Source organism: Podarcis liolepis (assembly GCF_965112155.1).
Source record: "Podarcis liolepis genome assembly, chromosome: 6".
NCBI classification, from domain to species: Eukaryota; Metazoa; Chordata; class Lepidosauria; order Squamata; family Lacertidae; genus Podarcis; species Podarcis liolepis.
The window spans coordinates 52,162,499-52,283,047 of NC_139559.1; the positions used below are offsets into that span (position 1 = coordinate 52,162,499).

Sequence of the window (120,549 nt, forward strand, 5' to 3'; positions counted from 1 at the left end):
TCACATAAACTATGCTGCAGCCAACATTCAGAAAAAGTCTCAGTGCTGATTAAGAATGTCAACTTTCTTCACCCTGATAAACATTTGACAAATCAACACACAGCAAACAAAGGCTACAATCCCATGCACACTTAATGGTGAATACATGTACATATGACCAAGCATTAAATTTAACAAGCCAATCACCACATGTAGGAAGAAGTGTTGGGCTAGGACCTGGGAGACTAGGGTTCAAATTCCCACTCAGTTATGAAGCTCACTGGCTGACTTTGGGCCAGTCACCACCTCTCAGCTTAACTTACCTCACAGGGGTTTTGTGAGGGTAAAATGTGGAGGGGAGGGCCATAAATACTGCTTTGAGCTTCTTGGAGGAAAGGTGGGGTAGAAATCAATAAATAAATCCAATAGGGCTCATCTTATGGAGTCTGCCATTGTTCAGTTGTGCATGGTAATTCAGTTAAATACATGCACATTTTGGCTGTTGCCAGTCTGAGAATGACCTAGGAGAACCCCCTCAGTCCAGTTCAAAAACAGCCAGCTCGCAACCTTACACAGAGCACTCCTGCCCTAAAATAACTGCTTTCCATTTTTTACAACAGCTGCCCCATTTCTGCAGACACCGGATATGCTTCAGTAAGCCTCTGATGGCAACAGCACCAAGAGAAGGGATGTCAGGGCACCAAACAAAGCAGGTGGCTTTGTCTAACGCATACTGTTGCACATGACCTCAACCCAGAGGAAATTCCTTTGCGCACTCATCAAAAATAATAGTAAAATAAGAGGCTAGAGGTAACAAGGTGACAACAAAAGCAGTCAGTGAAAGGTGGGAAACATACACCAAGTACCTCCAATAATTCCTAAAGGGGGTTCATTTTGGACAGGTCACTAGAGAAATCCTGCACCTACTATACTGTGATTAGGTGCTGCAAATGGTACCCGTTGAGTATCAAAGAACAGCAAAAATAACAAGCAACAATAAGGACACTTTATGTTTGTAGACGGATTTTTTAAAAGAACAACCAACTAACACAACATCTCAGCTCAGCATTTCATTAGCTTAGTCTATGCAATGTCTAAATCAGTTCTCACAAGTAGGAACATCCCAGCCACTTTCAAACAGCTGCAAGAGATTTCCGTACTGGACATAACTTCATGCTTGAACCAGCCTCCAGCCATGTTGCCTGTGTACCGGGAAGTCCCCAGTGTTCATGCTCTGCCTAGACCAAAATAGCCTTTGCTTCTGTTACTCATGTGCTTTGGTAACCACCCATTTGGATAACCGCCATGCATTGTACGCAGGATGCCTTTGAAAATGTTCCAGAAACTTCAATTGGTCCCGAATAGGCCTGCAAAATTAGATGTTTTGATCACGTTACACCAGTGCTCTCCATCAGCACTGACTTCCAGTCCATTTCCACTCCATATTTCCCATCCCGATCTGGCCACAGTGATCCATGCGACGGTCACCTCCAGGCTTGACTACTGTAATTCACTCTACGTGGGGCTGCCTTGAAACTGTCCTACAAACTCCAGTGGGTGCTGAAAGCTGCAGTGAGGCTCCTCACGGGGTCCCTGCCATGAGATCATATTCACCCAGTGCTTTACCAGTTGCACTGGCTCCCAGTGGAGTATAGGGTCAGGTTCAAGGTGCTGGTTTTGACCTTTAAAGCCCTTTGTGGCTTAGGGCCCTCATATTTACAGGACCGCCTCTCCTGGTATGCCCCGCAGAGGACCTTAAGGTCCATGAATAACCATAGTTTAGAGGTCCCGGGCCCTAAGGAAGTCAGACTATCCTCCACCAGGGCCAGGGCCTTTTCAGTGATGGCTCCGACCTGGTGAAATGCTCTGTCCCATGAGACTAGGGCCCATGGATGCTTGGTCATATGTACATGTATTCAGGATTTAACTTCCTTCCGTCGGGCCTGTAAGACAGCTATTCCACCTGGCCTTTAATTTGAATTCAGCCTGATCTTTTATTTCCCTTCTCTTCCCTCCCCCCTCCCCTTTTATGAAGATTATGTGCTCCGAGACCCCACAGCTAATTCTCCCCTGGCCTCCTCGCTGGCCCAAGTAGGACTAATTCGGCCAGCTAGCCCTGGTGACTATCTAATGCTTATTAGATGGATTTCCCCCAAATTGATTTCTGAACTTTGAATTTTATTGTTATTCATGTTTTTATACTGTATTTTATGCTGCTTCTACAATTAAGTGTTTTAAATTTGTTGTTACCTGCCCTGAGCCCAGTTTTCTGAACCGGGAAGGGTGGGGTATAAATAAAAATGTTTTTATTATTATTATTATAATTCCCAATTCTGTTTTTGATCTCTAAATCCCAGTCAATGGCTTCCTCCCAGACTCTGAGATCAAGTTCAGAGATCCCTTTCCAGGTGACCCCAACAAGTGCAGTAGACAGAAGAGGGGTTTTTTGGCAGTGGGATTCTGACTGTGCAATGCCCAGCAAAGCACCTTTCTTTGATTTCTTTAGCACCAGGTGAATTTTGTTCCCCAAACTATGTATATAAAAGAATCTCTTTTTTTGCTGCTGCTTGAGCGGAAGTTGTTTTTTATTATCTGCAGCTAATGTTGTATTGCTAGCTAGCACATGAAGTATGTCTACTGTCTATGTAGGTGCACACCTGCCAAGTTTCCTCTGGGGACATGCTAATATATGAAGCAGCTTTCCATAGCAGGAATATGTTATAGTAGTCTAGACCAAGGAAACACTGATACAGCTTTCTATTTGCCTCCCCGGCAGCCCCAATGGAACTCCTAACCACCAATAAGACACTTACAAAGTAACCATTGTTCTTTTGCTTTTAATAAAAATGAGTTTTATTGTAATCAAGACAGCTGGGTTTTTGGAGACATGGTGTGCAATGATTGACAAGACACAGGTGCAAAATAAATAGCTCATAAATACATAAATAAATCTTAGGATGTTCACACCATTTAGGCTCCATAGCTGGACAAATAAGTCTTGTCAAGTTCAAAACATTAAACTGGCAGCTTCCAACGAAGCCGTTCAAGTCTGTACCATGGCAATTTACAGAATCCCTCTGCTGCATCTTGGAATGAAAACAGCTGAGAAAATGAGGCAAACAGGGTGTTTCACAGTCTCAGCACAAAAAGAAAAAAAAAATCCCATTTGCCTAATTAGTGTAACAGTTCCATTACCCAACATGTACCTTTGCAGCCTCAAGTGCTTAGCAGCAGCAGCAGCAGCACTAGGTGTTTGAATTAACCCTGATTTCAGGCTGAAGATTCAGCTATCCTACCTCTGTTCCTCCCAAATTAAAGAGTTGTAGCAGTTCTTCCCTACCAATTCCAGAAGGCAGCCAGCTGGCTCTTCAGCTAACTACAGTCCCCCAAGGATTGTGGTAGTCCTATCACAGCTAAAGCAGGGAAGCAGTTTGTCTGATCTTCTGCCTCTGCAGCATCCATTTCTGCTGCCCTTCTTAGCAGAGCAGCCACACCCAATTCACAGATTTGTTTGGTCCATGAGTCAGAACCAGCCAAGGATTAGGCAAGTAATGCAACTCTGAGCAAAAAACAAACAAACCAAAAAACTGCATTGCACGGGAAGGCAGCGGTAGTGTTGCAAGAGCCTGAAATGGCTCACAACAGAAATCACTTGATTTAGCCTGAATACATGAACTGGACTCACAGCCCTTTAACCCTTCAGACTCTGAGATGCCAAGATCCAACAGCAGATTTGGCATTAGGCACTGGACAAAACTCAAAAAAACCTTTTTTATTTTTTTAAAAAAAGATTTGCTATTACCCTCACTACTTGTTTCCCATGGAGTGTATGGATCACAGATTCTCCCCTCCCCATGAACAAGCCAATGTGCATAACCATCTGTGCAAAGGCCACACAGGAGTAAAGGCAATTATCTCTACTCCTCCTCTCCAACGTGGACTGGAGCAGTCATGTCAAAGCAAGTGAAAAAAAATCCCATTTCTTTAACAATAACAAAAAGTCATTAGGTGGCTAGCATCCCAGAAGTTGATGGGTTCTGAAGAAGGGTTTGGCCCAATCTGAGTGCAGTTTGGGTTTTGAAGTTTTCCCTTGTAGAAAGGCATGTGACTAAGGAAGAATTCTGATGTCTCAAGCGTTGCCTTCTCCTGCACCGTTAACATCAAAGCTCTTGGAAGAACAGAAAGGGCCAAGGATACCAGGTGTCCACCCTGTAGCCTTATGCTTCCACTCGCTGTTGAAGCAGCTTGAGGATGTATTTGAGCCTACGCTGGAGCTCCGGTGAACAGCCAAGTTCTGCAATGCTGCTGAGCTTGTAGGTGTAGGAATTCCTGTCACGGTTTATGTAGGTGAGGAGGCAGGTGTGGTCAGGTTTGCTGAAGATCACCTTGGTATGATCATTGTAGAAGTTCACCTAGAATAAAGGAGATGGAACACAACAGACATTTAATACTTGTGCCTCTTTCTGTGTAGCACTCCTTACCCTTTGGGACTCCCAACTCAATTGGGTTTAGCCATCAACCACAGCCTGCACCTAGGTATCTGCTAGCATAGCCTTAATATGGAGGGTAGTTTTATGCCCCCACCACAGACATCTCCATCTAAGTGTAAACAAAGGGCAAACTGCTGAAGGGATAGGAATCTAGATTTAGAAAAGGGCCTATGGGAATCAGATAGGTTTCAGTATTTGTAGAAGTGCTTTAAAATGTGTTAGAATTCATAATTTCAAGACACCAGCTGCTACTCAAAAATAGCAGAGTAACCATAACAAACTGAATGTGCTCTACAAAGCAGATAGCCCAGCATCTACTTTCAGCTTAGCATCCACATTCTCAGAAGCACTCCACAGAAAGCTTCTTTCCAAAGCAAAAGGCAACACTTCAGATTATATCCCACACAATAGTTAAAGCAACTGAGCTGAGGTATGGATATGAAACACCAGCATGTGCCACCTCCATCAACAGGTACGTAATCTGCTAAAAAGACTTGGTGCCATTATTACCTGAAAGGTTCCATTGCTAAAAAGCATCAATAAGGCTTGATTAGTCTTCACCCATTGTAGAAGCAACAGTGGAACCTGTCCAGTCTCATCTATGCTGGGTAAGTCTCCTCCCTGGGATTTTTTGGAGGGGGGGGGGATGGAGAGAAGGGAAGAAAAAAAGAGAAATTAGAGAATCATTGGCACCACATGACCGGCTTAGTCCTAGCAGTTGTTTTTCCGTATAACTTTATCCCTAACACTACTGCCAAGCCAAAGGAGAAGATAAGTACCAGCCAAATTCAAGGAACATGAATTAGCACATCCATTTAATGGATCATCTCTGCTTTGGGAAAGGAAGTCCTACTCCATCCACCAATCGAGACTTTGAGTACATGAAGTAGTCAAAGATGTGAGCAGGCATGGCAAGGCAACTAGGAGTGCAGAATCCGGCAGTAAAGAGCCCACCAAATACATGCTTTGGTGTTTGGAGCCACGAACCAAAGTTTGGCCAATATGATGAAAGCTTCAGTGCTTTCAGGTGTATCCCACAAGACCTCAAGGGAGGCTCTTCCTATGAACCTTGAATATGGTCAAACATACTTGAGAGCAAGGGGGGATTGTTCTCTGCAAAAACGCAAGTCGTGTTTTCTGCATCGAGCTGAGTCGTCAGCAAGCCAATGCAACTAACTCTGTACACACATACCAACTATGTCAAGCCAGGCAGCTGCTCACCTTCATTAGATGCTGTTCCATATATGAGGCAAAGTACTGCAGGACACCCATCTGCCCCTGCAGCTGCTCAGGGACAGCTGAAGCCGGGAAGGAGAAATGCTTGCTGTTTGTCAGGTTGTAATGCACTTTCCTGAAGGGAAAGAGAATGCAGTTAGCTGCAGTAGCCAGATTGTAGTCATAAAACTTTAGTTTCAGTTTATGAAAGTGATCTATCTGCTATGCTCCAAAAAAACCATACCCTTAAAGGTTGTCTGTTCCTTATTGAATAAGACCTTTTGGATCATCCCAAGACAAACCCCCAAGTGGGCAAACACAGACTGTCCCCACCACCATAAGATCATAAAGATAGGGCCTGATTCAACTAAGTGCATTCAGCTAGCTGGAACCAGTGCAAGGGTGCCTGCTATTGCAAACTGGACTTGCCCTCCTCTCCTCCTCAATCTACTCGGGGGCAGGGGTTGGTAGAACCCCCAGAACACACAGGGAGAAGGGAGGTCATTCTGCCTGGCACACTAAAAGAATACTTGCTTTAGCACAATGTTCAACTCCTCCCACAATCTAGTCCTCTAGCCTTGCTCCAAGCAAGGGAAGCCCCTTCTCCCATGCTCCATGCTTGTGGGTTACTCAAGAATTTGATCCATACAATATCTTGCAGTCCCCCTCACCACACCAGAAGGTGGCTAAGTAGGACCTAGTCAAGGTAGGCCATGACTACACATCCACACTTCCCAACCTCAAAACCCTCCAGGAAGTCCGTTTCTTCCACTCACTTCCAGTTGGCAGAGAGGGCCATATGAGTTCCATCGTTGAAGAGGACACCAATGCTGTGGTTGGAGAGCTGATAGCCGAAACCATACTTATTGGAATAGTCCACCCACTTGCTCACCCAGACAAAGTGCTCATGGCAAGCCAGGGAAGCAGGATTCCTCTCAGCTGGACAGGGAAGAAAGGTACTCATTAAATAAAGCTAATAGGTTCAAACCTATTTCAAAAGTGGTACTGAAATGAGGTTGAAAGAGGAGAGGTCATGCTTGGGATAGGAACAGAATCAGTCTCATCTTTCCTACCCCCAGATGTTGCAAATTAATCATTGGATTACCATTTAGATAAATAGGTAGATGGACACACACACCACCCCTTAGTTTCTGCACTCCATCAGGATTCTACCTAAAAGGAGGTGGCCCTTATTCTGGATGACAACAAATATCAGGTGACCGAGACCCAGGGAGCCTGATTTTAAAAGCCTCTTTAGCAGGTTAGAGGAACTAGGGTTGCACCTCTCCTGCTTCTCCTCCCTAATATCAGCATCCAAGACAACAGTTCTTCCATTTGTCTCCAACCATCCCAGGAGTTGTGATACTCCCTGAAGCTTAAGTTACCTGGTGGCATGACAGATAGACAGTTCTTCAGAAGACCAATGGCTGACTCAATGACAGATGATGCTGTGACACAGTCTTCAAATACTAGTGGGTGGGGGAAAGAGGGGAAGAAGACAGTTAAGTTTTTACAAAATCAGCTTACATGGGCCAAGCTCAAGAGATTTTCTGCTCCCGAAGCTCAAAATTTAAACGGGAGTGGGAAGAGAAAGGCTGAATAACTTGTTGACCCCTTGCCCCCCTGTTGCTGGATTACAACTCTCATCATCTCCAACCACTGGCTATGCAGTCTGGGGCTGAAGGAAGTTGGGGCCCAACAACCTCTGCAGGGCCACAGCTTTCGCACCCTCAAATTAAGCCCCTTCTAACATTAAGACCTACAGGACCCAGCCAAAAGGCCATCGAACCCAGAATAGAATTCATTATCTAACCATGAGCAGAAATGATTTTTTTCAGAAACAATGGAGGATGTGACAGCAATGGCCCTCCCCAATTGTCTCCAGTATCCAGAGTTACCCCGCCTCTAAGAATAGATTGGTTGTTCAGTTTCGATGACTGATAGGCATTGTGAGACTGAACCTGCCAGTTCAGAGTCAGTCTGCTCAAGACTTAAACTGCTTGTTGGCCCTACTGTCCACGATGAAGAGCTTCTCTGCTTTGCTCTTGAAGGCCCTCTACCACCCTGGGACTAGTCCTGACAGACAGCAGATTCCATCTGACCAAAATACACTGTTAAGGAGGAACTGCTAATTGAGACATTGCCACTTCTCACCTTCACAGCTGCTGCTAGCCATCGTCCCACGAATAGACCTGGAGATAGATTTCTGTGAGCCTTCCTCTGCTACCGTATCTACTGGGCTAGAGCCGGGACTCTGACCATTCAAAGGAGTGACCTAAGGAGGCAGAAAGTCTGATCAGCACATAGCAGGGTAACTTCCTTGTTTCTCTTTCCTTCCTCTGAAAGCCACAACTGAACAGCCAAGTTCCTGCAGTTAGTTTACCTCATTCCCTTCGACAGTTTTGTGGCTCAGTTGCCTACAGATGGAGGTCTTCACAAGGCCTGTTACCAGCTTGGAGATATCATCTCTTTCTTCTGAAGGAGCCTTCTTAACTAAAGTAAGAAGAATATGAGTTAATAAGATCCTAACACAAAGTCAACAGGACAGGGCTGCAGATATTGCTTAAGGTAGACTCTGTCAAGTACATACATTAGGGGTTAGGGACTGACATGGGAGTTCTAGGGGCTGCTCTAGCTTGGCCACTTAGTGTTTATTTAAGGTTCCAAGTGGCAAGCCTCCTTTCCCCATATTTTTCTATTCTATGCATCAGGTGGTGAAGGGCTGCAGTGTCAAGAGTTTATTGCCAATCCTAGTATTTCCCAGTTTCCCAATCCTGCGGATGAAGCATCAAGGGAAAACTAGTGGCTACCTCCAGGCAGGACCAACATGTTGCTATTGGCCTCACGCCTTGCTTGTGTGCTTCCCAAAGGCATATTGTAGCCTTGGCAGGAACCAAACACTGAGCTAGGTGACTGAGCAGGGCTCTTATTAGGCAGAAGTGTGAGCATAAGTTTTCACAGGGGCTACAGTCAGTTCCCAGAACAAGAGGTCAACGTGCAACTTACCTTTTGACTTCCTTTTCCCGAAGAGAGACTTTGTGACCTTTACAAACAGGCTCCTGGCAGGGTTGGGGGGGTTCAGTTCTGGCACCATCACACAGCTGCTGGGTGGGAGCTTATCAGGCGTGTATCCCTTGAAAGTTGAGGAAACTAATTAGCGAAGCTGAGCTATGCATCAGAACAGACTGTACACAATATACTGGACCAATGACAGCTTCTTCTTCAAGGCCCTATTGCCAATCGACAGAATTTGGCCACATTCACAAGTTTTGCAAGTCCTCTAAATGACATGCACCCTTGGAAAGGGTATAATAATAACCAGGCAGCATAGAGCAAAGATATCTGAGGACTGTTAAGCGATAATTAGAAGCAGGATGTAATTATCTAAATTGCAATCCAGGCAGGATCCCAGGAGCTAACACCCATATTAATAGAACACTGCCATTCCAATAATGGTGGTGGCCCAGTCATAGACTCCATATGAATAGGAAGAAGTTATCACCCCAAGAAAGAGACATTGCCACTTCTCACCTTACAGCATGTTGTGTAGCCTAGCTTACTACCTTGGCAGTGACATCGCTAGAACACACAGGCAAACAAACAGACACACAAGATTGCTGCTCACTTTGGTGAAGAACTCATGGTCCAAGATCTCCTCCAGCGTGAAGCGGTCCTGGGGGTTGCGTTTCAAGATGCCAACAAGCAGGTTCTTGGCTGGTAGGGAAAGGAAGGCTGGGAGCGTGTAGGTGACATGCTTGATGCACTTGTAGGTCTCCTTGAGGTCAGAAGTCTCAAAAGGGGGGGTCCCACACAGCAACGTGTACCTGAGGGGTGGGGAGAAGAAAGGTGGCAAGTGGTGAATTCACTCAGTGCTGAGGAGACTCAAGAATAGTTCTGGCCTAGCAGCCTGCCCTTGGCAGCCTCCATGAGCACATGACTCAGCAACAACTCTGGAGGAAGTCTGACAGGCGGCAACACCCAGTTAAGTGCTCCCTGTAATGAAGCTCATAAGACACTGCTGTCGCTTCAGGTGCTCGCAGACCGGAGGCACATCCGGAGAGCCAGTGACAGCCCTTCCATGTGATCAGAGCTAGCAAGCCAAGCCTCTCTAGAAGAGGTTCTGTGCATAGCTGAAAACTGGGAAAAGGAGAGAAGGAGGGATCTCCCCTTTGCAGTCACCCCCCAGCACTCAAGATAAAAATTTCCATTTACTGCGCTGTGAAAACTTAACAGGAAGCTGTGGCTAACCAGGGCAAAGACAACTGAAGGCACAAACTATTTTTTAAGACGACACTCCGGAAAGCAGCCGAATAGCACCTGAGCCAAACAGCCAGCTGTGAACCACAGGCCAGCCACTTCTTCCATTTGTTCTAATGAAATTGTCAATAAGATTGTGGAAGATTAGCAGCAGCTTTGTGGTGTTTTGAGTTTCATCAAATAAACAGATTTGTCCTTAAAATAGACCATCTTATATATGGCCCAGAAATACATTTAAGCAGTCATTTTGGGCAAAGCTTTATGGGTCTAGTTGCAGTCAAGCTATGCTAGCAACATATGCTCACCATACAAGCATTTATGTAATACTCAGACTGATACTTCCATTGCTCAGGGGATCCAATAGGCAGCCTGAATTCCACACTACTATCATAGCCAAGAGCACTTAAAATAAATTGGCAAAGCCCTCAGCTTTATCAATCACTGAAAAGCTTCAACCGCTACTTTCCCTCTTAAGATGCCCTCGGTAAGTGTTTGTGAGCTTCATCTAATGCAGAGCATGGTGCACTACGCTGTCAAGCTGACACAAGCGCTTCAGCATTTGTAAGAAGCAATAGGGAGGCAATAAGCACTTAGCAAGGAACCCTACAAAGCTGTTTGCGATTTGATCCCAATATACTTGAGCAAACTGATTCCTCATTCCACCAATCTCCAATAACCCCGACTTCAATTACCACCTCTCTGTTTAGAGCCCCAGACAGAGGAATATGCAGTGGTGCTCTGTGGCTAACTAACAATTTCCCCCACAAAGCCATCAAGATGCTAAACATTTTTTGAGAAGAGGAATCCTTTGTTTGAAGCAAGGTGTCAACAGCTGGAATTTAGGCTGCTTGGCTGCATGCAGACTCCATGCTTCATGCATTTAATTTCATTGCAGCTTCTCTTTGGGGTTCTTGCATTTGCCGCCCACTCCAAGCTTTTGCTTGTAGCCTATTATTTTTTGTACTTAATCTTCAACAAGCTTTAAGTTGTGCTAGGCAGCCTTTCTCAACCTGCGGGTCCCCAGATGTTGTTGGACTACAACTCCCATCACCCCTAGCTAGCAAGGCCAGAGCTTAGGGGTGATGGGAGTTGTAGTCCAACAACATCTGGGGACCCACAGGTTGAGAACCACTGTGCTAGAACATGCTGGCCAAAGAATCCTGCTTCCTCCCATTTAGCTATACAAAAAGAACTAAAAAGCCAAGAAGTTGCAGCACTGAAAAAGGCCTGCAAGAAGCCTTCAGCAGGGGGGAAACGTGCTTTGGACTTACATGACACAGCCCAAAGACCACACATCTGACTCCGGCCCATGCCCCTGTCGCAGGAGTACTTCGGGGGCAAGGTAATTGGGGGTACCACAGATAGTCCTGGAAGCAAACACACATAGGATCATTAGTTGGGCTACAGCAGGGATTCCTTGCCATGCCAGCAGTACAAAAAGGGAAGTTCTGGCATAGGAAATGCTGCTGCCGGAAGAGTAAAGGGGAAAGGGTATGCCTCAGTGGTAGAGTGCAGGCCTTGCATGCAGAACTAGGTCTCAGGCCCAATCCCTTGGCTATCATGGACAAGTGGTCTGGCTCAGGGCAGCTTCGTCTGTGACATCTTAAGATCTTCTACCATAGACCATGCCAAGCCACGCCAACCTCACCGAAGTTTCTACAGAAATACCACTTTCACAACATCCTCTCAGATTCACTTCCTACTGCAAAGATTTAAGCTGAGTAAACATGTACCTGGGGAAAGTTACAACATGCGTTTCAATTAACCACAGAACCCTATTTAAAAAGGTCTTTTTCCCTTTTTTAAAGAGTTCTACTGTCAGACGTTGGGCGTCCTCTTTTGCAATAGTACAGGCTGGATTATAGTTTCTTAACTCGAAGCAAACAGTGAACAAGGTTTATTTTACTACAATAGGATCACAGCTGATCAAGTAGATAACAAAAACCCTGATCTGACAAGATCATTCTGCCAGTTTTCAAGGCTGCAGCCGAGGCTCTGACTGGCGCATCTCACTGTAGCCCCTTTTCCAGCCCCCTGGTGCCCCTGCAACATGTGAATGAACCAACCAACACCATACTACTTTGCTGCGTGAGCCTCCCTGTAGCCTCAGACACATATTTCTGACTAGAATCACAATAGTACTGACTCGGCTGTCCCTTGCACCTATACCCACTCACTGCTACCCTGTTGTGTGTAAGAACCCTTCCCCATCCATAACTCCTTTCTACGCTGTATGCTTGCCCATCGCAGTTACAGCAGCAACCAACACTTTGCATGAGGCAGGAATCCAATATAAGGTTGGGCATTGTTTCTCTCTGCTGTGCAAACATGAGGCTTCTGCCTTAGACAGAACTGCACACACAGTAACTGCTTTGTTCCTTTCACCACCAAGTTCCAGGCTGAAGCAAAGGAGTATTTCAAGTCCAGTGTCCCTGTTGTGCTCCAATTCCCCCTTCCCCAAACGCACACAGCTGCAAAGGGGTGTGTGTGGTGGGATAAACAGGCCAAGGAGACACATAAGAGAACCTCTTTACTCTGGAGTAAGCTAGGGCAGCATTCGACAAAGAAAGAGCATACGAAAGTGATCCAGGCAACATACAGAACATCAAGCCACCTACTTTTTTCGCTGGTCTGCGGGCTCCAGTCTGGCAGCCAAACCAAAGTCTCCAACTTTCAGTTCCATGTTTTCATTGACGAAAAAGTTACCTGCAACAGAAAAGAACAGGGCTCTAAATGTCAAACATTGCGCAACTGTCTCAGCAGTTCCTCCTCTAGATACCTAGAAGACAAAGCTGTGCTTATTCCCCGCAGAGCAGCATTTCCTGAATAGGTATCTAGAAACCCAGTTTTTGTATTTTTAAAATGCAAGTTTCTAAGATACAAGAAGATTAGAAAGTTACTTCAACCTCAACAATACAAATTCGCTCCCAAATGAACAAGCTATGTTGCACATACCCAGTTTCAGATCCCGGTGCAGGATGCCCTTAAGGTGGAGGTATTTCAAGGCAGAGATAATCTGTTTGAGGTAATATCGGACCTCTGCCTCCAGAAGGGTGTGTCGGGATTTCCAGATATGTGCCAAAGACTGCAAGAGAAAAGGTTTGGTTATAGAGATGCTCTTGCAGCCTATTATTAGTCTAAGAATGACTAGTTGTCCTGGTGTATTGCAAGAAAGAACCAGGGTGGTGTAGTTGTTCCAGTATTAGTATTGGAAGCACCATATTCAAAGGACTCCTCGGCCATGAAGCTCACTGGACAATGCTAAGCCAACCTCCTCTCAGGTTCAAAATAGTGGTTTGGACAAGTATTCCAAAACTCTCACACACTTGTCTTCCACTATCAGATTCTCCTCCTTCTCGCATCCTAAACCTCTGAATCCAGCTAGGGATGTGTATTCATGTTTTATGGTTTCTCTCAAAATAAATCTCTTTTCAGGGTCTAATCACAAAGATTTCAAGATTTGCTACAATGTGCCCTTTATACACGAGGCTGGTCATGAGTCCAAGGGGAATTACTAGACCTCTCCCAACAGTTATTCCAAAATGGATGTGAAGACTGCAGATTTAATCATGCAAGGCTTACAAGCAAGCCAAATGAAGATAAACGAACTCTATTAAACATTAAGAAATGCAACTGAAGTGCACCGAGAAAAGCCTCTAGACAGCAATAACCAGTTCTGTTTTAGCAAAATGAAGTTCCTGTGTGAAATCCTGGATCCGATCCCAATTCCTTCTATACAAGCACTATTCCAACAAGTAATCCTCGCAGGGCAGTTTTATATCAAGTTTGATCTATCCCAGAGCAGCCAAAGCCATTAAGATGCCAGTGGCTGACTTACTGTGTTTACAGGGGTTTGAACTGCAAACAGAGAACAAGCAGCTAAAATAGCATGACTGTTATGCATGGCAGCTGCAGCTTCCATGCCAAGGGCACCTGTATGACAGATTCTGATGCAAGCATTTGTGGCGCTGTATCATGCAAAGCAGGAGTATCAAATGGCAAACAGCAAATGTGCCAATTCAGTATCGGTAAGGAAACCTGCCTGTGAACATTCCTACCTTCCCAAGGATGCTGAAAGAGGTCTGCCTGACCTACATGGTCCCCAGCACTCCTAGGAAATGTCTGACAGCAGAACTAATTGCCACTATTACTGGTCCTACTGCTTTGACACAATAAGAGGCATTCTAACCCAGCAACTCCCTGTGCTGCAGTAATATATCCCACCTTTTCCTACCATGTCTAATCATTACAGAAAACCACACTTTCATCCATTGTACCCATGGGAAGCATCCAGTGGGTGATATATCTAGTATAGGCAGAGGCCTGTTGTTCAATGCAAACCATTCTACAGGTTCTATTTCTGCTGCCCTTTGTTCACAGTGCAATAAAACATTGAGTCCAATAGAAATAAAGTATGCCTGATGGGGAGGTACAGGTTCCCTGTAGAGAAAGAAAAGTTGGGACTCACTTTCCTGCTGCAGTGCTCAAGGAAGATATAGATGTTCTCCGTATCCTCAAAATGATGCGAGAACTTCACGATGTGTTTGTGGTGCAGGTCTCTGTGCAGCTCGATTTCATTGATGATCTGGAAGAAGCATAATCAGAAAGTTTAAGAGCTGGTAGCTGGGGATATGGCCAACACCCCAGCTACCCTCATTCTGCTCTGGACTCGGAGCTACATACCTTCTCCCGTTGGTGTGGCTTGGCCACTCTGCTGTGAGGAATGACCTTCACTGCATAGGTCTTGTTGCTCGAGAGGTCTGTCACTTCATAGCACCTTGCAAATCCACCCTGCAAACCAATAAGGCAGCAATTAGGAGGGTGGGCTAAAGGAAACTCCTTTCTTGTCATTGATAGATTAGCAACTCATGGAAGCATCTTGGGTCTCATTTCCCCCTGGCACCTGTACCATCAATTTGACTTGTTAAATATAGGGGAACCGCGGTCTTCAGCCCAAGTGCTAGGACTCTATTTGTCACCAAAACTAAGTCAACATAAAACACTAGTTGAGGATAAATTTTAAGGCTCTTCTTTTAAGATATCACTAGTTACTGGAAGAACTGCCTGCTTTCATTCATGCATAATGGGTATCAGAAGAGGAGTCCTTAGTTCAGAAGGTTGGTTGTACAGCATATGCTGTATATACAGAAAATCTCCAGTTAAAAGGCTCATAAGTGGTAGTGGAAAGACCATTTTTTGCTAGAGACCCTGGAGGTCTGATGCTTGTCAATGGTTGGACTTTGGACTGAGGTTCATGTGCCTGCTGCTTTCAACATACTTAGCATTCTCTCAGATCTTCGCCTAAAACTAGAACTAGACACATCAAGACCACAAAAAGCAAGGATACAGGATTAGGACAGGATCCAATTCAGATCTAAGTAGGATGAGATCACAGAAAATGCAATTGCCGCATGACTAACAGCATTCTAACCTGAAGTGTGAGAAACATCTAACATATGCCTGAGATCACTGCCTTAGCACCTCAGGCAAAGTATACCAAAACAGGAACCCAGCCAGATGGCAAGAACTAATGTGAACTCACCCTTCAAGTCCTTTAAGGATGGACTACTTCAAAACATGGTCATAGCCACTTAAGCACAGTAATATCTCAACCATGGTGCTAAAGAACAGACTCAATAATCAACTCAAATATTTCACGGGCTTCCAAGTTTTGTTTAAATGAGAGGGATCCAGCATCATAATTTCAAGTTTGGGAAACATGCCCAAGACATTTCTTTCATTCCATTCCATTCCCTCAGTGACATTGCAATATATTGAAATTATAACCTAGGCCAAGTGTATGGCTCGATAAAATAAAAGTTCCATTCCAAGTCAGGAGGGACAAGTTTGAGGAACTTGAACAGAGGAAGTCCAGCATTTGTGTCCTGCCCCTTTGGATATTCAAAATTTATGGGCAAGTTTGTGTAACTTGAAAACCAACTTATTTTCTTAATGGTAAACAAAATATTCTCCCAATTCAAACATTTGAGCATGTTATGTAGTGAAAACATTCCATTTTAAAGAAACAGTTTTCACTTCTGACTATGGTTTAGAACATTCTCCAGGCATACATTTTGTTTCATGTTACAGCTCTCACTATCCTAGGGTTTGTGTCTATTCCTTTGGGTTTCCCCACACCCACTGTCATCATGCTTTAACAGAACATGGTTTAGTTCTTCTCACAAGACAACCAGCACTGAAGGAGAACTAGAGACAGGTTTTTCCAGCTGTAAAGAAAGTATATCTTTGCTGCAGCCTACACCTTACCTAAAATAAGCCTCACACCTATCCAACATCCTGAACAAAGAGAAACCAGTTTCTCATAAAATCCTAGCTTGGGCATCAGCACAGAAACAGCTCTGGCTGGTATAGCCAGAAAGGATCTTTCAAAGAAGCTGTAAGAACAGGGGTGGGGGGCGGAGAGAATTATACACACTGCCAAATTCGGCATTAGCTCTACCGCGTTTGGAAGTGCCAAGACACCCCCATACACAATGAGCAGATTTTCCATATGACACATCACATTGTTTGATGTAGGGCAAAAGGAACCAACCGACGCACCCCTCCTTCAAAGCACGATCTTCGAAACAATGCCAGCTTTGCTCACCAAGAGGAGAGATTTCCAGTGGAAATGCTGGTTTCCCCCACCCCCTACTCTGAAACCTGATTACACAGATTGCTCAATGAGCAAGGTGGTTTTGAGCCAGGGGGAAAAAACTGAATCAGAAGAGTTCTAAGGCAAAAAAGAAAAAGATATGCGCAGTCTGGGAAACCAGTGTTTGCAATGCATATAACCAGTGCAGTCATGCAACATCTCAACAACTATTACCACAGTGTTGCATTTGTTTTACTGTTCTAAAATGTTCTGTCATCTTTTTTCCTTTCTAACTGTCAACAAAAAATTGCATCCTTTTGCAGACTTTGTTACTAAATCGGCTGTTGAGCAAAATTTGCATTTGCCAGGGAATGATGCTATAGAATGGAACAAAGGATGAATGGAACCCTGAAGGCCCTGCTCCTTTAAGGGAACAGCAGACAGAAGGCCCCTTCTCCAATCACTGAAGTCCTTGCCTAGAATCCATTTGAGCATCTTTAGCAGGGGTAGGCAACCTAAGGCCCGGGGGCCGGATGCGGCCCAATCACCTTCTCAATCCGGCCCACGGATGGTCCGGGAATCAGTGTGTTTTTACATGAGTAGAATGTGTGATTTTATTTTAAATGCATCTTTGGGTTATTTGTGGGGCATAGGAATTTGTTCATTTTTTCCCCAAAATATAGTCCAGCCCACCACATGGTCTGAGGGATGGTGGACAGGCCCACGGCTGAAAAAGGTTGCTGATCCCTGATTTTTAGCAAGCTTACTTGGCTTCGCAACAGTAAGCATCAGATATGTGCTCATTATTATTATTTGGATTTTATAAACAATAATGTTATACAAGTATGTATACCAAGTTTCTCATGTCATTTGTATATCACAAAAATAGCATAATAAATGTGGAAAATACCTACAACGTATGTTTCAAGCAGAAACAGACACTCACCACCCTTCTGAAACCTCCATATTGCAGATTAGCAAGCTTCCAACAGCAATCTACTGCATGAGGTTTTTGCTAAGCAACCTACAGTACTTGACACTCCTGGATAAACATGAGAAACTGTCCAATCCCCAAGTTAACTGCTAAATTTCTTTTACATTTAGGCTCTACCGTTCTTCCAAGGAGGTCACAGTTGCATAATCTTAACCCTGTACAGAACAGTTGGCAGAGAGTATGACCAGCCTAAGGTCACTCAACAAACTTCATGCAAACAGAATTTTAAATATGGCCATCTTCATCCCATCCCAGCACTCCAATCACGATATCACACTAGCTCTCTAGGTGTAAGGAATGGTGGTCAGCTCTTGTAGACAAACTTTCCCCAGCACCTACTTTGTTGAAGTAGGACTATAAATAATGCAGATGAAGTAATCTAAGCCACCAACCATATCCCCCCCCCCCCCAAATCCCTCTGGTCCATGTTGTACAAATAGTATAAGAATGCACTCAGGATATGTTACGGCATCCCAGAACATATTCACTGAATTAGACCAGTAGTTGCAGTTCAGCATCTGCAAGAGAACCCAAAACCTAAAGAAACCCACCAGAAAACGGCTTACTAGTCGCCAAAGGGCTAAGAACAGCGATGTGAACATCCGGTCCCAGACGTGCTTGACTCAGTCAAATGGAATCATAGCTGCCCTGGAGAAGTCCTAAGGGATGGCCTATTATAATTTTTTGGGGAAAACAGCAGCCATTTCGCGCTTCCTATTCGTTCTCTCTCCCTCTCTCGCACCCCCCCCCCCACTAAGACCCACTTGGGTAGCGTAACCATTTCTATCTAGTCTTCTTTAAAAGCTCCGGTCGCTTGTTGGGACGATTCCTCATTTGGGGGTGGGTGGACGGGGAAGAGCGCACTAAAATACGAAGTGGGGGAATGAATGACGAGTAGTTAAATATTAAAGCCCCATCTGCACCCGAAGCCCCACACAAAACGAGGTGGGGGGAGGGGGGGAGAGAGAGAGAGAGTCGTGCCTCGACATGCCTGCCTCGGATCAACCGGGAAGTCTTGGCGGGGGAAGGAAACCCTCCACGCGAGCAAATAGAGAACGAGAAGAGGGAGAAAGGGAAGCGGATGAGGCGCTTTTGGGTCCCCTATCGCGACAAGCCGCGGGTGCTGCTGTTCGTCACCCTATGCGAAAGTCTCCTCCGCCATAACTCGCGGGTAGCTTTCGGGGTGTGTGTGTGTCGGAATTGGCCCTTAAATCCACGATCCCTCACTAGGGCGCGCCAGAACCCAGCCCTGGCCGCGCACACTAGAAGCCGGCCGGCTCAGACTAGAAGGCAGCGGGGCTGGGAAGGGAGAAATTCCTTCGCCCACCGCTCTCCCAAGACGCCGCAGGTACCTTTCCAAGCAGGCGGCCTTTGCTGTAGGATCTGCCGGAGACCGGGTCGGTGATGATCCGCGTCGGTTCGGCTGGCTTCGGCTGCTCTACCCGGTCGGATTTGGGCGAAGCGACGGCGGGAGGCGAAGGCTTGTACAAATCCGAGCCCACCCCAGGGTCGCCGAACGGGTGGGGCTGGAGGAAGCAAGCGGGCTCCATGGCTAACGGGGCCCACTTACTGCGAGCGGGCCGGCCCTCTCCCCGGTACTCTCTCCCCAAGGTCCGCGCAAAAATCACGTGGCGTCCCGGCAGTTTCGCGCGCGCACGCTGCCTCTACCCGCGGCCAGGGAATCCCGCGGCTTTTATCAATGAGCGCGGCAGACGTCACCGGCTAGGGAACCCTCCCTCCAGCCAGGGGGCGGGGTTAGTTTTTTAAAGCAGCCGCTGCCCGCTGGGAGTTGTGTGATGACTTTCTTTTTCTGCAAGGCCAAGGGGAAATTCGGAAGAATGCGTGAAAGGGAACGAGAGAGATAAAAATAGCTTTTCTTCGCTCACTCCCTTCCCCCCGACCGAGGCCTTGGAGTATTAACAGTGCGAGAGGGAAGCAGACCGATGAATCAAATCCAAAATCGGCTTGAGCTCGGTTTTCCTAGGACAGTGAACTCTGCCTTGTTTCTTTCCAACCCATGAGCTAGTTTATGCTGGGGGAAGATCCTCTGGGGAAGATCCTCAGCAATTCCTCATGTGGCTTAGTAGGGTTGTTTAGTAGGGCTCGGGAAGGGAAAGGGAGTGAGAGAGACCACTTGGGACATCATCCTATAGTTTATGTTGAGAGCACCATCTGGTTTTAAAACTAATTTTCAGCCTACTCCAACTTAACCGTGCTGAACTGGCTAGAGGACTCTTCGTCAACCTGGTGCCCTCCACCCGCTGTTGAGCATCAGACATGCTTGCTGGGTCTGGTGGGAGTTGTAGTACACCTGGATGACATTTTGGACTCCAACTTTCATCAGACCCACCCAGCATGCTCAAAGGTGATGGTTGGCAGTCCCACAGGTTCCTCATTATGTTAGAATTTGCAGTCCTCCTTTATTTTAGAAGTTTGACCTGGTATAAGGCAATTCCCTCTGTTCCAGGGCCGCCCTGCCCATGAAGAGGTCTGAGACAGCCACCTCGGATGGCAGAATCCCAAGGGGTACTGTGCCTTCACATGTACTGTGCCCACCTCTGCCACCAATGCCAGAGAAGTGAGGAGAAGCAGCTTTGGTTTCCCGGTTCTGGTGAGATCTCACAGACCTCTCACAAGCTCTCACCAGAACCCAGAAGCTGCAGTCATGTCACCCCAGTAATCAAAGGGGGGTGGGAGGGCAGCACTTTCCCATTTCACCTCAGGCGGTGATGTGGCCCAGCTATATTCACATCATGGAGAGAAGCATTATAATCTGCTAAAGTCTACACATCAAGCAAGCATTAAAGGAAAAGCTGCACAGCTGAAAGTAACTCTTATTATGAACCTAAATTTGTGGGATTGTGACCTGACAGGATGCTTGATTCCCCATACCACAAGTGGAGTACCTGTGTACTCCCCAAAATTACCGTATCCATCCTGTGAACTAGGATTGCATATGGTGACTGTGGTGATTGTAGTAATTGAGAGACTTTTCCGTATAAGAAACACTGGGATGGGAGTTGGAAGATGATCCCTGGAGAATCTATGAGTGGGTGGAGCCTGACCAGCTGAAGGCGGAAAACTAGTTGTTTTAACTTCTATTTAATAAAAACTCTCTTGCTTCAAGATATTGAATGCAAACTTATTGCAATTGCCAATGCAGCTTTAAAACAAAACTAAATTATCTGCTCTTTTCAGCAGGGCTTCCAACTTTTCCAAACACCTTTGTAACAGTGCCTTTAAAAGCAGTTTGGTGTGGAAATATTAGCTGGTGATGATGTTCATCTCCACACCTTAAAGCTTCACATGCTTATTTATTCACAGATCAAGTTACTCCTGCCACACAATAATAGATCAGGTACTTGGGAGGGGTGTCAGTTGGAAACTCTGTTTTAAATAGTTAAACAGGTAGACAAATTTAAAAGAAGCTCTTTAAAGTCTTCCCCACGCAACTTACCATCTCCCCTGAATTTATTTTCCAGATGTTTGCATTTGATTTCATATTAGAATGGAAAATGTAGCTAACACACCTCTTCCTCTGTTTTAATTGTCCTATGGTTATTTTTGCCCCCCCCCCCCGAGGAATTCAGGTGGGTTTGGAATAGTGGGTGAGTTACTAGGTATCACACCATTTTCCTACCCAGTTTTTTCTGTCCTTTTGTTTGTTCTGGCGACTGGAAATAGTTATTTTGTCCCTTAAAAAGTACACTGAAGCAACAACACAAACTGCCATGGCAACAGTACTGTGAGGCCATCTGGAGGAGGTTCCTCTTTGTAAGGAAACAATTTTAAACACGAAAGCACCCAAAAATACGGTAAGTTAACACTTTGAAACTTGTGGGTAGAATCCTGCATGGCATATATATGTGAATTAGCTCCTCCATACTCCAGACATGATATATATGTAGCCAAAGTGTACGAATTACATTGTGTATGTGGCTTCTTTTTCTCTGCTATGTAGAATCTCAGAATTGCCTATTGGGCATGCCCAGTAGATACAAAAATGTATGTACAGTGGTACTTCGGGTTAAGTACTTAATTCGTTCCGGAGGTCTGTTCTTAACCTGAAACTGTTCTTAACCTGAAGCACCACTTTAGCTAATGGGGGCCTCCTGCTGCTGCCGCGCCGCCGGAGCACGATTTCTGTTCTCATTCTGAAGCAAAGTTCTTAACCTGAAGCACTATTTCTGGGTTAGCGGAGTCTGTAACCTGAAACGTATGTAACCTGAAGCGTATGTAACCCGAGGTACCACTGTATACATTGAAGGCAAATATCATGTGTGAGAGTGCGGAGGAGAATAGCTATACTTTTCTATGTAAGTGGAACTCATTTCAAAATACACTTGATGTCTGCAGATAAGAGTCCATTTCCTTTATTTGTTTGCTGGTTAAAACAACCCCCAAAACTAAAAAAATATATGTGCAAAATAAAATTGTGTAGAAAAGAGCATTGTTATTTACTGTTCAAAGAATAAAACAAATCAGAGATAAGAAATTACTGGAGCTACTCTGCTTCCGTTTATATGCTGATATTTAGATTCTGCCCAGCATCTTGCTTAGCATCCTTCAGGATATGTTTCTTCCATGTGCAGTTTTGCCTCTCAAACCAGATCCTGGGCATATAAAGTCACACCAAAAATTGGGCACACCTGTTTTCCTTTGTGACTTTCCCCCATGATGCTCATGTCTGAAGATATGGGGAATCAATGCACCTTGTCATCTAATATACTATAGCAGAGATTGACAATCTTTTGGGGGCCAATGGACACATTTGGAGCTTTGAGAAAGTGTTGTAGACACCAGTCACAGAATGGCTGCCATGAGGCTGTGGCATAAAAAAATATACGACTGCCACATCTAAAAATGCAGAAAAAGACGCTGCCACAAGATTGCATGTTCCCATCGGTTGTAGTGGCAGTGGGCAGGAAGGCACCTACACCAGCCACTATTCTGTGAATACAGAAGGAAACTCTTTGCACCTGAGACTAGGAGGGAGGGGTATCCAGCTTTGGCATCCAATGACATATTCAATGTGTAATATTCAATGTAAGAGAGGCTGAGCCAAGGCAAACAGAATCTAAGCAGGAATAGCAACTTCTTCTGCACTGTAGATTTTTGAGGGGTTATTTACTAAGACCTTTTGTGGGTATCATGGCCTTTGCTGGTGGGCACACAGGTACCCGTGGGCACCCCACTGATAACTTATCTCCTACAGAATCTGGACTTGCATCAGAGATAGGAGTTACTGGGCACCTGACAAGGCCCACATCCCTGCTGCAAGCCCACTGCCACACTCCAGGCCTTATGGCCCTCCTCTGCAGTGTTGCTGTCGGTTCACCTACCCTCTCTGAGCAATGCAAGAAAGAGGACACAGAGCAGCCTCCTCCACTTCTCTTGCGCTCTCCCCTCTGAGCAATTTGTGCAGACTGGGTCAGAAGGGAGAGAGTACAGAAGTGGATCTGACTGGGGGAAAGCCAGGTGTGGGTGGGGGAAGCACCAGTTGGCTAGTTTTTATAACATCATCAATACACCACCCTCCCCAGTCGCCAGAGCATTTTTTAGCTGTTTAATATAACATGAAGAAAGAAAGAAAGAAAGAAAGAAAGAAAGAAAGAAAGAAAGAAAGAAAGAAAGTTTTGTAGAACAAAGCAGACAATCTACCTGAATCCTAAGAAAGGCAAGTCTAGTGGCTGAACCAGCTTGCTGGTATGGATGTTTATCATGTCTACTGTGAAGCTATTCATACCACAGGTGAAGGACCAGTTATGGCTTCTCTTTCATCACTGTCTGCTTTCACATGGTGGCGGGGGAGGAGGAGGATGACAGCATTGTTTGTCCCTGCAGACATGTTGTAATACCAAACGAACTTCTTCATGGTGCTAATGGGAGTGGTGGTTTTATGTGTCTGTCGATGCAGTACATCCAATTTCTACAATCCATTTGTGCTGTGATCTTTAGCGTGTGTTGGGTCCCTACCCATCTGCATGACTTTCAAGTGACTGCACAAGGCAAGTGTGGGTTGTGGCGTTCGCAGAGACAGCTTTCCAGTATCAGTACTTCAGAACACCCCAGAAGCAAAAGTATGCACATTTTCTAGGGAATGTTCCTGGTTTTCCAGTTATACATGGAAACACTGGCCCAAAAATGCCAGATGCAACTGTGCAATACTTTATGCCACCTAGAGGCAAAGGAAAAGGACATTTCAGCAAGTGCCTTACCAGTTGCATCGCCCAACATCCCTTCTTTTGCACCACAGAGGCCCTGTCCTCCTTTGCCCCTGACCTTGCAAATATCCTTCAAGAGAACAGTCTAAACCTGTGCTGGGTTTTGTTGTAACGACACAGTCATTGGAAATGATAAAACTATTTAAAAGTCCCTGTGTCTATCACCCTTGCCACAACACCCTCAGAGAACTGTCACTGTGTTTAGTGTAAGCAGCAGGAAAATTATCTGTAGAGAGCCACCTGCCCTTAACTTTTGTTGTCTGAAGTTTGTTCAGTTCTCAGAGAAACCTCCACCTGCATGGAGTCTGGGTGCTTCTAGATGGCTATTTTCCAGTGGGATTCAACCACTTACTGCTAAATTCAGGCTAGCCAATTGCAGTTGATTTGGAACTCTTGTGCAACAATCACACTTCCTCAGGAAATCAGACTTTTTGCTATAGGGAAAGTGATGGGGGAAATGTACTGGCTAACACTTGATTGAACCATCTAACCTGTACACAAACAAACCAGAATGAATGTTTTATAATCAGGCCATCTGGAAGTGATTCCAATTTCCAAATTATTGCTCTATCTCAATTCTCCACAGCTGGGTCAGAAAGCAGTGTGAATACAGCTATTTCCCCTTTTCTGGACACCTCACTCTTCTATTCAGCTAACTTGGTGGGAAAACTCATACAATTAAAGCAGCCTTTGCCAACAAGGCACCCTCCAAATACTATAGACCACACCCTCCATCAACTGCAGCCAGCAGGTGCTGACTGGGGCTGATGGGAGTCATAGTCCAAAATATCTGGAGGATGCTAGGTTGGTGAGGTGTGTTTATTACAGCATGCAATCTACAGACCTGTATGGAGGGAAATGGAAGGTAGCTCAGCCATTTAAATATGTAATAATAACACAAAATAATGGCCACTCAGTGAAACAGTTGAGGCGATACCTTTTCTGAAAGCAATTCTTCTCACACTCTCTGAAGAAGCAGGTTCATAATGTTATGAGATTGCGGGTATGAGGCCCCTTCCAACCCCTGGAACCAACAAGTGTTAAAATAGAAGCCAGGGTAGCTTCAGGCAATTGCCTGGGTGATGGGCCACTAAGAGAACAAAAGAAAAGAAAAGAAAAGAAAATGGTGATTAAGAGAGCAAAGGAGAGGGGGCTCTGTGCCAGATTGGAAAATGAGTGGGGCCTTTTCTCCAGCTCTAATATAGTTAGAAGGAACAAAATAAAAAATTTCCTTCCAATAGCATCTTAGAGACCAACGTCTTCAGAAGTGTACATGCACACGAAAGCTCATACCAGTGACAAACTTAGTTGGTCTCTAAGGTGCTATTGGAAGGATATTTTTAATTATGTTTCGACTACGGCAGACCAACATAGCTACCTACCTGTAAATAGTTAGAAGGATAAAGCCAAAGTTTTGAGGGCAGAGTTAGCTGTGATGTGCCCTGTGATTTGAGCCTTGAAGTAGCTGTTGATCTACTGAGAACTCTGTGAAATCCCAAGACAAAGAGCCATGCAGGTGGAGGTTTCTGATTTTGGGTACTATGTATTGATTTGCTAGAGGAATCCTTCCTGCAAGTATTGGCAATGGTTTTTGAAATGCTGCTAATTTGTGCTTTTTGCATGTTTGTGGCGATGTGTAGGAATTATTTTGAAAGGTCTATGTGTCTTTGAAAGCTGCTTGTGCTGCAGTGGCACAAAGGAAAGAATGAACAAGGCCTTTGGGTAATGTAGCTCTGGTACTGTGGTTTGTAATCCTGGCTTAAATATGTCCGAAACCCATCATATTAGGCATGCAAATGTGGGGACCAGGTAAGCTATTTGGATACAGAACTGACTAGAATTATGCACCAAAGATAAAGAAGGCCTTTAGAGATCCTGACAGATTGAGGCTTGCTTGAAAGGAATAAGCTGTTACTGTACTGGGTTGGGTTAAAGGTGTAATTATGTTTTATTATCTGTTTCTGATGATGGAGAAAAAATATTTCTAAAATATTTCCACCTGAAAACTTTTTGGAATATATTTCCACCAGGGGTTGCTGCTGACCCAGTCCCAAAGCACAGGAAGCAAATACTGTACCAAGTTTCCACCCAGCAATGAATGAGCAATATTAATCACAGGAAGGCACTGCCCTCTACTGACCAATCAAAGGATTGTACAGAACTTTGCTTGCTCCTTTCTTCCCAGATGAGATTCATTTTGAGCAAGTCTAGCAAAAGTCACACTTCCGTGTGGCGTAGCTAATTAATTGCAAACACCCAGATAAATTACAGCATGGGACGGGTTTAGGATGTGGAAGGCAAATGGAGCTTAGCGGTTTCCTGTCTTTTGATATCTGTTGTGGGAATGGATGTGTTCCTGCAATCTTTGTTTCCAAGGCAAACAAATCCTGGGGTTGGGGTGACAACGTCTTTGACAAACATGAGATTTTTGTTAGGGTTGCCAGCTTCTCATCAGGTCCCTGTAGCTTTCCTTTTAAGACCGGCTTCATGTGCAGACAATAGAATCATAGAATCATAGAGTTGGAATAGACCACAAGGGCCATCGAGTCCAACCCCCTGCCAAGCAGGAAACACCATCAGAGCACCATCACATATGGTTGTCAAGCCTCTGCTTAAAGACCTCCAAAGAAGGAGACTCCACCACAAGAAGATAACACATTGTGAAAGCAATGAGGAGTCTTGTGGTGCCTTAAAAATCTAACAAATTTATTATGGCATAAGCATTCATGGACTAGATTCCACAATATTAAATGCATAAAGTCAAATTCTGACAGGTATATATGTATACACATGGGTATAGAGAAAAAAACATGTAGGTAATGACTTCAACCTGTAAAGTCTGAAATAGCCAGAATGGAAAAGCCTGCATTTAAAAGGGCTTTTTCAAGGGGAGTGTGCAGGAGGGCAGGAGGGCTCCAAGTCAGAGGGGGGAGGCACAATCCCCCCCCCGGGCCTGCATGCTTGGCAGTAGCCAACCTGGGCAAACCCGAAGTATGCCCTTGGGAGTGTTATAACCCTGGGATTGTGCTCTGGTGTGGACAAGCCCTTTCTTCAACCCCCAAGGTTAATTCGGATCTCCAAATATTTTTACAGGGATTTTTAAAACTACCAGAGTGGGCATGGGCATAGCCAGGATTTTTGTTTGGGGGGCAGGCTTTTGTTAGGGGGAGAAAGAACCTCAGATTTGTATTGATTTGTATAAATTTAGGGGAGCAGGTCCCCTCCTGCCCCCCCCTTGGCTACACCTTTGGGAGTGGACTCAAATTTTATTTATAGCACAGGAGGAATCAATAGCATCACTATTCCTGATATAGTGCAGTTCAGTACAACCGTGCCTCTGACCATACACACCTGCAAGGCAAATTACACGTGTCAGTTATATGAACTAGCTGTATCTACACATACCTAATGTGTAGGCACAAAATCAGATTGTACTGTATCATTCTCACCAGTAGGGGGAAAACGAGGCCATGTTATGCAGATCAGCTGATAGATATGGTGAAACCGTTATTTCCTCCTCAAAATTCAGATTTTAAATTATTATGATTATAAATTATTATTTACAACTTGGAAACAATCGCATTTTAAAAGTGTCTTTGGCTGAAGGATTTGCTATGACATGTTTCGGGGGTGGGAATCATTTCTTAGGGACCTATTGCTCAGAAGGGCAGACAAAACGGAGGCTGATGAATGAGAAACAATATTTCACTTACAAATAGGAACGATCATAGTCTAACATAATATACCTATATATATTACAAACGAAGAAAGGCGGAATGTTCTTAAGTAAAGCAACTCACAAGACAATTCTATCTCAAGTAATGCTCACTAAATGAGGAGAGGATTACTACTGGTGTGCATGTGTGCTAGGAAAGTCAGAAATTGTACCAGTGAATACACACAGTGGCATCCTTATATCTGTGGTATCCTATTGCCAGCGGAACCCTACTGCTCGCAAGACACTGCCAATATAAGGTAGTGCCTAGGGATAAGTTTTAGTGCCTAGGGATAATAAGCTTTCGAGCTATGTTATGAGACCGGTGTGGTGTAATGTTAAAGCTCTACACGGCTTCGGCCCAGTATACCTGAAGGAGCATCTCCACCCCCATCATTCAGCCTGGACACTGAGGTCCAGCTCCGAGGGCCTTCTTGCGGTTCCCTCACTGTGAGATGTTAAGCGACAGGGAACCAGGCACAGGACTGTCTCTGTGGAACACCCTCCCATCAGAGGTCAAATAAACAACTATTTGACTTTTAGAAGACATCTGAAAGTATCCCTGTTTCAGGAAGCTTTTAATGTTTTAATGTTGTTTTCCCCTCCCCCCCCCCAGTCAGATGGGTGGGGTATAAGAAATTTAAAATTAAAATTATTGTTATTATTTTGAACTGTGACCTGGAAGACCAGCGCTCGAATCCTTACTCAGCCACGAAGCTCACTGGGTAACCTTAGGCCAGTCGCTGTCTCTCAGGCTAACCTACCTCAGAAGGTTGTTGCGAGAATAAAACAGGGAACAGAAATTCATGTACACTACTTGAGCTCCTTGGAGGAAATGGTGGTATATAAATTAAATAATAAATGTTGGCAATAGCCCTGGCATAACAGAACTGCAGGACCAACCATAGGCCTCACCTGTTCATAAAGAAAGCACTTCATTGAAGTTTTCACCATGCAACCTAGATATTATTTTAAAGTTATCTTATATCCAAATCGGCATAACATTACCATGTTCAGCTCAGGAGACCTGAAGCTATAACTGCTTGAAACAACAAAGCAGCAGGAGGTTATGTGATCACCTAACAATTGTGAGTGACACAACAATAATGTGCAGGCAGCTTCTTCATGGGGGAGAGGTCATGGCCAGACATTGGACCTTACCCCTGCACGTCTGGAAGGACCTGTTTAGCAAAAACTGCCCATGCTCTTGCTTCACCTGTGTTTGGAAATGTCATCTCCTTATCTTAGGCTTGTTTCAAAATGTCACCTCCCTACCCTAGCCAAGCAAACACAAGAGTCCTCACCAAAGCTGCAGTCTTGGGCCGTGACTTTGGGGCAGAAGCTCAGGGGACTCCTCTGCGGAGTGAGAGGAGCATAACACCAATGCACACTGAGAGGATGACCTCCAAGCCATCCTAAATATCTTCACAGAAGCCTATGAAAAGCTTGACCTACTGCTCAACATCCCCAAAAAACCAAAGTGCTGCACCAACAAGCACAAAACAACCCCTCTGCAGTGCCACAAATCCAGCTCAATGGTGAAATATTGGAAAATGTTGGTCACTTCTCCTACCTGGGCAGTAACCTTTCCACAAGGTTTCTTTCTCCTGAATGAAGTACAGAGTGTTGGAGGAGTGGGACATTCGCAGGGGAACCAAAATGCTTGTTTACAAAGCTATTGTACTACCAACCTTACTGTATGCTTGTGTAACATGGACCACTTATAAATGCCATCTCCAGCTCCTTGAAAGATTCCATCAACAGTGTCTCCGAAAAAAATTACATATCACTTGGGAAGACAAGCGTACTGGAAGAAGCAAATATCACCAGTGTCAAAGCAATGATTCTTCAACATCAACTTTGTTGGACTGGTCATGTTATTCGGATGCCTGATTATCGTCTTTCAAAGCAACTACTCTATTCCAAAGTTAAAAATGGAAAGCATAATGCTGGTGGTCAACAAAAGAGGTTTAAAGACTCTCAGGACAAATCTTTAAAAATGTAGTATAAACACAGACAACTGGGAAACACTGGCCTGCGAGCACTCCAATTGGAGAACAGCCTTTACCAAAGGTGTCATGGACTTTGAAGACACTCAAACTCAGGACAAAAGGGAGAAACATGCTAAGAAGAAGGCACATATGGAAAACTCACCGTGATCAACTCCCACCCAGAAACCTATGTCCCCACTCTGGAAGGACGTGTGGATCCAGAATTGGCCTCTACGGTCACTTATGGACTCACTGTTAAGACCATGTTCATGGAAGACAATCTTACTCAAAGAAGAAGACTTAGTGCTACATTGGATACAGGCCACTAGGTACAGAGTTTAAAGTTACCTAGCTGTAACCACTAGTCTCAGATACAAATGACAGCACATCAGTTGTGTTGTGAGTAACAGGCAGAGTTGAGACCCTCTCAACATCAGACCCTGCATATAAATAATTATGCCACCACCTCTACCCATATGCTGGGCCTAAAACACTGAGACAAGAAGCCGGTGGTGTTGAGATGAAGAATAGAGAAATGGAAGGTGCAGTGCTCCAGGAGTGGATTATCTCAACTAGGACAGAAGAAATTATAATCTACAGAGCTACCAACTTCCAAGATAAAAATTCAGACCCTCTTGCTCCTCTTGATTCATGCTAGAAGGATAAAGAACACATAATTTGGGTGAGCAGATTGGCCCCTTTGGAAATGCAGTGATGAAGACGCCAGGAAAGCATCCTAAGACTTCATTGGGCATTAGGTATGAAGATGTGGTGCTTGCTTCTTTAAAGGTACATTGTGTGTTGCTGCCTCAGTCATTTGCACTGTTGGGATGACTTGCAAACAGTTCTGTATCTCTAGGTCACTGACACACCTGTGGGACAGACTCACAACTCTCAGCCTCATCATATTCCAGGTTCCCACTTCACCCATCAGTAATTCCTCCAGGAAAGATTCCAATGCCACTTGCAGCAAGTGCTTCCATCTCAGAATGTTTCTTAAGTTCCCATCCAGGAATTGTCTGTCACTACCTAACAGCTATTTCCTCTGTCACATCCTGAAAGGGGAAGTTCCTCTGGGCTTGTTTCCCTTTTTCTGCACACCACTTTTTTGGTTTTCCCCCTGAAAAGTCCCTGGGGCCAGAATACTGTTGTGCCTGTTGCTATGAGACTTGTATTGTTCACAGGGTGCTGGTGTACACTTCTCTTTGTTTCTGGATCTGTTTAGATACAGTCAGTCTCTTCTGCTGGCTGATCTAAATAGAGTGCTTAATATTCCTTTGCTGGATGGTCCCATCATAATTCATTCAGTAGATAAAAGACTTCTGATTGTGGGATAAAACTGATATTGTAGAAGAGAAGTTGTCACCCTGTTATGTTCAATGCAAATTTTGCAACTGATCATGGCAAGATCAGGAAGATGGCTTAAAATTTTGAACTGCCAGCCTTCATTTGACGTATACCGAACATAAAAATTGTGATGAAGCACCAGTGATCTCTCAGCAGTCTCATAAACCCAAGGCTCAAACTGAGGATTGAGAGGATCAGAGTGTTTGGTAGCTGGATCAACCCCACATAGCACTCACACACAAAATGCAATTATATAGTTTTAAAACAACCGGTTGTGAAAACATGATGGAAGCAAGCTTTTGGATTACACATAACTCTTACTCAGTCTTGGAATTAAAGCGAAAAGATGCCAAGCGATGCAGGTTCAGACCCTCCAAGTGGATGTCCCTGATTTAGAGAAGCTGTCCCAGTTTCTGATTTGATCCCAAAATGTCCCACTTTTCCTTAGAATGTCCCTATTTTCATTGGAGAAATGTTGGAGTCAACATTGGAGTCAAATGTTTCAATCAATCATTCTTTACACAAATTGTGTAGGTTTGCTCCAAATTTTGCGCTTTTGGATTTGTGTCACCTGGTTCTTCTGACAGATGACCCAAATCTCAAGGCACAAAACTAAAATGGAACTGGGTAAGAATATCCAAATAGACTTTTCCAGAGCAGATATGCATTGCTAGAGCTGCTGAGAGGCCCTAGTGGCCAATTAATCAGCCAGTCAGTTCATGCTCCCCCAGGTGCCTGCATGTTTCGCAGTTAAAGCACTAGCCTGGGTTTCTCCCTGGGTAGTAAGAGTTACTACCCAGGCCCAAGGGGCCAATTAATCAGCACATCAGTGCATACAAGGAGGATTGTTTCTACCTCTTTTGGTTGGGCAAGAAGGGGAACCCCAGTGTTAATTTGCTTATATTAATAATCCGCTTTACGCTTGTAATTCTAAAGCCGAGTATTGTTTACTGTGAGGTTGAGCTAACAAAACTGACCCACTCAAATCCTCCCTCCAGTTTGATGAAGGACCATTGATGAGCAGGAAGATGCATTGCAGAGGCAGCAGGGAGGAGTATTGTCATGAAGGGAGTGACAAAAGCCAGATTTCCAGCAACTGCCTGGAAAGCAAAGTTTTGGAACACCCCACCCACCCCTGCTACATTGGCAAATGCTGATATACCTGCTTCCAGAAGGGATTCAAGCAGGTGCAGCAGGTGGCGCTGTGGGTTAAACCACGGAGCCTAGGACTTGTCGATCAGAAGGTCGGCAGTTCGAATCCCTGCGATGGGGTGAGCTCCCGTTGCTCGGTCCCTGCTCCTGCCAATCTAGCAGTTTGAAAGCACATCAAAGTGCAAGTAGATAAATAGGTACCACTCCGGCGGGAAGGTAAACGGCATTTCCATGCGCTGCTCTGGTTCACCAGAAGCGGCTTAGTCATGCTGGCCACATGACCCGGAAGCTGTATGCCGGCTCACTCGGCCAATAAAGCAAGATGAGCACTGCAACCCCAGAGTCGGTCACGACAGGACCTAATGGTCAGGGGTCCCTTTAACTTTACCTTGCCCGTCTGTTACAGGAGCCAGCCACACGACATGGCCACCTTGCATCTCCCTTAACATGTGGGTTGCTGGAAGAGCAAAAGACCTGTGGGCTGTGCCCTCAGAGAAACCAAATACAGAAGCTTAGAGATAAGGATGTAGAGAGGCCTGGGGCTGGAGAAGGAGAAAAGTTGGGTGACATAGAGGTGGGGTATTTGCTGTAGTACTATGAGGTGCAATGAGGAGCAGAAGGTGTGATTTATTTGCAGTGGCGGGAAGAAAGAGGATGTATATTTGACGTGTCTGGGAAAGCAGCAAGTTCTGTGAATGGGGAAGTCATGAGAACTGCAGATGGGGAAAGAGAATAATAGTAGCACAAGTGAGGGAAGGATGCAGATCTTGTGCAAAGAGGGGAAAGAGTGCATTTGGCTCTGAGTGCAGAGAGAAAAGAGTATTCCTGTGTAAAGGAAAAGGGCTAGCAGAGAAAAGGAGCTGTGTGCAAAAGGTGATTAACAGGGGGTGGGGTGGGGGTAAAGCAAAGCACCCAGAGTTAAACTGTAACAAAATTGCTTCTCCCTGGTTAATGTTGCAGTGTGGGATTCAGAATTAATAAATCAGTAAAACCAGGCTAGGTGGTGGATCATTGGAAAGGGGCTTGAATTGTGCATGCTTTCGAGGCCATAAGCCATGGGGTGTCTATGTTCCTGCTGCACTGGCTGGACAAACATCCTGGCATCAGGGCAGACAAATGGCCTCTGAAATCACTGACTCAGACAGGCCCCCACCTTCGCCCCCTCTGCTCACTTGGAAGTTTAATTTATTTCCATGCACCTTCCTCCCATGTATGTCAGATGTATAATAGAATGCCAAAGGGTTAAAAACGATCTCTCTAGCCTTGTACAGACCACACTGAGTATCAATAGCTCTCCAGTGTTAGGAGTCCAACAACACCTTGAGGACCATAATTTCTCCATCCTTGTTCTAAATCTCCAGTTCAATGTCCTGGTTCCCAAAGGCGCATTCCCTTAGAGGCAAAGGATCTAGTCCCCACAAGCAAGTTCTGAAGTGAATGCTTTGGCTGTACTGCTTCCATTTATTCCCGTGAGGCTAGCTCAGTAAATTCTCTGGTGGGTACTGCTCTGGTTTCATAATGAGATAAGCCTTTATAGGCAACTGTATATATCATTTTGACCAGATACTGTAAGTGGCTTGAGGTATCCTGGTGAACATACCAAGTTGTCAAGCAGACAATAGACAATGGGAATGCAAATATTATTACTGATGATGATAGTAATACAAAACCACACCCTGAAAGCTGGAGCTGTAAACATGATACATACATTAATATTCGTTTGAATATCTAACATGAATCTAAAATATATATAAAAAAGATGAAGGTTCTATTGGATCAATTTCTCTTGGTGCAAACTTCCCAGTTGCACAGAACTCTTCAGCAGGTGATCACAAGGTGGATTTCGTAGCCTGGGTAAAGAACAGAGGCCAGGCTGCCAGGGCGCCAAGAAAACCACGCAACATTTCTCTCAGCAGAGCCCAAATGCAAGGTGCGGGAAAGAGGTTTGTCCTGGCTTTTAGATGCGCGCAGCTGCCCTGAAATTCCAGTGTGCTGGGTGAGCGGATCGTGGCGTTGAGGCGCCTGCCGGCTTGCTTCTAGCCCAGGCGAGGCGCCGTTTGCAACAGTTCCGCGGGGGCCACGCCCCGGGGAAGAAGGCAGAGCCAAGTGCTGCCCGGCGGCAGAGATCGCGCACCGCCAGGCAGCCCGGAGCGCCCGAGGTATGGAAGAGCCTTGAGAGAGGCTCCCCGCAACGCGCCCAGAGAATGGGACGGGACGGGGCAGGTGAGTCTTGGGACATCTGCAGGGCTGGGCGCGCCACCCTCACCGCCCTGGGCGAGGCGGGTGGGGTTCGCCTAGGGTTCCCCTTACCCCTCCCGCCCGAGAGCGCCCTCTTGCGTTTTTTGCTCCCTTACGAGCGTCTGTCCAGCGCAGCCGAGATATTGGATCAATGAATCAGTGGGTCAATGAGACTTTGGGGCGAGGCGGGGGGGGGGGTCAGGTTGTATCTCCACCCATCTATAGGGGGAGCCCTCGTCTAATCCCCACTACACCCTAAGAGTTTGGGGGTGGGGATCGCGCGCAGCTGCCCTGCTCGCCTGTGTGGGAAAAGCGAGCTGCGTTGTTCCCAGGAGCGCTAAGCTGATCTGTCAAGGGGGAAGCAATCTGGGACGGCGACGAGGGTCTCCCTGCCATTTCCTGGCTCGGCCCGAGGTGGTTTGCCATGAAGCAGAGAGAAGATGCCCTCTGTTTCTGACCTTGTATCCCGGGAGACCAGGCCCCCCTCTGGTCAAGTTATTTTGAGGGAGAAGAACGCGGAGTTTCGGCCGGCGAGTCTTAAAGAAACAGGGGCCTCATTGTTCCAAGTCTGATCCAGGCGAGCGGGGGGGGGGAGAGGCGGCCACTGAGGAGGAAAATCCGCTTTCTTGCCTCCCTGGTTTGCCCCGCAGTCAAAGGGCCCTGAGTATCCGTTTCTCCTCTTTTCAGCCAAACATGAAGGGGAGGGGGGAGAGACTTCACCCTTTTCAAAAACAGGTGGGGTGGGGGGATAGGACTGCTCTTCAGAGTATTTTGTGTGCCGCTGGACGTAACAAAAGAAGGTAAAAAGATACCTCGTGCTGGACCGTATTCTCGTGGGTGAAAGTGCGTGAGCATCAGGGCAGCATTTAGCTCTTCTGGGGGAGAAATGAAACGTTTCTCTCATCGCCACTGGCTGGCGGCGCGAAGCAGGTCCAAGGGAGGGTATCGCTTTCCATCTTTTCGGCCGGGTTTCCCACAGTTCCTCAATTGCCCTTCTCTCCGAGTCACTTGCACCCCCAGGACTCTAGGGGGCAGCAGTCCCTGGGAAAGGAATGGGTGGCTCTGTAAAGGCTTGATAGCTTGTTTGCTATATTTTTGTAACCAAGCAAATAGTAAACTTCACTAAAGGGCACCAAGGGTGCACTGCGCAGAGCAATGCCTGTGCTGGTATAATTGTTACACACCAGGCAATTCCCCTGAGGCAGCTGCTTTCTCTCCAGGTTTACATACTTCCCCTGGCACAGAATTGGTTACTGGGGAAACATTCAGCGTACAGTGGCGGCACCAGTGTGTCAGCACCCCAAAGTTCTACTCCTCCTTTGAAGAAGAGCTGGGGAAGGAATAGCCAGAGCTGGTCCCAGAGCCAGTCCTAACATTAGGCAAAGTGAAGCAGCTGCCTCAGGTGGCAAATGCTCAGGGGCGGCAAGCAGGTATTGGAGGGTGGAGCTGTGTGTGCTACAGGTGCCTGCCCTCGTGTGGTGGAGGATGCTGCCTTGTCACAAATGTTGAAGTAAGATTCAAGAACCTGTCCCGTCAACTTCTGTACATGGAATTGTGGTGTGCAGGGAGCAGGGGCGCCATCTGAGGGGGCCGGAGGCCGAGGCCCCCCCACATTTTCAAGTAGAGGCTGAGCCACCTCAAAATTCCATGTCAACCGTGCACACACCGTGTGTGCACGTTGTGCGACGTCCTCGCGTCACTTGTGCAAGTCGCACAGCATGGACGCAACACATCATTTGTCTATCCTGGCCCAATGTAGCATGTGAGACTGTGGAGGGGCTGCCCATGAGAAGGGAGCAGGTGAAAAGAGCAGTGTCTCTCACAGGGTTACAGTGTGGGATATAGGCATCCTACTGCAAGATATCACAATGCAGACCTGGGTGTAAGGTGTGGAGCAGGGTAGGGCAAGCAGGGTAGCTTGCCTGACGGGTTAGGCAGAAAAGAACATTAGAGCCATTGCTAGGATGTCTGAGCAAGAAGTATGTGGTGACGATAAATTCTGAATCACTGTTCAGAGGCAAATGAGATGCTACATCCCACTCCTTGCAGGCAGACAACTGTGGTCTAGTGTACATGGGGAGTATTAAAATAGGCAGTCTTTCACCTGCACTGTGGAGCGGTGCAATGCCCAGCACCCGTGAGCATTCTGGCCATTTGTTTCTGCCCGCAAGAGAGCTATTTTACCCTGGTAACAAGGCTGTAAACAGAGGTCTAGCGATGGGAAGTGGCCACCTTAGGGCAGCATTTCACAATGCAGGAAATGGTGAGAGTGTGCCTGTGAGTCAGCTGCATACCTGGATTTTGTGCTTTCAGAATAACATGGAAACGGAGAACTCATGACCTCCCTAAGCAGGGAGAGGGTCAATGCATTCTGCCTTACTTTGAAGCTCATTAACTTCCCTACCAGGGATATATGATTCAGCTTTCTATGTGCATGTTATGCTAGAAAAGGAAGCGGGAGAGAGATGTGCACTCACCACCTGAGAGAGCTACCTGGACCAGGTATGGGAAATGGGGTAAGAAGAATAAAACTCATAGTTGACCCAATAATTTTGCTGCCTGGGGCAAAGGACAATATTCCCTCCTCCTCAGTTGCACACACAGATGCGGATTAGACTAGCAACTGAATCCTGCTTCAATGCTTTTGATGGGGCAGCATCTCTCACTAGCAGGCTAGATTAGTGGGTAGGGCGAGTGTTGTCATGCTCACATATTGCCTGTGGGCTTCCTGTGGGCATCAACATGTTGACCATGTTGAGAACAGAATGTTGGACTAGATGGGGCTTTGGTTTGATCCAGCAGGGCTTTTCTTATGTTCTAATGGGGTGCAGGCCAGGTTGCATGACACACACACAGCTCTGTCCTCCAGCACCTTACTCCCACTCTGCTTGATACCTATATGCTACCTGCAGAAAGTAATGCTGTGTTGCAGCAGCTGCACCAATACATATCACATGATTGGAGTGTGTGATGCCTGTGGGAGTTCATGGCCTGGGCTGGGTAGCACCTCTTTGCCTGCTCACAGTTGTGCTGTCTGTGACACATTGGGAGAAGGAGCCTAGGGGACACAGCAAGCATTCCTACTACTGGGATCTTACTTCTGCCAGCTCAAGGAGGATGGTTGCTGCCGCCACCATCCAGTATCCACTGCTCGAGGCAACCGCCTCAATTGGCATAATGTTAGGGCCGGCCCAGAGGCTGTAAACAAAGGGATCACAGACTGCCTTGTGAATGCTATGGATCTAATCTAATATCCTGTGCCTAACAGCAGCCTGAGTCAGATGCTTCAAAGGAAATGGTACAACAAAAGCACATTTGTGAAGCAAGCCATCCATTGTCAAGCATATGATTTTAGCAGCTAGAAAATTTCGGGTCTGCGTCCCTCCCACAAAATTGTACCTTAACAGATATTGTTTTGGCCTGACTACCACGGATTTGTCTCAATTTTTTGGGAAACTCATTAGTACTGTACTAATTTACATCCTATGATTCCATGACAAATACAAATCTACAGTTTAATCATGACCCTTCTGGAAAAAAACAATTTTGCTCCTGGCCAAAATAGTGCAGGTTTCTGTTCACACCAACAGAGGTACAGCTGCTGCTCTTTGCCGCTTTTACATTTCTCAGGGAATCGGGCACTAATTTTAATAAGCTGCTTTACGAGTTGGGAATGGTCCCTGGACCTTTAAGGACAATAGCCTGGGGAGGAAAAGCTGACATCGTTGCTCAGGAAGAGTCCAGGGAGGGACCCTATTCCGGCCCAAGGTATTTTAATTGTTCCAGCACTGCCTAGATAAAATCAATGTCTCCTGAACGGGTTCCAAAGCACCACAGCTTCCGATTACACACAATGGCAGAAGCATAACATTGTAGAAACACAAGTAGTGGCTGGCTTGGCTATAAGATGGGAGGTTGTCAAGAGAGACAAATAAGAAGCAATTTAGCTTTTAGAAATCTAGGTCTGAGGTCTTAAAAGCTCAGAATTAAGCTGTCCCACATCAGAACAATGTAAAATACAACTTTAAAAACACCTTAAAACAAATTACAATTGCAACTAGAGTGGGTCCTAAATTTATTTATATCTCTCAAGTGTCAAAGGCAAGGGTTAAGAGGTGCGCATCTTCAGCATAGGATGAAAGCTGTACAATGAAAGTGCCAGACACACCTCTGTGGGGACTGAACTCCACAATGTAGGGGCAGCCACAGAGAACTCTCTCTCATGGGTCAACCCCATGCCTGAGCTTCTGAGGGTGAAGGACCTTAACACCCAAGAGGTGCTGCAAGGAAGGAGACTGTCTTTCAGATATTTGGGACTGAAGTCATTTATTTATATAAGTGAAATGGCATCCAGTTACAGCAGATAAATGTTGTAAATACATGATATATATATGAGCACCAGTTTGAGGTTGTGCCTCCCCGCCCCTGGAATCTACTAGCAAGAGTTTCTACATGGTACATTCTAGTCCAGGGATTTCCAAACTGTGTGCCAAGACATGCCTTAAAAAAGTTAAGCCAGTGTTTTGGATTCATCCACCACTCTCTGCCTGTTGAAACACAGAGGCCCCAAGCAGCATTGATCCTCCCTCTTTCTGCCCATACATGGGCAGTGGCATCTTTCCAAGGGAATGAGTCCCCTGACAGGCATGAGAGAATTCCAGAAACATCACCATTGCCCAGGAAGCCTGGCCTCATCCTGAACCCTTGAGTAAAGGGGAAGAGTGGACAGAGTTGCGGGCAATATTGATCATTAGTTGCAAGGATGCCTGCCCATCGTTCTGGGAGCAGACCAACAAAATCTCTCTCTCTGTGTGTCTTTAATTAATTCATATTTTATTGGGAAAAAATCAAATATAAAGCAGTAAAGTGATACAAATAGAAGAAGAAAAAGGGAAAGAAACAAAACACAGAACTGTGTAAAGGGGAAAATACATTATATGAATATATACAGTACAAAAAATACCCTAACCCATACATTCTTTTATAAATTTGATATTATCCTAATAGAAATATTAATAGTCTACTACATTTTGTATAAATTTGTTCCAAATATTGTCATACTTATCCAAGCAGAGTCTATGTCTGTAAGCAGTCCGTTCGTAGGTTGCAAGTGTTATCATATCAATCCAATCTTTATTCTTCCAGTTCATCAATATCAGCCTCTTGGCTACCATTAGAGCATCTCTCTTGAGTGCAAGGGTAAATTGTGCTTTCTGTTCTAATCCATAGAAAAACCCAAACACCCTATTCCAGGTTACAAAAGCTTCAGAAACACAGTTCCAATCATTCTGGTTTCCTTTTTTCCATACCATCAGAAGGTCACTACATGACTGACAGAGAGGAAGTAGTGCACTCTAGCAATTTGTTTTAGACTCTGGACTTCTGGGAATGCCCTTTTAAAATTATTATGACTTTGCTCGCTTCAAAATGTAACAAGACAGCCCTTCTGTGTTTGGGGGAACCTCTTGCTCCTTCTGCGGAGTGGAGCCCCGGGCATCAGCCCCAAAGCCCTACCCTGATGGCATCACTGCAGAAGGGTTTCTCTGCAGCCAGCTTTCCTCTCCCCTTGTGAAATGTTTATTAGAAGCAGCTTCAGATGCCCTTAAAATGCGTCAAGCACTCAGTGAGATCGCATTGGGTTCACTTCCCCTGAACTATGTGCTGTCTGCCTAACCTTTGCCTATTAGAGTGGATCCTTTCAGTGGATCCTTCTGGTCCCATGAAAACCAGCCTGCCTATTATATTACTTGACCTATGCACTAACCTTTTAAGGTGCTCCATATTGCATTCCAGAGAAACTTTTTATTAATTTTATTTATTTATTACATTTTGAGCCTACCTCTTCTCCAAGGAGCACAAAGTGGTATAGATGGTTCTCCCACTCCCAATTTTATCCTCAGAACAACCCTGTGAGGTACGCTAGACTGAGAGAAATGTTATCACAGCAGTTTGGGACAGCGTTCGAAACTCCCATTGTTCTAGGCGCATTTTGCGACAGGGAATTTAATGAACATGAACAGTTTCTGAGCTCTTAGGCGCAGTACTGCATCTAAGATTTCAGATTAAAATTGCCACTGTTACTCAGGTGTAAGTCCCAATCAAGTTCAATGGGGCTTCCTCCCAAGTAAAACGTGCATGGATTGGGGACCTGAAAACTTTCTTTTCTTTTCTTTTAAACCCAGCATGTTTTGTTTAGGTTTTAGTTGCCTTGTTTAATGTACTTTTAATGTATGATGTGCTTTTAATTTGAAATATACTAGCCAGTTAGTTACGATGGTTTAAGTAGTGCATGTTAAAGTGTTATCTACCTCAGACTCTCACAGTGATGTTTAAAATCAAATTTTGGAGGAGGATCATTGAAGGACCCTTAAACCTAAGGTTTGCAAACTGGACACTCAAGGTGGGTGTCTCTGCCATCAGCTGTATAGGCCTTTAATATGTGTTAATTGTGGTGCCAAAAAGATATATTTATATGAAGGAAAGAGGGTAAAGGTTAATCCAGGGCTTGTCTGCAGAGTGGAAGGAAAAGAGGACCTTTTTCTGCCTCCCCACTTCCAGCCACTCTCTGAAGATTGCAGAAGGGACCCTCTTAAGAATATTAGTTTGGGAAGCATGGCAGCATGGCTTTGTTTTCTGCAGTCTTCAGATGAGGACTAGACCATGTGAAAAATGAACACAAGATTTTTAGCCGCAGTTCATTCATTTTCAGCTTCGTATTCTTGTTATAAAAAAGTGCGGCTAGACATTCCGTTGTTGCTCCTATAACCTAGGTTTAAGGTGCCATTTAGCTCCTAGCTTTCATATCTCAGTTTCTAACACTGGTTTGGGAGCTGTTTTTGTCAATGGGTTCATCCCACAGTGGGGCAGTACCATTTGAAACCCCGGACCACATGGATGGGGCTAGTTTGCGGCTTTCCCCACATCACAGAATCAAAACTTCTTCTGGGAGGACAGGTAACAATTCCAAGGAAAGGTCTTCATGCTCAGCCCTGCCCAGGCTGTGGTGAGTAATATCTGTACTAAGGGCTCGCTCACTCCTTGAAAAATGCCTCCCGTGGTGCTGATATAATGTCTAAAGGCCACCATGGCAAGAGTGTGATTACTTCTCTGAGCTGTGTTAACAGCAAAAATGGAGCTAATCACTGTTTGCAAGGGATTTGGAGGCAATTCTTTGTTTGCATTTGATCTGGTTGCTTCAGAAACCCTATCAGTGTATGAGAGTGCCTAGGTAACCAACACAGGAAGGGCTGAGGGAGACACCTCAATACAAGTGGCAGGGAGTGGTTGGCTCTGCACTGAAGATCAGTGGGGCAAACTTAGAGGGAACACAATTACTTAGATCCTTCTTCCTGACTTCCTTAAAGAAGGAGAGGAGAATGTGTGGCATTCCAGATATTGCTGGACTACAGCTGCCACCATCCCTGACCATTGGCCATGCTGGCAGGGGCTGAAGGGAGTTGGAGCCCAACAACATTTAGGGTGGTAGTCAATGCTAGTCTTAGGTACAGTAGACCCAGCCTAGCACTTGTGTGTTCAACCTTTGCGTTTCATGGCTTTTTGCAGCTACTGGAAAGGGACTAGGTTCAGGAGATTATAAATGCCTTCCTAGCACAGGAAATGGTTCCAGCTGCCAGGAAGGAAGAATATGCAAGACCACTCCTGAAGGAAGCCTCCTTCGATTCAGAGGATTATAATACTAAACAGTTGCAAATGTCTCTTTCTTGGGCTAGGTGTTCGAGTCAGTGATTGATGGCCAATGAAAGCACTAAATTATGTGTATGGATAGGTTTGCTGGAACAGATGAGTTTTTAGCAAGCATCTAAAACAGTATAGTGAAGGGGTGCCTGCCTAGTGTCAGTAGTTCCAGAGGACAGGTGTTGCTATACTAAAGGAGTGACTTCCTGCAAATCGGAATTATATACAGTGGTACCTTGGGTTACAGACACTTCAGATTACAGACTCCACTAACCCAAAAATAGTACCTCGGTTTAAGAACTTTGCATCAGGATGAGAACAGAAAATGTGTAGCGGCAGTGTGGCAGCAGCAGGAGGCCCCATGAGCTAAAGTGGTACCTCAGGTTAAGAACAGTTTCAGGTTAAGAATGGACCTCCAGAATGAGTTAAGTTCTTAACCTGAGGTACCACTGTATGCAGAATTCATCATGCGAAAGGCTGGGCTGGATGAATCCCAAGTCAGCATTAAGATTGCTGGAAGAAATATCAACAACCTCAGATATGCAGATGACACAACCTTGATGGCAGAAAGTGAGGAGGAATTAAAGAACCTTTTAATGAGGGTGAAAGAGGAGAGCGCAAAATATGGTCTGAAGCTCAACATAAAAAAACCTAAGATCATGGCCACTGGTCCCATCACTTCCTGGTAAATAGAAGGGGAAGAAATGAAGGCAGTGAGAGATTTTATTTTCTTGGGCTCCATGATCACTGCAGAAAGAAAAGCAATGACAAACCTGGACAGCATCTTAAAAAGCAGAGACATCACCTTGCCAACAAAGGTCCGTATTGTTAAAGCTATGGTTCTCCCAGTAGTGATGTATGGAAGTGAGAGCTGGACCATAAAGAAGGCTGATCACCGAAGAATTGATGCTTTTGAATTATGGTGCTGGAGGAGACTCTTGAGAGTCCCATGGACTGCAAGAAGATCAAACCTATCCATTCTTAAGGAAATCAGCCCTAAGTGCTCACTGGAAGGACAGATCGTGAAGCTGAGGCTCCAATACTTTGGCCACCTCAGGAGAAGAGAAGACTCCCTGGAAAAGACCCTGATGTTGGGAAAGATTGAGGGCACAAGGAGAAGGGGACGACAGAGGACGAGATGGTTGGATAATGTTCTCGAAGCTACCAGCATGAGTTTGACCAAACTGCGGGAAGCAGTGGAAGACAGGAGTGCCTGGTGTGCTCTGGTCCATGGGGTCACGAAGAGTCGGACATGACTAAACGACTAAACAACAACCAAGTTATAAAGCTGTAAATTATGAAGTTTAAATGTACTCCTATCAGCCTCAACCAACAGGCTATATATATCCAGGCCCAGATTTGGACATCCTGCTGCCTGAATCTGGTCAGTAGTAGCTGCCCTTTCTCATACCAGCAACTTAGCACTTGGAGGAGAGTCATGCTGTTCACTGTGACTCCACAGTGCCCCCAGTGACAAGCGTGGTGTGATTAAGGTCACCAGGCTATGGGGGGGTGAAGTACAGGTGCAGTGGTATAGCACAGTCTTCCTCAGAGCCCTTGGTTGCTGATAAGAGGAGGAGAGCACTCAACCCTTTGGCCTCTGGGTCTTGATCCTTATCGACATTCAAGGAAGAATATTGTTCTGTGATGCCACACTTGTATGGTAATAAGCTCCAGCGACCAGCAGGGGCACAAACCAGTGATGTCATCAGCCCACGCAGCCACCAGAAGCTTCCAGGTGTGTGTTCCCATTGAAATGCTAGGAAGTAATGGAGTTGTTGCTTCATAAGCTATAATTGCAAGAATGGAATAGTTGAATATGTACCACTCTAAGCTCCTTTCGCAGTGAGCTGAAGCTGATACTCATTACAGTGGTACCTCGGGTTACATACACTTCAGGTTACAGTCTCTGCTAACCCAGAAATATTACCTCAGGTTAAGAACTTTGCTTCAGGATGAGAACAGAAATTGTGCAGCGGCGGTGCAGCAGCAGCAGCAGGAGGCCCCATTAGCTAAAGTGGTGCTTCAGGTTAAGAACAGTTTCAGGTTAAGAACAGACCTCCAGATGAATTAAGTTCTTAACCCGAGGTACCACTGTATAGGTTTCACTGGACAGGGGTTAAATTTCCAAAGAGGGCATATGAACCCAAATCCAGCCCAGTTAAAACTTTTAGTAATTTAATTGAACGTTTACTGTGTTTAAGCATACATTTCCCCTAGGGGGTGCTAATGCATTAAATAAAATGGTATTCCTGGTTCTTTAAAACCTAATTCACATTATAATATGAATTTTAGCTCAGACACATTAATATTTTCTCTCTCTCTCTCTCTCTCTCTCTCTCTCTCTCTCTCTGTGTGTGTGTGTGTGTGTGTGTGTGTTAAAAATACCTATGTATTATTTGTGAATTTGGTGAACAACTACTGGAATCCAATTTAGAGGCAATGGCACTTCACAGATTATTGTCTTATATCTGTGAGTGAACCAGGAAGAACAATGTTCCGATCTAGTTCCCGCCTGTAACCTGTGAGAAATCACTGATGCTTGTCATCTTTTTGCTATAGGTCAGAAGAGGTGGACACTCATACTCTTTGGCGTGGTCCTCTTAGCAAGAGAACTCGTGTTAGGAGCGCTGGAAGAGACGTGCAACTGCAGTGCAGAAGTTGATTTCCAGGAACTGCAGACCAAATTGGCTCCTGAGATGTGTTGCTTGAATCTCACCAGGACTAAAATCAACTCCTTGGACTGGAGCATCTTTGCCGGAACTGCGGGTTTGAGGGAGCTCTACCTATCAAACTGTGGCATATCAGACATTATCAACGCAGAGAATGGCTCTTCTACATTGGAGATTCTACACTTAGACCATAACCAGCTAAGTTTGCTCCCAGATGGTTTCCTAAGAAATGCACCCAGCTTGCGTGTCATTCATTTGGAGAGCAACCAACTCCAGAAGCTGCCTGAGTCATTCCTGAAAGCATCTGACCAAATCCAGGAGGTCCACCTTGCCTTCAATAACTTGTCTTCCCTTCCCTCAGGGATTTTCAAACCCTCCCTCCTCACGCTAGGTCTCTCCAACAACAGCTGGCACTGTACTTGCAGCTTGCTTGAAGATCTGGAAAAATGCCTACCTGCACCATTTAACGTTGAGGTGGCTTGTAGCACCCCAGAACGTTACCATGGCATGAATCTCAGAGATATCCCTAAGCAGGAGGTGTGCCGGAACCATAGCCTAACGGCTCTCTTTGTTTGCCTGCCTGTGGTGGCTATTCTGGTTCTGGTCACCTGGTGCTTTTGCAAGCGGCAGAAGAAAACCAGCTACCATCCTCACGCCGGGAAGGAATGCCGTCTGGCTACAGTGGAGAGGAACGGTTCCAAAGAGCCTGGGGACCATCGCTGCTACATCCCATGTGAGCTGCCTATGGCATCGGCTGCAGAGAGCGAGAAGAACATCTTGTTGAGGAACCAGGTCTTGCTTAAGCCTTCAGCTGCACTACTAGGGAGCAGCAGGGACCTCTATGAAGAGGTGGAGATCAAACTGGGAGCTTCTGATGATTCCTTGGTGAAGGCCAATGGGGAAAGCCTTGAGCGAGATAAGTCGGGATCCAAAAAACCGACCGTTGCAGAGGAGGGTTACACAGGTGGGGAGTCTGAAGCCGAGACAGTGAGTGTGACAGACGTTCTGAAGGATTCTGCAGACCGTGAAAAGCTCTATATGAACCAGTCGGTAGATTATTACAACCTGGTTCCTGGCATTGAACTGGAGGACTCGGACCACATGGAATATGAGAACATTGACCTTTGCTGAGGCTGCTTGTTGAGCCATAGTATGATAAGAACACAAAATAGGCTAATTCTTATCCATTTTATGAAAGGGGCAGCAGGACCACCAGCTCCCAACATTATGCAAACTTCACAAATAATGAGAGTTCTCTTGTAAATGATTTTGTGTTGCGGGATTTGTTCTTCTTTCTTCTGAGCCTTTGGAATGACACAGGTGTTGTTATTAATATGCCTAGAAGAACATTTGCATTAGGGTCAGTTCCAGTTTGGGGGGTGTGTGATGGAGGGACAGTATGAGCTGCAGTTTCTAGCCCTTTGATAGAATTAATTTTTTAAAAAATTGCATTGCAGTTTCCAGTAGAGGAGAAGATTTCTCATGATCTAGCCTCCTTCCAGGAAATAAGATGTGGAACACAAGACTTGGGGGCAGCGGGGAGCCCATATGAGCAGGGATGAAGGTTGCAAACTGGGACAGGATAACAGCTGTGCCCATTATTTTTTAATTTGCCATTTTATTTAGAGAATTTTTTGGCATTTTTAGATTTTTGGGGGTATTACATATCCCTGCCTGGCTTTGCCTGAAGCTCCCACCTAAATCTCCAAACTGACTCTTCACTGATGTCCTTTTCTGCTGTGTGAGCTGGTCTCTGCAGTTTCTTTCCCTGTCAAAGACCAGTCATAGATGGGCTCTGCATTCCAGGAATCTCCTCCAGTTATTTAAAGGCTCAGGTTTCCTCTGCAAGGAGGAGAGTGACATCTAGTGGAGAGGTCTGCACATAGCTATCTTTCTTTCTGCCGTCCTTCTAAACATTGAAAAACTTTTTCAGCATATTTTCACTACATCCAATTAACATTTCTCTGATCTAAGTTAAGTGCATTCGTTTCCTTCTGTTTATTCTCATGGAACTTGCTATACATGTAGCCTGATCTGGGGTGACAGATAGGTGGGTGGGTGGTCCTGCCTCTTGTTTTAAAGATGGTCTTTTGGCCCCTTCTGCTTTTATGATTCAGCAGCTGAGCATCACAGAAATTTATGTGGCACAGAGGTTAATGAAACTAGAGTGGCTGGTTAGTAGAAATCAACATATGAAACTCACACACACAGAGAGTTCTTGTTTCATGTTTTCCCTTTAGGACTGCCATTGGCAGGAGAAGCCACAACTGGCAGAATTCCCCTTCTCAGCACCGGCCCTTCCATTTGCCAGACAAAGGCAAGTACCTCAGGTAGCAGATGCTGGGGGTACAGATCAGTATCAAGAAGTTGGTAGACAGTGTGGTGTGTGCCAAACTTCCTAAGCTGGGCTTCTGCTCTCATAAGCATTACTGCCTCTGACTATAAAGGCAGCTGTGGCGATCACACAGGGCCCCCAAACGTTTGACGGTCTATTGACCCTGTGCCACCACTGTGATTGCTTTCTTCGCTGCCACCAACCCGTTTCTCACGGGTACACACGGAGTCCAGTCAGTTGGTAACATTAACAAATACAGTGGTGCCTCACAAGACGAAATTAATCCGTTCCGCGAGTCTCTTCATCTAGCGTTTTTTTGTCTTGCGAAGCAACCCTATTAGCGGCTTAGCGGATTAGCGCTATTAGCGGTTTAGCGGCTATTAAAGGCTTAGCGGCTAAAAGGCTATTAGCGGCTTAGCGGCTTAGAAAAGGGGGGGGGAGCGAAAAAAATCGCAAGACTCGCAAGACTTTTTCATTTTGCGAAGCAAGCCCATAGGGAAATTCGTCTTGCGAAGCGCATCTCGTAATCTGGGGAACCGGGTTCGAGTCTCCGCTCCTCCACATGCAGCTGCTGGGCCAGTCACACTTCTTTGAAGTCTTTCAGCCCCACTCACCTCACAGAGTGTTTGTTGTGGGGGAGGAAGGGAAAGGAGAATGTTAGCCGCTTTGAGAGTGAAAGGGAGTGAAAGGCGGGATATCAAATCCAAACTCTTCTTCTTCTTCTTCTTCTTCTTCTTCTTCTTCTTCTTCTTCTTCTAAAAACGGAAATGCTTTTCGTCTAGCGGGTTTTTCGTCTTGCGAGGCATTCGTCTTGCAGGGCACCACTGTAATCAAGTTTATTTTATAGGCATGAACAAGCTTATGGTTTCAGTTAGTTTTTCTTGGCAGTTTCTTAATCTTAGTTCCTTAACTGTCCTATTCGTTCCTAACAACTTCAAATTGATTATCCCAACTAACTATCTGACTCCACCTAACAGTTCCTCTCACTCTCTCACCACACAACTCGACCAACCCACAGACTATTCCTCCCTCTTCCTTCTTCAACTCCCAACTCTCAACTGACTTTCACACAACACCAACTCTCACTCTTAACTCCTCCAGTCAGTTTCGACTGGCCAATCACATCACCCTCATTTTAACCCTTTCCTTATGACCCACCTAGGAGGCAAACGCCACAGCAGCACATAACCATCATGGCTACTAGCCATCAATAGCCTTGTCCTCCATATATTTGTCTAATCCTTTCTTGAAGCCACCTAAGTTCGTGACCATCACTGCCTCCTCTTGGTAGCTAATTCCATAGCTTAACTGTGCACTGCATGAAGAAGCACTTTTATCTGCACTCCAACATTCAGCCTCATTGGCTGTCCTTAAGTTCTAATGTTACGACAGAGAAAGAACATTTTTCTATCTGCTTTCTTCACATGATGTATAATTTCATAAACTTCTGCCATGTCACCTAAAACGTCTCAAATGCTTCGCCTTTCCTCGTAGGGGTGTTGCCCCATCAGCTGCTGCAGAGGATACTGAGATGCCACCAATGTTAAGATAAAATTCAGTCGCCAGCAATCTAATCGTGTATGTGGAATTGAAAGAGAGAATGTACTGTACCTCAAGGCATAAAATGTCCTCAGCAGGTTTTGTCAGAGTCTAGGCCAGGGTCCTGAAGCTGAGACTCCAATACTTTGGCCACCTCATGAGAAGAGAAGACTCCCTGGAAAAGACCCTGATGTTGGGAAAGATAGAGGGCACAAGGAGAAGGGGACGACAGAGGACGGGATGGTTGGACAGTGTTCTTGAAGCTGCGAACATGAGTTTGACAAAACTACGGGAGGCAGTGGAAGACAGGAGTGCCTGGCCTGCTCTGGTCCATGGGGTCACGAAGAGTCGGACACGACTAAACAACTAAACAACAACAGGCCAGGGTCTCCAGCTGTTGTTGGACTACAGCTCCCATCATCCCTAGCTAACTAGGACCAGTGGTCAGGGATGATGGGAATTGTAGTCCAAAAACAGCTGGATACCCAAGTTTGGGAAACCCTGTTCTAGGCTGAGGATGAGGCACCTCAGGCCTGCAAGGTGTCTAATGCGTATCTCTCTCTGGCCCCCTGGGGCTCTCCCCATGCCTTACACTACGCCTGCTCCACAACCACCTCAAGTGCTTTTCCCTGGTTAGACTGTGTCCTTGAATTGTGATATTGTAAAGCTCTTTCTACCGTGTTGCGATGCTTCCCAGTTTTCTCAAGAGCAAGATATACAGCTGTATAAATGTATTCCATATGACAGATGAAAGCTCTGCTTCCCAAAGAGACACTGGCATCTTAACTCCCCATCGTTATAAACCACAATACACTGAATGTAAAAGACTTAACATATATTTTTGTCCTGATCTAACTTTTGCAGTAAACTATTCCATCTATGATCTTTCTGGACTGCATCCCTTTCAAAAAGAGAAGAAAAGAATACTAGTGTATGTGGGGTGTGTGTGTAAATAACATGGAATAAATGGCTATGTTCTACCTTTTGTAAGAGTTTAACAAAGATGCAAAAGTGTGTCTTTTTCTTGCTTTCGTCTTGCTGTTATATGGACGGAGATGGCCCAAGACATTTTGCCACCTGAGGTGGCAAATGATGCCCCTGCCACCCCACCTCCTCCTCCTAAATACTGCTCCCCCCCATGCTGCAGTAATAGACTTGCTGCTGGCTTCTCCTCTTTCTGCAGCCATTTTTCTGCACCCTTACTCAGAATGAGGCACTGTGGAACAACTGGGTGGGATTTGTCTATTGAGACAGACATTCAGCAGGTGCAACATTAATGACTTACTATATCTGCAAAATATGCTCTTTTCATCAAAGATGTACAACTATGGTATATGCTCTGTCCTACCAGGCAGTTGGCACTGTGGGTTAAACCACAGAGCCTAGGACTTGCCGATCAGAAGGTCGGCAGTTCGAATCCCCGGGATGGGGTGAGCTCCCATTGCTCAGTCCCTGCTCCTGCCAACCTAGCAGTTCAAAAGCACCTCAAAGTGCAAGTAGATAAATAGGTACCGCTCTGGCGGGAAGGTAAACGGTGTTTCTGTGCGCTGCTCTGGTTCGCCAAAAGCGGCTTAGTCATGCTGGCCACATGACCGGGAAGCTGTACGCCGGCTCCCTTGGCCAATAAAGCGAGATGAGCGCCGCAACCCCAGAGTCGGCCACGACTGGATCTAATGGTCGGGGGTCCCTTTACCTTTTTACCAGGCAATACCACCCACCCACCACAACTTAGCCTAATGCAATCCAAACCACAATTGTGTCACAACTTTTGTGGATGTAATTTGGTCAGCTCTGCTTTAATGCTTCCTCTTACTACACTCCCCCCCACACACACACTGGCTGGGGTAAATAATTCATTGTAATTTTGAAAGGCATTACTTAAATTATCCAACAATCTTCAGATAGCTGAACTCCGAAACAAGAGGGACAGGTGGGAAACAGGTGAGTTTGCTTTAATCCTGAAGAAGAACTGATAAATTAGATTTAGATCAGCAACATTCAGCTTATGACAAATACTGCCTTGTGCAGAGTCAGGCCATTTGTCTATCTAGCTCAGTACTGTCCATGCTGGCTGGCAGTGGCTTTCCATGGTTTCAGGAAAGGAACAATTGCAGCCCTACCTGGAGATGCTGTGGATTGAACCTTGGGACCTTCTGCCTCAACTCTGCTACTGAACTATGACCCTTCCCTAAAGCAAATGAGAAAGCTCTCTTGAAGGATGGATTTACAAGCAGCAATAACCATTGCCATCCAAGCCTACATCCCCGTGGGATAAATTACTTCTTTATGACACCGCGGAGCTGTAAATTCATTATCTGTGTAAAGTCCAGCTATGTTTCCCAGGGGAATTTTCACAGAGGATATATTTCATCCATTCTTCAGAGACAACTGTTAGCAACAAGTTACTATGACAGGGTGTGAAATGGGAATCAATGAACAATGATGTAGGTCTCCTGCAGGCAGGTGTTTCTGAGCTAATGCTCCTTGCTCACTCCTGTTCTCTGTTTCTGGCACCAGGCTGTCTGATGCAGGTTAATCCACAGCCCTTTTGTAGATGTCCAGTGAGTGAGGTGGGGATGAGGGAGGAACTGTGATCAGATCCGCTGTGTCTTCCCTTTCTGCTATTATTTTATTATGGTCCCCCCAAAAAAATTTTTTCATCAAAACAAAAATGCCTTTAGTGCTGAAACCATAAGGAACACATTAAGGAACATTAACATTCTTTGGCTGAAACCCTGGTCACTCATTAATGGAGATCCAGAAAAGCCAAGGTCACAGCAATGCACTGGCAATGCACACCTATTTATGTGGCTATGTTCTTTATACACATAGACACATGCTCATCCTGTAAAGTGTGATGAGTGCCTAAGGCTGCACCCGGAGATCAGCTTCTCACAATGACGGTTGCGTCAGTTTGGAATTGTGGAAACCTTACCAGAATGAACACAGCACATGATTGCATGATCTGTACAGACAAGAGCACACATGGCTTGGAGTAGTATTGATGTGATATACATTACAGACATACCTGGTGTCTTGAAGCATCAGTAGTCTTTAAGGTTTTCATTTGTTTACTTATTTATTTAACATAATTCATATACTGCTTGATTGTCATAAAACATCAAGTGAGTTTACAAAAAAATAATTAAAAATTTAAGTTAAAAGCTGGTCTTTAAAAATGTTCAAAAACTACTTTAAAGCAGCAAAAACTAAACAACAATGAAAACACGTGTAACTTCTACACGTCTGCATAAGCTTGCCTAAACAAAAATGTTTTAAGGAGGCATTGGAAAGAGGACAGTGAAAGTGTCAATAGGAAGGGAGTTCCAAAGCGCCACACTAAAAGATCGGTTTCTTAGAGAATGAGTACAGTACTGTATGGCAGATGTAGCAGTGCCAGTTCTGCAGAGCAAAGCACTCAAGTGGGCATATATAGGGCAAGGCGATCCTGCAAGTAAACTAGTCCCAACTTGCTAAGTTCTAATAGTAACACATTGAACTTGGTCCGATATAGAGGCAGGCCTGCTATAAAAGTGGGGGAAGAGAGAAGGGAACACTACCTTAAGCTCTTTAGAAAAAAAAGGTGAGGTGTAACTGTAATAAATAAATTAGAATGGAATTTTCATCTATGGCTTAATTTTCACAAAAGTAAATTATAACCATGAACATCACATAGGCATTTACACAGTTCCCTGTTCTTGGGCTACTAACAGCCCCACCATCAATCATTCTGAGCAGTCTAGTCTATTTACCATGAGTAACATATTTAAAGGAAGTGGGTAACAGCTTTTCTTCTTTCTCTGCATTAGTGAGACAGTTATAACCAGCCTCAACTGAACTCCCAGGACAGGTAAGAAGTTCTAGCTTCTTTTCATCAGGGAGGTATTGTCACTTTGTGGTTGCCACTCCACCCTTCCACTCTGCCCTAGGCAAAGCTCCTGTGCCTTTATTGATTGAATGGCAGTGGAAACCTAACAGTGACAGCAATAGTTTTATCTAATGCTGCTCACGCCTGCTGAATATCCACTTAGTAAGCCAAAGGTAGAGGAGCTCTCTCTCACACGCAGCAGCTCCACAGCTGGGCTGGCCATGCAAGCAGCCTTTCATTTCTCCATGTGTCCCGGCAGCTGTCTTGCTCAAGATTGCCTGTAATTCTGAGACTCACAGTGCAAGTCTAAGCATGCTTACCCAAAAATAAGGCCCTTTGGTTTCAATGGGACTTACTCCATTGTAAGTGTGCCTAGGATTGCGGCCTATGGAAAGTCATCTTATGCTGCCTGCTATGTTTTTGTGGGCCTCTGAGTTACTCTCTCTGAGTTACTCTCTCGTCTCCTCCTATTTACCTTCCTAGGTCACCCCCTGGTTCACCTCCACTGTTGTTTCTCAGTATCTCTCCAGACATGAGTAGTAGTATTAGGGCTGCCATACGTCTGGAATTTCCTGGAAATATCTGGGATTCGGCTGTCAAAAATAGTGTCTGGGAGCAAATTTTGAAAATTGGTCAAAATGTCCAATAGCAGCCCATATCAGAAGTGTAGATTTTTTGTGAATTTCCCCCCAAATAGCTTAAAATGTTTTTGGGAGATTTTGCTCAACAGTTTTTGTGTTTGGTTTTCACTTTTTGAAATATGGCAACCCTATTAGCTGTAATCCCTGGCAACGGTGTAAAAGCTGAGGCTTGCTTTGCTACCACATTAGCAGTTCCTGCCCCCTTGAGATTGCCATTACCTGTTCACTCACTTTTTACAGAACACCCATATGATGATGATGATCTCAGCTCATTGCGTTCTAGTGTTTTCTGTGTAGTCCTCTATGGTTTCTTCCATAGCCAGTTTTCTTGCAATTTTCTTTTGGTAATAAAATTCAGTGGCAGCACCAGCTTGACCTGTGCGGACAGGCAATGCAGGACTGAGGCTTTTAACTGTTCTTGTGCCTTTAATTAAACCCTTCCTGTTTTATTGCTTTCCAATGAACAGGAGTCGGGGATTCGTGATAAATTGCATATATATCCTCCACTGAAAAGCCTCTCTTGTCTCATGCAGGAGGCTCTAATTACTGCTTTCTTCTCCTCATTTCTTTTAATTGTAGTGAAATCTAGCCTCACATGGGAAGCACTCAGTTCAGTAGTGTTTTATTGACACCTTTATTGGCTGTATACTTTTTTATTGGGTACATGTCACCTCCAGGTTCTGAGACCTCCCCCCCCCCCCCGTTGCCTATGCATGCCAGTTGCTGGGGAACAACCCTGAGAGAGGACTGTTGCTCTCATGTCTTGCTTCTGGGCCTCCCATGAGCATGTTTGGGAAACGGAACAGTGGACTAGATGGGCCATTTGCCTGATCCTGCAGGACTCTGCTTATGTTCCTATCACAGTAAAAATACAGGTCCTTGATCTTGTTTAGTTCTTATGCCTATTCTATTCTATTCTATTCTATTTATATATACTTTTATTGTGCTTTAAACAGATAAATATAAATAACAAAAATTAAAAAGAAAAATCCTTAATAATAATAATGGAAAAAGCTAAAAAAAAACCTACAAAAAATATCAAAGTACATGGCATAAAACATAAGCTATTATGGGAAATAAAAAAGGAAATTTCCTCTAGGAAGGGGCCACTCACATGTTGCACACATGCCAACACTCTCTGGAAAGATTGCAAAATATGTTGTGCGGTGGGACTCCTTTTCCTGTATAATTCTGCTGCTAGGCCATGGAGAACAGCCATTTATTTGGATCACCAGAGAAGAACTGTTGCCCCTCAAGCTGATGGGTAATTGTGAAAATGGAAAGATCTGTGGCTAGAAAAAGGTTAGATTATCTGGATGTAAGTAATGGGTGCAGTTAGTGGCCCTTGAATAAGTCCCTTGAATAAGGCAAGCACACACTATCAAAACAGCTTGTGCACAGCCAGGGCTTTTTTCAGCAGGAACTTGCTGGAACTCTGTTTCTGCACCTCTCAGGTGGGTGCCAGAAAACAAAGGAGGCAGGTGTGGTGAGTTCCAGCCACCTCTTTTTCTGGAAAAATAGCACTGTGCAAAACCATGGTGAAGTAAATGACCTTTCTGATATGTGATTGATTCTTTGTGCCGGCTACCAACTTTTAAGCAGGGCCAGCTTGACAAACTACTGTGTAAAATCATCCAAAACCTTAGATGTCTTCGAGTGATGTAAAATGCTAACTTCACTTGCCCCTGCTGTATAAAAGTGACAGCAGCACTAGGACCAACCTGGATGGCCTGTCCCACAATGCCGCATTCTGAGGGAAGACCCCTTCCTCAGACTGAGGTCCAGGGTGCTCACACTGCCACCACTTTGTCAACAATGAATGGGTGAGCGAGAACCCTTCCCTCAGAATAATGCCTGGAGTGCTCTTACAGTTACTTTGTTAGCAGCAGGTGGGTGATCAATTGAGCAGTTGAGCAGGTGAAGGCGGAAGGGAAGAAGAGTGGTGAACAGATCGTACAGTAGCTCCAGTGACCCGCTGGCTGACCAGTCATTCACAGGCAGCTCTATGGGCGGGAGATTTGGCCCACGATTCACCGCCTCTCCCAATTTGTTGCCTGAGCCCTGTGGCTCAATGCAGCTCCTGGTAGGTCCAGCCCTGCACTTAGCTTCCCATAATCAAGGTGGCAGGAGAGAAAAGAGAAGTGATATTTTCCTCCCTGGGTGTTATTTCTCTCTGTGTCTCAGCTGGTGCCTGCATGAGGCCCAGACAAGGCAGCCATGACAGTCTCCTACACCTTGAAAGTGGCCAATGCTCGCTTTGGGGGCTTCTCCAAGCTACTTTTTCGTTGGAAAGGGAGCATCTACAAGCTGCTCTACAAGGAGTTCATTGTCTTCGTCTTGCTTTACGGAACACTAAGTGTCATCTACCGGTAAGTTGACAATATCCTGTTTAATGGAATGAAACCTCTCCAGGGGGACATAGTTAAAGACGTCTGAAATGGTTGAAGAACGTAAAATTGCTGTTCTTTTTTCAGGAGCATTCAGTGTTGTGGTACTTTTGCTCTCAACTTTCAGAGCTTCATTACCAATCTGCTTGCCCCCCTTTAAACCAACCTCAGAGTTAGACTGTTTAGTGGGAGGAAAGCTCCCAGGGCTGACTTTCTTGCTGGGCCTTTCTCTCCATTACAACTGCATTCCACGCAGCCCACCAGGTCATTTACATGGGGATGGCTCTCCAGGCTTTCTTCCCATCACAATCATGCTCTTTCCAGACCACCAAATGGGCTGGAAGGAGACCAAATACATGGTGCTCCCCACCCCCTCGCCAGCCCTGGAGCAAAATTTGGCAGTGTGCAAGGGGCAAATTTGGCTGTGGGAGGCAGACTGAATACCTGCAGTGGGCTGCACAGATGGCCTGCAAAGGGCTATGGGTTGCCCTCATGTGTTTTAAATATTTTGTTTTTAATATTTTGTTGGGAGCCACCCAGACTGGGCCAACCCAGTCAGATGGGAGACATATAAATAAAATAATAGTAATAGTAATGGTAATAATTCAAGTAAATAAATCAAATTGTTCTAACATTCAGGAGAATCTGTTTCCCCTGAACGTCATTAGTTGGCCAGGATGGGTGAGTGGGGTATTGTTGGATTCTGCTGAGAAGGGTAGAGCTTAGATTACAGAGACTGCCACATTCATGCCTAGAGGCTCATGCCCTGCAACCCATAAATGACTTAAGCCCCAAATATCTGAAAAATCACTACTGTCCCTACAGACTTGATGGAGTGTTTAAATCAGCAGAGTCCTCTTGGTAGGGCTTTGAGGGGTGCCACCTTCCCAAGAAGGCATTATCTGTAGCAGCCCCTAAGATGTGGAGGTCCCACCCCATAGGGGTGTGTCTGGCATGTTCTTTATATAGCTCTTAGCAAATGCTGAAGATACACCTCTGTACCTGGCCTTTGATACCAGTGCTGTGTATTTTTGGGACCTACCCTATTCCTGTGACTGCAATTTGTTTTAGTTGTTTTTAATACAGAATTTTAAATAGTTGTAACAAGCCCTGGGACCTGCTGGTGAAATCTATTGGAGGTGGTATTAGTGTTGTGTTGTTATTGTTGTCTTAATATTCCTTGTATCCTTGAAAGAATCCTATTGTTTGCCATAGTGACAGTTATTTTGGTACTTAACCAAGCAGAGGGATTGCTTTGGCAGGGACAGAGAAGAGCCCTGGCTCCTGTTTGCTTGAAGAAGAATGTTTATACCATGAGAGAGTTCAAGCCTGTTATTCTTCCCAATCTTCTGTAGGCACCTTCTGAATGTGGATCAGAAACGTCTCTTTGCAAAGGTGGCTGAATACTGCAACCGCTCAACTGACCTCATCCCTCTGTCCTTTGTCCTAGGTATGATTATGTACCTGCTCTTGATAGGAGGCCTTGTTGCTATGGTTTCTTGATTGCTTGCTTTAATTAAGGCCAGATGCATGCATTTGGTAAAAGCCCCTTTAATCTTCCGATTGCACAGAATACCAAATTATTTCCCATTGGGAGGTACCACAAATCAGTGGCAGAGCTCATGGTATGCATCCAGGAGTGAATGAGGAGTCAGATGATCTGAAGGACTCTTGCTATAGACCACTCTAAAAGTCTTGCTCTGAATTACTGCGGACGCTGACCCTGATGTTTGTGTGTGTGCGTGTGTGAAAGTGAGATTGATGCAGCAAACACCACATCACGAAAAAAGAAATGTGAGTGGTGTCACAAAACGAAAAAAGGGAAGTTAAAAAGTAGGAGGTGGATAATTCAAATGGAAAAGGAAGTGACAGCTTGACAGGTGAGAGAGTTTATGTCTAAATGACGTACAGCTAGGGCTGCAAAAATGCACAATGAACTTGCCTGACTCTCCTGAGTAAACAGACCTAGTTTTCACATTAGAAGTCTATATCAGAAATGCAAGCCTAAATAGATCTGCTTAAAAATGATTCCCTTGTGAATTTTCATTGCCTTTGCAAAACTTTACTGTAAAAAGGTCAACTGAAGTAAAATTGCAGTTCTCCCTAGCCTGAATTAGGTGTGGACTTGCTATTCCTAGAAGGAAGGCATTGGAAGGAGTAAACAATGACTCTCCACGTAGGCCATATGTTCTTTTGAGCTTCCAAGAAGCCTATATCATGCCATAGCAAGCATTGGAAGGGAAGCGTAAGATGGGATAACCCTTCTATTAGGCAGATGGGGCAGCTGCCCCAGGCAGAAGATGCAGAGGTGAGGTGTTGGAAGGCAGAGATCTGTGTGTACCATGGGGCCTGCCCTGCCCTTCCTAAGCTAGCCTTCAGGCATGGTTGAGGTTGCTGGCACATCAGTACTGTTGTCAACTCTGTTTCTGTACATGCAATATGCAGGTGGGGTGGGAAGAGGAAACCTTTTGTTCTTTGCCTGGATGGGAAACATACCATTTTTCTCCCTCATAGGAAAGCTTCAAGAAGGGAAAATGGGAGGGCTGGCGGGAAACCCAGTGGTTTTGAATGTGTTGATCTTTTGTTAATATGTGCAAATATAGATAAGAGCAAGGGTTGGTTTTGCCTCCATGCCTGCCAGAATCCCTGAATATTGATAAATATAACTCTTTGCACTTCCCTGTTTTGTATGGCTGCTGTTTGGTTTTTTATTCAGCCACAGCCTGAAAAATGCTCTTATTTCTTTCCAAGAATGTTAACTCTTTTAAAAAGAGTGAAATTTCAGCAGATAAGATCGGTACTCAATTGAAGATTATGACAAATCCTAAGCACCCTGGCAATTTCCCAGAGAAATGGTTCCCACCATTAACATGTGTGGACTCTTTGAAGAATTTTTGTAAACAAACTGCCTCTAAATTGTGATTGCAGACTTCTGCACTAAGTATTAAAGAATTTTATTTGCCTAACAAGAAATAGCAAGCTCTGAGGTACACAGTATACTGAAACTTTTCATTACCAAATTCTAAATGTAAAAAATAATTTGACAACTTCATAAATCTTTAGTTTTGTAGCTTTCATAAATGTTTTTGCTTCTTTTGTAAAGATGACCAACCAACAAAAAGGGGAGTGAAATTTTGTCTTGTGTCATACAGATAACTTCTTTAACAATTCCTTAACAAAATTATTTGACAAGTTAACCAACTCCTAGAGCTCAAATGGGTAGAATGTTTCTGCTCTCAGTGCCAACATGCTAAAATGGCAGCAGTTCATTATGCCTGATGACCTTGCCTCATGCTCTCTCACTGTTTCCAAGTCCTCATCTCTCATCCCTGCTAATGCCTCTTCCACCTCTCTTTCCTGGCAGGTTTCTATGTCACACTGATTGTGAACCGCTGGTGGGCGCAGTATACCAGCATTCCTCTGCCAGACCAGCTCATGTGCGTCATTTCCAGCAATGTGCATGGGAAGGATGACAAGGGCCGCATCTTGCGCCGCACTCTCATCCGTTACGCCAACCTCTCCTCTGTGCTCATCCTGCGCTCGGTCAGCGCTAGAGTCCTTAAGAGATTCCCCACTATGGACCACTTAGTTGAAGCTGGTGAGTTTAACTTGGGGAAATGAACAGGATGGTCTGGGAGTCTACTTTTATTAGTCTTTCTAAGGTGCCACAGGGATCAAGAGATTATTCCACCAGAACCTATTACTGACTGGTGGCCCCTGAAGCTCTTCCCAGTATCAAGGAGCAGATGGAGAGGCAGTGCTCCAACTTTCCCTTGCTCTCTTGCAGGCTTCATGACACAAGATGAGCGCAAGAAGTATGAGAGTCACCACTCAGACTTCAACAAGTATTGGATCCCTTGTGTGTGGTTCACTAATCTAGCAGCCCAAGCCAGGCGGGAAGGAAGGATCCGGGATGACGTGGCGCTCAGATTGCTCATAGATGTAAGTATTGCAGTGAAATTGCTTGACCAGCTATGCAAACGTGAAATAACCACCTGTCTTTCTCTGTCCAGGAACTGAACCTCTACCGCTCCAAATGCAGCATGCTTTTCCACTATGACTGGATAAGCATCCCCTTGGTGTACACCCAGGTGAGCAAGGAGCACTCCACACCCTCTGGATACTCTTGCACGTCTCAATGCTCATCTCTCAGTAGCAGTTTTGTTCCTACAAGTAGACTAAAGGTTACTTTTCCCATACACTTTCTAAATCTGTCTCTCTTGGTGCATCTCCACAGCACAACTCTACTTAGTTTTACTTAACGTCTCATTTTTTTATTGCAGAGGAAAGGAACAAGTTTCCAGCTCCAAAATAGTCAGCTGTTTCCCAACGAACATCAAATAACAAGCTAGGAAATAGATCAGTTTGTGAAAGTGCCAGTTTAATTGTTTTTGAATTGGTAGGGTGCGCAGGACATGCTAGCGCATAATGTGCAGACCTCCTGTACTGCAGGAGATTGTTTTGGTTTCTGCAATGAAAAGCATAGTTCCATGATGCTCTCTTGAAACCCTGGCAAATGTTTAACAGCCGCTTCTCCACAGGTGGTCACCATCGCTGTCTATTCCTTCTTTGCTTTGTGTGTGATTGGGCGTCAGTTCCTACAACCTGTGGACCCAAGTCAAAACAAAACAATGACAAAAAAAGATGAGGACCTAGATCTGTATGTTCCCTTACCCACTCTTCTACAGTTCTTCTTTTATGCTGGTTGGCTGAAGGTGAGGATGTTGGCTCCCATTTTCCATGCAGATGGCTTCATTGACTTGATCTTCAGTCTTCAAATTACAGTGGTACCTCAGGTTAAGAACTTAATTCGTTCCGGAGGTCCGTTCTTAACCTGAAACTGTTCTTAACCTGAAGCACCACTTTAGCTAATGGGGCCTCCTGCTGCCGCTGCGCTGCCTGAGCACGATTTCTGTTCTCGTCCTGAAGCAAAGTTCTTAACCCAAGGTAATATTTCTGGGTTAGCGAAATCTGTAACCTGAAGCGTATGTAACCTGAAGCATATGTAGCCCGAGGTACCACTGTATAAGATATGGGGTGCTGAGACAGAGTTGGTGTGAGCATCAATGAGTCCCATGCATTGTTTGAACCAGATGAGAAGATTCAGGGGCGCAAGAGGCTGTCCCCATCTGCAGATTCTGTCCCTTCTGGATTTTACAGTACTGAAAAGAGAAGTGGGCTGTGGGTGTTCTTCCATTCCAGCCTCAATTCCACTCTCCCTGCCATTGAGTCAGCATCCTGACTGAGCATGTGCAATCCTCCTTGGACTGGTTTATTGTGGTTCCTGCCCTTATGGTCCCTTATCCTGAAGGCCTTTTAAACCTTTGCACACTGTAAGGTTCCCCCAGCCTGCTGTTACCTCTCCTTGTAGCAGGGTGGTAATGATTTGCCTACATAAACAACACTCACAGCCTAAATGCTGGAAATAAAGGGAGCAAAGACTTGCAACAGAAGGTGCAAGTCAGATGCTCACCTGAAGAAGTAAACTGTTCTGATTGTGGATGCTCAGTCCCCAGCCTTTCAGTTGAGTGCGGAAGGTCTGCAGAGGACTTCTTGTGCCCACTGGACTAGAATCCTCCATAAGACCAAGGGCCCCAGTAAATCGTAATGGGGGAGGTTTCGTGCACATGGGGATGCTAAAGGGTTGCATGTGCAACATGCCACCCACCCCATTCACAGTTTGAACATTTGTGTGTTCAGGCATGAACATGGCTAAAATACAGCAGCTTCACTGTTCTGGATTGCAAGCACTGTTTTGTGTGTGTGTGCACACTGCCATTTTGGATAGGAACCAGCAAGCGTATTAGTATATGCAACACAGCAGCTCAGCTACCTAATACTTTTTAATCACATCAAAGCAGAATGCTTTGCAATGTTTGTCTCAGTTTTCCAGAGAATGCAATTGGCAATGAAGACAAGCTAGATGAGACTGTGTTTAGAAGGGCTGCCTGCTAAAATTTACAAAAAAGGATAGCTCTAATGCCACTCAGTTGTCTCCCACATTCAAATATGGAATATTCATATGCTACACCTTTCTTTTCCTATAGGTGGCAGAGCAGATAATTAATCCCTTCGGAGAGGATGACGATGACTTTGAAACTAACAAATTGATAGACAGGAACCTTCAAGTGAGTCTTAAAACAAAGGCCTAGTCACACTTCACACAGGTATATCCAGCATACAACTTGGCGTCCTGGGTGTTTGGGTATTTTTTAATATGCTTAATGACCTCCATACTGGCCTGAAAAATCTGGTAAGCTATTTGTCATCTATACTGTTCTACCTCTGTGTATACCTTCTTTCCCATTTCTGCTATCCACAGTCCGAACCTTTATCTTTCTCTAAACATTTTATGCAAAGCAATGGATGCAGAATAGACCATATATCAAAGAATCAATTGTCTTTACTCACATGCTGAATATAGCGCCCTGAATATTCATTTGTCTATTAATGCTCCCCTTCCCACACTTTTGACAGGATACTTTCTTTGATAGTACACACGATCCCCTTGTAGGCTTGGACATAACCCAGTTCACCTTTTATTGGGACAACAAATTGCTTACTTCAAATCTCTAGTAACACACAGAAAAAGTGGCACTTTTGTGAGGCAATTTGCCCTTTTTGTAGTATCATGAGGAGCATTCTAAGATCTTGTTAATTGGGTCTTCTTTTTCCCTGGTTATTAAATGATTTTTGTTTTACAGATCTGCAAGTCACTTTGAGACTTTAGTACAAAGCAATGAATAAATGTAATCAATCGATCTGAGGCAGAAGCATTTTTATTTAGCTGCCTCTTATATTGCTGGTGTTCTTTTGATACTTTTTCCTATTGAGAACCTTGTGTTAACGCACAACTGTAATTAAAGCACAATTATAATTAAAGCAATTACAAGTCTTATGCAGGTCTTTGATGAGAAATATTCCTGTCTGCTCAGGTGTCTTTGCTTTCAGTGGATGACATGTATCAGAACTTACCACCAACTGGAAAAGACAAATACTGGAATGAATCTACAGCTCAGCCCCCGTACACAATGGCCACAGTGGCAGAGACCTTGAAACCTTCCTTCATGGGTTCTACCTTTGACATGCGGTAAGTTCAGCTATGTTGCCATGGCAAAAGGCTGACAACCTGAGCCTGGCCACTTTGCCAGATACAATCTTTTCCATCAGCTATAAGGCCTGGGAGCATTTTCCTGGATTGCATTTTACCACCTCAGCCTTTACTTTATAGAGTTTTTACAATTAGCCCTGAACCCAGTGTTAAGAGGGAATATTTGCACAATGCATAATGAACACAGGATGCATCCTGTGAGCAACACAGGGCCACATCCAAAAATGGCAAAGTGGCCTAATCCAAATCCTGGTTACGTAACGGGCCCGACCACTTTTTAGAGATACAAGAACCTACAACAATATCAGATCATTTGGTATGTCATATTAGATCATTTGAATGAATGCATCCACCCCACCGTCACATCATTTTCTTTTGAATTTCATAGTAGGAAATCTGACCATTCTGACGGTATGAACCAATTTCAGTGCTACAATCAGGTGTGTTTACTTCACCCAGTCTGTTCCCCTTCTGCAGGATGAGTGATGATCCAGAGCAGAGCCAGCAGGTGGAAGCATCACCCAGCATGAGCCGCATTCAGACTCCCCTGCTCAACCGCTTCCTCACTGCAGCTGCCTCTCCTGCAGTCAGCCTCAAAAATTTTGGCAAGGGCAGTCGGATTCAGCATCCCCAGCTACTGCGCCTAAGGACAGAGGGCACCTTCCCCTCTTCCAGCCCCAGCTTCTATCGCAGGGAAGATCCTGAAGCAGTTGGTCGCATCGATGAAGAAGACATGGAGGATGAAGAGACCAGGCTTAGTGAAACCTCCTCCCCTGGCTGCCACCTCAAAGTCCCCCATAAGAACACAAACACTGAGAATTTGAGAAAAGAGCTGCCCAGCATTACAGTGGTGGAGCCCCCAGATGAGATCAGTATCAGTGACCAGCCATCTAGCTAAGGCCCAATCCTTTTAAGGCAGAATTTAGCCACACGGGTCCAGTACATACAAGAGAAACTTGCCCTATCTAAGCATGCATACATTAAGGGATAAAAACACTAACGCCAAAGATCTGCAGCTGCCCATTCTCATATTGAAAGCCACGCACTCGATAAATAACTCTCCTATGGGTAGGAACAATCGAAGGATTTCAAATTTGTTTAGCCCAACCACATGCTGCGAAGCAGTGTTTCCACACTGAAGTTACCTTGTGGGCCCTGAAATAGGAAGAAAAGTACTGACATATGCACACACATACAAACATCATCCTTTTACCTAGCAGGGTTGTCCTTGAACAGGTAAAAAAAAGCTTGAATAAACAGGTACTTGCAGTGATGCAGCTTTTTGGAATCAGCACTCAGTTGAAGATTTAATTTAGTTTAGTTTATTTATTGAACAATTCTAAGAAATGTTAATTTTACATGCTGTATAAATAGCTGAAAGGTTTTTTTCAATAGAGAAATGTGTGTGGTTAAACTGAAATATTGGAGGAAATTCTAGGGAAGCACAATGAAACAAATTCAATGCTTACTTTCAAAATGTTTATTGTAAGGCTGCAATCCTATACTTATTTACCCGAGTTAATGAACTCAAAATAATTTACTTCTGAGTAAGCATGTACAGGATTACTCTCCCCATCCTCATATTAGTATAAATATGCATATTTATTAGTAAATAGGTCAATGGGGCTTACTTCTTGGTAAGCATATTTGAAAGTGCAGCCTGAGAAGGGGCTATGAATGAAGGCATTGAAATCTGACCATATGAGCATTCTTAGAGCTATACACACAAAATAACTTTCTTAGGATTATCTCCTAAATAAAAGTTAACTCCAACTTTGATTTTAGACTATTACTGTAAAATTTTAGTAGTGGGATGAGCACTGTATTTAGCTGCATATGCTTTCTGTAAAGTTATGTGGAAGTCTGGAGATTTGCTATCTGTCCAAACCCATATAAGCAAGCCATTTATTTGTCTGGTATGTTCTTAAGAGATCCATGCTCCCATTCATAGAACTTGTCCTTACCCTCTCAAACTGATGAAAATGTATCTTGTTAGAAGATAGTATTGTTCCCAGCCTTCGAAAGGACCAGACTTTTGGAAAGAGGCCTGGCCCTTCTGCTAGAAGGGAGTTAATCTTGCACTGGAATGAGACCAGAATGTCACGAAGAAGACAATCTAGACACTTAGCAGTGCACCAGTTGTTTTGTCGCCAAATGTAGTAATAATAATGTAAAAAAATCAACTAACAGCTTCCAATTTTGGGAGTTCAACTGCCAACAACAAACGCATTAATAATTTTCTCAGCTTCCATTCATTAATACCCTGTGCACATACCTAATCATTAGAAATATATGCTATGCATTGGAAGAGGATGAAGACTCTGAAAATCTGTTCTCCATGGGGCCACCAAAAACAGGATATTTTGAAGTGTACACTACAAAGCTCATGATGCAAGGGAACTGGGAGAAAAAATAGAAGACAACACACCTGTGCTGCTGACATTTATAGCGCCATACTGTATAATGAGAGTTCATCATACCCAAGTATAGAGCTTCAACCCTATTCAGGGAAACTTAACAGTTATTAGCTTTAAGAATTGGGCAATTTAGCAAAGAAGTAAATGCAAAGCAAAACTTTGCTGACATTGCTGCTGTTATACTACAGAATACTCAACAAATGAAACAGCCATGGCAGGTTGATGGTCATTAAGTCCTTAGTTAGTTAATATTTACTATTCTAAACAAAAGTGAACCCACACCCCCTCAATGCATGTTGGAGGGAGTAGTATTAGTAGGCATGCCTGATGGCAGATGAAAACCACCAATTCTACACTGTGAAGTATGCAGTTCAGCAATCCTGCCTGCCAAAATCACAGCTCCAAGGGTGGCATTTTAGTATAGTGGTTAAGGAAAAGCCTGACCCTACCATTAAAACAGTGTGTGCTTTTTTAACGCGGATAACGCTTCCAAGTCAAACAACTTTCACTCATTTTTTAAAAAAACTTCCATACAAGCATACTTAGTGTGAATGCACTAGCTCCCAAACAGGAGGTTGCAACTGCTCCCTGGGCTTTAAATATCAATGTAGAACAGCAGCTAAGCAAATGTCTGGCTTAGTATTTTGTCCAAACCCAGAATGTCTAGTGTCTCTCCTCCTTAACCACAACCTGTAACCACAGGACAAACCTTGGCTACAGATCATGGTTAAGGAGAAACCCTAACTAGGATCTCAAGGTTCAGAAGACATATTAAGACAAACCTCGCATTAGCTTTCATCCCATAGCACTTAAAAATCCTGGGGGAAAGCAAAGTAGGTGTGAGCTCCTCGCCAGCAACCAACACGTTCACATGGTCACAGTAAACTATACTCAAGTCTTTGCCTCACTGTCCATAAATAATCACATCAATCATTTATACAAGACTCTGTAGGTATTTATTCAGCACATTAGATACAGTGACTGTTCATTTGCCTTTCCTGGCTTTGATCTTCCTCAGGTAGAATTCTAGTTCCTTGCCTTCCAGAAGGTATCCATCTGCTCGACCACACTGCCCAGGCCGGGAGGCAATACAAGCTGCAAAACGAAATCATATTAGAAATGGGGAAGTATCAAGTAAGAAGAACTGGGCTGCTTTTCCCTGTGTAATGTACTTCTTGCCAGTCTTTCATGCCAGGACATCATCGCTAACCTCTTGAGACAAAGCAATTTAATGCTAATGACCCCATCTTTTTTCCAAATTGGGGTGGGTGGATCATACCATCTCCCCTCCCCAAGTTGCAAAGTCTAAGGAACCACCAAAACCATCCTGATGAAGTCACCTTCAGAATTTGAATTGTCACCACTTGCATTCAGCAGCAGAACTGGACAAAGTTTTCGTCACAAGGCCAACTTCAAAACACCAGGGAACACAATGTTGCCTGCCACTTGAATGACTTTACACATGTGGCAATCGTGGTTGAGAAAAGCCTGTAACACTTTTCTAGTAGAGTCTCTCAGCTTTTGCCAACTACTATTCCAAGAGTTGAATGAGCAAATCAGCAATGCAAAGTCAGATTTGCTGAATTAGTACCGCAGGGTTTCCTGAAATCCAGAAGGTAATAAAATGCAATTTTATAATAACTATAAGACAAAACAGCATCCACCCACCACAGCACCTAGGCTACTGGCAAACACAGCACCCTTTTCTGTTTCAGAGTCTCACCAAGTAGCTTCCCTTGCTGGAACTGCTCCTCCAGAAGACTACTGATCTTCGCATTCTTTTTTCTTTCATCATACTTCTTCTGAATTTTCTTTGAACGCTTCTTGTTTAAGATTTCTTCTTCCTCAGGAGTCTGGAACAAGAGCAGAAGCATGTGAAGGAGTTCAACTGATAGTCACTTCCCATAATTTCACCCATTTAATGTTTATGTAATTCGTTTTTGTAACCAACGTAGAAGTCTCATTTGGCATTAAGCAGTATATAATTTACTAACAAGTGATTGAAGGAGCTTGAATGAGCTGGGTATGTTTAGCCTGGAAAAGAGGAGACTGAGAGGAGATAGCCATCTTCAAGTATTTTAAGGGCTGTCACATGGAGGGAGCATGCTTGTTTTCTCCTGCTCTGGAGGGTAGGACTCAAACCAATGGCTTCAAGTTCCAAGAAAGGAGATTCCGACTAAACATTTGTAAAAGCTTTCTGGTGGACTCTCCGTCCTTGGAGGTTTTTAAACAGAGCTTGGATGGCCATCTGTCATGGATGCTCTAGCTGAGATTCCTGCATTGCAGGGGGCTGGACGAGATGACCCTTGGGGTCCCTTCCAACTCTTAAGATTCTATGATTACAATATTGAGGATCTGAACCTGGCCAAGTGACAAGTAACAGAATGAGCCAGTACCAGCACTGTGTACATTAAGAATTCATTTAACTTTCTGCATTTTTAATTCAAAACTTCTGTGCCCATATCAGCAAAGAGATGCTGTAACTGGACAAGAACCAACAATGCAGGGTGGTCAGATGTCTTCTTCAGATTAATGTCTGTCATCGCTCTCCATTCAGAAGCAGAACTGGACAAAGGTATCCTCACCAGAAGACAGAAGAACCCTAAACTCTAGGGCAAAGTGGCTGAACGCTTAACAATTAAAAAGCACAGAACAATCATCTGCCTCTGCAGGCCCACTTAATACATACCAACTTAGCACCCTTTTTGCGCCCGAGTGGCAAGGCATAGTGGGCTTCATACCACTGTCGGTATGGTGTGCTGTCAATGAGGACAATGCAGTTTTTGACCAGGGTCTTTGTGCGCACCAATTCATTGTTAGACGCATTGTACACTACGTCTATGATTCTGGTTTTGCGGGTACAGCCTGTAAAAACAAGAGACCATGTTACAAATTCCAAGAGCAAAATACAAATCCATAGCAAAAGAGCCTCTCATGTACATAAAAACCATAGGCCCCGAAATCCCCTTGAAGGTTGAAGTTTGCAGGATCTGTACAGCTTCTGCTTTAAAAATACAGTTGTGAAGTTTCTATTACATCTACTTTTAAAACACCCACTTAAAGATCATGAGGAAAATTGGAATTTTTGAGTACAATTTGGAAAGAATTTCCCCAGACCCCAGGTTAACCAACCCACTCTTTCTGCAAACCTCAACTTTAAAAAAATATAATGTTACAGAGCAGCACCATAGGGAAGGTGCATTTTCTGCACTTACTACTATAAGACAAAATAATAGCATAGAAGCAGTCCTAGAAATGTGCACTATTTCCCGATTTCAGTAGAACTTATCCCTTTCTGTGAAAGGCAAATGCTTTACAAACAACTCCGTGTCTGTGAATGGGTTGCTCTGGGCCTTCACACGTTTGCAGAGTGCACATAAGCCCACACCGCCCCCTTCCAGGTCGAAACAACCCACGTGTTCCAGGTTCCACGTCAACTGAACGTGTGCCTGTACCTTCTGTTTTCAAATTTATGATTACCTTTTGCCTTTGGAAGATAGTCTGGAATATTGGTCATAAGCCAATGGTCTACAACCAATTAATGAAAAGGTGTGTTCCAATTGCCCATCTGCACAAAATTTTAATGATCAAGTTCAATATTAAATATGGAATGGTGGAAACACAGAATCTGCAATCAAGTGAATCATCTCCACCAAATTAGAAAAAAATAGTAACAAGATTGTAATCTGACACTTCCATAAAGTAAGAAACTTTGGGCAGACTAACCCAAATAGGCACTCTAAGGCACCAATAAGGAATCACACTCAATGTACACTCAGTATTTGATTTTTGCAGCAGGGGATTTTCTTTGCCTGTTACTGTCTCTGTAGCCACAAAATGTTTAGACCAGGCCTCCTCCCTTCTTGTCCCTTGGCCACAGAATTGAAGTTTTTCAATCCATCTTTAACATCTCACAGCATTACTCAATGTTTAACAGCACCTGTGATTAAAATCAATTCACACAATAAAATTCTTGGGAAAATACACCTCAAATGTAGTATACAAACAATTTTGTTTCCCCTTTAAATTTACATAACTGCCCTTGAAGCAACAATGCACTCACTCAGGGTAACTATGACACTACCATCACCGAGAGTTTAGGAATTCACCAAAACTCTCTTAAGGTCAAAGTTATCATCACTGTTCTCTTGTTTTAGCTTCCAGATCACTAGTATGTACAAGCCTAGCTAATGCCACACAGAGGAGCCATTTTGCACTTACATTCAGACCCCCAAGAGAAGTTTCCAACATCGAGACGCAGAGCACGGTATTTTTTATTCCCTCCACGTACCCTTACTGTGTGAATTCTCCTAGGGCCAATCTACAACAAAACAGAAGAGACTAGGTCAAACCACACGCGTACACATCACTAAAATCTTCTTACAAATACTCAAACCACATGGCAACATGGTCAGTGTAACTATGACAACCCCTAGCATTGGTGAGTGCACAATGACCAAAACGGTCTCGCACCCACCTAAGGTGTAGCTCTCATCACTCCAGTTGCCTCCCATTCCAAATATAATGGTTCAGATCTACTTATTTATGCAACTAATCCAGCACACCAGACTTTGGACTTGTGTTTAACTCCTCATACTGCACTATAGTCTAAGGGGAAATTCAGATGCAATTTGTGACATGGCACATTTGTGGTGTGCCTCAGTTGCCTGAAGTCAAGCATCCCACCAAGAGTGCCCCTGTACTTGAATGCACACAAAGGAGATTGGATCCTGGTTCATACATAGAAGTACAAGAAAGGAATCGCTGCATGCTACTCGCAGTCAGAAAAATAAACTGGAGAACAGTTACTACTGGGAAATTCAAGGGCACACTTTTATTAAGTTATAATTTATGAGTTCTACTCTCAAAATAGTCTAATTTTTGCACATTCATGCTGCTTCCAGGTCAAGCACACAAAAATAGATTAATATATTTTATAACATGAACCTCCTTTATAGCACGAACCTTTGATGACTCTAAACTAGGATAATCCCATACGATCAGTATTTTAAAATGTGCTCTTTCAGGTTACTCAAGAACAAAGAACCCCTGCAACGAATACTGAGGGGTCCTGAGCAGTGCGCGGAGGTCTCAAGTACTCCAAGAAACATATATATGCTTTCTAATTTAAACAGGGATTTTGCAGTCATAAGCTGAGCATCAAAAAGACAAAGAGACAGCTAGCTGCACAAGTAATTATTCACTAGAGAGCTACAAGCACATACTTTGGTATTGGCAGGGGGTCGCCCCAATTCATACTTCCTCTTCTTGTGGTAGGGCTTTCGCTTCCCCCCGGTCTTGCGGCGCTTGTGCCAGTTGTCCCTGGAGATACCTGAGCGGACAGAACAAAAGCCAAATGGTGAAGACGAGCGCGCGGCACAGAGCAGGGCCTTTTCACCTCAGCCGACTGCAAGAGTTCCTTATGCCCAGAGTTACTCAGCTCTCCAAGGTAAAAAATGTCTCCGCACGGCATTCTCGGTGGAAGATGCTTCATCACAGCAACACGGGGCAAAGGAACGCGAAGGGGGCCCTTGGCTCAACGCCAGTGGGAGGCCGCTTCCCGCAGACCCTTCCTCCAGGGTAGGCAGCCAACGCGTCAAAATGGCAAAGGCACGCAGGCCCAGGCACAACCTGCGGCCGAGGCGGGGCCCAACCATGAAAGCGGCAAAAAGGAGCCACCGGCCCAAATAGACCCTGCACTGAATCGTGCAAACGCCCCTGTCCTTCATTACTTGAGCTGCATCCCCGCTGGATCGACCACCTGGCCGGATGGGAACGGATGGAAGGACCTCACCCTCCAGCTTCCCAAGCTACTCACCCATCCTTCTCCGGAGGCGCCGACTGCAAAGAGAAGGCCGCAAAGCACCACGGGGCGGTTTGTTGCCCGTCAATTCTCGCGATGGCTTCTGCGTGAACTCAGCGCGTCCTCTGTGCGTCTGGACGTCATCGAAGTGAGACGCGCCTGCGCGGTCGGCGAAGGAATGCGACCGCGGCAAAGACAAGAACCGAAGTGTGTCCGATGGCAGGTGTGCGCGGAAGGGAGCGAGCTATTTGTACCCAGCTATGGATGACCGCTCCACGCCGCATTAGTGCTTCAGTGCTTTGCTACTCTGCGCAGGTCTGTTACTCGCCCCATGCAATCGCGTAGGAAGGTTTCTCCACTTGCAGTAGCTGTAGAAAAGGGAGCTTCTCGCACGTTTTCCGCAGTTCTGCAGCCATGACAGGTAAGCTAAGCCTGCTAATGTTCCCTCTCCTGCATGACCGTTAAAAAGGTACATGGCTCTTGTAAAATAATCGTATCCGGTAGTTTTAAAAAATACGCACGCAACGAAACGGAAAGGCAGATTAACACAAAATTTAGGTGGTACCAACTACGCCTGTCCTTCACATATGACATTGGCGACAATGGCATACAGTGAAGGGTTGTAACTGTCTGAGAAAGATGGAAACCAGAACATTTGGAATAGGCTAGTGCTGATCTCATTATCCCCCACGACAGGTGCTAAATTAGATACGAAGGAAACATCAGTTACAACTCTTATGATAAGGGTATCTTCTATAAATTTGGGCTTTGCATAGATATGTCAAAAACCCACTGCACTCCATATATACATTCACACACACATTAAAGACAATGCTTTATACATCTAACAAATGGGCTCTAGTTTATGAAAGCATGTACCACAATAAATCCGCTTTAGACTTTAAGGTGTCAATGCAGGAAAGCCAGTATTTCAGCATAGAATCAGAGTTGGATGGGACCTTGAAGTTCAACTCTTTGCTGATGCAGAAAATCTACAAAATCCCAAATAGGAGACCAGGATTTGGTTAGGAAAAAACCCGATACCCCATTCTAATCCTCCACTGTGCATCAAAACTGACATGAGCCAGATTCTTCACAGAGCAGTACCTGTCTTACCAAGCATAGTCATATCCCCAGCTGAGAGTCTAGTCATGTCATATCAATACAGCTCTAGGAAGGTTCCAGATTTTACTATGCAATGCTTGCAACCTAGTTGAAATTAATTTGAAAGGAGTTGATAAATGTTTTAAGTACATGTGAACCTATATAGCCATCCTACAAGTTCAGCTAAGTTTATTTTTTATTACAGTAGTCCAGAGTCACAATAAATGTTATCCTTTGGTGAGTCAGCATTCCTCTGCTGTTACCTGAACATGTGATTGAGAGTACTTGCAGCAGATGATTTCTGCATATTGGTGAGCAGAGGATAGAGTCTCCTATGCTAGCTGTGTATATATAAGTTGCCCGTAGTATGTTGATTCATAATATATTCCTGCTATTTCTGCAAATTAAATATTTTGGTTGTTCATGTTGAGTCTGATGCAAAGGCCCTCTTAAGATTGCACATTCCTAGTGAGGTTTTGTTGTTGAATAGCAGGTTCCCATGCTGTATAATGCATTGCTTTTAGAAGTGATTTGCCATGTAGCAATGAGAATGTTGTTCAGGAAGCTTCAAGCCCAAGGAACTGCTGAGCATAAGGAACTAAGTTCTTTGGGTGCAATAATTGTGTCTTTGAATTTTATGAATTGAAGCTGTTTCTAGAGCCTGTGGATTATTATATTTATTTCCCACTTTCCCCCAAGGAACTCAATATAGCATATTGGGGGGGGGTTATTGGGTTGCTTTGTATTTTGTGATTTTATATTGTAACCACCCCAAGACCTGCAGGTATAGGGCGGTATACAAATTAAATAAATTATGTGTGTGTATGCTTGGTTCCCCGCCCCCTATTTTATCCTCAGAACAACTCTGTGAGTTAGTCTAGGTTGAGACTGACAATGAGTATCAAATTAAAGTATTTGAAGTCTCTATATTTTCTTCAGTGTATAAACATTAGCATTTCAACTTAGCCTCTCTCCCTCACTTTACACTCAGATGTTAATTTATGTTCAGTTCTGATAATCTGCATTGTAATGTAAAATTGCTCTGCACAGAGAGAAAGAGAATTACAGCTATTCAACTGGTAAGGTAAAGGTAAGGGGACCCATGACCATTAGGTCCAGTCGTGGCCGACTCTGGGGTTGCGGCGCTCATCTCGCTTTATTGGCCGAGGGAGCTGGTGTACAGCTTCCGGGTCATGTGGCCAGCATGACTAAGCCGCTTTTGGCGAACCAGAGCAGTGCACGGAAACGCCGTTTACCTTCCCGTTGGAGCAGTACCTGTTTACCTACTTGCACTTTGACGTGCTTTTGAACTGCTAGGTTGGCAGGAGCAGGGACCCCTTGCTTAAAAACCAAATCAGGATTTATTCAAGTTACTCAATAGTTTTCTTTAAAGCAGGTTCTGTTATATGAAGGCCACAATAACACAAAATAAGGATAGCCAAGTTGCCTTACTTCTATAGCATTTCATGAGAAATGAGACACAGAATTGGCAAACTGATGCAAAATATTTATTCCAAGTTAGTTATCTTTTGTTGCAGTAGTTTTCCCCCTCATACAGACTCAATGTGATAGTCACTTTTTTAAATCTGTAAATAATGTTATCAAAATAATCTTAATCTTTGAAGTCCCACAAAAATTTATATTTTACAATCCACCCTGAATATCAAGGTTGCAAGAACACAAACAATTCCTATATCCAAATATTTTACAGCTGTACCCCCAAAAAAGGAAAAAACCCCAAACACGCCTGGTTAAGTGATGAAGCTCCCCGAGCCGCCAAAAAACAAAATAAAAAAGTTCCATGTTATTAGCATTAATTTAACACAATTAGAACTTCCATAGCCATTTTGTCATTGACAATGATTGTTTTAGCACATTATTGCCGCACAGCATTTTGCTATGTGGACGGCAGTATGAGAAGCATGTGGCTGCCCAACTCAGTCCCTTACATCCTGCTGCTGATGAGACAAACTATGCCTTGCACCAGAAGGCCATGAGTCACCCATCTGCATGGACTGTTCTCTATGAAGCATAGAAGGGCAAAACCAAAAATAAGCCAATAGCTTTCTTCTTTGGGATATAATTCTTTCCCTTGTGCATGAAGTTTTCAACAATAAAAAGAAACTGAACAGACTTGAGACAGAATAAACTCTGCTTCATTTGAACCCCAAACATTTATGTGCTGAACTACAAACTGAGTTTGCTGGGTTGTTTTGTACTGTGGGTTTTTTGTGCCTATTTTCAGGCATCATCGTCTGAAGTTTCACTGCTACTTGTTTCTGTATCCGACTCCTCAAACTCTGTCTTAAAAGTGCTTCTCCAGTGGGAGAATAGTTGACTGTTGCCACGGCCTTGAAGAAATCCATTCTTCCTAAAGCCGTTTCTTCTTAGCTGCAGGAAAGAAAGAAAAATGAATTCGTATTTGTTTCCCTTTTCCATTCAGAGCTCAAAGCAGAGTACACTCTAATACTATGTACATATAAAACAAAGTCTATATAGGCTTGTCAACATGCAAAAAAAACCTGAGTAGACGCTTTTGAAATCATAATCTCACAGGTTTTATGAAATAAAACTAAGAAACGACCAATGCTAAAAGACTGATAATAATACAGTGGTACCTCGGGTTAAGTACTTAATTGGTTCCGGAGGTCCATACTTAACCTGAAACTGTACTTAAACTGAAGCACCACTTTAGCTAATGGGGCCTCCCGCTGCTGGAGCATGATTTATGTTCTCACCCTGAAGCAAAGTTCTTGACCTGAAGCACTATTTCTGGGTTAGCGGAGTGTGTAACCTGAAGCGTATGTAACCCAAGGTAGTACTGTATTAAGCACAAAAGCTAAACATACCTGCTCTGACTTTATTTGGAACTCTTTGAGCTCATCCTCTGTGAGGGGAAGGCAATTCTCATCATTTTCAGGGTACTCTTGCCACCCCATTGCTTTCAATAACCTAGCAATTTAAAGGAGATGGGATGGGTCGAGAAAGAGAGGTTGGATTAACAATGGAAGAAAGACCCACCCCCACATAACAATGCATACAAAACTGACACGTTTTCTATACTCACCACTGATTTTTACATGAATTAGTTAAGTTCTATTTAACAAGCATTGTTAACAATGCTTGTTAAATAATGTTAAATAATTGTTAACAATTATTTAACAAGTATTCTTCAGCTGCAAAGGAACATGGGGTGACTTTATGAAGAAGGACCTAGGTAATGAAAGTAAATGATGTGGTTATGAGGGACTGGGGAATGAAAAAGGAATATGGCAGGAATCCTGAGGGTTAATGTGAGAAAGAACTGGACCAGTGATGGCTGGAGCTAGAAGCCAAGTGGATGGGGTTGCCCCCTTTTCCCTCTCAGGTTATAACTGAGTAGAATACACCTCTTGTATTCTTTATTCATTAGTAAGAAAATAACTATTCTTGAGGAATAGTTTTTCTGTGTATGTATGCCGACATGCATGTATTAGGTGCTTGTCAGCATGTCAAAATCTGAGGGGTGATTTGACTGAAAAATAGAAAGTCCTTTATAAGCAAAATAATTGTGTCGTCTGCCTCTTCCAGAGCAAATGGGAGAAAATGTCTCTTCCCCAACTCACTCTACCTTGTGGCAGCAACATCACTGCCAACAGGGACTCTGTGACAAATGATGGCAAATACACCTTGCTCCCTACTCCTGTTATGAATCATAGAACTGTAGAGTTGGAAGCTATCCCAAGGGTTATCCAGTCCAACTCCCTGCCATGCAGGAATCACAACTAAAGCATCCCTAACAGATAAGGAGCCATTACTCCTATGCCTGCTCTGAGGGAGCAGCACTGCAGCATCAGAGGTTGAGCAATTACTGGGCTGAGGTTTATGCAGGCCTGATCTAGCCGTGACATTAAGTATCTACTGTTGTGCTCAAACAGCTGGGGTAGCGTCAGAAGACTTAATGATTTATTCCACAAAAACATTCTGGTCTTATGTGTGATAGATAGCTGTTAGGGAGTTACCCTTGCCATCACCTTTGAAATAATATGCCTCTGTGCAAAGACCCTCCCAGTATATGAGCACCCACTGCAGGATAGCAAAATGGCACACTACACTGCAAGAACAGCATGATCAAACAATAGAAGCAAAAACTGACAATATCTTGTGGTTGGTGATAGAACTTTAAGAAGTTTCAGGTTCTACTTTTACTTCTGACTCTTATTCCACTAATTTATCTACAGTGCTGGTAGAAAAAGATTTTCCTTAGCAGTCTGTCTTCCCTCTCACCTGTGTTCTGCTTCTAATGAGTGAGAAAGGTTCTCCCCTTCTTCTAAAGGCAGAGAAAGACCATTCTGGTGACAATTCTCTTCCCAGTTTTCCTTTGGTTCTGGTGTGCTGCCATCCTCCATCTGGCAAGGGAGAAAAAAATAAGTCAGATTGCCTGGTGAAGGCTGCTGAGCTATGATATACAAGGCCTACCTAGGCCTTTAGATCATGGCATCAAACAACCACTCTTGTACTGCTATCTATCCAATCAAAACCACACTTGCTATGAAATAAGCCCAGCAAGACTTCAAACATGCACAAATTGCTCTGCAAGGAGTTTACTTTTGGAAGAATAATCAATATATACCCAGCCTTCCTGACCATAATTAATACTAACAAATTACATTGTAAAAATATTCTTTTTTTCAAGATCCCTCTAACTAGAAGCTGTAGTTTCTAGAATGTCCAGCAAAGTAAAAACACATGTGCAACAGGGTGCTATGTGTGCAATTTTCGAGCCTTGATGAATCCTACAATCAGGATTGTGAATGGGTTCCCAACAAATAACTTAAGCATGTATTCTGCACACATTGGATCTGGTCCCACAGACATCTGACAAAATGCTTAGTTATAACCTTATTGTAACCAATAAGGTCTTTTGCTTCAGTACTCTTTAATACCTCTATCACCCTTTATTTCCCCAAAGTAAAGAGAGTAAAAGTAAAAGCTTTCAATTACCTTAATGTGCTAGTCCAGCACAATTATTTGGGGAGTGGGGGAATGAAAATGTCTATACTGTTTTGTGTTATGCACTTTACATTTCTAAAAATTAAATACAGCTTTGTTTTATTTGTTGAAAAAACTAATTTATATAGATTAAAAATGAATTTCTGCAGGGGTTATTCGCTAAATGGATATACTGTGCATGAAGAGGACACATATTTTGTTTATGCGAAAACTCACTCCTTTAACTATCATTTACCACCTATCTGCACAAGTCAAAGAACAGAACCAAAATTCAAATTCCCATAAAAAGTAGGTGATTACCAGACAAGTCAAGCACTTAAAATAGTTGGAAAATACCAGCTCTGCCATACATTTAAAACAGCATTTCATTTCACACTCAAAAATCCCTATCGTTTTAATACTCTAGAAAGAAAAATCGGAGCTACACCCTTACATCCTCCAATTTGTTGCTCTCATGGCGCTCTGGCAACTCCCCATTCCGGTCATCCTTCAAGGCCTTCAAGAACTCACTCTTCTTATCTGTGGTGCGGCGCATCAGCTTTGTCAAGCGAGAGGAGTTTATTTCAATGGGAGGGGTGATGCTGGAAGGACTCTGTAGAGAGAATAAAAGTGCTGCAAATCTTCCAGAGTTTACTTTTTACCAGAGGGATCCTGTCCTCCCTACCTCATTTCTATTTGTGTCATTAAAGCTGGGTGATCATAAGTGTATGTTCACTGATGTTCAAATACTTTCAAATCCAGTTTTTTAATTCAACCTTTCAAGCTTACCTCTTTGGAAGAGGTGAGAACAGAGCCACTGGCCAGTACAGCAGGTTTGGTTACAGACACTGGACTTGTAAAAGCAGAATCACGGCTGGAGGAGAGTGAGCCTGGTTTATGTTCACTTCTGTTAGCTTTCCATTGGCTTGGCTACCATGAGAAGAGAACAAATACAGTAACATTAGGGAGCAAGAAACTGCATAAAAGCAACATCAATAATTAATCTAGTAACTTAATTTTTTATCTTGCTTAAAACTAGACAGTCACCTTGATTACTATTTATATTTTTTTCGGCAGGCTGAAAAAACTGGCACCAGCCCCATCACAGATCCAGGAAAAGGAAAGGAAAGTGGTCGGAGTAATGTATAAAGTTTCCCATCCCCATTTCTACTTGTGACGGGCTTTGGCAGGCCTTGCTTATTCCTACAAAGAGGTGAGAAGGTGCAACAGTGGGCAATTAGAATTCCCCTGAATGTGTGCAAATAGAGGGGGCTGCATTTATCCTACAAGACACATGTTGTGCATGGTGATTATATGGTAACACCCTGTGTAAAACATTTAAACTGGAGACGAAGCACTAAGAGTTGAAGACAGGGAATGCAAAAGTAGAAGCCAGGAACAGCTGGGGAGAAACCATGCAGAACTGGAGTAACGAGGGAACCTGGCACGTGTCCCTAAGTCACAAGTAAATAGAGATTGTTGAGAGCTTAATACCAAATGTTCCTGTGTCTACTGGTTGTCATAATGCAGCCCTTCTCAGCAAAGGAGAGAGGGCACACCCTCACATTGGGGAGCGGGAAGAAAAGAGAAAAGGAGGGAAGTGCATATAGAACACCAACTCAAGATAACCAGTTGTTGTTGTTTTTTTTAAAAAAAACCTTAACCTTCAACATGAACCCTTTATTTCCATTTACATTGTAATAGTATTTTATAGGTTTAGTACAGCACAATTTAATATTTCCTTTAGGTTAGTCAACAGAATGTTAAAACTTCTCCTGCAGTGGTACCTTTACCTTTTATCTGAGTGAACCTATGCATACCTTGGAAGGGGGTGTTGCAGGCTTGGGAACCAGATTTTTGTAGACACTTGGGACAATGGTAGTTGCCTTGTTGCCATTTGAAAGCTGAGGCCCTGGTGACGTAAATGCAGCTGAGAAGGCAGCAGCAGGATCTTCTTTTGAAACCTTTTTGATGACCAGCATCTTGGTAGGTTGCTTGGCACTAGGAGGGTTTTCTAGTAAAAGGGGTGGGGAAGAGAAACACACCAAATTTTCATTAAAAATGCAGTTCATCCCTAAATCAAATGGGAATGGATGGTTTTATAGACACTACTTGTTACAGGAAGGCAGAAACATAGTCCTCAAGAGTTACAAGTTCACTCTTTTCTCAGCCCAGTTATTTTAGCACATGCTCAAACAGGCAATATTTGGTGACAGCTCATCATATAGGACAGGATCTGAGAAGGGCTAGTCTGGAAATGTAGTTAACAAATAGATTTATTTTAGGTTTTCAACCAAGATGGATATTCAGTTCAAATAAAGCCCAATTCTAAAGGACAACACTTTATATAATTGCAATCTGATGAAACAAGTTATATTCACTATTCTTCCATTAGAGTCTTTGGAGGGAACAAACCTGGACCAGTAGGAATTATCAGTTGTGCATATTGTTACAAGCTCATCTTTATGCCCAACATAGTTTAGATGAGCACTAAGATGCAAGTAGCTATGCTTAGCTTAGGCCTCTCACAAAGTCTTGACTTTCAATTAGTATGTTCCATTCTGGCTACATGTCTGTAACCAGTGGTACGCATAGGGCCTAACAATCTTTGGACTACTTTGGATGTTACATGGCTGAACATTGGTACAGTAGATGTGTGATTAATGGTTAGTAGATAACATGGGCTGCTTTGGGCATTAAAAAGGAACCATAACTCATTGAATCAAGTCCTTCCTTTAGTATGTGGCTTCTTAAGGCTCAGGGCTCAAGCACCAATCTCTTGCTTGAGCCATGGGTCTGGTGGTTTGGATGAGGGATGGGAAACACAGCACTTTCCACATTGCTGGAAAGAATTGGAGAAGTGCTCTAGATACTGAATGGTCAAAATTTAAATGTCTAGGATGCTGAATGTCAAATATGATGGGGGTGGGGGGAGAAGAGAAGAGAACACAGACATTTCTTGGTGAGACCCAAGGACTCTACAACTCTACCACTAAATATCCAAGGCATCTTTGAAAATACTAAGATTCAGCTCAATCTGCTTCAGAATTCTTGGGATTGAAAATGGAAAGACAATTTATATCTATTTCTAAGAAGATGGCTGTTCCATGATGCCTCAATACCTACCCCAAACACCAGATGGCGTCCCAACTGGTTTACTCTGGCTGTTCTGTTTTCCAGCTTCTGGATTCAATGATGGCTAGAAAAAAAAGAAAAACATATGTCTTACTATGATACAAAATTTTATTAACTCCATTTTCAAGTTACTTAGCTAGGACTAAGTTTTAAAAACTTAATAATTGTATTTAAATTCAACATTATTCTCTCACAATTTATATACCAACATCTTGACAATGTTCCTTTGCTGTTGTACTTAATTACTCTGCAAACCAGTGTGAGCAAATAGCAAGTTTATTAAAGAACTAGGTTGAAGATACAAATAGGTTTAAGTGAAGCAGATGTACTGCATGAAAAGAAGATTTAATTTTTTATATAGTCTAAACATGGAATAAACAGTATGTCTGATCAGCATCTAGCCTTAGGGAAAGCTTTGAGTTGGAAGGAGGAAGAAACTAAAATGATACTGCTTGCCCAACTGGCACGTGGTAGGAACTTCCCATTTATATCCAAAGAAAGGAGTTTTCCTTTGAACATGTAAGTGGATACATCTCTGGGGGCAGAGCCTTCACACATTATGCAGTTTGGGGAAACACAGAGATGCATGAAAGCATAGAAGAAATTAGTGCTTGTGAAAAATCAGCAGGAAACCTTGTTGAAAACACAATACTGTACACTTACAAAGTCTTCCTCCTCAAATTGCAGTTTCTCCTTTTCTTCCTTTTCCTCCCTCGTCTCAGCAGGTGGCTTTTCCTGAAAGGCTGAACCCTTTCGGGAGTGGAAATTGCCATTCCAGTGGCGATGGGATCCAGTTCCTCCTCCTCCTCTTTGATTCATGCCATCATGGCCTCGTGAAGAACCATACCAGCCAGGCTGATTGCCAGCTAGCCCAACATGAACTCCTTTAGAAGCACCAGAGTCCACAGAATCATGACGGTGCAGGGAAGGCTGATGCCAGCAGTCTGCATGAGAGGAAGATTGTTGTATGAATAAAAATAGTCAGTACCTAAAATATCTGCCATAGTACAGATCTCTAATGAAGCCAGCGTGCAGCAACAATGCACTTTGTCAGGGGTTGGGAACCTCTGGTGCAGCAGCCAATTTGGACCTACAATGCACCCCAGCTACTTCTGGCAAATCACACCTATCTATTCCCCTCCCCCCAATGCCATATGCAGCTATTGAAGTGGCTTCAAAGGAACAACTGGAAGCAAGCTCATCATTGTTCCCTTGCTGAAGCAGGGCACACTCTAATCATCCATCAGTTGATTTTTATGGAAACAACTGCTCAAAAGGAGGGAAAATTCTTCACTTTAGCAGGGCACTCAGTGCAAACACCATAGCAATCCTAGAGCAAACCTCTTTGAAGGCATACTGGGAGTGCTCTTTCATAGAGGCACATCACCTCATTGTGATATTGGGTGATTGACAGGTGGGAGACCCTACCCAAATTTGGCCTGCAAAGTGTAGGGCAGAAGCAGATTTGGCCCACCTGGGGGAAAAGTCCCCCATCCATGCTCTATGTCAGTTCAGAATATCACCTTTACTACTCCAACCAGATCTTGGGATTACAGCCTTTATTGTGAAGCCCAAGTGAACAATATACCCTAACCATTCTCCGTTACAAGCAATGACATTATAGTCTTCTATCACAGCTGTCTTCTTGACGTTTGCTTAAGTATGCCAACAGACTCCTAGCACATCATGAAAAATCAGAATACCACCTACTTTTTATAAGGTGGGGTGCTCACAGTTTACTCTCTCATAGGAAACAATTGTTACAAAGCCCTAGGTAAGTTGAAAACCTCCACACTTTTATCTCAGACAATCAGGTTTTTCAAGCATTTAAATGTTTGCAGCATCTAACTGAGTAATAAAACCTAAGACCAGTGTGTACAAGTTCTAGTATGAGCCTTTTTATATACCTCCTGCAGTTCTGAGGGGACCATTATTAAAAAAGCCATCAGAAGAGTTGTGGCGTCTCCGGCTTACTCCAAAGCGGCCCTCTCCCCGAGGAAGATGCTCTCCGTGCTTCTCAAGAGTGGTTCCAGGGGCCTATTAAGGAAAAAAAATAATCAAAACATGCAAAGGCTCTGGAATTATGAGCTCCGCATGAGTTTTCAGGAGTTTATCAACAGATTGTTTCCTACTTTGTTCAAAAGTGATATTCCAGTGACCACCAGAACCAACCAACAAAGCTATATTTAGTATATATGTACCAGCTTCAGCCACACGTTTGCAATTGTGTAGAATCTGTTCCTTCCTTGACTCCTTTTAAATACACTGTGACAGCAAGTTGTCTTGCTATTATTTCAGGGTAACAGACTGATCAACTGTCAAACAGTTTAGGACCCATATTGGAAAATGGCATTTAGATTCTTCATTTATAAGAAGCCACTGAAAGTGCACATTGAGTGCATTATAATAATTCTATGCATTATGATAATCCAATCTGGATATTGTCGTTAATTATTGCTACCAGGTCTGTCCTAACCAGGAGCGGGAACTGCTGGTGCACCTATCAAAACTAGCAAAAAGCACTTCTGGCTATAGCTGCTACTGGGCACACAGGAGCAATGCCACACCCCCATGCTGCACATTTGAATCTTAATGGTAAATACAACCCTATCCAAATTATATATACAGTGGTACCTCTAGATACGAACGGGATCCGTTCCGGAGCCTCGTTCGTATCTAGAAGTAAACGTAACTAGCGACAGCACGTCTGTGCATGCCGCTTTTCGCCACTTCTGCGCATGCACGTGATGTCATTTTGAGCGTCTGCGCATGCGCAAGCGGCCGGAAGTAACGCGCTCCGTTACTTCCGGGTTGCCGAGGAGCGCAACTCGACCACGCTCAACTCGAAGCGTCTTCAACCCGAGGTATGACTGTATACTCTTACAAGGGGCTCCCAGTAGTCTGGCTTCCAGGACAACACCAGCTTAGCTTCAGTCATATTGTAGCATTTGTTGTTCCCAGAACATCCACTTTGTCTCTCAGGGCACATACTTTGCCCACATATTAATTAACAATTTTGTGTGTTACTGTAATGGTAAATGTTTATATTTTCTCTGTGCATGACTTTGAGAGACTGGCTGTTCCAAACCAGGGGTAGAGAACCTTTTTCAACCCGAGGTCTACATTCCCTGGGAACCTTCCAGGGGATGCATGCCAGTGGTGGGTGGGGCCAGAGGCAAAAGTGCATGGACCAATTAATGTAACTAGAATAGGCTACATTGCAGCCACACAAAGCGCAAGAGTTTACACCAACCCTTCCCAATGAAGCAAAAAACAGTTTGAAGAGGGCACTGGTTACATTTAAGTTTTGCAGCTTTTTCCATGTCATGACAACACATCATTAGTGACAAATTGTCCAAAAATGCAATTTGTATGTTAGTTTTGTTAATGCAAGCATTAGTTTGACAAATGGGCTATCAATTCTGGTAGCGATGTCCTACCATTTTATTGTTGATGCACTTTTAATGCAGGCTCAATATGGCCAATATAATTTAACTGTTTTACAAAGCCATGTATGCATTTCATAATCAAATAGGCAACCTGGCCATAACTTGTCTAAATGTTATTGAAGAGTTTGATCCAAGATTCAGTCGTTTACCTTAGCAGACTGTGGTGTAGAGAAGTTAAGCCAGGCAGGAACAAAGTCATGCTGCGCCATTTAGGTCCAGTGTCTCTCCTTCAATAAAGCGAGGCATCAAACCTCATGGCCAGGATCTAAGACAAGATGAACAACACACATCCACTGTCAGCCCTTCCCACAGCAAAGACAACACAGCAAAGACAGGACTAGGCCAGCCCCTAACAGCTTGGACAGCAACTCAGTATCTTTCCAAGAGCTAATTGAAGGATATACAACTTGACATAGATCCATTCTGAACTACTGTAGTTCAATGGCTCCTGTTGATTTCCATCCTCCATGCTCAATTCAAACCAATAAAACTAGAAACTGAGCTCCATCAACCTCTATAGTTTCTGCTGGGAACTAGAAAAAGTTGATGAAGAATTCAGTATTAATTTCCCCTCCAGCTTATTAGTATTTCACTCAGGTCTCCCTCTGGACACTATAAATCACAGGTAGGCAAACTAAGGCCCGGGGGCTGGATCCGGCCCAATCGCCTTCTAAATCCGGCCCGCGGACGGTCCAGGAATCAGCATATTTTTACATGAGTAGAATGTGTGCTTTTATTTAAAATGGGTTATTCGTGGGGCATAGGAATTCATCCCCCCCCCAAAAAATATAGTCTGGCCCCCCACAAAGTTTGAGGGACAGTGGACTGGCCCCCTGCTGAAAAAGTTTGCTGACCCCTGCTATAAATCTTTCACAATAAGCATGTTTGAACGGTATCATGGCTTTTCCATGAGCACATAACAAGAAATCCACAGTCAACATCCCATTTCCCATTTTGTCTGAACTGGGAAACTCTTTAAACTTCTGCAGTTATCTAAAGGACTGTCACGTGGAAGATGGAGCAAGCTTGTTTTCTCCTGTCCCAGAGGCTAGGACCCAAACCAAAGAATTCAAGTTACAAGAAAGGTGATACTGACTAAACATCAGGAAGAACTTTCTGACAGTAGGGCTGTTCAACAGTGGAAAAGACTCTCTTGTAAGGTGGTGCATTCTCCTTCATTGGAGGTTTTTAAGCAGAGGTTGGATGGTCTTCTGTCATGCTTTACTTAAGATTCCTGCACTGCAGGGGGTTGAACTTTATGACTCTTGGGCCCCTTCCAAATTATGATTCTATGCTTCTAGACACCACCTGAAGGCAACCTCAAGCCATGGCTTCAAATACCAGTTCCAAAGCTACTAAACAGGATATTATTTTTAACTAAAGACTTCCCTGTTCTTTGCCACCTCATGCAAAGACAGGAAAGGAGCAGCTGCATGTGGGTGCACAAGACTTCTTATTTCTTCTTATTAAATCAAGATATGATCATTTGAACATACCTGTTGTGAAATATCACAAACAGAGATGGAAATGAAGGCGCAAAGGTTGTGTATTTTCATATAGCAGTAAACAAAAGAAGTCCCACAATGACTTACCTAGTCCGGCCTCTGCAGTCCACCACTCTCACTTTTAGCACTTCTCTTGGTTCTCCAGATTTCTTCCTTCTCCAGGGTGCACCTATGCCAGCTTTGCGGCAAGGGTGAGTCCCAAAGGAAGCACGAGAAGCCGCACTTCGTGCCGACTGCACCCCTCACCCCTCTAGCTGCTCATCTTAATTGCTCTCTGCACTTATATGAGAAAAAAAAAACCTAAAAGGGAGTGTGCATTTTTGAAAAGCCACAACTACATTCACCTCATTAATTTTGCTGTTGTTGTTACAATGCTATGCAACTCAGCTTTTACATTACAACAGTACTTATCAGATATGCACAGCATTCAGAAAGACACCATGATTAATGGTGAACTCCACAAATCCACTCTGTTCATCTTCTGCAACAACTTGATTTGGAATGGGGGCGGGGAGGTGGGTGGCAGGACCATGAAGGATCCTGCAAATTCTGAAAATGTGTGTTAAAACGTATATTTGTAGAAGTTCTAAAATGCAAGACTCATCCTCACCACTTTTATAGTTGCTTAAAAAGTTGTTAGCATTCTTAAAACTGCATCTTGAAAGGATTTTCACATAATGTAACTTAAATTTCCTTGCTGAGGAACTAAAAGCAACTTGATGAAGAGGTAAGATTCACAATGATTTCTGTCCTATTGTTGCTATGAATGCATTCAATTAAAGCTAAAAGTAAGGGGCTAAGCCAGAAAATAATCTCTCCCTGAACTAATTTAGTTGAGCTGTTGCTTTAAAAAAGAGAAAGTTGGTGTATTATAATGAATTTGGGTGACGATCTTCTGAAAAGTGTAGAATTCACGAAGTATTCTCTGAAAGAAAGACAGTATTACCTATCAGTAAATGAAGCAAAAAGGATCTAAAAGCTCAATAATATATGTTTTCCATGTCTTCTTCAGTTTCTACTGAAATCATGAAGCAAGCCAGTTTTTAAGTTACCTGTGATTATTTTCAATCAACACCCTATTTCAGCATTTTTAACTTGAAAGTTATCCTATTTGTACCCCATCCATCCATGTATTACCTTATTTTGTCTTCATAAAATAGCTTCATGAAGTAGGTTAGGCTGAGAGACTTTACCACCCACAGTGGCTGGGGCAACCCAGTCAGATAGGCGGGGTACAAATTATTATCATTATTATTATTATTACCACCATCAAAGTTACCTTGTGAGCTTCATGAATAAGTATTTGAACTCCAACACTCCACACATACCTACTTTGCAGGTGCCGCCATGTTCAAACACAGGTCTGCCAACATGCACTACCAACAGAGGATACAAATAACACTCTCTAATTGCAAATTCACTGAATACCGACAAAAGCCCCCCAAAAGGGCCAGAAAGAAACAAAAGGAAAGTTGTCTGCCTGCTCAGAGGGAACCTTGATGCTTGCAGATATATAAAAAAACACTTTACAAGGCGGCAAAACCCCCAAAGTCAACCAAACGAGGACTGAGCACAGTCAATACTATGCAATGCTGAATATGTAAATGTAGCTAAGAAAAACTCTTATGAAAGGTTTAGATTTTATTACCTACCAAACAACCCTCACTAATACAGTGTCTATAATTAATCAACCCTAACAACTACTAAGCTATGACTTATTTGAAATTGGACACACACACCGCAGAACACTAGCACATCACTAAGGATGCTATGCATTTTAGAATTTAAAAATTCCACGTTCCATTGATTTATCACCATGGCAGAAATTATAGGCCTAGAATCACGAAAGGTAAATTATGGAAGGTTTCCTACTGGTCAAAAAGAAACCCCAGAACAGCAGCATTTAAGGAATTCTGCATAGCATTCATTTCTTTAAGTCCTGAATTTCTCTTTGATACATACTTCCTGTAAAGTTATATTTGACTGGAGAACTGGGCCCAGGCTAACAAAATGAACTTCAATAGGGACAAATCTAAGGTTCTGCACTTAGGCAGGAAGAACCAGATGCACAAATATAGGATGGGGGACACCTGGACTACTAGTAGTAACTGTGAAAAGGATCTAGGGGTCTTGGTGGACCACAAGCTTAACATGAGTCAACAGCTAACACTATTCTAGGCTGCATCAACAAGTACAGTGTCCAAGTGAAGTAATAGTACCATTCTATTCTGCCTTGGTCAGACCACACCTGGAATACTGTGTCCAAATTCTGGGCACCACAATTTAAGAAGGAAGTTGACAAGCTGGAACATGTGCAGAGGGCAACCAAGATGATTAAGGATCTGGAAACTAAGGCTTACAAGGAGCGCTTGAAGGAGCTGGGTATGTTTAGCCTGGAAAAGAGGATAGGAGATCTGATAGCCATCCTCAAATATCTTAAAGACTGTCACATGGAAGAGGGAACATGCTTGTTTTCTCCCTCTCTGGAGGGTAGGACTTGAACCAATGCCTTCAAGTTGTCAGGAAATTCCGACTAAACATTTGGAAAAATCTTTCTGATAGTAAGAGCTATTCGGCAGTGGAACAGACTCCCACAAGAGGTAGTGGACTCTCCTTCCTTGGAGGTTTTTAAGCAGAAGTTGAATGGCCACCTGTCATGGGTGCTTTAGCTGAGATTCCTGCATTGCAGGGGTTAGACTAGATGACCCTTGCATCCCTTCCAACTCTAAGATTCTATGATCTCATAAAGCTCAATGTGGAGCTATAATCATGGCAAAGAAGTTTATATTCTCTAGTCCAGCCTTTTCCAGCCTGATACTCTCACGACATTTTGGTCTACAATTGCCATCATCCCTAATCATTAGCTATGCTAGCTGGAGCTGTAGTTGGGGGTGGAGGGGGCTCCAAGTCAGGGAAAGCTGCTCTACCCTGATTCAAAAAGTTCTATGTCAAGATTGGTACATTATTTTTAAAAGAATTACCGATTTAATATACTGGCCCCATAATTACTATGCTGGGAATGGGAAATCTCTGGTTCTCCAGATTTTACTGAACTACAACTCCCATCAGTGCAGCCAGCATGGCCAGGAACTGTGGTCCTCTAGCAACACCTGCTCATGCAAGTCCCCAGTGAAGTGATAATGTTTCTTTTCCTTTTTGGGGCAAGGAGGGAGGTTAATGATCCATTCACAACCTGGAAATTGAACTCCATATCTCCCAGATGAGAATTCAACATTATTTGGCAAGAGACATTAACACACACACAAAAGCCTTCTCAAGATTCAACTCAAACCAGAAATGCTGATTTCTTGGAACATATCCTGATGCCCTAAGTTGAATAGATTCCAATTTAACATTTCTGACTTATTAAAGTAAACAAAACTAAAAAGATAGGTTAGTTTCACCTAATGAAGTATCTCAAAAAATAATAATAATAAAGAAGATGAACCCTGCTGAATGAGACCAAAGGTTCATCTACACACAATTCTGCTCCCAAGAGTATTTGAACTTAAATAGATGATGGGGTTAGAGGGAATCAAAACACTAAATGTGATTTAAATGTTATATCCAAACAAATGCAAAGCTTTTCAGATTTTTATTACAATACTTATATTTTTGGCATGACAACACACTGTAGTTCACACATCACACTGCATACTTAATGTTTTATTGTGAACATGTTTTGCTGGGCTGTTGTGTTCTCTCTGCTAGCACAAGTAGAAACAAAGCATAATTCACAAACCATAGTCTGTTTGGAAGTGAAATAAATAATAATTCCCAATTCAGATGCAATACTAAGCCAGGGATCATAGTTTGCTTCCACTGTGCCCTAGAAGGGAAATGGTAACAGCCCAGAAAGCTATGCTCACAGTAAATCATTAAGTATACCATTAAGTATGCCATTTACCAAGGCAAGAACATAAGGCCAGCAGCACTTCCCTTATACCAGGCATCCCCAGACTTGGCCCTGCAGCTGTTTGGGGACTACAACTCCCATCATCCCTAGCTAACAGAACCAGTGGTCAAGGATTATGGGAATTGTAGTCTCAAAACAGCTGAAGGGCCAAGTTTGGGGATGCCTGCCTTATACAGTTTAAATTTTAATTAAAAAATGCACTGAAAATGTAACTTGATTTTAGCATACTCAAAAGCCTGTGGATGGAACTCAGTTATATTTTACTCACAGTAGACCTGTTGGGCTAAGTAGTTCTGCTAGCTAGCAGGAGCCAACACAAGGGTTTCTGCTAGTACAATGAGGCTTACCCACTCTCATCCACCTGCACCACCCTCACAATCATTCAATCATGCAAGCAGAGATGCCCATTACTCTGCATTTAGAATAACTAGTCACAGTTGCTATATTACCTCAGCATCAGAGGCAGAATGCCTCTAAAAACCAGTTGGGTGGATCACAAGTGGGAGTGCATCATAGCACTCCCTGTTGGCCACTTTGAGAACACAAAGCTGGATTAGATAGACCCCTGGTCTGATCCGACAGGGCTCCTCTTATGGTTTAAATGTGCTGTGTAGAGCAAAGCATCTGGTGTCAAGACTAGGACCCAGCTGAAAGCCCGGATTGGAATGTTGGATTTGGTATGCAAGGAGTGGGTGAGCTAAAAGATGCAGCAAACTTTTTAATTGTTTGAAAAAAATACAGAACCCTTTTCTAGATTCTGATTAGTCATCTTCTCCTGATCTATGTTACACATAAGCATCTCCCCCACCTCTTTTTCCTATACTGAGTGTAGCTTAAGTGGCGCAAGATAAGGTTTTATCCCAACTTCAACTTTTCCTTCAGAAGTGAGGATCCTTTGAAGGAGAACAAAGACAAGTAGAATGTATACCATGTATCTTTAGATTCGATTATACCATACTTTTTTCTTGCTTCCATTCCTAAAGTTAGGTTGTTTTTGTCCTATTGTTCAATTATTGTGTTTCTGGGTGTGTACTTGTATTTTAGTTGTTCAAAAATGTCAGTATTATTAATAGAAAAGCACATTGCAGGGCTGTGGCATCTATCACTACAGCTCTCCAGCAGAAACAGATGCATGGTGTCAGCTGGGTGCTCATCCATGGATAACTAGTATTTACGCTTCTAGCAAGTAACAATTGAGAATGAATGGCGTAATATACTTGTCTAAACTAAAAATGAAAGTTAATACACAGTATAATTCAGGAATTTAACATTACAACTCTTGGGAGGAAAAGTTATTCACTTAACTCAAATACTAAAATTATTTTCGTTTCAGCAAAGTTGTAACTGGGTTCTATTTTGGGATAAAAGTTCCAAGCTATTGCTCAGCTTACTAGAGGTTTACCTAAGAAGCAAAGCAGAGAAGGGTTGAATTAACACAATGCAGTTACATGTAAATCTGCAAATACCTGTGTATTTATTAAAGACCTAACAGATGTTACCATAGACACTGAATAACCAATAGAATTGAGAACAAAAAAAGTGTAATCTCCATAGAAGAGCCCTTACTTGTAATGTTTTTAGTACTGTTCCTTTCTAAAGAGTTTTAAAATGGCTATTTGCATGTCTGGCGGCTTTGCAATTTATATCTAGTGAAACACTATGAAATCATGTCCCCTTCAAAAACATAAACATATATAATATTGCAAGTTTGTGTGCCACATCCATATTATAGTGGTCAAAATCTTGTATGTAAATGTTTAAATCAAAGGAACCTACTGTCCCAGCGAGCCTCTCAACAATCTGATGGATAACAATTCATCCATCTCATTACCTCCCTTACTTCAATGCTTCAAAGGTTTGTCAAACCACAACTTCACAGGAAACTGTGACTTAAGTGCAACTAATAAACCAATATGGCAAACAGCTGAGTGTGCAGAAGAGCCTAGTTTACTCTAGAAAACTGCATGTTTTATGCATTCAGCTTTCTAATCACTGATGCATACAGTTACAGCTCAATGTTTGTTAGGTATAGGTACGGTATACACAAATTACTGAGTGATTCACATGGGATTTACTATCTAACCTTAAACAGAAATCTGCAAAAAAACCCAGTCCAGATTCCATTAATTCTACCCAATCATGATTAGTTACTATGTTCTCATTTAAAAACATAGTTCATCTTACTTCTTCCGAAACCTAATTTGCTCCATACATCTCTTGATTGCATAACTTCCAACGCCATGTGTAGTAGTTCTTTGCTAGTTGGTGCTACATTGCATTTTCCCATATAAATGCATTTTGAGCAATGGAATTCTGTATTGGAAGACACTGGTAGGCAAAAACACTTGGATGGCTGTTCAGCCACATACTAAGACTTACTGGCCCATAGGTCATAAGCAGCACTAGCATCTGGACCCTCAGAACTTGAAGGATTGAACTTATTCCCACACCAAAGAAGACATCTTCATATATTAACAATTTTGAATTTGATCTTTCAGTTTAGTATGGCAGAATGTATTTATGATGAACCAGTATAATCAACTAACACTGCTTCAGTCTAAAAACTAGTCTATTTTCAAGCACAGAAAAAAGGAGCAAAAGCAGTTTGGCCCAACTCATGTAGAACAGAGTACAAACATTTCACACCACATCTTTTCACCTTCTACAAAAGCGAACAACAGCCCTTACTTCCATCCTTAGGATGACAAAATTCAAACTGGTATGGTCAACCCTGATCAATAAAAATTTCAAAAAGTATGTGATTAATATAACCTGTAGAGCAGAGGCAGTGACTGAAGGCCAAACTAAATGTTAGGAGGGGAATATAGGATTCATCAGATCATTATGCGATTGTTCGCCTAATGAGTGATTTTCTAGGAACGCATTATGTTCAGATAATGGGATCTGCATGTATTACTTCTGAGAAAGCTTCAAATCAAGTAACTGTCATGTTAAATCTGAAATTTGAAGCCATGTACTGGAGATGGTTCTTCCACCTTCATTTCCTTCCACTGAAACCTTGAATATGGTTGATTAGATGGAAGAAGGAGATTTGGCGGGATGTTCTTAGGCGGTTCAGACAACTGCTGCAGTGCTTATGATTTACACCAGTGGTTTTCAGATTTTTATTTTATGGGAACTCATTCTGCACCAACTTATCTGCTGAGGAACTCCTGTGTCCTATAAAGGGTTATGGGGCTTTTGACACCCAGCTCTGTCAATTCCTGATGAAGCATTGCTGTCTTGGTACTTGGCAGAGAACCAATAAATTGTAACTAGATGGAAGTGCTGTTGGTGGGCGGTTCATCTGCCCAGGAAGGTGCTGTTCAACCAGTTCTGAAAAGGATTTCACTCTCCCTGAAGGATCAGGTGTGCATCCTGTGGGTGCTTATGGATTCAACTTTGCCATTTCAACGTGTGATTGCTTCAGTGGCATGTAGTGCATTTTATCAGCTATGCCTGATATGCTGACTGCAACCTTTTCTTGACAAGAGACAGCTTGGCCATGGCTGGTTAATTTCTAGACTGGAATAATGCAATGAGCTTTTCAAGGGGTTGTTTTTGAAGACATTTTGGAAACTGCAGTTTAGACTATTGCAGCTAGACTGCCAACAAGAATGCTATGCAATCATATCTTGCTTGTGTTATTGGTATTGGTATTAACCTTTTAAATGGGAGTGAGAAAGGTCTCAGCCAAAGGGCTGCAGAAGGGGCCAGGTACAAGAGTGGACAGAATATCAAATACAAGTCTTACCTTCCAGTGTTTGAAACAGATTTGAAAGCTAGGAGCTAAATGGCACCTTAAACCTAGGTTATGGGTGCAACAACGGAATGCTTTTTAAGTAACAAAAATACAAAGCTGAAAATGAGTGAACTGCAGCTAAAATATTATGTTCATTTTTCACATGGTCTAGTCCTTCCCTTGCCCACCCCCCTAATATTCTTAAGAGGGTCTCTTCAGTCTTCAGAGAGTAGCTGGAAGCGGGGAGTCAGAAAAGGTCCTTCCTTCCTTCCACTGCAATTTTAATCTGAAATCTTAGGCGTAGTACTGCACCCAGAGCTCAGAAACTGCTCACACTAATAAAATTTCCTGTCGCACAATGCGCCTAAAACAATGGGAGTTTCGAACACTGTTACCTTCGTACAGTAGGCTACATTGTGGCCAAAAATATATTTCCATTCACGCAAGAGGGTGTATTTCTATATACAAACCGCAGGTGCCCCTGGAAAGTGTGTAGTGTATACGGTATCTCCACACATGTGGGTTTACACACACACACACACACACACACACACACACACACACAATGTCCATCAAAACAACAAGTATTTCACTAGTAGCTTAATATGTCCCACATTAATCTACTAAAGCTTTTGTGAAACCGTTGAAAATCAGAACTACAGGTTAACATACGAAGAATTTACCCTTTGTACACTGAAACAAGATAGGCATCACTACTGATATCATTGTGAAGTGGGCCATTACTAGACTATTATTATTTTTGCCGTCCATAACGCCACACATATAAGCCGTGGCTCAACTGAAATTTGATCACTGAGTTGCTTCATCCAAGTCAACATATTGGTTGCTGAACCCATATTAATTTGTGCATACTTTATACATGGGTGATGTTCAGAGGATAATCTTGGCTTAGTAAATCAAGACTTACACAAGTTTCAGGCACTCACATGCAACCATTTCACCTCTTCCTTTGCACAAATGAGCAAACCAGGAAGCTGCAGCCGACAGCTTCTTGATGCATTCACACTTGGAACTAGTTAATGCAGTGACCACCTTAATACCATGGTTTCATAATGTGGTTTGTTTGAAAGCCATAACTATGGCTCCTGGTCTGGATGCAGCTTCCTGGCTGCTTTACTCTGGTGAAGGAAGGAGTGAAATGGCTATGTGTGGATGCTGACTCTTGTTTGTATCTCAGATTAATACAGATGTTTATCAACATCAAATGGTGATGACCATCACAACACATATTTATCCATAAACAAAGTCTAAGGTGACCAGTTGCACTGCCACACTATTTAAAACTTCCCAAGCTTTAAAATGTTCTGGGTTGTATCCGAAAACATCACTGCACAAGTGGAATGGCTTTCATTCATGTACTTCTCCCCCCTCCATGCACCCCACCTCCCCAACCCACTACCTCAGATTTGGGGGTCATGGGGAGGAGACATACCACTGCAGGAGCAGAAGTCATTCCATTTATCCAATGGTTGCTGGATTCAACCCATAATAGGCTGCAAGTAAGCTCCAATTTTGGTATGGGCAAGTTTAAATGCCTGTACAAATACATAGCTATTTTGGAGATGAAATTATTTGGGTATAAACACCATACATTGTTAAATAAGTGGTCTTGAGTCTCCCCCTTTTAAAACAAATAATGTATTATATTTCTAAAATGAAAGCAGTCTTGTTTCAATATATTCTTTAAAAAGTCATGTCAGACAAATTGAAGACAAGTCAGCCATTTTACACACCTAACCATTTTTTTTGTAATTCAGTTACACCTGAACCTGAATTACTACTTTCCATATTTCCACACACACAGCTGTAAAATATCTGTGTACACTCCAGAAATTAAGCCAAGGAAAGATCTGCATTAATTGTCCGTAGCATCTATTACATACTTTTAAAATCTTTTTTTTTAAGTGTGCTATGAGTGAATCCCGTGTTTGATTAAATACATAGTGGAATTCACCCTTCACAAAGTTTCTCTTTATTATCTAGAACAGAATTTTCTTTCCACCATGAATCAAACATATTACAGTCTTTCAAAAAGAAAGCTTAGATTTTAAGACCATCACAATTTAATTTTTTTGCATTTCTTCTTCTGACTTAATACGGTACTTGAAACTATGTTACAAGGTCATATTTATACCATTTTACAAAAAATGTGATAGGCCCCATATGCACAATAGACATGTCTATTTCAGAAATCTTTCTCCTTTTTTAAATAGAGCTTGTTCTATTTATGTTCTAGATACAGGATGGCAGTTTATGCTTTGGTTTAGGACTGCCATTGGGGAAAACAAGGCTGTTGTGCCTTTGACATTAGTACCTCCACAGCTGATTTCCCATGGTAAACATGAGGTTGCTCAGGGGCAGAAAATGTATCTTCACTTTCTCTAATTTTGTGCCATGCCATTCCCCCATGGCTGCCATATTGTAACTGGCATCATCAGCATTCTTTCAACATTCAAAATGGTCCAAAAACATTGGCGACCTCTGATATATGGTTATGCTACAAGTGCCGGAGCTTAACATTATTAATGACAAATTAGTAACATGCTGCAGCCTACTGTAGGAGACTTGTTAGGAGCCAGGAAAAGAATAAAAAATAGGCATCAGTCTCATCACCTTTTTGAAGAAATGTGTGCCCTAGAAATGCATTACATTGGTCTCAATCTAGCTTGACTTTACTATATATTACTCAACTATTTTTACAACTAAAGGAGTAGGGAAAGGGGAAGTGGAGAGGTGGGAAGTATCAAAACCTCTTATCTTTCAAAGTACAGTGTTCTTTCTAAAATACAGAGGTTGCAGCAAAAGAGCGAACTAACATATTTCTTTCACAATAGTCATTCCTTCCCCCTTAACAGTTGTCCATAAGTCAGTAAAGGCTACCAAATACTATGCAAATCAACTGGTGAGGCAATACTAGCTTCTCTTTCAGTACTTGCTTTGAATGCAACACAGCAAACAACAAAATTATAGAAACTTAAATGGAAACCTATCCTCTTTGGGAATTATATTCCAGTTCTGTTGTTTCTTCTAATACTAAATGTTTTTGCACTGCTACTCTTGTGTACAGAAATATTGACAATTTGTTACTAGGGCAAAGTTTCTGGTGCAAGGAAATCCTCCAGAATGGTGAGGCTTACACTCTTCTCTTAATTTACAGAGGCAGAAAAACTAGCAAGCACCAGAATGCCTAAGTGATAAACGAGTTTCTGTATAAGCTTCACTATGTACAAAGCACTTGAGTTTAACTCAGGTATCTAAAACAAAACTGTGCAATAAACCACATGTTAGCTCAGAAGTTCCACTACACTTAATGCAGCTTGAAGTTAGTGTGAATGCAGACTATTAACTGGGTGGACATATTTTGAAGAGCATTTAGCATAATGATGTTAATATTTTGCAGGATTTAAGAAAATTTCTAATCTTATTTCCATTTCTCATTACAGTAGGGTATATGACAACAGCAGCAGAAATTTGACAACACAACTCAAAATCTAATTAAAAAATCCCCACCCACAGTCGTATCTGTCTACTACTATTAGCAGAAGTGTTAATGTAGCATTCAGTACGTGGACTGTAGGGTTAAAATACACTTATACTTGTTGTATAGAAAGGGAGAATTGCAAATGGTAAATCGACTAAAAAGTATTAGCTGACATACAAATAATCCCAAACCCACTAATCTCTTTGAGATACATCTAAAAAAGAACAACATGTGACTCATGCAAAAGTGTGTACAAGTTTATATAAATGAAGTACCTATCAAAATGATTGCAAAATTCTATTATCCTTTCATAATATACTTAGTTCTCATCCTTACCCTGACAATGATCACCCAAGACAGGGGTGCAGAGATTGGGGATTTAATGGAAGATCTATGTGATTTTCAGGAGGTTGGCGATTTCTATCAATTGCTTAATAATAGCAAGATGCACAAATCAGATTGCTGAAATGAAGAAAATAGGGTGGCATAGAGCAACAAGGAGTGGATATGTGTGTGGAAGAACTGTCAGCTCAGTTCTGGTCTGGTACTAAAAACAAATTCTTGGGCTCAGAATTCTTTAATTTTAAGTATGCCTTTTGCACCCAACTCTGGTTGATGGATCTTGGGGGTTCCAGAAAAAAACAAAAGTAGATCCTTTAAGTCTGGTCTCTTCCCCCACCCCTAAGAAAACACTGGTCACTGGAACTCTTTTTCTATTGCATCTAAAAGTCAAACTAATTACTAAAGTATTGATAGATCTCTAGATGCAAATTCTTACTGTTAAGGTTATCGGGCTGAAGTACTACTTTAGTACATTCTCTTTAAAAGTTAAGAATTGTTCAGTTTCCTTCAGACTATCTTCTACATAGAAGGCATATAGACAAATTGTCCTATTTCCCAAGAAATGTTGGTGCAGAACAGGCAAAGCAACTATCCTTTTAAGACACACAACAACTTCCACATTTGCACTAGATTCTATTTAACATTTATATTTTAACTCAGCCACCCAAATTTTAAAGGAAAATGTTTTTACACCCACACACACACACAAATAATTTCAAGCAGTATCTAGAGTAATATAGCCACCAGGAAAGACACAAGAAGTGCACATTCCATTCAAGCATTAAAAAAATCTACCAGTAACTGCCAGAATCTGACACTCTACTCCTTACCTTGAGTCATATGCAGCAAAGAAGTATTACACAAGTATAATACTGTATGCCTTCCTTCTGCCTTAATATTCAAAATACTCTATTTGTACCTCCCTACAAACACACCCACAAGTCAACTCCCTCCTTCTCAGCCTGCTCAGCAAGAACAACAATGCTAGATTTAACAAGGCAGTCTGCATGGAAGGCAAGATATAATTATCCATTCCTGACACTTGTATATTTGTTCCTGAACACAGAGTCGCTGTTGTTGTTTGGGGCGGGTGTGTGTGAAAAAGAAAACGAAAACAGTTCCATAGGGAAACTACGTCAAGCCAAGCATTCTTACTTAAATATTCCTAGTTTTGACCCACCACACTTGGCTGTCTCGAGTTGTCCAACAAGCTGTCTACAAGTTGTCCAACAAGCCAGCATTTGCCCCCTTTCCACTAAAGAATAACTCCTCGCACTTTATAAAATCCTGTGCCCTACTCGACAGCCCGCCCCCTACCTTAGCCTAGTCTCACAACTGCTTTGATCAGCTTCTCCCTCCCTTCCTATACCCACGCTGGAACCCCAAATCCATTTCACCCCCATGCCAACAAATAACAAAACAAAAAACCCTCTCCCACCTGCCCTGAAAATCACATGCCACCGACTGCCTGTCCTGGCCACTCCGCACCTCCTGCTCAACTTTGCACTCCAGAGGCCTACCGTAGCCTCCTCCTTCCGCTATTCACTCTTTACTCCAGCTGATCCTTCCTCGCACACCTCCAGTCTCCACCCCGCCCCCCAATTGCTCGCGCAGACACCTCCAAGCAGGTCCCCCCATTACCCTCTGCTTAGCTATCGCCGCCCCCCGCCGCCCCTTGCCAAGCACCTCTCCGCGATGCCCCTTGTCCCGAGCGCTTCCGCAAACCAACAACTGCCCCGAGCAACTCTCCCGGCCGCCAAGCGACCCCGCAGGGCCTCCGCCGCCCCCTCGGCTCTTTCCTGCAACAGAACCTCCACTTGTTTATGCTCCCGCCCCCTCGCCTGCTCTGGGCTTCCCCCTGCCCGCTCCCTACCTTACTCTCTCCCCAAAGGCCGCTGGCTGCCGCTCAGCGCCGCCTCAAGTCCAGCTCCTCTTCCCTTCTCTCCACACAAGGCCGTGCTTACGGGACCAGGCCCCACTCGCCCCCTCCCGCCTCACTCTCTGTGTCGCTTGAGTTCCCCACACCGAACCATAACAAAGCTCTGCCCAAAATGGCTGCCCGGCCCAGCCCGCCCGGGGGCCGGAGGGGGCGGGGCTACTCACGCGTGCGAAGAGGGGGGGGAAGAGGGGGAAACACACCCACCTGGGCCCAGCCCGTGCCAAAAGACCGGGGCGCACGCGCACTCGCTTTCCGCCGCTCGTGCTCTGGCTCGTCCGAGCCAGGCGAAGTAGTCTTTCGCGTGCCGCCCACCAAAGAGGCTGCTCAGGGCTCTCGCGCGCCTTCCATTTCTGCTCTGCGCATGCGTGAGCGTGTGTCCTCCTGGTTGTGTTATCGGAGGCTGCAGGCAAACCAGCCTTTCACAGCTACTTCCGTGATGCTGTGCGCTTTCCTCGCACGCTAACGTCCTGCAACCCGAATATATTATGGACTTCACTTCTTCCTCGTTCGCCCTTATCCCCAGCCATGGCTCTGAAGTCTCTTCATTCTTAAAGCGCCAGGCACTCATTTATTCTCCCAAAGAATTTAAGCCGGTGGAACAAGCAGGCTTTCTGCTACCGAGAAACGCGCAGGCCTGCCTAATATTGCTGATAGGAATTAAAAGAAAAAGCTTTCCGAAACATTTGTATGTCTGTAGTTTTCTCTTTATCAGCGACTGCGAGCCCAGTGGTGCAAACAGCCCCACCACAGGCTACTTAAATTTTAATAATTATTCTCAGGAATTCATTAGCAACTTTATCTAACCAGACTTCTACATTTGTGTGCATAAACCAGCCTAAAGAAATGTAGCCAAAGCAATTTATGCATTCTTCTACAGCAAAATCTAGGTAACTGGGCCAAGCAAACTACCGTATTTTTCGCTCTATAACACAGCACCCGACCATAACACGCACGTAGTTTTTAGAGGAGGAAAATCCGTAGGCATGCCACCCGTAGGCATTTCCTCCATAACACGCACAGACATTTCCCCTTTCTAGGAGGAAAAAAGTGAGTGTTGTGGTGCAAAAAATACGGTAATTTGCAGTGACAGACTCCAGAAAGGCTGCAGTCTTCTGATTCCACCATGCTCTCACTGATTAAAGTGGGTCAACTATAGAGTAAATAATTAGGTATTGTCATGTAAACCTTTATGTAAACCTTACATGACAATAGCTAACTATCAAGAAGTAAAAGAGACAAACCAGTCGTGCCCTCCAAAACAGATTTAGGATTAGAATAAATAGCATTACAGCAAATAATTTTGAACGAGGAAAGAAAAAAAGACATAAACTTTGCCTAATCTTTGTTTGCAAATGCAGAAAACCGAAATTGCAAAAACAGCAGCAGCTGCCAGATCCGGTGCTTTATACTCCTTTATGTTGACACAATGCTGACTACATGCGGTTGGCTTTCTTTTGCCATAGAGACAGGCAAAAGATGCTAGCTCTTTGGTTACTCCTGTACATTTCTCCCTGTTATTCTGATTCCTGGTGTGTTGTGCAGAGCTAATTAATTTCAGTGGTGTACAATCCATAAAGCTATGAAACATGGGGTGGGAAAATTAGGTTACTGAAAGTAAAGGAGAAATTAATGGGGGAAAGAACTAATATATTATGGCTGCCTGATTAATACAAATATTATTATACATACAGTCACAAACCATAAAGATCAAATGAAGCTAAAAAGAGTGTAATGTGAGATATGCTGTGAAACATGAATTTACAGTATGTGTAGAAGTTAATATAATGTTGCCCCTGCCCCCCAAAAAATGTTCAGCACTTTCTACAGTACTTTCAGCACTCAAAAGTATCTTTCATGGACAGAAATAGCTGTATAATGTAACTGTTCCCTTCAAATGCGGAATCTCCCTTCCTCTCTTTCACACTTCCTTATTCATTGCAAGGCAGGATGAGACAGCAGCAACAAGACTCAGCATGAAGAGCAAACCAGAGAATTAGCATAGCAGAAATGATATATAACTTAATTAATATCATTTTGATATCTACTGTATCTTATTTATGGTATATACAGTGTATATGAATTGATACATAACAACTTGTGTGTAAAAATATCAAGTAGGTACGTAAGAAGAGCTGTTCAGGTTGAGACTCAAGGCCAATCTAATCCAGCAATATTTTCCCACACTGGCTAACCAGATGTCAGTGGGAAACTAATCTGTGTCACAAATTTTAGCTGATCTTCTATTATTGTGACTTTGAGTATGTTCTGTAAATATTTGACCTCCTTGACCAAGGTTGGGGAACCACAAGCCTATTCGCAGGCTCTGGGACCTCCCTGTCAGGCCACCTCATTACCACTGACTGCCTTTTTAATAGCCTATTTGCAGGGGGTGGGGGATAAGTGTGTATGCTGTGCACATGTGTGCTGTGTACTGTGGGCAGTGCTTTTTTCTGGGGGAGGAAACAAAGGGGTACATATACCCCTAAACATTTTGTGAATCTTTGTACTTTTGTCCATTTACTGTATTTATTTTTCCCCGATTTGAACTATAGAATGGTAATTTTATTGAGTCCAAATGAGAGCACCCCTAAACATTTTTTTTAAAGCACTGGCTGTAGGTAATGAAAAATTAATCAGTGTGACTCTTACCTCTCAGCCTTCTGCCTATTTCTAGTCCCCTTATCTCAAACATTTCCAGAATTTGGAAGGGACTCAGGCATACAGCCTACCATCACCAGCCTCAACTCACAAGGGTACTGTGGTCACCATTTATAGTCAGTTTAATAACACCAGCTATGCCTGAGCATCACTTGGGGTTAACTTCTGGAATGCCTTCCTTCCCATTGGCTTAATGACCACCTGCTCTGACTTATAGGAGACAGTAGTTAAAGAGTATTTAGAATGTTTAGCTCCTTGGTGTAACTGGAGCATGCATAGACTCATGTCTGTGTAAGCAGATCAGATTAGTATTTATCTTTGAGTAACAGGCTGCAGTTCTTACAGCTGCGAAAAGACTGTGCGATTGCCACCTACTAAGTGGAGAATTCCCTGGGAATATTTTTCAGACCTATCTTTTATAAAGATAAAGGTAAAGGGACCCCTGACCATTAGGTCCAGTCGTGACTGACTCTGGGGTTGCGCGCTCATCTTGCTCTATAGGCCGAGGGAGCCGACATTTGTCCGCAGACAGCTTCCGGGTCATGTGGCCAGCATGACTAAGCCGCTTCTGGTGAACCAGTGCAGTGCACGGAAACGCTGTTTACCTTCCCACTGGAGTGGTCCCTATTTATCCACTTGCACTTTGACGTGCTTTCGAACTGCTAGGTTGGCAGGAGCAGGGACCGAGCAACGGGAGTTCACCCCGTCGCGGGGATTCGAACCGCCGACCTTCTGATTGGCAAGTCCTAGGCTCTGTGGTTTAACCCACAGCGCCACCCGCATCCCCTACCTTTTATATGTGTCCTTAAATTCTATTTGTTCTATGCGTTAACTTAAGGTTAACAGATTTTTGTCAATGAATCTGGGGACACTTTTCAACTTCAAATCCGGGGACTGTCCCTGAGAAACAGGGACATATTGTAACCTTATGTTAACCTCAAATATTTGGAGCCCAGCCCTAAGCAGAGTCAGGGAGTGCCACCAAAGACTTCTACATAGGAGCAATCTGCCACTTTCCATTCCCAAAATGTTTGCAGAGTTCTGCCCAAGTACATTGCAATTCTCAGGGAAGACATGCCTTGAGCAGATGGAGGTGCCAGTTAAATTAAGAAGGGAAGACTGGATCTTCATCTTGTCAGGTTTTGAGGTGCTCCAACACATAACAAGTTCGGCCTTGAGATAAGGAGTTGGAATGTTCAGTTTACTGGCTCATGGCCAGGAATGTGCAGGTGTCTGGTATAGTTTGTGTAAATGGAACTTGCCCTTGTAGGGATTATTTACGTTTCTTTGAAAGCTAGAGGGAGTAGTTATGGTTATACTGTGGGAACTCTGGTGAAAGGATGGTTATTTTGAGGACTGTAGAGATGTAGTTGGATGTGGATTATTTTTCTTATGGAGAAGTTGAGTTGGGATCTAGCTCATGGGTAGGCAAACTAAGGCCGGAGGGCCGAATCCGGCCCAGTCGTCTTCCAAATCCGGCCTGCAGACGATCCGGGAATCAGCGTGTTTTTACATGAGTAGAATGTGTCCTTTTATTTAAAATGCATCTCTGGGTAATTTTTGGGGTCTGCCTGGTGTTTTTACATGAGTAGAATGTGTGCTTTTATTTAAAATGCATCTCTGGGTTATTTGTGGGGCATAGGAATTCAGTCATATATTTTTTCCCAAAATACAGTCCGGCCCTCCACAAGGTCTGACCCCTGATCTAGCTAGTACTGTACGAGGATTTATGGGAAAGTGTAGGAAAGTGCAATAATGCTGTTGCCTGTAGATGGCGGCAATAGGGCCTTTCATTTTGGCCTTGCAACGCCATTAAACGCGAGGAGGAGGATCCGTTCGTGCGTTGTTTCTTTTAGTACGCAAGGGCGGCAGTTTCGCCTCTGTTCCAAGCCGAGAGACTAAGCGCGACGCACGCGCACCCGGCGGAATTAAAGCAGGGGACAGGAAACGCCCCTTCTCCAGGCGGAGTGTGGATTGAGTTTAGGTTACTGTGAAGAGTGGCTGATTTTGGAGCAAAGCTAGGAAAACGCGAATTGCGCTGGGAAGGCAGAGTCAGTTTCCGCACCCGGGACAATTTTACCAAGCACGTTTTTGTAACGAAACAAAACAAATCCAAAGGCTTTGGATTGTGGGAAAGCTTTCTGTAAGAATCTACAAAGGCTGCGAGTCGCGTTTACTGTGTCTGCCGCTTAGAGGTGAAAGTTAATGAGCAACTAGGTTGATACTACAGCCCAAAGTGCCCACCGGGAGCCCCTTGCAACGCCCTCGATTTCCCCCTGCTACTAAAGGGTGAGGCTCTATGGGTTTGTGACAGGCGCGGGTGAGGCTCTATGGGTTTGTGACAGGGTTGTATTAACTAATGAGAGGTTGCAATAACTTTGTATTGCCTCCGGCATTGCCTTTACCTTGGAGCAACTTGGGTGGGAGGGAAATGGGCACGTGCAACTATATCGTATCTTATCTGTTTTGTTTTAAATGTTGTTGCTTGTCTGACTTATATCCAGTGCAGCACTAAGCAAGCAGCACATCAGCGCAAGATTCCTGCTTGTACAATGGGATTCCCCCTGCATGCCCCTTTATTTGTTCTGGGGTTTCCCAAACCCTTCAGGGCAGATTTGGGCAAGGTTGAGGCAGATGCAGGGGAAAGAAAGGGAGAGAGATTTCCATTCACACTGATGGGATGTTCACTCAGCACTGCACTGGATACAAGCCAGTGTTAGCTTCTGTGCCACTTTAATCTTGCTTTAATAGGTCTGTGGCGCTATCCACTGTTGCTGACATCTTCCACCAACATACACAACCAAGGTCCAGCAAATCCCAAACATAACTGGGGAGCAAACTGCTGCAGGGCTTGCAAGCCCACAGTACCATGTGGTTCCCATTACTGGCTTGGTATGGCTGGAAATGATTTCATATGTTCACACTTCAAACAGCAGCTTTGACTGCTGGACTGTCTGGGACTTGACCTCCCAAATGTCTGGGATATTCTGAATTTAATCCACCAGTTCTAGTGCTGGATGAAAATTGAATCAGCATAGCATGCCACAACAATGTGGTGGATTGCACCCTTATCCATGTATCAGCTAATTTAAAATGAGGCTGCATTTTAAATTGCATTTTAACCTGTATTTTAAATTGTGTTTTTTTAAACATTTTTCTCCCCCCCCCCTTTCCCCCTGTTATGTTTTTACTGTGATTTTATTGGTGTTAGCCGCCCTGAGCCTGGCTCTGGCCGGGGAGGGCGGGGTATAAATAAAAATTATTATTATTATTATTATTATGAATCCCTATCTTTCAGAATCCCTGAAAATGTTTCACCTTCTACAGCGATGTTGTTTCCAAGTTCCTTCCAAGGTAAAAGTTTCCAAAACAGTTGCATCTTTGTTTGCTTTTAAGTCCTGTCTATATATTGAAACACTCATTGCTCATTGAAGTGAAAGAAGGCTGCCTTAATATATGTCTGTGGGAATAAATGTTACTTTGCAGCCTTTTAGAGGTGCAAAATTTAAAGAATATACAAGTCTTGCCTAGATGAGTTTCTCATATGTTAGTTCGATTTAACTAGAGATACTGGGTAGTGCTCAGCTAAGTTTTACTCAGAGTCGACCCACTGAAACTAATGAACATGATTAAGTCAATTACTTTAAATGGATTTGTTCTGAGTAAAACTTAGCTGAATCCCTCCCAATATGCATAAGTGGTGGTGGGGAACCCTACTCCCTTGGACAAATGGATAAAAAAATGGAAATATAAATCGCTGTTCATTGCTAACCCTTAGCTGTGGCAGAGGCCCCAATTAAGAACTGAAGCAAAAACAATGAAAAGTCTAATGGCACCTTAAAGACTAAATACATTTTTAATGATACAAGCTTTTATGGACTATGGTCCACTTTATTAGATGCATGAAGCATCCTTCTGAAAAGTATCAAGTACTGTAGGTGGTTCTTTAAGCTACCGCAAGGCTGAGTAATGTCTTTTTGCATTTGTAATTGCAGATGATGTATCTTCAAAGACTTCTGCAACCTGGAAGGAGTAAGGTAGTTGGCTCTCCTGTCCCTTTGGCTGTGCTGCCAAAATCACATCTGCTTAGGCAGGCATCTGCCAGCATAACCAAGGCACAGGGTTTCCATTCTTCCTGCTGCAGCTGGAAGAAGAAACAACCTCCGGAACCTGAACCGCGACAGCTGGATTTGTTGCGATATGACATGCCCTCCCTCAAGGACTCTCCAAAGCCTGCTCTGTATTTGGGCATTGCAGGATTAATTCCCTTTGTTTCAGTGCCATTGTTAATGGCTATCCAGAAGGTCTCCTACCCAGAGTTGGTGTTTGCTCAGATTGCATATGGTGCATCTATACTATCTTTCCTAGGAGGGATCAGATGGGGATTTGCTTTGCCAGAAGGCAGTCCTGCCAGTCCTGATTGGATTAATCTGGCAAACAGTGTTGTTCCTTCACTACTTGCCTGGTTTACTTTGCTTTTCAAAGATGACCTCACTCAAGCTGGACTCATGCTTATAATAGGGTTAGGGATAGCCTTGCATTATGATCTTAGTCTTCTTCCCACCTATCCCAAATGGTTTAAAGCCATGAGGGCAGTCCTGACTATAGTAGCCACAGTTTCTCTGATTACCACACTATGTCTTGCAAACATGTATCCAGAGAAACGACTAAGTCGTGATGCAAGTGAAACGAAAGTATTGAAATAAACAACAAAAAATGCATTGGCCTGTCCAATGAGAGGGGACCTCTCTCCTTAACCATTTTCATAATCTGTTTTACATGTTTTCCCCTCTGAAGACTACTGTGAGGGAATGAGAAAAAGTTGGTTGACTTCTCTGCTTATGAACTTATGGCTGAATTTATGGACTGAAAGAAGAACAAGCTCCATGGAATGGTGGATACTGAAGACCTAAGATGAATTTGCTAATTACAATTTAGTAGAGATGTATAATGTATCTGCTCTAATGTGCAAAGATGAGTTAGGGCATCTTCCATGGGTAGGTGGCTGAACCACTGCTGTGGAGCACATCTTTCTTCCTGTACAAGAAAATTACTTCTTTGAATGTTATACCAGAGATAAGACTTGTGGAGACTTCTTGATAATGTGGAATGTTCTGATACACACTGAATATTGAAAGAACACCACAAATGGCCAGTTTCGCTGAGAAACATCAATAGCCATCAAATTCTTGTGGTTTTAAATACTTCTAGGACGCTCAGCTAGAAGGTGTACTAACTGCATTGCTTTTTCCACAGGCTGTTCAACTGCCATCCATCCACTGCTTTTTAAGCTACAAGTTGTATGCTGCTGTTTCTTTATATAGGCTAATTCTTAGTGAGTAAATTTTTTTCCCCTTTCACAATTTTTTTAAACTGCTGTGGGTGAATTATTACTAGCCATAGGCAATTATGTTATTTGATTAATGCTACAGTTGATAAATGGCAGTAAATCTCTTGTTTTAATGGAACTTGCTTTCTGCTAAATCCTGATCAGTGGGCTGCTAACGCGGAAGCCTGCAATAGCAACCACTAGCTGGTAGTAAGTGTTCAGCCTCTGTGCAAATGTATTGGGATGGATGTTCAGTAAACAGCCAGTCTGGAAGCCCCCCATATTTAGTACTATATAAATGGGACTTCTAGTTAAGGATGGTTAGACTGTGATAAAAGTACACACAAGTCCTGCTTTCCAACACAGTGCATTCCCAGGAAATTGTTAGGCGAGGGTTTGCGCAACAAGCTGGTTTTTATTATTTCCTACGGGAATGTTTCTAATCTGTGATTTGTCCAAACTCCCTTCCTGGTTTCTGCCCCAAACTGCTGTAGCCAGCCAGCAAAAGTCAAACAAAGGAAAAAATGATTTGTCTGATTTCTCCTGGTCCAATTTGTCCAATTTCTCCTTAGAAATAGGTAGGGAAGTAGACAAACAATGGCTTTTGGATATCTGAATCAGCTGTTTATATAACAAGGTTTGGGTATAGTTCTTTGGGTTCTGATAACTCAGATTTTGGATAATTAGTGTCCCAATAGCGGGACCTGCATATATTTTATTTATTTGTTTATTTATTAGATTTATATGCCACCCTTCATCATAAGATCTCAGGGCAATTCACAGGATAAAATACAAGGTAAAAATTGATGTAAATATTTAAAACAAAACAACAAAACAATCCCTCCTTCCCACAAACACATTTAAAAGGCTATAGAATATTAATCAACCAAAAGCCTGGTTGAAGAGTTAGGTTTTGTCTGGCGTCTAAAGATGAAGGTGCCAGGTGAAGCTCTGTAGGGAGAGCATTCTACAAATGGGAAGCTACTGCGGAAAAGGCTTGTTCTTGTGTTGCCACCCTCCAAACCCCATGTGGGGCACACAGAGAAAGGTCTCAGATGAACGCGGAGTCTGGGACAGTACAGTCGAACCTCTACTTACCACCGCCTCTTACGATTGTTCCAAGTCGCAACCGCGGCAAACCTGGAAGTAACCAGTGGGTTTGCTGCTGTTTGTGCATGCGCAGGAGCAACAATAGCTATTTGCACATGTGCAGAAGTGGGCAATCGCCTGCGCACAACGGCGCCTCTCCCAGCAACCTGTTTCAACTTCTGGATGGACCTCCGGAACAGATTATGGTCGCAAATAGAGGTTCCACTGTATATGGGAAGCAGTCCTTCATGTATTTTGTGGTCCTCAGCCATTTAAGGCTTTATAGGTTAAAACCAGCACTCTGAATTGGGGCCAGAAGCTAATTGACAGCCAAAGCAGTTGGGCTAGGATCTGTGTAATATACCCCAGTGGCCGCCTGGCAGCCAAATTCTGCACCAGCTGAAGCTTCCAACCCGTCTTTAGAGGCAGCCCTATCAGGCATTGCAGTAATCTAACACAGAGGTTACCAAAGTATAGACAACAGAAGTTAGGGGCGCAGATAGGGGTGCAGCTGAGCCACCAGCCAAAGCTGATGGAAGGCACTCTGTGCCATCAAGGCCGCTTGAGCCTCAAGCAACAGCAAAGGATCCAGGAGTACCTGCAAGCTATGTACCTGCTCCTTCAGAGGGAATGTAACCCCATCCTCTCAGCCATTTGGTCTAAGTTGCCTCAGTCTTCTTTGGATTGAGCTTCAGTTTGTCGGCTGTCATCCAGTGCATTACTGGGGCAAGACATCAGTCCAGCACATCCAGTGCCTCACTTGCAGATGCAAAGGAGAAGTAGCGTTGTGTGTCATAAGGCAGGGAACTGTTTTTCACTGACATGGTAATAGTACTCAGCCATAAATAGTGATGCTTCTTCACAGATGTAACTGTGTATGGGGTAAGGTGCTACAAAGTTGGAAAAGGCATTTATGATATAACAAATGAACTGGTAGGCTACCATCTGATGTTAGATCATTTTGCTACTGCCATTTCCCTCTCTCATCCAATTTCTTTATTGTGCTTGTTTTTATTACTTGTAACTACTTGCTTTACCATGGAAGCACAGGGCATGATGTGGATCCTTTGGAAGTGACACGGGGCAGCCTGTAAGGAAATGTGAAGACAGATTTGTTTTTGGTTTTTAATATTCCAGTTGTCTCCTGTCTTAAACAGTCCTACATAGCTAAGTATGCATATGTGGAACAAAAGCCCAAAGCCAAGGGCAGATTATTAATACCCAACATGAGCCAGGGAATGGAATATTCTTATCTGTAAGCTGTCTTGAGTCCCATCAGGGAAAGAGGTGGCATATGTATGTATGTATGTATAAATAAATAAATAAATAAGAGTGAGATGTAAACTACTTTCATTTTGTAAGCAAGTTTGACTTACTCCTAAAGGCAATGAACATCTAAAACAAAAGTCCCAAACAAGTATGTAAATAATAGCTCCATCATTTTGTTGCATTTCTCCAACGAAACTAATTTAGGCTATGGAAAGCCAATGTCTGCTCATAAATAAATAATGTAATGGATTTTCATGAGAATAAAACTATTGCTTAGGATCCCCGTTAAGAAGTAATGTGGTTAGGACAATTTCAACCTTCTCCACTTCAAATACAGCAAGTCCAACTGCGTTCTGATTGTGTCTTGGCATGTGACGAACAGCAGACGGTTTCCCAAGTGTCAAGGGCAGCAATCAACCATCAACAAACTGGCAGAATCACCCATGAAATTTATGTTCTACGTGGAGAAGCATACGGTTTCAGGAGAGCCTGTGAACAGAAGTCTCTTGGCCAAACTGTCACCATTCCGAGAACGCTTGAAAATCCACTCCCCAATCGTAGTTGTTTTTAAGTGTTCTGTTCTTCAGAGCACCGCCACACCTCCCTCACAGCGGCTGGTGATCATATTAGCAATTTCAGTCCAAGTATCCAAATGCGGATTATAAACTTCCACAGAATCTGATGTTACTGGGGCAGATGAATCATAACTGGCAGTCCTTCCTCCAATGGCGTAAAGGAGGCCATTCACAGCTACAACACATACTCCAGCTCTTGGGACCTTCATTGAAGCAACTTCTACCCATTTCTCCTAATGAATGAAACAAATAATTAAAAAAATGTTTTCTATGTAGTATGTTCCTCTCCAGAGATGTGCTTTAAATCTACAGTTAGCAGGTGTAAATAAACTGTAGGAAGGTCTGTGTTAAACTGACCATTCACCGTATTCTTAGTAGTGGAATTCCAATTCACCATCATCATGATTTTATTTATTGATATACTGCCCTATACCAGGCATCCCCAAACTCGGCCTTCCAGCTGTTTTGGGACTACAACTCCCATCATCCCATCATCATGTTTAGCCTGGAGAAGAGGAGGTTAAGGGGTGATATGATAGCCATGTTCAAATATATAAAAGGATGTCACATAGAGGAGGGAGAAAGGTTGTTTTCTGCTGCTCCAGAGAAGCGGACACGGAGCAATGGATCCAAACTACAAGAAAGAAGATTCCACCTAAACATTAGGAAGAACTTCCTGACAGTAAGAGCTGTTCGACAGTGGAATTTGCTGCCAAGGAGTGTGGTGGAGTCTCCTTCTTTGGAGGTCTTTAAGCAGAGGCTTGACAACCATATGTCAGGAGTGCTCTGATGGTGTTTCCTGCTTGGCAGGGGGTTGGACTCGATGGCCCTTGTGGTCTCTTCCAACTCTATGATTCTATGATTCTATCCCTAGCTAACAGGGCCAGTGGTCAGGAATGATGGGAATTGTAGTCCCAAAACAGGTAGAGGGGCTGAGTTTGGGGGTGCCTGCCCTATACCCATGGGTTTACTACTACTTTTTACTATTATTGCTGTTGCATTTCTTTTCTATCCTTCCCTCCAAATGAGCCTAAGTACAGAGCCAGGGGGTGGCAATTATTCAAATTAATTCTGAGTAAAAACGAGATGGGGGGGGCGGGAAAGGAATATTTGCACATTCAAAAGCAAGTGTATCATGGTGTCACAACAGGAAAACAGAAGGACTGTAACCCCCATTAGTTACTACTTGGCATAGTGGCATGAGATTTTATAGTTACTAGCCTACTTATTACCTGGGAAGTAGGACCCTCCAGCAGCAGGTGAAAGTTTCTGCTGTGGGAGGAGCTCTACTTCCGCCTCTCTCCCTGCTTAGTATGTTTATCTATTTAAACACACACACCCCCGGAAGCAATCTGGTTTTCTCAGACTTAAAATATTGCTCTGGACACTTTGCACAGATGAGTGGCTTCATGGCTGCCACAAGAACCAGTCAATTAATACGCTACCTAGTTGGCTTCTTATGAAAACAGTGAAAACTGGATATTCCTGAACGTCATTCAGATGAGAAGTCTAAGTATAGGCCAACATCAGGTTCATTGCTTTAACTATGTGCATCTGAACATAACCTTACACACACACACACGACTTCAGCTGCATTGGGGGACTGGTGAACACATTACTGATAACTTCATTTCTTTGTACCTATCAATGAGACAAACTACTGCAAACCAACATAAACAACGAATACACCTTGGAATCTGATTTGTGGGAACTGAAACCTACCTCTTCAAAGGAGTATTTCTCAACACTTGGAAGAGCATCTTCAGACTCATTTAATCCTCCAATAGCATAGATACAGTCATTCAGAGCAGCCACACCCAGATATGCCCTTCTGGTGCCCATTTCAGGGAGTGCAGACCAGCGCTTAGATATTGGATCATAGGCATCGACAGAACACAGTTCTATTCCTTCATTACTGATGCCCCCAACAATATAAATTAAACCTGGAAATGCAAGGAATTTCTATTATACCTATGCCACACCAGCACTGTTGGTATTCAAGGATTTCTAGAAAACATGCACTCTGGACTGTAATCTGCAGCCTAGTAATTCCCAAGAATTTCAATGGTCTTCCTTATTAGGACTGTTCTTGAATGAGTGGGTTGTGGATTGCAGTTTGAAGTTGCTTTCTAAACTATCAGCTCTTTTGCACAATGCAACAAAATTGTTGCACATAGTTTGCTCAATGCCCTTCAAGATAACACACCACTTGTTAGGTTATCAATTTTTCCAAATGCTCACCTCAATTCTATGCATGCCTACTCAGAAGTAAGTTAAATTCAAATGGGACTTGAGGTAAGTGTGTATACCACAAGCAGCCTTCCATGTCTCTCTACCTGGCCCCTAGAACATTCCACAAGCCTTGAAGTATCCTGGAACCAATTTAAGGGCCTTGTAAATTAATACAAGAACCATGAACATGACCTGATAGCCTATGGGCTAGCTAGTGCAAGCTTTTGAGCACCTGAGTTACGTGCTGCCGATAGTCTGTCCCCATCCGCAATCTAGCTGCAAGGTTTACCACAAGTTGGAGTGCCAAACCGGCCCAAGGGTAGTCTGTGACAGTATTATCAATAAGCAACAATTATTCAAATACAGTGGTACCTCTGGATACGAACGGGATCCGTTCCGGATCCCCGTTTGCATCCTGAAGTGAACGCAGGTCTCGATTCGCCGCTTCCACGCATGCACGTGACGTCATTTTGACCGTCTGCGCATGCGCAAGCGGCGAAACCTGGACGTAACGGGTTCCGTTACTTCCGGGTCACCGCAGAGCGCAACCTGAAAGAGCTCAACCTGAAGCATATTTAACCCGAGGTATGACTGTGTCCAAGTCCACTCACCTTGCATTTCACAGCACCCAAAATTGTAGCGCGGCACAGCCATGCTGCCCACCACTTCCCAGCTATTCTCTTCAGGATCAAAACGTTCAATCGAGGTGCCAATCTCTGCTCCAACCCAGCCTCCTGAAAACCAGAGTACGTTTGAAGGCAAGGAATAGAAAACATTGTTAATATTTCTATCTCCTTGAAGCAGCTACAATGGCAGCTGAGCCAAATAGGCTCTCTAATGTAAAGGTGGCTAGGGCTGATGAAGTTGGAACCCAACATCTGGGTACATATATGTATCTACAAAGCCTACAGGCTGTCCGGGGCTGTATTACTGAAGCCTGATTTTCTGCAGCAGTGAACTATTTTGGACCATAAGCTCCCTCTGTGTGGTGACAGTAACTGGGGGCAACTTCTGCTGCATGAGTTATCTCACTATCTCTGTTAGCAGCAGCTAGCGTTGAACCCTCCCAAATGCGGAAGGGGCTGAGCCAGCATGGGATCCATTGGATCCTGAGCCAACCCTGCTGCTATCACATGATAACAATTTGCCCAATGCAGGCATCTTCACTGAGCCAAGATTTATTCTTGCACATTTTCCCTTGTCCCCTCAGGGCTTTTTTTCTGCATTTCTACTTTCCAGGGCTATAGATGTAGCACTGGCTGCACCACCCCATCAAGCCCTGCTGCTGCAAGCCAGAGGACAGGATTGCAGCTTAATTGATCTGCAAACTGTCTGGAGACTCCAACAGGACAGCAAGCAAGTTGTAGGCAAGGCAGCTCTCAGCTACGTCACCAACAAATATTCCAGGCTTTGGGATCTTCAAGAATTTACTGAAGGAAAACGTTTGCGTTTGGCTACTGAAAAACCTAGCAGTTCGAAAGCACGAAGTGTAAGTAGATAAATAGGTACCACTCCGGCGGGAAGGTAAACGGCGTTTCCGTGCGCTGCTCTGGTTTACCAGAAGCGGCTTAGTCATGCTGGCCACATGACCCGGCAGCTGTACGCCAGCTCCCTTGGCCAATAAAGCGAGATGAGCGCCGCAACCCCAGAGTCGGTCACGACTGGACCTAATGGTCAGGGGTCCCTTTACCTTTTTACTGAAAAAAGGATACTTTACCAGAGAAGCTACTAGTTAGTTGCTACCATACACGTTTGGGAGTTATTCCTATTTTCTACAGTATACAACACTAATGAAACTCTGCCCCTAGCTTAAGGAGGTAATGGATTCTGTAGAGTCAAAGGACTTGCCAAAAGCATAGATGGTACCATAACAAGCACACACTCCAAGTCCACAGCGAGGATGGTTCATAGATGCTACAGCTGCCCACTGTTTAGTAATAGGATCGTAACGTTCGGTACAATCAAATATCATAGAGTCTTTTTCACCTTAGAAGAGAGACGAGAACATAGAGAAGTTAAAACATCTTTTGTATGCTATCTCTTCAATATATCGATCAACTAATAGCAGAATAGTTCATCCATTGAGCATCTTAGCATAGTTGCAAGATGCAATGCTTCATTTCTGAAGCCAAAGTTCTTCTCCTTCCCCCAATGCCCAATTTCTAAATAAGTTCTCTGATGCACAGGTTCCACCAGTCAAAACTGGTATGACTTTATCTCCAAAATACAAGTTATCCGGCATAAAGGAAAATGTAAATCATATCATCTTCTTTAAGTAATATGCAATAATTACATTTCTGTAAAATTCTAACTACCGAAAGGTTTGAGGGGTTAAATGGCAAAAGGAAGAAAAGCATGCAGCAGGAACAGCAATGGCAGGATGTTAATTAATAGGACAGTGAGTATCCTGCAAGCACGGGATGGAATGCTTCAACAGTTAACAGTATTTACAAAACTTTTCATTTCACACAGCAGAAGTCTGTATACTACAGGTGCACTTAGAGTTTTCACTTTTGGCAGGAACTTTACCACATCCTTAACAAGTATAACTAAGATAAGGCACAGCTCCACTTTTGGATGCAATGCCTCCTATGAGTGCCTGGTGTTCCAGTTTATAAATGAAAACACTTTGCATGCAGAAGATTCCTGGTTCAAATCTCTGGTACCTCCTGTTGAAATGATGAGGTAGCAGGTGATGTGAAAGACCTCTCTCCACCTGAAAGTCTGGAGAACTAGTCTGACTTAGTATGTAAGGCAGCTCCCTACATTTCCTTAAACCTCCAAAAAACAGCTGCCATTGAATGACCACAAGCAATTGTATTTTTAGTAGTAGTGGCTGTAGAACAGGAAAGAAGATCATTTGAAGCATCTACGTTTATTTGGCAACACAGAAAGTTCTGGTAGGTTTCATAGTTGTTTATATGCATATATAAATAAAACAGGGACCATTTAATGCAAAACTATGGTTTAGTGCTATGTGGATCAGAATAAAGGAGCTGAGAACCAGCTCACACACTCAGCACCCTCCACCCCAATGCAGTAAGGAGATGTCCTTCTGCTAAGTTTAATTTAACTTTTACAGAATCCTTAGTGTAATGTCTGAATCAGGGATCCTGATTTAAAACAAACTTAAGATTTGTAATATGCTAATTCCAAACCACAGTTACAAAACCAGATAATTAGAATTTGTTTTAAGCCAGGACCTAAACTCCATGGGAGAAGCACTCAAGCTTGATGCATCACTCAAGCTCATCCATATAGCACTGAACCATGGTTTGTGTGTGTACTACGCAAGTCTGAGAGATGATAATACAAAAATATGTAGGCTTCAGGAAGGTGAAAGCAAATGTGATCAAAGTTTTTTCTTCCTCTTCCTCCTGCCACCCTGAAAGAAGTAAAGGGGCTCACTCAGCCTCCTCCAGAAAAAAGAGATCTTCAGTGGTGGAAGGTACAATGGGACACTGAGAAAAGTCATTGATCATTTTACTTTGATAACCCTATATGTGAGTGGAACTACATCTGTGTGTTTGACTACATGCCTATGAATGTCTGCAATATGTTAGCAAGACAATGAATGGGTTTATGTCTGCATGGTGCAAGGACTGGAGAAGTCTGGGGAAATGGATTGTACCAGAGTCCCCAAACCCCGGGAATCCCAAACGGCAAGGCCCGGATATTCTCCCTGTCAAACTCAGGACATCATTGTAAAGTTTTGTATACTGTGGCTTTAGAATGCTACATCTTGTCTCTGGGCGAGTTCCTTCCACTAAGTGAATAATAAGAAAGACCTGTGGCAAGTACTAAAGAACAGCCTATCCCCCACCCCCAGAAATGGAATTCTTTGCCCTTACCTCCAATAGCATAGATCATTCCTCCGACTACTGCAACTCCCAGCCCATTTCGAGCCTGGTGCAAAGAAGACACAGTAGTCCAGTACTGACTGAAAGTGTCAAAACGCTCCACACAACTGAGAGCTCTGCTGTCACTCCAACGGCCTCCCTGCAAGCGAGTATATCCACCTATTCAAAAAACAGAGATGGCAGGCACCATTAGCAGCTCCACAGGCTCTTCTCGGGCAGCGTTTCTCCAGCAGTTCAGGTTCTGAAGAGACATGAAATGCTCATGAGGAGACAGGATTCCTACCTACTGCATACAGGTACTTCCTGGCTTTCCTCCTGGGACGCGCCTTTGCTGCCTGCAGGAAACTGCTAACCTTGCTCTCCTTTGGAGATTTACACACTTCGCAGTATTCTTTTAACAGGGTTTGAAGGGCCACCCGAAGGCTGAAATCAGGAACCCCTTGAGAAGACAAAAGCGTGGGACAATCAGTGATAGTCAATCTACAGATAAACCAGGTGGATGTGTAGTTTTTAGCAATTACATTGCTATTGATTTATTGCAGGACTTGGAAACTTCAGGTCGGGGGCCAAATGCAGTCCTGCCTGCCTGACCCTTGGGACTCTCCCCAGACCATCTATTCTTCCCCAGACACACCCCTCACTGCCCTTGAATCACACTCTCTTTAGGTGCTTTTGAGTGGCTAGAATGTGTCTTTGAACTCTGATAATGACTCATGCTTACCTGGATGGAAGACAGAGAGATGTTTAAGTGTGTGTGTAGAAACGGTAAAATTGAAATTCCTTGCTCTACCAACTTTTTCCTCCAGCTCCATCTATCACTGGTATGTGGACCCCAGAAAGGAATGTGGCAATGTGGCCCTTGGGCAGAAAAATGTTTCCCGCTACTGATTTATTGGATTTGCAGTTTGCCCCCAGCCAAAGAGCTCAGCATAGGTCACAGCACATTTTTTTAAAAATCAATAACCTCATATACTAAAATACATCATTTTCCTCCTGTTTCCTTAACCCCAACCATTAAGAGCCAATATAGGTACAGCAAAATGCCTCGTAGCCCTGCTGGGAAATATCCAGGCTCAGATTTTGTTCAATCTATAGGGCAGAAAGAAGTTCCCCAGACTCCTAATGCTGTCTACATTAATGGTTCTCATTAACAGCCTTTGTGAATACAAGCCAGTCCAGATTAAAAAGTATAAAGGCTCTATGTTGAACTACAGTCTTCACCCTTTCCTTTGATACATAAACCACTTCTTCACCTAGAAGTATGGACACCTGAAGTTAGGCACATACTCATCCGCACACCATCCTGCAGAAGTTTTCAGCCTTACCCCTCACACTGACCAAACTGTGAAATGCCACCATGTTCTGCCTCATGTTGCAGGTCTTTTTAATGGATCTTAAACCAGAGCCTAGGGCTTGCTGATCAGAAGGTCGGCATTTCGAATCCCCGTGACAGGGTGAGCTCCCATTGCTCGGTCCCTGCTCCTGCCAACCTAGCAGTTCGAAAGCACGTCAAAAAGTGCAAGTAGATAAATAGGTACCACTCCGGCAGGAAGGTAAACGGCATTTCCGTGTGCTGCTCTGGTTCACCAGAAGCAGCTTAGTCATGCTGGCCACATGACCCAGAAGCTGTACTCCGGCTCCCTCGGCCAGTAAAGCGAGATGAGCGCTGCAACCCCAGAGTCATCTGCGACTGGACCTAACGGTCAGGGGTCTCTTTACCTTACCCAGTATTACCAACAGCTGCAAACTTCCAAAATGATTTTCAGCTTTATCACAGGCCCCAATCTGGCAGGTGCTATATGTAATAGTGATTCCAGGCCTAAATGCTAATGAGAGGTTTTGGAGCTCTGCTGGGATGCCAGTGTTTCTAGTTGTTAGGGCTTCACAAAATTAGTCCAAAGAGCCCACAATGGGTCATTGAGTGATGTGAAAAGATATACAGATTTAGATACAGAGTTGTAGTACAGACACACACTACCCTACTCTGAGTTACCTTCTATGTATTTCAAGAGTCTTTGTGGGGGTAACAGCGGAAATCGAACTGTATCCAGTATTTCCACCACGTGTTTCTTTCTTCTCCCCAGGTCCTTCAGAATCCATTGCATTGCAGCTATGAAAACCTGGTACTCATCTTCTATGCTCAGTTCCTCACTTCGCAAGATCTTAATGAGCTGGTCCTTTGTCAGAGCCAGGAATTCCTCTCCGTCCTGGATGTCCAGGAAATGGGCATGGATATAATTCTCTGTGAATTCTAGCAGATCGTGACAGGCAATTTGCTCGGAGAACTGGAAGAGTCCAATGCAGTTTGAAGGATCAATCTGCCCCTTCAGAAATTCACAGCAAAGGTCTACAACTTCTGTGAGTTGGAACATGTCTGCTGCCACAATCAACTCCTGGACATTACTTTCACCAATGCTGACTATGCCTAAACGAACAACAGATAACTATTTCAGCTGGTACGAAATCTTGCCAATACAATAGCATACAATTTGACCACAAATTTGTGAATGTCCCTTGAATGATACTACTGGAGTACATTATTGCCACGTTATTAATATCTTAGGGGGAGTATCATCAGCCATTAAAATAATTAACTGATCAGGAAACGTTACAGCACAGGCACCCTTTTTAGCAAACCAAATAGCACAGATTGAATGTTTTCCCCCACCCCACTAAACGGATGATAAAACAGCTAATGCTATGGTAATTAGCTGGCTCTGTTCATAAAGAATTGCAAATATGTCTCAATTATAACTTCAGACTGGGAACATAAACATTGACAAGACTAAATGTTCCTCCTTAACCCTCCCCAAATCCCAGCACATAGTCAGCATGACAGAGAAAACTAGATTAGAAGCCCTCTACCTCACATTTTATTTTTTCATGCAGAGTGAACTTTTCTTATGGATGAACATTCAGTCAAGGGAGCTCCTCATATGAACTCGGAAGTGTTACAATTCAGACCAATGAAGACCATGTGACATAATTTGGGGGATGCCTGTGATGTAGTCAGTGACAAGTTATAAAACAGTACATACATTTGATTCACAAGCTCCAAGATACTATGACATTGTCAAGAAGCATAACAAGGTCTTAAAAATGTTTTAGAAATGGAGTCTACCTGTGTAAATAAAGTCCAGCAGGATCTGAAAGATGTCAGCCTCCACACCTAGGATCCGTACAACATCCTTTGAAGACTCTTTCATCCCTCCTGCAAACAGAGCTGCAAAATAAGGACTGCTTGCAGCCAAGACAAGCCGGTGGACTTTAAATACTTCTTCACCAACCTGGAGCTGCACATCACAGAAGTGCTGCCCACATCTCATCTTGTTGATCTGGGCCAGTATAAGACGAGCATGCCTATCTGCCAAGAAGGGGAATTCGCTGGTGTTGGAACAAGGCACACAAGCCATGGCAGGATCACAGAGAAATTGAGTGAGTGATGCCCATCATCCCCCAATGACGATCTAGGAAGGACAAGAAACCCTTTGAAAATTAAATATCTAATGACAGGGTTAGTAATGAACCTAATTTTGAGTGACAATAACATTTTCCCCTTTAATAAACTAAGGACGCTTCCAGGTCTGATCAGCCCGGATTTCAGTTTTGGTCCCCACAGGTAATAAATCCTGTTGATTTCAATCAGATTTATTTCCAAATAAGCCTGTTTAGGGGTGCAACCCTAATTTAATTTCACCAAAAGGAACATGACAGGCACAACACAAACAACTGTATCTGTTGAGGTACAGTACTAAGAAGGCCTGAGAATGAAATCTCTATTCATTTTACCTGCATCACTCCAGGAAAATAGATTGGGACCTTGTCACATCCTCAGCACGACAATCAGAACAGGAATACGGAATTAGGAAAAGAAGAAGCGGTCTGGGTGGCATTACTGAAACGGACGCTCGGTAAGGGAGCACAATATTAATGGAATTGGCACTTTGCACACGCTCAGAGACAAGCTTCTGTTTCTATGTCCCTATGCTTAACTACAGTTCGAATTAAGCTAATCGGCACTCAGGTCTAAAACAAGGGAAGGCTGATGCAGCGCGAGAACTTAATAAATCTATTGCATCCAATACTTAAAATTAACAGTCGGGGCGGGGACTGTGAGCTATCAAAACACGGGATTGCCTCGCCTGTTCATTTGCGCGCAACGGACTCTAGACACTACAGTACCTTCTTCTTTTTTTCCACTCAGCCATTCATGGTCCTTCCCCGATTTCCCAACAACTTTTGCGTCCGCCCGCCCCGCCCCCCCCCCCTCCCGGCCTTTCCGGCACCTGAGAAAGCTGGGAAGCAGCGCCCATTCAACGCTCTCCGGGACGGGAGGTACCACTGCGCATGTCTCGGGGAGCCGGAGAAGGAGAGGAGAAGGAAGGCGACTCTTGGCGCTTGCGCATTATAGACTGTGAAGGCCTTTGCCCGTAATAGAAGGAGAGGGTCGAAGAGAGAATGCGCGGGAGAGAACGCTGCGCGCGCGAAAGAGAGACACCCATTCGTTAGCGAGGCAGGATGAGCCTCTCAGAGCAGGCAGGATGGAGCAAAGCCGGGCTCGCTGCTGCCGCTGCCCGCCGTTCAGCCGCAGGAATTTGGGCGGAGGGGCGGCCTCCCTACTGGCTGGGACCGGGAAAGCTGAGTGACAGCCATCAAATCAGGCGCAGCAGATCGAGGCGCAAGAGAAGCGGGGTTTTTTATGGTCGTGGTGCTGAAAGTCATAGGGTAGGGTTACTCTGCCCTCCCCAAGTCCAAGATATCCCATAATAGCAGAACAGTAGCGTGGGCGGGGAGAGGGGGGCGATTGCCCGCGGCGCACACTTCTGAGGGGCGCAACCAGGTGCCCCCCATGACACCATCATTTAGGACTCCTGAGTGGCAGTCCCATGCCTCGCCCACTCAGCTTCAGAGCAGAGTTCTGCCTCATTTTGTCAACCCCTTTCTCTATCTTAAAATGAGAGCTCTTTTTGGACACCAAAGAATCCCCGTGTTTCTCAAGGGATGTTAGCTTTGCCCCCACCCCCTTTATTTTTGGCCTTCCCATTCTCCTAGCATTTGGTATGCATTTTTCCTGTGGTATGCTTGCCTGAGAACAATGCACACACCAAGATATTTTCTGCATATACTGCACCGCAAGTGGCAATCCTTATTTTTCTTCATTGTGGAATTGGTGCTGCTTGTGCACATGCTCACACATTTTTCTCATGTTCCACATGTCACCATCATAATGCCAGCCCATACTACTATTTTTTTTTTTTTACATTTAG

At 43.7% G+C, this 120,549-nt stretch overlaps 7 protein-coding genes across 18 annotated transcripts; 3 read left to right on the top strand and 4 right to left on the bottom strand.

The window, feature by feature from the left end:
• Positions 1–2,808: 2,808 nt before the first annotated feature.
• PLK3 (polo like kinase 3) lies at positions 2,809–19,231 on the bottom strand. The gene is made up of 15 exons (XM_083509592.1): positions 18,883–19,231; positions 14,625–14,732; positions 14,410–14,526; positions 12,897–13,026; positions 12,560–12,647; positions 11,213–11,308; positions 9,310–9,508; positions 8,691–8,817; positions 8,068–8,177; positions 7,839–7,959; positions 7,070–7,153; positions 6,461–6,623; positions 5,691–5,820; positions 4,980–5,090; positions 2,809–4,391 (listed from the first exon to the last, which is right to left on the bottom strand). The coding sequence occupies exons 1-15, from the start codon at positions 19,078–19,080 to the stop codon at positions 4,197–4,199; spliced, it is 1,977 nt and encodes a 658-aa protein (XP_083365718.1). The 5' UTR covers positions 19,081–19,231; the 3' UTR covers positions 2,809–4,196.
• Positions 19,232–33,945: 14,714 nt separating this feature from the next.
• Positions 33,946–49,423, top strand: LOC310709678 (uncharacterized protein). 2 transcript variants are annotated; one of them, XM_083509683.1, is made up of 3 exons: positions 33,946–34,182; positions 44,455–47,157; positions 47,735–49,423. In XM_083509683.1, the coding sequence occupies exons 1-2, from the start codon at positions 34,164–34,166 to the stop codon at positions 45,693–45,695; spliced, it is 1,260 nt and encodes a 419-aa protein (XP_083365809.1). In that variant the 5' UTR covers positions 33,946–34,163; the 3' UTR covers positions 45,696–47,157; positions 47,735–49,423. The 2 variants fall into 2 exon arrangements, with proteins under 2 accessions (XP_083365809.1, XP_083365808.1); XM_083509682.1 differs by lacking the exon at positions 33,946–34,182 and adding an exon at positions 43,387–43,630.
• Positions 49,424–52,235: 2,812 nt separating this feature from the next.
• On the top strand, positions 52,236–65,922 carry BEST4 (bestrophin 4). 2 transcript variants are annotated; one of them, XM_083509655.1, is made up of 10 exons: positions 52,236–52,288; positions 55,132–55,316; positions 56,690–56,784; positions 58,699–58,932; positions 59,122–59,276; positions 59,348–59,425; positions 59,876–60,049; positions 61,382–61,462; positions 62,270–62,424; positions 62,923–65,922. In XM_083509655.1, the coding sequence occupies exons 2-10, from the start codon at positions 55,165–55,167 to the stop codon at positions 63,341–63,343; spliced, it is 1,545 nt and encodes a 514-aa protein (XP_083365781.1). In that variant the 5' UTR covers positions 52,236–52,288; positions 55,132–55,164; the 3' UTR covers positions 63,344–65,922. The 2 variants fall into 2 exon arrangements, with proteins under 2 accessions (XP_083365781.1, XP_083365782.1); XM_083509656.1 differs by lacking the exon at positions 52,236–52,288 and having other exon boundaries at positions 54,507–55,316.
• RPS8 (ribosomal protein S8) lies at positions 65,796–70,808 on the bottom strand. Its single transcript, XM_083509769.1, has 6 exons — positions 70,681–70,808; positions 70,088–70,194; positions 69,084–69,183; positions 67,552–67,727; positions 66,586–66,715; positions 65,796–65,957 (listed from the first exon to the last, which is right to left on the bottom strand). Exons 1-6 carry the CDS (start codon positions 70,682–70,684, stop codon positions 65,848–65,850), a joined length of 627 nt encoding a protein of 208 aa, XP_083365895.1. The 5' UTR covers positions 70,685–70,808; the 3' UTR covers positions 65,796–65,847.
• A 90-nt stretch (positions 70,809–70,898) lies between these two features.
• TMEM69 (transmembrane protein 69) lies at positions 70,899–108,690 on the top strand. Of its 4 annotated transcripts, XM_083509748.1 has the most exons (4): positions 70,899–71,086; positions 77,818–77,953; positions 104,227–104,282; positions 104,924–108,690. In XM_083509748.1, exons 3-4 carry the CDS (start codon positions 104,238–104,240, stop codon positions 105,632–105,634), a joined length of 756 nt encoding a protein of 251 aa, XP_083365874.1. In that variant the 5' UTR covers positions 70,899–71,086; positions 77,818–77,953; positions 104,227–104,237; the 3' UTR covers positions 105,635–108,690. The 4 variants fall into 4 exon arrangements, with proteins under 4 accessions (XP_083365874.1, XP_083365876.1, XP_083365875.1 ...); XM_083509750.1 differs by lacking the exons at positions 70,899–71,086; positions 77,818–77,953 and adding an exon at positions 98,898–98,955; XM_083509749.1 differs by lacking the exons at positions 70,899–71,086; positions 77,818–77,953 and adding an exon at positions 102,793–103,071.
• GPBP1L1 (GC-rich promoter binding protein 1 like 1) lies at positions 73,256–98,752 on the bottom strand. Of its 6 annotated transcripts, XM_083509668.1 has the most exons (14): positions 98,205–98,403; positions 90,051–90,147; positions 89,195–89,351; positions 84,917–85,754; positions 83,474–83,589; positions 81,783–81,912; positions 80,539–80,819; positions 79,867–79,939; positions 78,561–78,754; positions 77,530–77,670; positions 77,195–77,353; positions 76,036–76,157; positions 74,619–74,721; positions 73,256–74,160 (listed from the first exon to the last, which is right to left on the bottom strand). In XM_083509668.1, exons 5-14 carry the CDS (start codon positions 83,531–83,533, stop codon positions 74,011–74,013), a joined length of 1,413 nt encoding a protein of 470 aa, XP_083365794.1. In that variant the 5' UTR covers positions 83,534–83,589; positions 84,917–85,754; positions 89,195–89,351; positions 90,051–90,147; positions 98,205–98,403; the 3' UTR covers positions 73,256–74,010. The 6 variants fall into 6 exon arrangements, with proteins under 6 accessions (XP_083365794.1, XP_083365796.1, XP_083365793.1 ...); XM_083509670.1 differs by lacking the exon at positions 89,195–89,351; XM_083509667.1 differs by lacking the exons at positions 89,195–89,351; positions 90,051–90,147; positions 98,205–98,403 and adding an exon at positions 98,475–98,752.
• IPP (intracisternal A particle-promoted polypeptide) lies at positions 108,458–119,955 on the bottom strand. Of its 2 annotated transcripts, none has more exons than XM_083509622.1 (9): positions 119,465–119,955; positions 118,404–118,749; positions 117,276–117,707; positions 115,566–115,721; positions 115,274–115,441; positions 113,271–113,408; positions 112,034–112,156; positions 110,913–111,133; positions 108,458–109,423 (listed from the first exon to the last, which is right to left on the bottom strand). In XM_083509622.1, exons 2-9 carry the CDS (start codon positions 118,693–118,695, stop codon positions 109,199–109,201), a joined length of 1,755 nt encoding a protein of 584 aa, XP_083365748.1. In that variant the 5' UTR covers positions 118,696–118,749; positions 119,465–119,955; the 3' UTR covers positions 108,458–109,198. The 2 variants fall into 2 exon arrangements, with proteins under 2 accessions (XP_083365748.1, XP_083365749.1); XM_083509623.1 differs by having other exon boundaries at positions 119,072–119,955.
• Positions 119,956–120,549: the final 594 nt, after the last annotated feature.

What these genes read in the sequence shown, in the direction of transcription:
- PLK3 (XM_083509592.1), bottom strand. Translation starts at nt 19,080, where the DNA reads ATGGAGCCCGCTTGCTTCCTCCAGCCCCACCCGTTCGGCGACCCTGGG. An exon ending in CCCGCAGACCAGCGAAAAAA is followed by an intron (nt 11,309 to 12,559) that starts GTAGGTGGCTTG and finishes GTTTGCTTCCAG; the next exon opens with GACTATCTGTGGTACCCCCA. An exon ending in TTAGCAATGGAACCTTTCAG is followed by an intron (nt 4,392 to 4,979) that starts GTAATAATGGCA and finishes CCTTTATTCTAG; the next exon opens with GTGAACTTCTACAATGATCA.
- LOC310709678 (XM_083509682.1), top strand. Translation starts at nt 43,540, where the DNA reads ATGCCACACTTGTATGGTAATAAGCTCCAGCGACCAGCAGGGGCACAA. An exon ending in CAGCCACCAGAAGCTTCCAG is followed by an intron (nt 43,631 to 44,454) that starts GTGTGTGTTCCC and finishes TTTTTGCTATAG; the next exon opens with GTCAGAAGAGGTGGACACTC.
- BEST4 (XM_083509655.1), top strand. Translation starts at nt 55,165, where the DNA reads ATGACAGTCTCCTACACCTTGAAAGTGGCCAATGCTCGCTTTGGGGGC. An exon ending in TCCCCTTGGTGTACACCCAG is followed by an intron (nt 59,426 to 59,875) that starts GTGAGCAAGGAG and finishes GCTTCTCCACAG; the next exon opens with GTGGTCACCATCGCTGTCTA. An exon ending in TGATAGACAGGAACCTTCAA is followed by an intron (nt 61,463 to 62,269) that starts GTGAGTCTTAAA and finishes CTGTCTGCTCAG; the next exon opens with GTGTCTTTGCTTTCAGTGGA.
- RPS8 (XM_083509769.1), bottom strand. An exon ending in CTTCTCTTGGGGGTCTGAAT is followed by an intron (nt 67,728 to 69,083) that starts GTAAGTGCAAAA and finishes TTGTTTTTACAG; the next exon opens with GCTGTACCCGCAAAACCAGA. An exon ending in GCAAAAAGGGTGCTAAGTTG is followed by an intron (nt 66,716 to 67,551) that starts GTATGTATTAAG and finishes CTCTTGTTCCAG; the next exon opens with ACTCCTGAGGAAGAAGAAAT.
- GPBP1L1 (XM_083509667.1), bottom strand. Translation starts at nt 83,533, where the DNA reads ATGGCGCAGCATGACTTTGTTCCTGCCTGGCTTAACTTCTCTACACCA. An exon ending in AATTTGAGGAGGAAGACTTT is followed by an intron (nt 79,940 to 80,538) that starts GTAAGTGTACAG and finishes TTTTTTTTCTAG; the next exon opens with CCATCATTGAATCCAGAAGC. An exon ending in TCCAAATAAAGTCAGAGCAG is followed by an intron (nt 74,161 to 74,618) that starts GTATGTTTAGCT and finishes TCTTTCCTGCAG; the next exon opens with CTAAGAAGAAACGGCTTTAG.
- TMEM69 (XM_083509748.1), top strand. Translation starts at nt 104,238, where the DNA reads ATGTTTCACCTTCTACAGCGATGTTGTTTCCAAGTTCCTTCCAAG. An exon ending in GTTTCCAAGTTCCTTCCAAG is followed by an intron (nt 104,283 to 104,923) that starts GTAAAAGTTTCC and finishes TTGTAATTGCAG; the next exon opens with ATGATGTATCTTCAAAGACT.
- IPP (XM_083509622.1), bottom strand. Translation starts at nt 118,695, where the DNA reads ATGGCTTGTGTGCCTTGTTCCAACACCAGCGAATTCCCCTTCTTGGCA. An exon ending in ACTCTTGAAATACATAGAAG is followed by an intron (nt 115,722 to 117,275) that starts GTAACTCAGAGT and finishes TGTCTTCTCAAG; the next exon opens with GGGTTCCTGATTTCAGCCTT. An exon ending in TGGTACCATCTATGCTTTTG is followed by an intron (nt 112,157 to 113,270) that starts GCAAGTCCTTTG and finishes TCTGGTTTTCAG; the next exon opens with GAGGCTGGGTTGGAGCAGAG.